The 115,687-nt window shown below is 53.2% G+C and overlaps 8 protein-coding genes across 15 annotated transcripts in view; 3 read left to right on the top strand and 5 right to left on the bottom strand.

The window, feature by feature from the left end:
• The window catches only part of SEMA7A (semaphorin 7A (John Milton Hagen blood group)), a 25,236-nt gene extending 18,815 nt beyond the window's left edge, over positions 1 to 6,421 (bottom strand). For both annotated transcript variants that reach the window (XM_057421298.1, XM_057421288.1), the window contains exon 1: positions 6,289 to 6,421. In XM_057421298.1, the coding sequence (XP_057277281.1) occupies positions 6,289 to 6,400 (112 nt within the window). In that variant the 5' untranslated portion in view covers positions 6,401 to 6,421. The remainder of the gene's footprint in view (positions 1 to 6,288) is intronic.
• Positions 6,422 to 14,200: 7,779 nt separating this feature from the next.
• UBL7 (ubiquitin like 7) lies at positions 14,201 to 23,594 on the bottom strand. 2 transcript variants are annotated; one of them, XM_057421436.1, is made up of 12 exons: positions 23,537 to 23,594; positions 23,010 to 23,233; positions 22,395 to 22,514; positions 21,693 to 21,775; positions 21,501 to 21,585; positions 20,793 to 20,850; positions 19,934 to 20,067; positions 19,570 to 19,619; positions 18,771 to 18,938; positions 18,463 to 18,585; positions 17,933 to 18,096; positions 14,201 to 14,441 (listed from the first exon to the last, which is right to left on the bottom strand). In XM_057421436.1, the coding sequence occupies exons 2-11, from the start codon at positions 23,191 to 23,193 to the stop codon at positions 17,959 to 17,961; spliced, it is 1,143 nt and encodes a 380-aa protein (XP_057277419.1). In that variant the 5' UTR covers positions 23,194 to 23,233; positions 23,537 to 23,594; the 3' UTR covers positions 14,201 to 14,441; positions 17,933 to 17,958. The 2 variants fall into 2 exon arrangements, with proteins under 2 accessions (XP_057277419.1, XP_057277427.1); XM_057421444.1 differs by lacking the exon at positions 14,201 to 14,441 and adding an exon at positions 17,553 to 17,734.
• Positions 23,595 to 24,093: 499 nt separating this feature from the next.
• Positions 24,094 to 25,561, bottom strand: LOC130605732 (actin, cytoplasmic type 5). Its single transcript, XM_057421453.1, has one exon. The coding sequence runs from the start codon at positions 25,465 to 25,467 to the stop codon at positions 24,337 to 24,339; it is 1,131 nt and encodes a 376-aa protein (XP_057277436.1). The 5' UTR covers positions 25,468 to 25,561; the 3' UTR covers positions 24,094 to 24,336.
• Positions 25,562 to 26,393: 832 nt separating this feature from the next.
• ARID3B (AT-rich interaction domain 3B) lies at positions 26,394 to 55,863 on the top strand. Of its 4 annotated transcripts, none has more exons than XM_057421310.1 (8): positions 26,394 to 26,420; positions 28,926 to 29,605; positions 38,062 to 38,133; positions 39,645 to 39,717; positions 50,460 to 50,643; positions 51,500 to 51,759; positions 52,335 to 52,592; positions 54,778 to 55,438. In XM_057421310.1, the coding sequence occupies exons 2-8, from the start codon at positions 29,015 to 29,017 to the stop codon at positions 55,053 to 55,055; spliced, it is 1,716 nt and encodes a 571-aa protein (XP_057277293.1). In that variant the 5' UTR covers positions 26,394 to 26,420; positions 28,926 to 29,014; the 3' UTR covers positions 55,056 to 55,438. The 4 variants fall into 4 exon arrangements, with proteins under 4 accessions (XP_057277293.1, XP_057277300.1, XP_057277309.1 ...); XM_057421317.1 differs by lacking the exon at positions 26,394 to 26,420 and adding an exon at positions 55,511 to 55,863 and having other exon boundaries at positions 54,778 to 54,879; XM_057421326.1 differs by lacking the exon at positions 26,394 to 26,420 and adding an exon at positions 55,511 to 55,863 and having other exon boundaries at positions 54,781 to 54,879.
• Positions 55,864 to 62,217: 6,354 nt separating this feature from the next.
• CLK3 (CDC like kinase 3) lies at positions 62,218 to 70,991 on the top strand. Of its 3 annotated transcripts, none has more exons than XM_057421408.1 (12): positions 62,218 to 62,381; positions 64,022 to 64,229; positions 66,285 to 66,378; positions 66,649 to 66,715; positions 67,298 to 67,414; positions 67,780 to 67,946; positions 68,069 to 68,163; positions 69,063 to 69,192; positions 69,604 to 69,686; positions 70,028 to 70,107; positions 70,265 to 70,355; positions 70,610 to 70,991. In XM_057421408.1, exons 1-12 carry the CDS (start codon positions 62,230 to 62,232, stop codon positions 70,793 to 70,795), a joined length of 1,470 nt encoding a protein of 489 aa, XP_057277391.1. In that variant the 5' UTR covers positions 62,218 to 62,229; the 3' UTR covers positions 70,796 to 70,991. The 3 variants fall into 3 exon arrangements, with proteins under 3 accessions (XP_057277391.1, XP_057277400.1, XP_057277408.1); XM_057421417.1 differs by having other exon boundaries at positions 62,274 to 62,381; positions 63,991 to 64,229; XM_057421425.1 differs by lacking the exons at positions 62,218 to 62,381; positions 66,285 to 66,378 and having other exon boundaries at positions 64,092 to 64,229.
• Positions 70,992 to 73,364: 2,373 nt separating this feature from the next.
• On the bottom strand, positions 73,365 to 93,802 carry EDC3 (enhancer of mRNA decapping 3). The gene is made up of 7 exons (XM_057421373.1): positions 93,723 to 93,802; positions 91,164 to 91,345; positions 89,733 to 90,046; positions 83,260 to 83,595; positions 75,683 to 75,836; positions 74,657 to 74,874; positions 73,365 to 73,866 (listed from the first exon to the last, which is right to left on the bottom strand). The coding sequence occupies exons 2-7, from the start codon at positions 91,325 to 91,327 to the stop codon at positions 73,532 to 73,534; spliced, it is 1,521 nt and encodes a 506-aa protein (XP_057277356.1). The 5' UTR covers positions 91,328 to 91,345; positions 93,723 to 93,802; the 3' UTR covers positions 73,365 to 73,531.
• Positions 93,803 to 96,834: 3,032 nt separating this feature from the next.
• LOC130605673 (cytochrome P450 1A4-like) lies at positions 96,835 to 100,589 on the bottom strand. The gene is made up of 6 exons (XM_057421361.1): positions 99,723 to 100,589; positions 99,430 to 99,556; positions 99,087 to 99,176; positions 98,875 to 98,998; positions 98,294 to 98,380; positions 96,835 to 97,326 (listed from the first exon to the last, which is right to left on the bottom strand). Exons 1-6 carry the CDS (start codon positions 100,554 to 100,556, stop codon positions 97,020 to 97,022), a joined length of 1,569 nt encoding a protein of 522 aa, XP_057277344.1. The 5' UTR covers positions 100,557 to 100,589; the 3' UTR covers positions 96,835 to 97,019.
• A 4,929-nt stretch (positions 100,590 to 105,518) lies between these two features.
• Positions 105,519 to 109,213, top strand: LOC130605662 (cytochrome P450 1A5-like). The gene is made up of 7 exons (XM_057421351.1): positions 105,519 to 105,629; positions 105,895 to 106,761; positions 107,178 to 107,304; positions 107,833 to 107,922; positions 108,011 to 108,134; positions 108,498 to 108,584; positions 108,790 to 109,213. Exons 2-7 carry the CDS (start codon positions 105,916 to 105,918, stop codon positions 109,094 to 109,096), a joined length of 1,581 nt encoding a protein of 526 aa, XP_057277334.1. The 5' UTR covers positions 105,519 to 105,629; positions 105,895 to 105,915; the 3' UTR covers positions 109,097 to 109,213.
• Positions 109,214 to 115,687: the final 6,474 nt, after the last annotated feature.

The raw sequence follows: 115,687 nt of genomic DNA on the forward strand, positions 1-115,687 counted from the left end.
CCTAGCAGCCTGAAACTGAGCTGCTGGTTGCACCCTACCGATTGCGGGGGCTATATTTAGAGCCAGGTTTTGTTCCTTCCCAAAAGCCATTCTTCTGGAGATCCTAATGACAGTCCTGAGCTGTGCCGTGTTCCTGCCGGAAGCGGGGGAACTTCGGCCTGTGATTATGCTATTTCATCATATGGTCACTGGAAAACAGCAGAACAACAAAGGGATGGGTTTAGCAGCTGCCTCTCCCACTATGAAGGTCGGTTTCCAGAGACTGATTTATCACAAAAAGCCTGCCAGGATAAAAACTGCCCCGAGCACCTTTATGAGCATCCACCAGCAAAGCAGCCGCTCTCCCTTTTAGCTCCATTGGAGCCATCTCCCACCTCCCTGCTGCTGCTTAAGGCAGGGCAGCTGGAAACCCCTTCTCCCAGCACAGGTGAGGATAACCAGGAGGTGGGCACAGGGCAAGGGGACTTCTACAGTCCCCTGTGGAGCCTCTGCAGAGGTTTAAAGGTGAGAAGCAAGATCTGCAGCTCCGGAGCGCGCCTGATGTTTCAGTTCCCTATAGAAATCAGATGAGGCTATGCACGGAGCAAAGGGACTTCCTCATTAGATTGGGAAGGGCCCTGTTGTGCTCTCTGTCGTGCTCCTACCTGCTGCTGTAAGGCTTCCCATCCCTGTGAGGAGCATGAGATCGGTCTCAGCCCCGCAGTCTTCCTGTCGGGGAGGGCCATGCAGACCTTCCAGCACCCCCTTTCTGCCTGCTTGACCCCCACCCCCAAGTAACACACAAGACCCAGACTTCTCACACCCCTCCCTGGCTGCATCCTATGATTCGATAATTACTCAGCCTCGGAAAGCCAAACCACTGTGTTATAGTCATCTGAAACCAGACACTCGCATCAGCCTTTCCAAAACTTGCCTTGATCCAAGACACGAGCAAACCCAACGGCCGGGGGTGTTGGGAGCAGCCTGAGGACCAGTGTCTGGGCTGGGAATGCCCATGCATTCCTCAAGGAACTTCCTACAGCTCCTTCGACTTGTGATTGCCTCTGCCACGAAGTCCAGGCATGCCTGATAAAGGCAAACAGTTTAACCCAAGTGGGGTTAAGCTATTTAACTATTAAAGAGTTAAAACTATCAACTACAAAAGAGTTTAACCCAAGTGGGTCATTAGGTGTGGAGTCATCGCTGCAGAAGGCTGCTGACACCAGCCACGAGGGTTCAAACTCTAGTTACAGCACTAGAGAAGCAAAGCTGTCATCAAGGGCAGCATCAGGTTTGTTACACAAAACCTGCTGCTCCAGACTTAAACTGCTCTGCAATTATAAGCAAGGGGCAGAGATGCTTCCGCATTCAGCTCCTGTGGCACTCGTACAGCACTCCTCTGTCACACCAGACGCAGTTAGACACAGCCTACTACACCGGGTGGAGCTGGGACTCAAAAGAGTGCCCAACAGGAGGAACAAGTCCTATTCTTGGAGCAACCAAGAATAGCTGCACACCATAGGATGTAGGTGGCTGCAAAAGAAGCAATTTCATCCTTCTAACCCACCTTCCAGCCCTTTTCCTGCATACAGGCTTCTTTAAAAAGCATCTTGTACTCAGGACTTTGATTTAGTTTGGCTTCAAGCACTCCGGCTCTGATTTAGTTTGGCTTCAAACACTCTGGCTCTGATTTAGTTTGGCCTTGCTTTAAGACTACACCAACTCCAGATCACCTTCCCAGGCCAGTCCTCTACACTTCTGACCCTGAATGAGCCTCTGGCTCTTTCCCAGCCCTTTTTCAATGCAGCAGCCACAACTCGGATGACTCTGCCCATCCCCGTTGTTGTTGTGTCGTGCTCTCGAACAGGAGGTGGTTGTGATTCACTCGCTGGGTTTGTTTGCTTTGTTTTTCCCTGTTCAATCTGCACAGAGGAAAAAATATTTGCCACCAACATTTTAGGAGAGCAGCATCCCCCACCCTGCGAAAAGCAGCCATCTGCAGGAAACAGCATTGCTGGGAAAGTGAGAAGCTTCCTCCTGGAAATGTCGACGCTCCGAGAGCTTCATGTGAAACTGTCCTAACAAAGATGCTTCACACCCGTGGGACCACGGGAGAAGACAGTGCAGCTGTCAGCGAGGAGTGAAGCTGGTGCTGGCATCGCAGTCCTGCAGCTTGCCACCATTCCCCATCAGTACGAGGCCGGACCCACCTCTCCCCAGCTCTCTCTGGATGCGGTGCTGATGCTCCAGTGGGCACGAAGCTCCCGCAGCACTCGGAGGCGCTGGCACAGCTTTCCCAGGGCAAGGTGAGCTTGGCAGAGCCAAGGAGCTATTGCAGGCAGCTTCCAGGAACTGCCGTGTCAACACCCCCGTCACCCAGGGCAGGCTGCAGGCAGGGGACCCACCCCAGGAAACCCAAGGCCAAGTGCTTCTTTTCCCCTCATGGGAGCTGCGAGCTCCACACCAGCTCAGAACCTGTCCTCCCTTCCAGCTTCATCTGTCCGGGAGCAATAGGAGAAGAGTTAAACTGACCCCATCCTACCCCAAGGTGTAAATGCAGCAGGCAATGAGAGAAGGGCTGTGAGTTTATCTCGCTCTTTGCACGAGTAAAGAGAGACAAAACAACCTCAAGCATGGTACTAGCTAAAAATTCCTTCTGTGCAGCACCAAAGGCCCCAGGCTACAGCGGCCTGACCCAGCCCTGAGGCTGCTCCCTGTCCTCCCTGTGCTCCTCTGCTCCCCTCATGCTCGGTGACTTTCCGGTCAGGAGACAGTCAGGCTGGGATGCCGCATCCCGCTCCATACAGAGGGGCTGTATCCTCCCAGCCCGGGGACACGGCTGTCTCCAGCTCTGCAGAGTAAACACCATTCCTGCTGACAAGCAAAAGCTCCGTGTGGGATGTGAATGCACCTTCTTCAAAGCAAAGCCCAGCTGGTCAGCGTTGAGTCAGGAGAATACACAGAGGCAGGGGGAGGATGGGAATAAAAGGGAAGAGAAGCAAGAACATGGTGTGCAAGGTTGAAGCACTCACTTCTGCACCAGGCTGCTAAGGCTGAACTCCCTCCCACTCTGCAGATCTCAACACAGGGAACTTGCCATCTCCAATCTGCCTTCATTAGGACACTGGGGAGGGGGGTATGGCCAGGAGAGACCCGGCCCCAGCTGCGTGCTGGGCCAGCTGCAGTGAGGAATGGGGACAAAGCCCTTGTCAGTAAAAACGACCTTGAGCACTTCAGCTGTGACCCGAGGTCCGGAGCTGCCCTCAGCCCTTTGCTCCCTGTGTCCTCCTCCTAAGAGGAAGAAATCCTGCACAGTCAGATGTGCTTTCAAGTAACTGATTACCCAGCCCCGAGGGCTGCCTACCCGGGCTGGGGGCTCCAGCCCTCCCTTCGGTGGCAAACGCTCCCAAGCACGTGTTGAAACCGGGCTGATCGTGGGGGACAGCACACCCCTTCCTCACCTCCTCATGGCCTGCGGTGTCAGGGAGGCAAAGGAAAGGCAGGAGAGCAGCCCCGGCCTCGGGGCTGGCTTTGTGCACACTCTATACATGCTACTTTATACCTAGAAAGGCACATCTGCAGAACGCCGTGCTCCAGTTGCCCACTGCCCTGGCCCCACACCACATCCAAGTGCCCAGAACTGTGATGTTACTTCAATCCAGAAGCTCCGTGCACCAAGTCAGGCTGACTGTGCTGCTTTGCCTTCAGACCTGAGCTCAGGTTGTGCCACCTAAACCCAGCTGCATTTTCTTCCCAGCTCGCCACGTCCCATCACCTATTTCTTGCTGTGAAACCGGACAATGAGGGACCATGGGGCAAAGCATCAGAGCGGTTCAGGGTGCTTGCAGCCAGCCCAGGGTGCTGGTGAGGAGAGCAAGGCTGAGGGATGGAAGGGCCGCTGCAGCTTTGCCCAGCACCAATGTCCCCCTCCCCAATAGCACTGCAGTGCAAGGGCAGGATCCCTCACACGCACTGTTCGCTCCTGGAGGAGCTTCTCACTTCACCCACAGGGCTGTAGCATCTCAAGGTGTCACTGCTGAGGCTGTGCCATACCTGGTGCTACTGATGGGCTGTGGCATGTAAGAAACTGAATGACACAAAGAGCTGCCAGCTCCTGCAGAGCCCAGGGCCAAGGCCAGCGCTGCACCACTGCAAAGGCAACAAGCACCCATGCAGACAGCCCGGATCGCTGCTCTTCCCCATCAGCTCAAAGCACCCAGGAGCAGGGCTGGAGCAGCAAAGCAAGCTCTGCACCCTTGTCACCCCAGGGCAAGAGATTAGCCTGCCTACTTGGATACACACAGCAGCAATGTGCTGACCTGCAGGTTTTGCTTTGAACTGTCTGCAGGATTAGAGAAGTTATAAGGCACTCTGGCACCCACAGCATCCCCTTTGCCCCTCAGCCATTGCTTCACCGTCCACGAGAGCCTCCTCTCTGCCCTACTCCTCTCCCACAGACCCTACTCCTGAAGGGTGGAGGTTACAGCAAGCAGAATGTGATCTGTTAAATAGGACACAGGACTGCCAGTAATGAGTGTGCCACACAGCTACGCCTGATACCTCCCTAATTGAAATCCCTCTTGGCCCGTGTCCCAGCTAAGCTCTTAAAAGACAGAAGCAGAGATGAGCACAAGCTGATCCCCTTGCAGTGAAGCGTCCTAACACTAATTGGCTTCAGTGTGTCTCAGTGACAGATTCTCCTTGTGTTCAGTGTCGGGAAAGCCACCCTCTGATTCTGGGAAAGGCGAGACTGACAGTGCCTAAAGGGGCTACAGGAAACCTGGAGAGGGGCTTGGGACAAGGGCCTGTAGGGACAGGCCAAGGGGAATGGCTTGAACCTGCCAGAGGGGAGACTGAGATGAGCTCTTAGGCAGAAGCTCTTCCCTGTGAGGGTGCTGAGGCGCTGGCACAGGGTGCCCAGAGAAGCTGTGGCTGCCCCATCCCTGGCAGTGTTCAAGGCCAGGTTGGACACAGGGGCTTGGAGCAAGCTGCTCTAGTGGAAGGTGTCCCTGCCCATGGCAGGGGGTGGGACTGGATGAGCTTTAAAGTCCTTTCAACCCAAACCAGGCTGGGATTCTATGCCCCTACTCCGCATGCATGGCAAGCACAGCCCATGGAGACAAGGTTCAAACCAACCACTCGAACCCTTTCTCACTCCTCAGCAGTTTCACTCCAGGACAGTCGTTTCCAACCACACCAGCACCCAGCAAATCAACTTCCGCCCTTCTTTCCTGTAAGCAGGGCAAGGGAAACAGTCTATGGAGAACCGCATGACCCCCATCCTCTGCCCAGTCTCAGGCTCTGTGCCTTTCCCCACCTCGCATCCCCTTTCCTGAGCCACTTCATTTGCCAGCCGACAAAACAAGCGGCACAATACCAGGAGCAACCCTTCCCTGCTCTGCCTGTCCCCTTTGTGCGCAGAGGGGACACCCCTGAGCCAGGCACCCACCGCCCTCCACCCGCCCGCAGCGCTGGGCCTGCAGGGAAAGGGCATCCTCAAGAACAGCAGCGTAACAGATGGCCCAGAATAAACCATGGGAAATTGGGGTCCTCTGAAGTTGTCAGCGAATGGGGGAGACAGAGGAGCTGTTGTACTGCAGAGCAGCGTGAGAGCCGCAGCTCAGCTCCTCGCGGCTTAACAACCGCCAGCACCCCGGGGACAAGACGGGGGCTTTTGTTAAAGCTTCCCCAGAGGGGATGGATCCAAAAGCTTGGAAGAGACGCGATAAAAGCAGCCAGCGGTCGCCTGCTCTTTTCAACAGCCGAAGCCTGGGCTGTCCTCTAAGCTTGCTGCTTGAAAACAGGTCTTTGTTCAGCTCGTGCTCAGAGCAGAGCCGGTTCTAAGTCCTTGCGTGCCGTTCCACATGTATATATTTTGTCAGAGAATAGAGATCTCGGGCAAATATTTACTCGCTGAACTCAGTGCTAAGTACAACAGATGAATAGGAAATTAACTGCATGCTGCAAGCACACTTCATTTCCCTCTGCAAGTTCGAGGGAATGGTTACTGTGGCTGCTTCAGGGCTTTCACAGCCTTCCCTAGACCCGGCTTGTGGGAAAACGCATCGGCAACGGAAAAAGACAAGGACTCGGAAGGAACAAGGCTCTAAAAATCCAGTTCAAAGCACTCAAGGGAGGCAGAAGCCCCTTCCGGAGAGCAGCGCCTGTGCTAACGGAGGCCAAAAGTCTCCCCGAAGGGACAAAGGGAAGGAACAGCCCAACTCCCCTCCACAGGCACAGGTAGAACCCCCCCCGGCGCAGGGAGCAGCTGCACCCAGCGCTGCCGCAGCCCCGCTCCGCGGCACTCACCTTGGGGAGCTGCGATGATCCTGGGGTTCACCTTGGAGCGCCCCGCTGCCCAGCCGCACAGCAGGCAGCCCCACAGGGCCAGCGCCAGTCCCACCGGCCGCCTCCTGCCCATGGCGAGCTGCGGAGCGAGCAGCGAGCCCCGGCTTTGCCGAGCCTGACAACTGCAGCGCTGCCTCTGCGAGACAACCAATAGATGGGAGCAGAGGGGCGGGACTCCTCCCGAGCGCCTCAGCACCTGGGTTTGTGCAGGGCTTTCATGGGGGTTTTGGTCCTTCCTTCTTATCCCACCCCCTTCTTCTGTAAGGGGAAGGTGGGAGTCTGATGGCTTTGCTCGCACTGGGGCTCTTCAGCAAAGGTGCAGCTGGCCCAAGGCTTGCAAACAACTTACCCCACGTATGCAAGAGGAATATTAAGGTTGATACGAGGCAAAGAAGAATGCAGATAACGTGCACTGAAGAAGTCAACAGCAGGCAAGGGTACAGAGACAGGTAACAAAGAACTACCGCTCCCAGTCATTAAACAGGAGAACGTGGAGGCCAGAAAGTCCTGCCCCGATATTAACAAGGCTGCAGGAACCACTTGCTAGAATAAGACCCCCCCCCTCTGCCACCAGGAGGATGCAGCAAGGCTGCAGCACATCTTGTGTGCCAGCTCTCTTCCTGTTCCTGCTACCAGAATAGCAAAGGGCCACTTCTAGCAAAGCCACATACTGCTCAAATCTATTCATCATTGGAAGTCAGGAACCCTACGAGACAAACAGCAGGGATGTGGTGATGACTGTGTCCTGCACCCGGGGTCACACCCCCCTCTGCCAGACCAGCCAAACTCATGCTTGGGAGTGTGGGAGTGAGCTGGGGTGAAGAAACCACCCCCTTTCCAAAGATCCTGCCTCTTCCCTTGTGATGCTGCTGTCCTCCCACAGGACAGGGTGCTGAGGCACCAGCCTTTGGAAAGTCACTTTGCTCTGCCAAACCTCCCCATCCTCCTGAGTGCCCATCAGGAGGCCGGGAAGAGCCCATGTGAAGCACTGTGAGGTTTGCTAATGAGAAGAGCAGGGAATTACGTGCAAGGAAAGCCAGGTTGGACGTGAGCAGAATAGGAGAACCCCATGGGGAACTGGGAAGGCTGAGAGAGACGCAGCTGCACTCTTTAAAGTTGGTATTGAAGCATTGAAGCTAGAGCCAGGACTGCTGTGCTCCTGCAGATGAACAGTGGCAGGGCAAGGGGGGGCAGTTTGGAGGAAGCAAGAAACTAATGAGGCAGCTAATGGTGAATTTTAAGGACCCACAGGAATTCCCCCAATCAACTTGAAACACAGGGTTTCATCTTTCCCTTTAAGCAAGCATCTGCTTGGGTAATGACAGGATGATAACACAGGGAACATTCTGCTTTCTCACTTTCAGCCATGGCAAGTCCCAGCCTTGAATCACTTTGTGTTCTTGCTCACCTCGAAACAACTGCCCCTTTCCCCCCATCAGAGGCGGCCCCATTGCTCCCAGAGGTGCTAAACCCTGTTATCACTCGTTTTCTTGCAGAAAAGCCTTCCAAAACCCCATCTCATTCATTCAGACTCTCCCACACTCAGGGGTGACAAAGAAACATCATTTGTACTTCAACAGCCTGAGCCACGCAGCCCATGCTGGCTCCGTTAGAAACACGGGACTTAGCATTCTGCACCACCCCAAATTTGGGCTCCACTATGAGAGCTGCATACGTTATGATCTGCTTTGCCTTTTATGACACGACGCAGCTGGTGGGCTGGGAAATGGGCTTTCAACTCCCACTCTTGACTGAGTTGCCAACTGGAAACACAGAAGGGTTCTGATCAGAGCTGAACGAGGAGTTTCTGCCTCATTAGAACAGTAAACCCTTTGCTTTTCCCTCTTCCTCTGCCCCCATCGAAACCAGCTGGGCACTCCGCACGGTTTGCTTTTAGGGGTGCTTTTCTTCCTACCTACAGATAAACACAGCGCTCCTGTGTGTAAAATTCAGCTTCAAACTACCCCAAGACTTTGGAAGCATTCAGCTCTGGGCTCTTTCGACTTCAACACGAGACCACTCCATCTCCTAGACCAGGAGCTGAGCCACGCCATGAATATAACTGTATCATGGTCCTGGATTCAGAACGATGCTGTAGCATCATCTCCTGAGACTCAGGAGGCAGCCTGGTGCCTAAAAATGAAAGACAAAGCTCCACGAGAGCACTGCCTGCAGCTCAACAGAGGAGCCTGCAGCAGGGGAGGGAAAAGTGAGCGGTGGAACACGAAAATACACAGGAACATCCCACCCAAAGCAGCGGTTACAGCTCTTCAAATGAACAGGGTGCACCAAAGCTGAGCTTTCACCCACTGCTGCCCCCAGAAGCTACAGCTCCCCTTAGCATCCTTTCTCCTCCCCACAAGCTCCTTCAGGGCAGCAGCAGCCTGCGCCTGACTGCGGCTGCAGAAACATCAGGACAGCATTGGGAAAGCAACTCCAGCAGCTGGGCAACATCTGCAGGGCCAAGTGGCAGAGTGGGAGAAGAGCCCACCATGAGTCCTTCCCAAGGGCAGGGCTGTCCCGCAGCACACACAGCACAGTGCAGTGCTCACATGGTGCTCCCAAGCCCACCCTGTGCGCTGGGGAAGAGCCTAGAGCTGATGTCAGGGTTGCTCCAACCCTGTCCCAGTTTGCAGGAGGTGCTGAGCACAGAACAGGGCCCTGAATACACCCCGAAACCTGCTGTGCATTGACTACACACCCACCCAAAGCAGGCAAGTGCTCTTGTGAGAGAGTCTGTTTGCTCAGCCACATCCCGTGTCCTCCGCTAGCCAACAAGGAGTGTTGACACAAGCGATGTGATTCCGGGCACAGCCCCTCCTGCAGAGGTTTCCATCTGCTCCCCTCAAGTATCAGAACTTCCACAGTGCAACTTATGTGCAGCTTTTTCCAGATCATGCTGCTCGGTTCCAACACGGATCAGGAGCAGCTTCCCCTGAGGAACCTGTAAAAAGCATCAAGCACAGATTTTCCTCGGGAGGAACAGTTCTATTCATCACTGCAGACAGGCTGCTGGATGTCTGTGGCCCAGGCAGTGTAACTGTGATGAAACCTCCCTTTTTACTTGACATCTTCTCATTAGAGAGGAGCTGAACACCTTGTCAATGACAGGAGCAGCGGGACTGAGCACCCTCAGCAAGCGTGCTGATGACACCGAGCTGTGTGGTGCAGTGACACGCTGGAAGGGATGGGATCCAGAGGGACCTGGACAGATGGGACCATGTGAACCTCATGGAGTTCAACAAGGCCAAGGGCAAGGTCCTGACCCTGGGGCAGGGCAATCCCAGCACAAACAGAGCCTGGGAGAGTCTGGAGGGAGCAGCCATGAGGAGAATGACTTGGGGGTGTTGGGTGAGGAGCAGCTCCCCGTGACCTGGCTTCAGTGTGCTCTTTAGCCCAGAACCCTCCTGTGTGCTGGGCTGCACCCCCAGAGTGTGAGCAGCAGCTCAGGGAGGGGATCCTGCCCCTCTGCTGTGCTCTGGGGAGACCCCCCTGCAGCCCTGATCCAGCTCTGGGGCAGCAGCACAAGAGGGACGTGGAGCTGTTGGAGCGAGGCCAGAGGAGGCCATGGAGATGCTGCGAGGGCTGGAGCAGCTCTGCTCTGGAGCCAGGCTGAGAGAGCTGGGCTGGGGCAGCCTGGACAAGAGAAGGCTCCTGAAGGGGAGACCTGAGAGCAGCTCCAGTGCCTGAAGGGGCTGCAGGAAACCTGGAGAGGGGCTTGGGGCAAGGGATGTAGGGACAGGCCAAGGGGAATGGCTTGAACCTGCCAGAGGGGAGACTGAGATGAGCTCTTAGGCAGAAGCTCTTCCCTGTGAGGGTGCTGAGGCGCTGGCACAGGGTGCCCAGAGAAGCTGTGGCTGCCCCATCCCTGGCAGTGTTCAAGGCCAGGTTGGACACAGGGGCTTGGAGCAAGCTGCTCTAGGGGAAGGTGTCCCTGACCGTGGCAGGGGTTGGAGCCGGAGGAGCTTTAAGCTCTCTTCCAACACAAACCTTTCCAAGATTATTCACAAGAACACAGCAATTACCTTGTGCTAACCCCAGGCCAGGAATGTGACCCTGGCAAACAAGCGGTAGATGTGACGGGTTTGAACACACACCAATCTTCCATGGAAAGAAAAACATCAACACCACAAGCATTCCAATCCCTGCAATAGCCAGGCAATATCTTTCCTCTGTTGTGTCTTCTCCAGAACCAGACATGCACATCTCAATCTTCGGCTGTTATCAGCAATGGCAGCTTCAGGTGATGCAAGGAGACCTTTGTGAACACGGCACAAGGGGCTGAGGATGCTCACCAGGCCCGTCGTGCCACATGTGTGCGTGTGCTTCCATAGTCCCTCCTGAGATAAGACTGTGAGACTGTACGTTGTGACACAGAGCATGAGAAATCCTCTGGGACACTGCTGCAGGATGGGCTGATGTCCCATGAGGCTGGGACATGAGTACAGGGCTTTGGAAGATCAGAGCTTCTGTTTCTTACCCCTTGCATTATGCCTTTGGGAACAAGTTGATTTACTAGCATGGAATTGAGAGGAAAAGAGCAAAATTCCACTCCCTATTTCTTTTGGCACTGACCAACAGGTCTTCCAGGTGACAAAGTGAGGTGGGAAGGAAGCAAAGCAGATTATCTGCAAGCTGCTGCATTCTGCTTTCAACACCCAAGTCCTCCTCCCTAGCTCACACCCCTTGCAGGACAGCACAGCAAACCTATTGCCCCAAGAAGCATCATTAAATGTGTCAGAAGCCCCCATGTGCTAAATGCCATCCCCAGGGCTCCAAAAGTGAGGCAGAGAAGAGGTGAAGGAATCATGTGCCCCAGGACATCTTTTTCTAGGTGACATGGTCCAGTGTGAGGCCTCCCTGCCCATGGCTGAGGGTTGGAACTGGATGATCTTTAAGGTCCTTTCCAGCCCAAACCATTCTGTGATTCCATGCCCAAGGCAACCAGAGCCATCTCGCACTCCCCTTGGAGAGCAGCACAAAACCCCTCACTGGGACTCCCTTTCTCCAGTGCTTTCCCCTCTGCTGCTGAGGGGACCCTCAGGGTCACCCCACCAGCACCTCCCAGCCCAGAGCTTCACAACACCCATCGCAGGAGCTCGCAGAGGTGCTGCCTGTGGAATAGCCACAAACGCAGCCCATCTAAATGACCCTCTTCATTAAGCACCCATCTGCCTGACAAACACATTCACCTGAGTGCTTGTCACACTAACAGCAGCACTGGCAATAGCTGTTCAGTGAGAGCTTCCTGACAGAGCAGGAAAGCAGATAAAGCAGATGCACATCCATGACACCGACAGCCAAACGTGGGCACACCCCTCAGACACAGATGCCAAAGGCTTTAGGCAGCGTAATAAAACCCAATGCAGAGCCCAACATAGCTAAAAGGATGTTAAAACTAAAAACAACAGCAATAAGTTGCTCTGTTGAGACTGACCCACCACAAGAGCTGCAGGTTGATATATTAATGCTGCACAATGCGTCAGCTCTGGCTTTCTATTAAGGCTCAGCAGGCCAGGCTGTGTTCTGCTTACCTGGACCTCTCGGTGGCTCTTTTCCCAACTGCTGTGCTCCTCTGCTTCCTGCCAGGGCCTGGATTCCAGGGCAGCATCACCCCATGCTGCAGAGCAGCCACCGCGCTCCCCTGTGGAACACTGTGTTTCAGCAGCGGGCAAAGCAGCCTCCTCAGCAACACTGACTCCCACTGAATGGCCCTAAGAAAGGCCCAGCCCTGCCATCCCATAAGCAAGCTTATAAGCCGCCTTTCTCATCTCCATTAAACCCACACAGTCCTCGTGGTAAGACACAAGTTCAGGTTCACTCCACAATCTGCTCTCCCATCCCCTGCCGTAAACACGGGCTGGAATTGAAGTCTGCATTTTCCTCTAAGGAACTAAGCAAGTTACCTGGTCTTCAGGAAGCCACTTCAAACTGCTGCTGGGAAACATGCCAGTGGAGCCTCTTACAAGCTCACCAGGCATGTTAAGATGAAGCTCAGGGAAGTAAACTACTTGAAAGAGATTACATTGACCTCGTAGTGTTTGAGTGCTTCCAGCAGCGTTATCTGTCTCGCCAGGGAGAGGCAGCTCAGAAGTAGTCCATTTCCTGCTCCTCCTTCCCAGTTCAGCCCTTGCTGGCCAGCTCTCAGCCAAGTGATGCAGAAGGCAAGGGCCTGCAGATCAGCACTGTTCTTGGCTCTCAATCGAGAGCCTGTTCGGTGACACGAAGGCTCAGCACCACAGATGCGCTGGTTTCTCTTCCCATCAGAGGGAGGAAGCTCTCCATCTCTCTCAGCAGGACAGTGGGAACAGCTCAGGAGCTTGGTTTTACCTTGAAAGTCTCAAAACTCTTGTAGAAGACACTGGCCTAGGTAGGAAAGAGCTGCCCTTCCTTGTGCAGCTTCATGCCCGTTACCTGCTTCCTGGTTTTTCAGCATCCAAATCACTTCCATGCAACTCAACTGGGAAAGCCACAAGCAAGTAGGTCACAGACTGTTGGGAGGGGATGAAGAGAAGGATGAAAACATGAGGTGGAAAAAGAATAAATGGACATGAACTTGCTTGACCAGACACCAGCTGGCAGGATCCATGGGATGATTGAGTTATGTGTAACTGAAGATCCTCTGGGATGAAAGCATTTAATGCCAGGGAGTTAGAGCTGAGAAAGGCATCCTGTGGAGACAGGACTGTAAACATTTCAGCCCTTCCCTGGAATGGGGCTGTACTCAAAGGACTCACACACAGGGTAAACAGTGTGGAGTCTGTCCTGCAGGATTCCAGGGGGATTACAGAGCAACGCTGCCACCAGCAACACTTTCTGCTTTAGCAAGAGCGAGAGGTTCCTTCCTACTGCCCTTGTCACCTGGTGCTGCTTCAGTCCCAGGCACCCAAAACTGAAACCTCAGAGCTTTCCAGGACCAGCACCCCCTTTGGAGCGTGGCATCCCACAGGTTACCTGTGCCGCAGCCCCATGGCTGCACATCTCCTTCCAGCTGCGGAACACACTTGTGGGTCATGGACTCTGAAGCTGTGGCCAAGCCAAGGACTGCTTGCTGCAGGGTACGGGGACACTACAAGTCTCTCTGGGTTTAAAGAAGCAGGTTGCTTGGGTCTGTGAACTATAAACACCCCATAGCTAGCTCTAAAAGCCCCTAAACTTCAGCCAATTGGATGCTGGAAAATCTCTTTCAGATGGATCTTTCTCTATTCATCCTGTTCTTATGTTTTTTCTGCAGCATCTGCTATTGGCCACTGCAGGAAATAAAAGCATCACTCATAAAAGTGATGCTTTTATCACTCCTCGAGCGGAACCCCACAGCTCTGCAGCTTCCCCTCAAACTCAACAGCTAAGCTAATGCACCCTGCTGACCAAGTGGGCCACATTCTTAAGGTATCTTTTCCCCCCACCACTGAAATAAGAAGCCTCAAAGTGGTTTTGAGACAAGCATTCTGTGTGCTGGCACCCTGGAAATCACCTCAAGGGACTGTGTGGTCAGAAATGCTCCCCAAACTCCCTGTTCTCACCTTAAAAGCATTGGAGAGGGAGTTTGTTTCAGGCTGTTTGAAGTTTCCAGCCTCAGTTCAAGAGGACTGGAGTCAGGAAGCTTCATGTTCAAAGCCAGTGGCTCAGCCATTGTCTTGGCTTCAAAGGGCAGGGCAGGGGATGTTTATCATCTTCCGTCTGACCTTCCCTTTTGCTTACCATACTCTTGAACGCAAGCATCCTTGTAAGGCAGAACTGGAACTACATGCACTGATTTAGAAACACTGATTTACAAATATCAGAATATTATAAATATAGAAGAAAATAGCAGGAAATAGACATATTTTCATAGTGTGACATTTTTAGCACACTTCTGCTTTCACCCATAGTCAGTTGCCTTAAAATCACGCTGCTTTATTGTGATGAGCTCAGTGAGCATCACAAGGACAGTTCCTTAAAAGGATGCTTTGTGGCTAAAACCAGAGCTTCCCTCTTCTAAAGAAACACGTTGGTTCTTGTGAGGAAAGGGACTAAATCCCCCCTGGAGGCTGCCCTGTCCTTTAGGCTCTCACCTTATTCCTCATCAGTTGTCCCAGCATCAGTAAAACCTTCCTCCTTCCTCCAAAGCTTGCCTGAGAAAGAGGAAGATCAAGACTTCATTACTGCAAAGGAAACAATTAAAAGAGGGGTCCTGCTGCCCCCTCTTCCCTTTGCCTTCCCCTTGGGGAGACCATTTAGCTCCCAGGATCAGCCCAAAGCTAATAGAAGGAAAACCAAACAGGATTAGGTGTTTCTGACACTTTGGCATTCCCACAAGGACAGAGCTGAAAGCAGCCAGGAAACCACTGAGTCCTTTGCAAGGAAATCAAGCTGATGTTCAAGGGCTCTGCCAGACAAATTCCCTGCTGCTGCTCACATGGATGTACCCTAGAAACCCTGAGGGAGATGCTGAGCACTGGAGAAAGGCACCTTCAGCAGGCTTGTGAATCAGTGGCCACGATGGGACTGGGATGGATAGGCCTCTGGCTCCTGTACATTGAGCTGGGCTTTAGTTGCTCTGCTGCCTTTCCCAGCTCAGGAATTGGCTTCTGTGCCAGGGTCCTTCAAGCAGGAGACACTAAGAGCCTCTGTTTGGCTGGGGGAGCAAGGAAGAAACATTTATTCCTGAATCCTGGAGACATGGGAGGATGAGGGGAAATGGCTCCAACACCAGTCATTTGGAGCCAGAAAGCGAGGCTGAAGAGCTAGAAACCTTGGCAGTTTGTGATCTGACCCAAGCACACCCACACCAGAGAGCCTGTGTCTACAGTCACTACCTCAGACATCAACTTCTGCTCCTGGGATAGGTTTTGCCCTTTGTGCTCACTTCACATATGGTTGTGAAAGCAGAAGATGGAGGTGGGCAGTCACATAGGCCGTGGGACTGCAAAAGCCATCAGGATGCAAAGCCTGGGACATAGTGCTCCGTCTCCATTTCATCCTTTGGCTGGAAATCCACCCCATCACACACACACCCAACACTGCTTTGCTGCTCATGGAGACAGTGAGCTCAGGAGTGTCTGAGAGTGAAAGAGCCATCAGAGATGGCCAAAGTAGGAAAGCAGAGCACATCTGGTTACAAACAACAAGGTTACAGGAGTACAAAGAGCTGCTGGCACTACTCCTGTACACACTCAATCACTGCTTCCCATCACCTCACTGTAGGCAAAGAAGGAACTGAACCAAAAAACTTTTATGTCAGACCCAGAAAATCCCTACTGCAAGTGCTTACACTTGGGAACTGTGCTCTGAGCTCCAAAGGCCAGCCAAGCACCCCCCAGTCTGCTCCTGCAGCAGCACCAGTGATGCTTGGCTGGTGAACAGAGCGTGGCGGATGCAGGATGCACGTAAGTCCCAATGAGAATGGATGCACCTCTAACCCAAACCCAGAAGGACTAACCTAAGCTGGTGCAGGAGGAGGAGGGGAAGGTGTCAGGGCAGCAGCACCAGGGATGGAGCACAAGGAACAGGCAGGAGTCAGCACATCACAACTTCCCTGCAGGAAGGCAGTGCTCGACTTGCTGCTGCAGAGCCAGAGCTGAGGATCCCTGAGCTTCCACACTCCTACAGGAGCTCCTGCAGCAAAGTTTCCCCTCCTCCTCCTCCTTTTCCTCCAGCACCAGCCCTGCAAGTGCCAGGCAGAGCCTCTCTTCCCATCCCTGCATCTCTAAATCTGCCTGGTTGCTGAGCATGTCTATTCTAGGCAGCCAAAGGCAGGCGAGATGAGGGAAGCGAAGCGCACGCAGCAGCCGCATCGTGAACAGCATCAGTGCCAAGTTCTGCTCTGCTATAGCCAGTTCAGACAGAGAAGGTGGCTCATGTGGTGCTCCAAGCCAAGTATCACAATTTGCAAAAGAAATCAGGAAAAAGTTCTTTCTATTCAAAAGAGCCAGGCAATTCTCAATTATCTGGGACACAGGGAAAAGCAGAAATAGCCTTTATAAGGGAAGAACACTAAATGTGATTCAACAGTGATCAAACCCTAAAAACGAGTTCAGGACAGAAAAGAAAGACCATTTTGGGACAGCAATAACCCCAAGCTGAGGGTTGACATGGAACAGCAAAGCAGACCAGTCCCTCTGTTCCCAAAGCAAGCCCTGCCAGCCCTGAGCAGGGCTGGGAGAGCCGGCTTGGGGCAGCAGCATCTGCAATACAGCTAATCCCAGGAGGATGGAGGGCTGATAGCAGGGCTTGTGGAGAAGAGAGGGAGGATGATGGGCAGATGCTGTGAACTCCCCCAGCAAAGCAAGGAGTGAAGGCACCAGGGATGGGGGCTAATGAATCAGTTTTCACCCATGCAAAATCAGAGCCATCATCTGGCCTGGGTGGGTGTATCAAATCAGGAAAGCTGGTTATGTCCATCACATCCTATCTCCTACATACTGAAAAATTAAAGCAGTCCCTCCCCTCCTGAGAGACTTAATCCTCTAGACAGGATTAAAGTCTATCAGTCAATGAGCTACATCCTGGAGAGAACAACCCAGCATTTGCTGGGTAAGAGCTGAGATCCTATCAGCAGCGCATGGAGAGGAATTAGAGGGGAGCACAGGCAGCCTGAAGGTAGGAGAGCATTTTCCACTCTTAGCTTCACTGCTAATGCATAATGGCATTCCAGGGAAACCAGCTCCTCTCCCATGCCTTATTAATCTCAATGATACAATCAGAGTGAAGCCTGGCCCAGCTCTGGCTCCTCTCAGCTGCCATTGACTGGGGTTGTCTTTGGGACCCCCAACACAGCCCCCAGAATGAGAAGACACTCTGTAGCCAGACTAACCTGTAGCAGTCACAAAGCACTTGTCCCAGGTCATTTAGCAGCATCTCACACTCTGGCAACTGCCTCAACCCTCGTGTTTCTCATTTACTCCTTTTACTGTCACCAGTGTGGTGGCCATGACCTCCTGCACCTGGTTCTGAGCTTGCAGGACTCACCAGCCTCACCCAACACAACGCTCCAAGAGACGTGATGCTTCTCTGCAGAGCCTTCTTGGAGCTCAAGCAGTTCTTTTGTACTGGCCTAACTCCTGGTAGGAGGCTGTGCAGGTCAGCTGCACCCCAAACACTGCTCTAACAGATACAGATACTCCGTTAGAGGAGTGCCCTCTGCTGATAGAACAGTCCCACAACAGGCGAAAAATTGCTCTCCAGTTCCCTCCACGCCATGGTAACACAACCCAGGACAGATCACAACCCAAACAACAGGCAAGTGAATAGAGTCCATTTAATACAGTTCAACACAGAGGAGCCACAACAGCAACACAAGATGGACTGAGGCACATCAGGTGGGCAGGAACGAGACAACAGGCAGGAGAATAAGACTGTAGAACATCTCTCCAACACACAGAGCCACCTCTTTCTCCCTGCTGGACCAAGTCCTGAGGTCTTGTCTCTGCCTGCCAGGAGGAGGAGACTGAAGAGGGCTATGTGGAAGAGCTGCTCTCACCCAAACAGGAGCACACTGCCCACCTGCAAGGAGAGGAGCAGCCACCCCACCTGCTCCATGCTGGAGAGAGGAACCCAGTGCAGAGAAGAGTTTCAGTGCCAAGTCTCAGAGAAGGAATGTCAGAGCTGCCTCAGCACAACTCACCAGTGCAGCTTCTCCTGCCCGAGAAGCTAGGGAGCTCCACCAGCAAAGATGAGCTCCAGGGCAGCCTGAATGTCCCCTCCAGTGGCCTGCAGGGCTCGGAGGCTCAGCTCGTCATCGTGGATGCCCATGTCTCGCAGCTGCTGAAGCTGTGGTTGCCACTGGCTCTACAGACAGGAAACAAAAGAAGCTAAGGGTAGGTACAAGCGTCCAAGTGGAAAGAAACCAGTCTTCCCACAGCCTACTCTTCCACACTGCACCCTCCCACCTCTCTCGAGCTCACATGTGCAATGCTAAGCGTGCAAACAGATCTTGAAAGCTCAAAGACTTGCTGAAAACTCCCCAAATCCGCCACTTCCACCCAGTACTTGAGCATTGGTCTATCAGGCCTCCTCCAAGAAGCACTTCTTTAGTGATGCCCCTTTCTGCTCTGCCTCAGGAGGCAGCTGGAAGAATCACTCCACCCTGCAACACTCAATGCAATACAGGCCTTTCTTTCATGGGCGGTGGAAGGAAGAACCTGTGACACTGACCTGCAGGCTGGGCTGCCCCGAGGCTTGCAGGGCATGCTGTAAGGCCTGGCTGAAGAGGTCATTGGTGATGGGTGTTCCTGACTGGACACCGGATGACATCGGGGAGGTCCCAGAGGAATGACCCTAGGAGGAAAGAAGCTGTACGTGAAGCAGAACACTTGGCACAGGAACCAGGGCCACAGCGCAATGCCTGCTGCACCCCCTGCATCGTGTTTACTGGAGCCCACATGGGAGAACTCGGCCCACACCTGAGCAGGGTTTGCCCTGGTTCTGTGCTCCAGGAGGCCCTCCCAGGGCTGCTGCTGTACCTGGGTGCCAGGAGTGGGTGTGTGGGAGCTGCTCTCTGGGGTGCTCGCCAGTGCCAGCGCGGTGGCCAGCTCGCTCTGGGTGATGGGCCGCGGCCCAGCAGCCCCAGTGTAGCCAAGGGAAGCCGGGCGGGAACCAGAGGTGCTGCTGGATGGTGTGGATCTGGTGCTCTGCATGGAGGAAAAGGAAACAAAACCACCTCAGATGCTGGTGTCCATGTCCCAGGGACATCTGGCTGGTGTGATCCTTCCCAGGGCTTCTTTTCCTACAATACTTGCAAGTCACAAGTGCAAAGCTTTTAAGAGCTAACCATGGCAGAAGGGGATGTGCTTTTTCCCACAAACCTTTCAATGTATCATCCATCAGCTTAAAACCAAAGTGTTCTTAGCCTGTAACAAAACAATTAGCTGTTAACTGGTACTTTTGGGGACTAAATATGCAATTTCTCCTATAAAATACTTTGCCCTTTGGAAAGTTTCCTATATTGCAGAAGGAGGGCAGGGACCAACACTCCCACCCGTCTCAGTCACACTCATCCATCATCCACGCACAACTCTCTGCATCAATCTGGCCATCAAGCTGAGGACAAGTGCTGTCCCAAGTTGTACTTCTGCATTGTTCTATTGGGACCCTACCTCAGCACACAAGAAAATCCTACTATGAAGAACATCCAAACACACCACAGTCTGTGTCTGTCTCCAGGATACCCCTAGAGCAGCTTGTGATGCTCATGAAACAGGAAGAAAGAAAACCTTTGGAGGCTTTAAGGGCAAGTCCATTCCACCTCATTTGGCTGCTTACCTGGTGGAAGTCATCTTCATCATCAGAGAGACCTTCGAACAGAAAGCCACCTGCAACAGAAAGGAAAATCAGATGGAGAAAAGTGGGTGCTGGCTGGAATCGGACACCAGATGAGAATCCCATGGAGCCCTTGGCCACACAGCTAGGACAGAGGCCTTAGCACCAGCAGTTTCATGTGCAGCAGGTCAGTGCGCACCACCTGCACAAAACAGAGGCCACACACAGGACTCTCCTACCAACAGTCGCCACACACACTCGGCTGGGAGAGGCCCTGAGACCAGCGTGTGTCAGTACAGCTTCGCCTGCAAACCCTGCAGCACATCCTTTCTGCAGGGTCCCCACTGAGGTGTGTGCCTGAACGTACCTGGCATGTCCCGATAGGAGCCAGAGGACATGCCCCGGGAGGATGTGTCTGGGGCTGGGAGCGGGGTGCTGCCAGCCACCGAGTGCAGGACAAGGACAATGGCATTCACCAGGGCAGGGTGAGCTGGGATTAGCCTGGAAAGAGAGAGGAGAATGAGCTGGGGACACAGGGAAGTGAGCAGCTCCACACCAGCCAAGACCCTCCCAGCACAGCAGTGCCCAGCACTGCCCCACCACTGCTGCCTCTGCCTGGATAGCAAGGTACCTCCCTACACTGTGTCACACAGCTAAAGCAGCTGGGGCTCCTTGATCCCACGCTGACCCTCCCATTGTAAGCATGTTCCCTATGCTCTCATAGGAGCAAGTCTGTGCTGTGAGCAACCAGATCCAGGTTTGAACCTAGGTAGGACAAGGGGTGATGGGTTCAAACTGAAACAGGGGACGTTCAGGTTGGATATAAGGAAGTTCTTTACTATGAGGGTGGTGAGGCCCTGGCACAGGTTGCCCAAAGAAGTTGTGAATGCTCCATCCCTGGCAGTGTTCAAGGCCAGGCTGGAACTGGATGATCTTGAGGTCCTTTCCAACCTAAACCATTCTGTGGTTCTATGAACCCAAGAGGATGACAGCCCCATATCCCACTAAATATCCTTTGGTTATTAAAGCAGAGGTAGATGTATATCAAAGTATCAGCTCCCTCTTTCCTGCTGCTGAGGAAGAAGTGTCCTATCCTGAATCTCTGGCCTGGTGTATCTGCCTGGCAGGCAGGAGCAGAACTCTCCAGCCCACCCAAAGAGCAGCAGCCTATACAACAGCACAACAAAGGCACTGCTTAGTCACTGCACCAGCTTATGTGAACTTACGTGTCCAGCATGTTGGGGTCTGCAAACACTGAAAAGAGATCCTTGTCCTGCAGGACTCCTGGGAGGGACCAGGAAACACGAGGAGAAAGAGACAGGATACAAGAAGCAGGAGCCAGTCAAACAGGAGCCATGGGAAACACCAAAAGAATTCATTGTTTTTCAGGAACTGAGTCACTGGCAGACAGTGTAAATACTCTGTCATTGTTCTCCCTTGAAGCATTTACGTCTTTCTGGAGAGACTCTGGAGCACAGTCACACACCCAAGGGATGGGGCTTTCCCAGATCCCACAGGCTGTGCTCCAGCACAGACAGCTCCACCCTAAGGGCAGGATTAAACCCGGCTCACTCCAGCCAGGCTGTGACTGCACCCCATAGTCCACTTCCCTCACAGCAATGTGCCAAAAAGCCAAGTAACATCCAGGCCAGAAGAACCTGGATTTAATGAGCATGCTGCAGCAGGGAAGAAGCATCTATCCCCACTGCTCTCCTTTGGGCTCCTTTTGAAGCCGTTATCCATTCCCAAACGCTACCAATGGAGCACATCTACAACGGATACATGAGTAGGCACTGACTCTTAATGTTCAACAAAGGGACCAAAACGGCACTTTCTGCAGAGAAAGGGAACTCTCCCTTTCCCCTGGCGGGAATTAAATACAGATTAACTTTATCTGGCTTTCCTCAGATCCTCTGGATCACATCTGGACTCACCCAAAGCAACAGGGTCACTACTGAGGCCAGGCGTAGCTACAATGATCTGATCCAGCGACTCCTTGTTCCCCAGCATCTTGAAGACCTGAGAAGAAATTAGAACAGAGGAGCAGAGGCTCCACTGTGACACCCTCCTCACAGAGAGAGGACAGACAAAAGGCACCAGCCAGCCCAACGTGAGGCCCCACTCACTGCATCTCTGTAGGCAGGACTGCTGTGCAGGGCAGTGTGAAGCACCCGGAACTCCCGGACTGCTGCCACCTTATCCACAGGCTCTGAGGGAGGAAAAGCAGAATAAAACACAGTTCTCCCTCTGTCAGCCTTTTTTACATGCCACTGGGACTTCAACAGCAGTGGTGATTCCTTAATGCCCCTGCATTCAGCTCACCCAGAGACGAAGGGCCCAGACTAATGACTGTCTCAGTAGAGCTACCACAGCGCAACAAGTCACTGCATTCTCAGCTTCTACACACACGAAAGGAGCTGTACGCAAGCGACAGCTCTAACCTAACCCATCTTATTCCACACACACAGACCAGGAACACACACACACATACGTCTGCTCATCCCTCAAGCTGAGTAACCAGTCGCTTTGCTCCTGGTTCTCTGGTAACACCCTAAAACTGATCATAGTCATTAAGGGATATTCACTACCCACATTACATAGCTCAATCCTTAAGTCTCCCATCAGCAAGAAAACATAACACCCCTTTGCTGCTATTAGAGGTGGAGAGTTCCCCCCCAAAACACGTTGATCAATTCCTCCTGCACACCCCCCGTCAGCCTCCCAGAAACAACTGACAAGAGAAGCTGTTCCATGGCCACAAGGAGCCCACACACTGAACATAGAGCCAAGGAGATCTAAGCAGTACCCCGCAGTCTCCTCCTCCTCACCTGGTTTCTGGTCAGGCTCAGGCCAGGACTTGCGCAGGACATGAACAGTGGAGCCCGACTGGATGCCATAAAAATCAAGTGTCTGATCATCCCTCAGCTTACGGCCACAGTAGATCAGATCTAGGAGAGAGAAACACCTGAAGAGAAACGTCTAAAGATGAGCAACTAAAGTTAAACATCTCCAGCACACTCAGAAAGGGCCTAGGGGTTAGTGCTCCACATGTGCTGGGGTCAGCAGCACAGGGCCTCCATAACAGAGGGAAATCGTGGAGCTGAGTCATAGAATGTGACTCTGCCACCTCCTTGAGAAGAGCCCACCTCTCCCACAGAGCTCACAAGGACACATTGCTGTCAGTAAGTCAAAGGATGCCTTAACAAGAGCATCAACACTGCAGGAGCACTGTGATCCCAAGCAAACACTATCTGTATCACAAGGCACTAAGGCCATCACAGCGCACCAGAGGCTCTGGAACATGCCTTGATCCCTCACACTGCGCCAAGTCTTCCCACCGGCCCAACAGCACAAAGCATAAGGACGTTTGTGTCCTGGCCGCAGTGAGGAGAGGAAGGGATGGCCCCAAGCAGCAGGAGGCCACAGCGCGTGGAGGCACCCACCGATGAGCTCGGGGTCCGGGACGGACTCCTGCAGCTTGCCGGTGATGAGCTGCTTGAGGTAGGAGATGCTGCACCCCCCGAGCGGGCACTCCCCCAGCTCTGTCTCTGGCAAGTGCAGGATGGATTTGGGAGCCAGGGGCTGATCCGCCAGCTTCACCGCGATGTGCCACTCGGGCAGCGCCATCGCAGCCTCCGCACCGCCCGCAGCCGCGCCAGCCTAGACCCTGCCGGGGAGGGAAACAAACCCGAGTGAGCCTCCGCGTTAACCAACCACCACAGCGTCAGCCTCCCCGTGCCGGGAAACGCTAACGGGAGGCAGCACAGCCCAGACACGCTGTCAGGTCCCTACCTCTGCCTTAACCAGCGCTGAGGGGAGGCCCCCGCCAGCAGAGGAGGAAGCCAAGCGCAAGGCCCGGTTCTCCGGGCAGACACCCCCCGCCCCCCCCCTCCTCCCTCCAGCCCCCGAACCCCCCGTTTGCCGGTGCGGAGACCGGGAGCGAGGGGCCCCGGCGGTCCCCGCTGCTCACCCCCTCCGCGGGCAGGACCCCGACCTGCGCTCCCCGCGGCGCCCCAGGGCCCGCAGCCCAGCGGAAGTGCTGCGCGGTGCACGCTGGGAAACCGAGTCCGCCGGGACACGCGAGACGCGGAGCTGCCCTCCCGTTAACGTTGCTGATGGAGCCTTCCCGCAGGGCAAGGGGCTCCTGTAGTCCCTAGAGCAGGCAGGAGCCTCCCCTGAGCCTCAGCCCTGTCTTGTCACCCTCTCCCAAAAAAAAGGAGACTCCAGTGCTGCTCCAGCCACCAAACCCCGGGCCAGGGAGGCAGCTTTTGGACAAGAGCTGTTTGTGATCTAAAAAAAGGCCAAGTTACCATGAAAGTACAAAGTAGAGCGAGAGCCACATCCCAGGCAAGCTTTCCTCACTAACAGTTCTTAAAGTGGCACAAGTAAGAGGTGCCACAACAGGATTTGTGCCCCAAACATTTAGGTTTTAAGTACCATTTTAGGTGCCCGAGTTGGAAACCCTGTCCCCATAACCCTTTACATCAAGGAGGAGCCCACCCTGAAAGAAACCAACACAGCCTCCTGTAGGTTTTAAAGCCTAAGAAGTTTATTTGTTTTCCTACGCAGCAGTCAGTTGTGACCCAGCTAAAGGTGACAAGTGTAATGTAGTGTCATCCTACCAGTGTTACATTGGAAAAGTGAACCACCCTCTGCCTGCTTCCGAGCCACAAGGAGGAAAAGCAGCCATGGGAGAGCTACAGCCTAATGGGGGGGTTCCATCACTACTTAAACCAAGCATAAGGAACAATTCTGGCCCAGGGCATCCCTCTAGAAGCACTTGCGGTGGACAATGGAGGGACCAGACTCGTCGTACTCCTGCTTGCTGATCCACATCTGCTGGAAGGTGGAGAGTGAGGCCAGGATGGAGCCTCCGATCCACACCGAGTACTTGCGCTCCGGTGGGGCGATGATCTTGATCTTCATGGTGCTGGGAGCCAGGGCTATGATCTCCTTCTGCATCCTGTCAGCAATGCCCGGGTACATGGTGGTACCCCCGGACAGCACAGTGTTGGCATACAGGTCCTTGCGGATGTCCACGTCACACTTCATGATGGAGTTGAAGGTAGTCTCGTGGATGCCACAGGACTCCATCCCCAGGAAGGAGGGCTGGAATATGGCCTCAGGGCATCGGAAGCGCTCATTCCCAATGGTGATCACCTGCCCGTCAGGCAGCTCATAGCTCTTCTCCAGGGAGGAGGAAGAGGCAGCCGTGGCCATCTCCTGCTCAAAGTCCAGAGCAACGTAGCAGAGCTTCTCCTTGATGTCCCGCACGATCTCTCTCTCGGCTGTGGTGGTGAAGCTGTAGCCCCTCTCCGTGAGGATCTTCATGAGGTAGTCAGTGAGGTCACGGCCAGCCAAGTCCAGACGCAGAATGGCGTGGGGCAGTGCATAACCTTCATAGATGGGCACAGTGTGGGTGACACCGTCCCCAGAGTCCATGACAATGCCAGTGGTGCGGCCAGAGGCATAGAGGGACAGCACAGCCTGGATGGCTACATACATAGCTGGGGTGTTGAAGGTCTCAAACATGATCTGGGTCATCTTCTCCCGGTTGGCCTTGGGGTTCAGGGGGGCCTCAGTGAGCAGGACAGGGTGCTCCTCTGGGGCGACACGCAGCTCATTGTAGAAGGTGTGGTGCCAGATCTTCTCCATGTCATCCCAGTTGGTGACGATGCCGTGCTCGATGGGGTACTTCAGCGTGAGGATACCTCTCTTGCTCTGGGCCTCGTCGCCTACATAGCTGTCCTTCTGCCCCATGCCCACCATGACACCCTGATGCCGGGGACGCCCCACAATGGAGGGAAACACAGCTCGAGGAGCGTCATCCCCTGCAAAGCCTGCCTTGCACATGCCGGAGCCATTGTCCACCACGAGGGCAGCGATCTCCTCATCTGCCATACTGACTGGGCCTGAGGTGAGCAGGAACAGGGAGGTGTCAGCATCCCTCCTCAGAGAGAACACAGCAGGAACACCAGGGAGCCCTGACACTTGCCCCCATGCATTATAGGCCTAAAAGGATTTACCACCCTATGGAGCCCCAGCAACAGTAGTAAGGACTTGCAGGCAAGATGGGGTACTGAGGCATCTAAAAGCCTGCCCCACAGGGCCTGAGTTAGAGAGGAGCCACCAAGGAAGCAGAACACCCATTCATTCCCCCAACCACACACGTATTTACCCTCAGCTCCTCAGAGGACATGGAGGACCCTTCCCCTCCCTCCCACGGGGCCTAGAGAAGCAGCAGGCCTCGCGCAGGGGAGAGCCCCCAACAGAGCCCCCACAAACGCCTTCAGAGGGAACAAAGCCCGGCACCAACACAAAGCGCTGGCCCCTTCCCAGGCCGCCATCTAGCGGCGGGGATCGCGAACCCGATACCGGGGACCGGCGAGACTGAACCCGGGGCCACCTCAGCGCTCACCTGCGCGCCGCCCCTCGCACCCGCACCAGCGCCTCCGCAGTGACTGCCGCGCCCGGCCCCGCGCCCGCGCCTTTATCCTTCCGGAACCGGAAGCTGCCTTACGTTCCTCAATGTAATTGGCTCCCGGGTAAGGCGTAACCCCGCCCCCTTTCTCTTTTCCCTTCACCCGCTTCCGCGTGTGCTCGCCTTCCGGTATTCGCGGGCCGTACCCGGAAGCGGGGCGGGCGCTTCCGTTTGCCGGGCCCCGCCTCCGCCGCCCCGTTTCCGGCTGCTCTGAGGCGGGGCGGCGCGGGGCGGAAGGAGGCAGTGCTGCGGGCGGAGCCGAGCCCAGCCGGCCGCGGACGGGCGGCAGCGACCCGGGCCTGCGGGAGGTAACGGACCGGGGGGGGTGTACCGGCGGAGGGAAGCGGGGCGGGATAGGCCTGCACCGGGCCCGGTACTGAAGCTGGGGGGAGCAGGCCTGCACTGGAGCCTGGTACCGGAGCGGGGCATAGGGGCGGTTTGAGGGCTGGGTGCAGCCTCCCTTCCCCGGGTGGGTCCCGTCGGAAGAGGGATTGGGAGCTCAGTGGAGGCTGTGGGGCATGGGAGGCCTCCGGTGTTACCGGGGGGGGGGGGGGGGGGGGTCGTTGTTTACCATCTCCGGAGAGCTCCGTAGGGCTGGGCAAAGGCTGGCCCCGCCGCTCCCCTCCCGCTTTAACTCTGCCAGGTGTTTCCCGGTGGGAAGGGTCGGTTTCCCCGAGCGCTCTCCCCAGCACCCTGGTCATAAACATTCCAGGCCGGGGGCTTTCTAATGAAAACGCTCTCCCGGGGCTTAAAACCCGCACAAAGGCTGGTGCGGGGGGACCTGAAGGTTAAACTGGATCCTGGCCCTGCCTCGCCTCGGGGAGAAACACAGAAAGTCAGGGATATCCCTGCTGAGGGGCAAAATGGGTGTTAAAACCTGGAGAGGGTTAACGTGACTGGTCCAGTTGCAGTCATTATCCTCAACTCGGGCCTGATATCGCGGTTGAATCACTTGGTGTGAGCACTGCATCTTCCCACTCCTCCTCAAGCTGCCTCTTCCCAATACCACCAATTCTTGCTGAGGGCGTGTTTGCTGGAGCCAGAGTTCACCTTTTTGGGAGGCTGGGCTCTGGAGAAGCCCCTGTGCATCCATGCATCAATCCTGTCGTCAGTTGTACCTGCGCTCTGGGAATGCCACGGGTGCTGCATACCAGGGTGGTGCTGCACCTGAGGTGTGTTTGCTCCGCATGGAAACCCACTATCAGCTCCTTTATTATTGTTGCATGTACCTGAGGCGTGTAGTAACTGCTCAGTATCACCCAGGTGATGCCTCACCCTGCCTCAGGTGCAACAATATGCAGTGAGGTGTGGGCTGGAGGCTCTCTACCTCGGTTTATGGTTGTGTTGCAACACCCGAAACGGTTCATTGTTGCTTTACTGGAGGAGTGTGTGTGTGGAGCTAGGCCAGATGGTGTATTGTGCCTTCAGAAGGAGTCTAAGAGTCTTTTCAGCTGCCAGGTAATGCGTTGTTGCACTAATCCACTTTATATTGTTTCATTTGCACACTAAAGCTGTGCTGCTGCTAGATAAAGATGCAAACGCACCAGTGAGGCTTTTCAGCTCAGTGGTGGGCTGGTGTTTAGCACAGGGAAGAGTTTGTGGAGGAGAAATGAGCTGGGCATCGGAGCTGGTGGGCACTTTTGTGTGAGAAGCTCCACCTGACCACCTTAGAAGATGACTTCGAGTTGCACTGAGGGTGCTGGAAGTTGCCTTTCACTTTTCAAAGCGGTGTCCGGTAGGTTATTTGTTGTTGTAGAGCAGAACTGGGGCTGGTTTGGAAATGAGTGCTAGCAAAGGAGTCTCTTTTCGAAGTATGTGCCTTGAAGAGGGCTGGTTGTAAACAGGGCGGTGGGAGGTGGCTGGGAGCCTGCGCTTGTTTGGAGTTGGCCTTTCCTTTGTTTCTCTAAGCTGGCTGTATTTTGATATCAGTGAACCTTGAAGTGTAGCAAGTGGGATCCGTTTAAGCATCTTTCTTTGCATCAAAACAACCCTGAGAAGGCCGGTCTTTGATAGCAGGTCCAGTTTGTGACACAGGGTCCAAAATACACCCGCTGGTTTTAATGCTCGGGGATTAAAGGCGTAGTTGTCCTTCTAGGATTTAGGCTGGCTGCAGGCTGTGGTGGTGCTCTTTGCCCAAGAGGAGGCTCAGCACGGGCTTGCTGCAGGTCCAAATGCAGAGCTGAGAGCGATCCTGCAGCTGGGAAAAGTCAGGGGAGGCTATGGCTGGAGCTTGGGATGCGCTGGCAACTCCGGGAACCAGAGGCAGGAGCTGCTTGGTGCTCAGCAGTCTGATTCAGGCTACAGTGGTGTTTGCTGGACTCTCATCTTGCTCTCCTTGGGGAAAATAATGGCTACATATAGTTGTGGTTTGGAGATTTTTTTTTTTAGCAAGAAAGATGGCTGAAGTGTAAAGAATTTGCTCATGTAATGAAAGCATAAAATAATGTAGATCTAATTGGTGGGCAGTAAATCCCTGCCCATTTTCCGGTAGAAACAGGGTCAAGCTCATCACCCAGCTATCTCCTTTTAAGGCAGCATTTTCAGAAGCACCAAACCCTCGATGTTTAACCTTTCAAAAGTCATTATTTAGGAAGCATAGAAGGAAAAAGTGCTGGGACCTTGGACAAAGGCATTTCAGATGCTGTCTTTGGGGTGCACGAAACTGAGGTTATAGCAAATGTGTTCGGCTTGCAAATACAATTAAACAGTCTGAAAATTGAATGCAAGTTTGAGCCTGAGGCTGTTAAACATGAAGCTGATTGTTTCACGGTCTCCTGCACAGGAAAGAGTATTGGCTTTGCACTCTATTTATCCTCTTCCTGGGGAAAAGATGAAAGCATTTTATATTCATACAGACAAATATTTGTCTATCTTTCAGATTCTGCCAGTCTCCCAAGGTCGGAGCTTGAACCCTGCGAGATAAAGTCAAAACCACCCCCCTCTTTTCCCAGCCATGCAAACTGCGGGATGAAGCTGGAAGCTGTGGTCGAGCAGCTGCAGAAGCAGCAGCAGAAGCAGCAAACGCCTCTGCAGATGGATTCCAGGGAGAGACAGCAGAGGCAGATGAGGGAAGCCCAGCTGCTCTACACGCAGCAGCTGGCCGTGCAGCAGGCTGTCCTAGCAGCCACATCTGGCAGGGCTTCAGGCGGCTCCACTGTTGGTCCCTTGGCCAGAGGCCCACCTGCAGCCGGAGCTACACGGGCTTTTGATCAGAGCAGCATGAATTCTGAGCCAGAAGAGGAGGAGGAGGATGAAGAGGAGGAGGAGGAAGAAGAGGAAGAGGAGGAGGAAGAAGAAGGGGGTTTAGAAGGCGGTGATCTTGAGGATGGCGCTGATGTGACTGGGAAAGAAACCTGCTCTGCTCTGAAATATTTCCATGCTCCCAAAGTTGCCCATCACAACCAAAGAGTGGCTTCTACCTCGAATCCTCTGCCAGCATCAGGCCTCCAGCGGGGACAGCAGGGCAAGGAAGAACAGGGTAAAGACACTAGTAAGCAGCCGTATGCCGGTTCCCCGTCTGGACGCCAGAACTGGCGCTTGGATGAGCAGCTCAAGCAGGTCAGTCATAATGTTGCTTCCTTCTAAGAAAACCCAGATTCAGCCAGACCAGGAGTTTCTTTAGCCTGGTACCCTGTTACAGGAGCTTTGGAAAGAGTGGAAGAGCAGGGCATGTGCAGAGTAATGCTGCCCTGGCTTGTTCTGTTATAAAGAGATAGCTCAAGAGCTTGATTTGCTTCACAGATACTCTCAGAACCTTTGTGAGTAGGTAGAGTTTTGATCCTTGGCTCGTTTATTATCTTCTATCTCCCTGCTGTGCTGCCGCTCAGAGGGAACAGGCTGGTGCTATATTTATTTTGGGTGCAGGCATTTGCCTGCTAATGCCTTGAGTTACTTCACATCTATAACCCCTTTGTGTAAGACCTGGGGGATGCTGTGTTGTTGGCTGGATTTCTGGTTTGTGATGTGGGAAGAGCGTATGTCCTGATCCTTTGGGGAAGCAGAGCCGCTCTATTTCATGTGTGGGAAGGGAAGTGCTGATTTGCTACTGCTTGGTTTTGGCAGGAGGTTAATTCTGCCTCTGAATGAAGAATTACTACTCCTTGTAGGTAGATGCCAGAGGATCAAGGATTCTTTTCTAAGTGGGTATTTCAGTTAATGTAGCACTTGGGTGCTGTTTTGTTCCAGAGCTAACTTGAGCAGGCTGTCAGAGACTTATGCAGCATTTATAGGTATTGAAATTGAGCTAAAGGACTGCATGGTTTAAATAAGGATAAAGTAGGACTGAATTGTCCTTTTCTACAGATGTTAACCTGAGTGTGAAGAGGGTTTGCTTCAGGTAGAGTTCTTTGAGCTAAGAAACTGTGGACAAAACCAGAGCTGGTTTTCCTTACCTCCCGCAAACCCTATGGAGGAAGGTGGGAGCTGCTTTGTGCTGGCTGGTGAACATGGGTGTTTGAAGGCTTGCTGTGGGCTCTCTGGCCAGGTTCTCCCCTTGGTTGCATGCACGAGATCGTTCATTTCATGCTGCCACAGGCAGCAGTTTGATGACAAACTGCTAAAGCTCAGCAGCCTTTAGTTTTAATCCTGTTCCATAAGGCTCCTGCCCTGCGAACCAGGACCACTCTGGTGTTTCTACACTGCTGCATGGCAGGAACTCCTCTGAGTGATGAGGTGAATGGCATTTGTACTCTTGGTCCTGTAAAGTGTGCTGGTGAAGTAGCCCTGGTGCATGGGATGCAGCAGGCATCCAGCTCCTGCTGTGTTTTCTCTGGGTGTGCTTCTCAAGAGGGGTTAGGTTGAAAGAAGTTGTTGTAGGGACGTGAGGTGGGTATGACAGGGGATGCTTGCTAGAGAAGTTGCTTCTGTATTTACTGGCTTGGAGTAACTTCCTCTTCAAGGTCTCTGGGTGGAGAATTATAGGCAGGGCTCTGGAGTTAGGGGGATCACATTCAAAATAACCCCAAATAAGCTTAACATCTTTGGCTGGTTTTATGTCTAGCTCAGCTGGTGCTAACAGGATGTCTTTGTGTTTCTTCCCAGTATTTGCTTATCTTGTGAGAGTCCTGGGAATCTTACTGAATCAGTAGGCTTGATTCCTAGGTCATTTGCCTATTCTTGGAAGATGACCATTAAGCAAGCTAGATCTGGTCTGAGCTGATTTGGTATGGCAAAAAAATATAAGGATAAAAGCACTGGTTTACAGCTGGCGTGTTGTGCACTAACACCGATCCAGTTGCTATGGCTCGTTGCAGCAGTAACCAAAGCAGTGTTTTGGTAGAAGACTGTACCTTAGTCTGATGTCAGACCAGCTTTTTCTGGAAGCCAGAGTGCACAGAGCTTCCCCAGGAAGCCAAACTAAAAGGAAACGTGGTGTTTGGAGATGGAATACTGGATTTCCAGTACAGCCCCAGTAAGGCATAGCTTATATTCGTAGTGATACCGGTGAACTCTCGTTAAGGTGCTCAAAAGGCCATACTGAAGTGGCCAGTATTAGTGATGCTGTTGCAGAATATTCACCTTGGGCAGGGTAAATATTGCAGATGAACTTGTTTGTATTCACCAGTGCAGCCTGCATAGCAGGGAGTAAAAATTTAACTGCAGTGTACCAGTTCTGAGCTGGTAAGGCTTGCTGGAGGTGTGGGAATGAATGTGGTGGGCAGACAAGAGCTGTTAGCTGGCATGACAGCTTGACATTCTTATTTCAAAGGCTTACTTTAAAGATACTGGGTTTTTTCTTCTGGCTTTGTCTGAAATGGTTGTGCTAAGCTGAAAAAGCCAGGATGAAATGCAGAAGAGCCTGTGTTCTCCAGTTGGTTTTCTAAATGCTTCCTCATCTTGCCTCTTTTAGCTCTTCTTGAGATGGAGGCTAATAACCGGTTGGGATACACTGCTTCCAGCTAGCTCTGCTCTGGGAGTATTTGTGGTATGCGTAATGGCTCTTGCTTGCAGAAGGAGGGGGGGAAAGTCACTTCTATTTCTTCTTTCAAGTGTAGATTGTGCTTCTGAAAGTGATGCCCTTGGAGAAAAATGTATGTTGAAAGTGTATTTAACGCTGCCTGGAAGGTACGTGGCGTGAGGATGGCAGAAAGGTGGAATCTACCAGCAAGATGAAGCCCCATTCTGTTCCATCCTGGACAGCCAAGTAAATAATTGTAGAACAAGGCAGCAGACAAAAGAGCTGGCTCAGTTTACGGCACAGGGGCGGTGGGAATCTTGTCAGCACAAAACAACAAGGGAGTGAGTGCAGTTGCTTGTCAGGGAGTTGCAGGCCCGAAAGAAGAGCTGGGGCGGGGTGGGGGGGCTATGCTCAGCTCGCTTGAATCCCCTGAAAATCCATTCCAAATCCTGGGGAAAGGGTGTTGTGGCTTTGCCTGTCTTTGAAGGAAGCTGAGGCTTTAATTCTGTGGGTGAAAATGATGCTTTTAGCAGCTGGAAGGTGTGGGTCCTCAGCCCGTGGCTTCTCACATTGCTTGGGGATGGCTCTGGTTACCAGGGAGAGCCGTGCAGGGAAGGCAGGACCTGCATTGCTCCTTTCCCACTCCAGGCTGGTGTGCAGCACTACCAGGAGCAGTTTTGCCAGGCTGTTTACTACAGCACACACATGAGTATGTGCATTCCGGGGTGGAATGTAAAAATGAAGCCAAGGTTTTCAGGCATCAGCTGATATTAATGCTGCCTTAAACACAGCAAGGTAAGTCCCTGTGAAGCAGCTGTCTGAGAGTGGTTTGTGATCTGCTTTTTGGGGGTGTTTCATGGTAGATTCTCAGAAATCACCAGTTACTCCTGAAAATCCTGCCCTAAACTTCAACAAAGGTCATGGGGTTTATTAAGATAAGTCAGCTTAAAATAATTACTTTGCTTTTGCTCTAGGGTCTAGGAATGAGCGGCTGAGATTCCAGAACCTTTAAGTATGTGCCTCAAGTGGTGTGTGTATTGAGGTATTGCTCAGGAGATACTCATTAATCCAGTGGGGGTGAAGGTCCCAGGGAGAAAGAAGTTGCATTTCACACAGTGTATTTTTGCCTCAAAGTTATTTCAGGTGTCCAGGGCCCAGTCCATAAGGATTTTTAATTCCTTATGTGGGTCACTCAGTATCTTTGTGATGGTGTGGGCAGAGAATTCTTCATGAAGGGCTCGTGTCAGATAGTTGGTTTCTCTCTTACTGAAAGCTGTTTTCTGTAAGGACATGAACTTCTCTTGCAGTTCATGGCTTAGGCTTGAAGAAGTCTTCATCCCCATGACAGCCTGCTTCTGCCTTAGCACCTCACTTGGTGTTCACTTCATCATCAGTGATGGGAGCAACAGTCACCTTTTTGGTTAGGACATCAAGTATGAGAGAGGAGAACCAAGAAAACAGCTTGTGATGATGACTGGAGGCAGCAGCCTACAAACAACCTGTATTAGACATCAGAGAATTCCCCCAGCTCTTCATCTGAGGAGGCAGTCACATAGGCTTCAGCAGGGCTATGTAATACTGCAGTGACTGTGCTAAATCTGGATGCAAAGGAGCAGAGTGAGAAGCTCATTTATATCCTGGGGAAGAGAAGGCTTATTTTAGCATCTTTTTACAGGTGCTAAGTTTAGGAATAGTTTCAGCTTCTCTTGGTGCCAATTTAGAGACGTTCCAGCTGATGCTGGAGGCAGGAGGTGGGAAGGTGCTCGAATGTGTTGTCCTCTTACACTGTGTTTCCTCACTTCAGGGTGAATCTGAGACTCTCCTGTGGCAGTGCGAATTTCTCTTCCCACAGCCATTATAGCACTGAACAAATCTTCTTGTCACTTAGGTTTTAGTTAATTCCTCTGAGTGTTTGTGAATAGGAGTCATTCACAAAGAGCCCAACTTTTCCTTAAGGATAAGGAAGCAAAGAACTACATTAGTGCTGCACTCGCTAGGCCTTAATAAATAAAGGCAATTAATCTGTTAACTTCAATCCGTTCTTTTTCTTCCCCATCCTCCCTGCAATTCCTGCCATCACTCCAAGGTTTTCCAAAGCAGGCTTTGAAGCTTGCAGCTATTGAATTGAGCTGTTATTAGTCAGACTGGGAAGGGTTTATTCCAGTTCCAGCAGAGCTTGTGCACGCAGTAATTATAACTTGGTTCTCCATGCTTGAGAACTTGCAGCTCAGGGCTGTAGTCCTGATCTTATCAGCGGTTTGTAGTACAACAGTTTTCTTTCTAATAGCATCTGTTTCACTTCCTAAGGCTTAACTCAACCCACAAAAGGAATTTGGGGGATTCTCTGATAATCCTGAAATTGCTGCCCCTCTACCTTTTCATTGACTCAGTGCTTTCAGTTAACTCATGGGGTAGGGGAGGGGCTTTCTTTTGCATTGCAACCTTTAGCCTTGGCCCTAAGTGGGTATTTCAGCAGGTTTCTAGCCTGAAAGCTGTCAAGACTGCAGGTCTGCAGTAAGGAGGTGCAGAATGATGCTGAGTTTCACACCAGAAGGTTTTGTTTCCCCTTTACTTTTACATATTAAAGCTTTAGTGGGTTCTCTCCAGTTCAGTTTCCCATTTGAATACAACTTGGTAGTCTGAGAAAACCTCAGTGAGCTTTAGCTGAGCTTCTCTCAAACAGCTGGAGCAAACTGGGGGAGAAGGGAATGACCTGGAAAAGGAGCATTTCCAGTTTCTCATCAAGGTCCCAGTTTGCACACTAACTGCAGCTTGCGCAGGCAGGACTGGAGGAGATGTTGAGCTGTTCTGTTTGCCTTAATACTTCATGTCGAGCACAGGGGGTTGATTAGTTTCTTGGTCTCCATGAGGGACAGACATGTGAGATGGGAACATTTGAGAGGGGCTGAGGCTGCTTGTTTATAAGGGTTTTGTCCTCAAAAGAATGGGCTGGGCAAAGGAGGAAAGCGTCCTCCCCTTTTCTTGTCTGCTTGGCAACTCAGGGTTAACTCTGCCTTTTGAATGTGGGATTGGAAACCAAAATTGCTCTGGACATCTGAGCTTCCCTCTAATAAGATATTCCAGGTGGTTAGGGAGTAATCCTAAAATAGGTCCAGATATAATTGCTTCTGAAGCCAGGTCTGCAGCCTCTGGGGCAGGGGGAGCCCTGGGGGGCTCTGATGGAGGTGTCTGCAGGGGGAAGGCAGCGGAGGTGGCCAGCCCTTCCCGACACCTCTGCCTTCTCGCTCGGGCTTTGCATTGAGGGCTTCTCCCACCTCCTTCTGCAAGAAAGCCGATAAATTCCTGCCGGTGGTGATGCAAAGGCTGTTTGTCAAACATCAGCAAATTCCCCTGATGCAAACAGGCAGAGGGAGAAGGAGGACTCTCCCCAGAGAATGCCCTGCTTCTCTCAACAGTGTTTTTTCCTTCCTGCTACTATTGCCTGACTTATACAAAGGTCTTTTAATGACTTGTGAGGATATATTGATTTCTCAGGTTCCTGCTGTTCGTACAGAGGAGGGCTTCTCAGCATAGGGTAACTTTGTTTTCCTAGGAGGAATGGAAAGGAAGCTTGATACCAAAGCTCCTGCTGAGCTCTCTTGCTGTGCAAAATGTAGTTTATTCTGCATGTGAAGCATCTCTTGCATCAGGAGCTGCTTCAGGAGCTTTGTGGGGCTCTTCCCTGATTTACCCCTTCCAGTCGTGCTCGAGTCGCTGTTCTGAACCCTGCCAGTGTTTGATACCTTCTCTTGTAACCTTGGCATGGACCCAAAGGTTTTGGAGAGCAGTGGTCCCTCAAGATCAAAGCTGAGCCTGGGAAAGCGCCTGTAGTGCATGTACTCTGCTCTCTGAATAAATAAGGCTTTATTCCCAGCTGCTGAGCTGACATTTCACACTAGCCCGAGACTCTGCGAACTCTGCCACCCAGAGGAAACCTGTGCTCTGTCCTCGGGCCTCCAGCTTGTGCTGGTGTACACTGAGGTGCATGAGAAGCCCTCTCCTTATCGCCTCTGATAGCTTAACATGGGGAGTGGTAACTGGCTTTAAACCTTTGCAGCTACTGCAGGAGGAAATGCTAATGCTGGCTGCTGGCTCTCACCTCGGCTCACTCCGTGTCATGCCAGGTTAGATCCATCTCTGCCACTTTTCTGGGCATATGGTGAAACACTGATGGCTTCAGCAAGCTTTAAGCTCCTTTTCACTAGTGGGATGTGGGGGAGCATTACTTCTGTGCCCTCAAGCATCTTAGGGTGTATTAATGGAAGTAGGTTGTAGGTATTCTGCTTATTCTCGGTATCAAACCTTAATCTTGGCATTCTTTTCCAGTTACCCCTTGTCTTCACATAGGGAAAGTAAAATAACTTCTCAAGAGACTTTAATCCCATGGAAAGTTTTGTTCCTTGACATTTTAGCAATTTCAAACCCATTGGCAGTAAAGAATTGTCTCCTTTAAGCCCTCTTCTTCCTGTCCCTTCCTCAAATGTAGCGGAATAAGCTCTCAGCATGACCAGAGTTCCCAATGAAAGCAAGTGTTTTGCTTCCTGGAGCACCCAGTTTAACCCCAGAAGCAGTTTTGCCCTCTGGATTTATAAGCAAATACCCACTTGGGAAGAAACTGGCTCAGCTCCCTCTAAATCATTGTGCTTTGGAGTGTGTAAAGTTGAGGATGGGAACTACCTGCTGCCTTCTGAAGTGACCCTCTCTTGTTCTAACTGGTCACACAGGTTTGTTGATCCCGGTTAACAGGCAGGAGGGGTTGAGGAGCAGCTGGATGTTGCCATAATTAGCAAAGCCCTGTGGTTTTTATCTCTGCTAGCAAAGGACACCAAGACGAATCCTCCTGTGAACAAAACCAGGCTTCAGATCCCTTCCTAGAGAGGGCTGGGAATTGATCTGCTGCAATAAACAGCTGACATAACAGAAGTGGCAATAATCCCCCATTAAATATCTTTCAGTTGATGGGACTCACTGGATAATTGACTTTCCAGGAGGAATTACTGGCTCAAACTAAATCAGCAGGCATTAGGGCAGCTCACTGCAGTGTTGTTTAAAGGGGGAAGTGTAGCTTTGCCCGGCCTTGACGAGAGCTATTCATCTTTCTAATTCAATGGATGTGTCACAACCAGATGACTCCGAGATTTCAGGTATTGGACCACCTCTCTAATTCACATGCTGGCTTTTCTTGTGCTGAAACCTTTTGCTGTCTCTCCTCAGTGCTCAGTGCTAGGATGCTGGGTGTTTATCAGGACAGGGTAATCAGAGGTACTGTGTTGAGTGGATTTGGCTCTTCTCTTGCATTGAGTGGCTCTGGAGCACTTCAAGAAGTTGATGGTTTAAAGATGCTTGAATGTATCTCATCATCATTCACCTGGCCTCTGCCATACTGCCAGAGGCTGCTCCTTCTGGTGATCATTTCAAGCTGATGATTTACCAAGTGGAATAGGCCCAACTAGAGTAATCCCTTTAATGCCTGAGAAGAATGAACCTTAATCCAGCAAAGCTGAGCTTTCCATTTCTATGAGGACAAGGCACATCCGGCAGCTTCCAGGAGGAAATGTCCTGGGTGGGCAAGAAGCTTTCCAAGGGGTTTATCTCCCTCTTCTGGTTTTGCAGGCAAGCTGGGGGAGGACAGAAGGGCATTTCCAAGTGTTGCCTGGTAGGAGGGAGGGATGCTTGAGTAACACCTGCACCTTTCCTAGGGGCTCTAGGATGAGCACTTGGTAAAAGGATGGACACAGAGCATCTCTTTAGGTGCTGAACCTCACTGCAGCAGAGCACCTCCTACAGGGTTCAGCAGATTGAGGACTTTCCTCTGGAATGGCTTTTCCTGGTGCCAAGACAACTTCTTGGTGATGCAATTCCATGGGTTAAAACTTAGGGCTGGAAACTTCCCCTCCCTTCAGTAGCAGCCTGGAAGGTGAAATGCCACTTCCCTTTCCAGGGAAGTGAGATGGGACAGATGCACCAATGTCCCCCGTCTTTCTGGTCATCTTGGTCTAAGCCAGCAGCTGCTTTTGCATGTGTGTTTGCCCCCAGATTGCCTATTTGGAAGCGTTTGGAACTGGCTGCAAAGCCTGTCCATGCAGATCCTTACATCCTGTCGTTTCCCTCTCCCTAGAATGGCAGCGTGACCTGGAGCGATGAAGGTGATGGATGCAGAGGAAGAGAAATTTCCCGAGACTTTGCCAAGGTCAGTGGGATCATGGGATTTGAGGGGGGTTTTCCCCTGATCTGTGCCAGAGGGTCACTGTGGAGCCCTCACTATTCCCCTGTAGTGAATTTGTAACTAAACTGCTTTGTTCTGCCTACAGACCTGCTGTTTTGGGGCTATTTTGTTGCTTTGGCTGACTGGAATATGGTTTGAACTAAGACTTACTAACCTGACTCTAGGCATTTCTAATATTAGTCAATACTTTTTGCAGCTGAGAGAAGGGTGGTTTGTTTCTTGAACCTGGATTTGAATGTGGCAGCTGTGTGTCACACCAGCCAGAGGAATTCATTTGAAACCAAGCTGGCTCTTTCTGAAAGGGGGCAGCTAATTGCTCTGCAAATACACTGCTGTGTTCTCTTCCCTGAGCTGGGATGTGAGAAAGCACAGAGCTTCACAGGAAATGAGCCCAAAAAGCCCCTCTTCTCCTGGACTGGGTGAATACCAAGTAGCTAGCAGCACCCACAGAGAGGCTGGAATATGTATTTCCCAGGATTTCCCAGGGAATCTTCGCTTTTCCATTGAGCTGCTCCACAAGCAGCACATAATTCCCTGGAGTGATGCAGGATTCCTCCTCAGTGCAGACAAGAGAAGGTATTGAACTCTTCATGTAGAGTGTTGTCTTCTCTCTTGTCATCTGTCCTGTATCTCGGTGAGGGATGGACTTGAGCCCTCTCAGCCTGTCATTTTGTGGCCTCACAGGATTCTTGCTAGGTGAGAATTAGATCTTTCGGGGAAGAGGCAGTTGTGAGATGACACTCATGCCTTTCCCTTCTGAAAAGCAGTGGCTAATGCTAACACACAGTGCCTCTCCTTTGGAATAGCTGCTAGGGAGCTTTAAGTGCTTAGGTGGTTAAGCCTGTTGGTAAAGTGATTTCTGCAGCTAATTTCCAGGCTGGTTTCTGCTAGTTTTGAAGGCTTTGGAGCTTATTTTAGAGGACTCCTTCCTGCAGGCATTAGTAGTTACAGGAAAGCTCACTCCTTTCCTCTTCTCCTTCAAGGGATCAGTTTGTCACTTAGGTGACAATCCCTAAAGGAGGGAATCCTGAGGCTGGGAGAAGCTGCAGAGAGCTTAACCCATCTGGTGCTTCAAGGGTACAGACACTAAGCTGCCCTGAACCACTGTCACCTTCCTTTGGGTTGTCTCATCTTTCTGTCTCGCTTGCCTTAATACTTCCTCTCCCCTTTGCTTTCAGATGGTTTCAAACCCTGCTCTGTAGCAGTGCTGTTAACTGGGCCGAATCCTGTTCCCTTTGGGGCACTGGTATCTGCTGTGCCAGGATGAGTTACTGAGGGGCTGAGCAAGGCAACCAATAAGAAGGGTCTTTTAACTGGCACAGCAGCCTTGGCCACCAGAGCACTCAGGAATCCTTCCTTGTTTTGCTTTCACCTTCCAGTGCAAGCACCAGATCCCCATTGGAAGAAGCTGATATTATTACTTGATTTTCTGTTGCATTGTGGCTTGTGCCTTCATCCTTATTTCCCTCCTATAGCTCTATGAACTGGATAGTGACCCTGAACGGAAAGAGTTCCTGGATGACCTCTTCATCTTCATGCAGAAGAGGGGTGAGTAAGCATTTGTTTGAACTTGGATGTGGTACAGTGGGGCAAAGGGGTACTGCTGCCTGTGACTTCTTCCCTTCTGAGCTTGAAAGACCACCTCCAACCCTTGAACTTGCAGATCAGATGGAAGAGCAGTGGTAAGACTTCAGATCTTCGCCCTGGGAGAAGGAGCATGGTAGGAAAGGACCTGCCTTGTAGCTTAGTTACACAGATGCTATTTCTTTGTCCTCCTACCTAATACTCATGTTGTCCATGCATTGAAGAGATGAAGAAGCATGGTTCCCCAAGGAACCCAGCACCATTAGAAATTCTCTGGTCTCCCCCTTCATGTGGTATGATCACACATCTTCTCGTGTTCGATTTCATTGGCATTTGGAAGCTGAGTATGAATGCCTTCACAGCCTCCATGGAGTAGCAGCATACAATCTGGGGACTGGGAAAACAGACACCAAGCCACATTTCCCTGCAGATTGGCAATGTGTCAGCTTTCTGTTCCGTTATCTTGTGTAACTGAGTGAGGAGGTGCCCAGTTTCTCACATTCCTCCCTGTGGTGTCACCAACTTGCATCTCTCTTGGCTGCAGGAGCAGTGATGCACATGTGAAGGAGCTCAGCTGGGATGCCACAAGTTTTTGTCCCCTAGTTATGAAAGCTCAGTCCCCTCATTGCAAACTGTTCATCATAAACATGTACATAGATGTGCTATTGTATAAAATAGACATGTGAACATGTGTGGTAGATCCTTTGTGGTGCTCTCCTCCTTTACCCCTCCAGGCCAGGCACTCTTCAACAAAGACATAAAGCATTAAACTGTGCTATAGACCTTTTCTTTGTTCCCAAAGAGTCTGCTGAAGGGAGGTGTGAAGAGCAGATGTATAAAGGACCCTTTCCATCCTCATGGCATGATGCTTTCAGAGTGTGCTGAGGCAAACAAGCCCAGTCATGCTTACTTGGAAGTGGGGCTGCCTTGGTGTCACCAGTATTGTTCCCTGAGAGTCTCATAAAGGATAAAGCAGCACCACCTCAGCCTTATCTATTTGAAGGTGATCTGGTTGCTGCGTTGGAGCTAGAGTCTTATTTCCAGTTGGTTTTTGAGCCCTGCATCTTCAGATGCATCCTGCTATGTGGATGAGTAGATCCCAAGCAGAGGGAAAGCGATCCTAAATGCAGCTATTCCAATTGCCCTTCGTATCCATGTCTGTTTTCCCTGGCATGACCTGGGTGAGCTTTCCCTCTCCTGCAGTTTGAGATTGTGCTGCCCAAGGCAGGTAAAAATGAGAGCTGGGTTTTGCTGGTGGGTTTGGCTTTTGTGTGCAGAGGCATAACCAAGCTTGATTAGTTTACCTGCCCATGTTAACCTGAGCTCAACTGTTAATGTGAGGGCTGGGATGCCTGACAGACAAGACAATCATCTGCAGGGTTTGACTGGCAGCAATAGAAACCTCCAGCTACCCAGAGAGAAATCTGCTTCATACTTCAGTGTCTCCTTCCTATTCCCTTTCAATTATTCATAACTGACACATTGCCCATGCAGGGGCTGAGCTGGTCACCGGCTGCTTGCTGGCGGAGTTGAGCTTTTAATCATCCGGGCATTCCCAGTGCATTTGTTTGCTGGAGATTCCCTTGGTTTTATGCTTGCTGGAAGGACTGTAACTGAAATCTAAAGGGCCCAGGACCCATGGGGGAGAGATGTGAACTGGACAGTCCTCTGCCAGAGGGGCTGGAAAGGTTTGGCCCTCACTGTCCAGTGATGGATGCAGCTCTAGCCTGGGCACTTGGCAAACTGCTCCTGCCTGCAGCATCCTCAGCAGCAGGCAGAACAAATCCAACCTCCTCCATGCTGGGAAGCTGGCTGAGTTGCAGAGTATGGGTAGTTACGGGCTTGCTGTGCATCTGGGTCCCCCCAAAAGCAATAGGGAGAAGGACTCTGGGGAGCTAAACACCTTCAGGTTGATAGAACTGACCAGCATAGGTTGAGCTAAAGGAGGCAGCTTCTCTTCTGCCAGGAATGTGAGCTGCTGTGTCCTGCTGCACAGGAGCTCTCTTAACTTGGCCTGTTTCTTCAGCAGCTGTAGGGCAGCTGAGAGCAAAGCCCTGTGTTTCTTAGCTCCTATGTGTGAAGAGCTGCTTCATTTGCACCTCGTTTCTGAAGGGACTGGAAAGCAGCTCTGCTAATAAACATTGCTGGTGTAAAGATGGGGCTTTTGCTTTTGCTGTTGTCCAGGAGAAGCCCCCCCCCCTTGTTTGGGGCTGCTGGATTTGAAGCACAGATTGCTAACTGCTGCTGCACCAAAAAGCCTGATGTGGAAGATAAATGCCCCATTTCACAGGAGCTACTGAGTAGTTGGAGGGATGAAAAGATTTGGTGGTTGGTGCTGCTGTTAGGAATGTACCTCGAAATGTGGAGCCATGAAACAAGCTTAATGCAGATCAAATGTGCAGGTCTCATCTGCCTCTGAGCACAGCAGGTTGTCCCTGAATGACCACAGCTGCAAGTGATAAAATGGCCCTTCAGTGGCAATAATGATGGAAGAGGGAGATGAGAGGAAGGCTGTAACTCTTCTTTTGTTGGATGTTTTATTCCTTGTATGTGTTTAGTTATATGGGTCCCACCATGGCTGTGATTGAAGGGGCAGATGGGGTGAGGAGGGAAGAGCAGTTAGTGTGCAGGACTAGCTTTGAACCAGGCCTGTGACAGGACTGACCTGATGCCGCTTGACAGGGATGATGTTCACTATATCACCACTTCCACCTTCTCTTTGTCCAGCTTTTCCTCAGTCTCAACCCAAAAGTTGTCTTTCCTTGGACTGAGTGGGGATAAAAACCTTCAGCCGTGGCTTCCCTCCATCTTCATTGCTGATCTGGGGGCTTGTGACAGGTTGAGCCTTGATGGCTTGAGGTCTGAGTTCTCCAAAGCTGTATTCTTAACCCCCTGCTGCATGAGGAGCTGCTCCCTGGGCTAGTTTGTGGTTCAGGGTGTTGTAAAGGCCACTGGCTGGGGTTCTCTGCTGGTGCCCTCTGGAGGGGGTTGCATTGCAGGCATGGAGGCTGGATTTGTTCTGCCTGCCACTGAGGATGCTGCAGGCAGAGCAGTTTACCCAGGCTAGAGCTGCATCCATTACAATAACTCAGGATAATCTTGTGTTTGCCCCATCTTTTGTATTACTAGAAGGAATTGTATAACAGCAATGTATGCAACCAGATGGGCAAGTTCATTTACTGGGCTCAGACTTGGTGTCAGAGAGACCTTCCACCCCTTTTCAGGGAACTGAGCTGATTGTATCCCACTAGTACTGATTGGGAGAGCACTGGAGTAGTGGGGATTGTTTGATCCCCTGGAAGGATCAGCAGTGTTCATGCAAGACATGCCTCTAGACGGGTTTGATGGGGAAGAGATCCAAGCGCGTGCTCTGGTGTGTGAGGAAAGGCTGCCTTGCAGGGGAAGCTGTTTGGTTTGTTTGAAGTACTGCCTTTGTGAAGACCTCATAAAATGTCTCCAATTGTACAGCTCTACTCGTGCTGGTCAAGGTTTGTGCCTGACCTTGGTTTTCCCAGATGGCTTGACCATTCAGGGGCTTTATGTGTATACACATAGAAGGGGCTTTGTGAGTCAGAGCGTGTGGTTTTAATGTTTTCCTGCTGTTGGATGCTCTGTCTGCACGTTTGGATGGGAAATACAACAAATCCAGGGTATTGACAAAAGCATTTACTGGTGGATTCCTCTATCTATGAGCCAAGGGGTGTTTATGAAATGGTTGGTCAGGGAATACACTTCAGTCTTCTACTGATTCCATTTTGCTGGGTTCTTCTTTTGATCCTCTTGGGGTCTTTTTGAATCTGCTTTAAGCAACATAGCTCCTGAAATGAGACATCAATAGACATAAATTCTCAGCATCCTTTGCTTGTGCTACCTGCTTACTGCTGAGCCGCAGCAAATGCTTCCCTGAATAGCAACTGATGTTCTCACTTCAGGCACTGCAGAGGTGTCTTCTGGATGGTCCCCATCAACCAGACAGAGTCCTCTTCCCCAGGAGAGCCTTGGGTTTGTACACAGCTACGTCTCTGCCTCCTGCACCTCCTTTAAAAAGCCTCTTCTTTGGTCAGCTGTGCCTAGCCTCAGGAAGAGTGGGGACTGTTGTCTTGTGCAGATGGTGAGCAGTGGGAATCAGTGAACTATTGTAGGGTTTTACCTTTATATTGTTAGAAAGAAAGGCTTTCCCTGAAGTTGCAGGGCCAACTGGCACTCTGCTTCACATTCCTCAATATTCTTTAAGTGCTTTGAGCCTTCCAGAGCAGGGAACAGAGAACTCCATGCACTGAAACACTTCTGAGGGATGCGGGATAAAATCACGTGCAAAGCAAAGTGCTTGGGATCTCCGGACAGCTTGAATCCAGCTCCTCTGGGGATGCCTGGGCCTGGCCCTGAGGTAGGGCTCTCTGCAGCTTCCAGAAAGCTCTTGCAGGGAATGTTTTGCTCATCAACCACAGGTGCCCGGTGACTAAAAGTCCCCACCAGCTACATAAGGTGGTATTCTGGGGGAGTTTACTTAGGCTGGTTTGCAAACTGCAGTAACTTAGAAGTAGTTATCAGCAGGTCCTTCCCATGAAACCCAAACTTCCTCCCCCTTCTGTTTTCAGCCATCAGAACATTCATTGCAGACTTGAGGCATGAGTTTTTTCTCTCTGATTTGAAAAAAGCCTGGAAATTCCCCATATTTGGAGGGAGAATACACAGCTTGATTCAAATAATGGATATCCCTTGGCTTTAAGCAACTGAAACCTCGTGGTTTAGAGTGAAGATTGCTTTAGCTCCAAGAGAAATCATATTGGAAGCTGCAGTTGTAATGGGAAAATACTGTTAGAAGTTGCCTTGGTTCTGGCTTCCAGGAGATTTAAGTTTAGCCAGCAGAGAGGAGGTTTGAGCAGCTGAAATGTGTTGGTATGAACTGAGGTGGCACTGGACAAGGCACGCACATGAATTGGAAAGGACTGGGGGGTGTTGCTTTGCATGAACCTTTCTGTATTCATCTGATAGCTGCCTGCTCCTGGGATTGCCTGGTCTGAATCCCAGGTGCTCCTTCCTGCATATACAGAAGGATGGAGTCAAAGTGGGGTTTTTCCTCACTTCCCCTGAAGATGGAGATGTTAAATTGTCCCATGTTTCTCCAGCATCTCTAACTGGATGTTTGTCTCTCAAATCCTGCTCTTCTCCAGCTCTTTCTTTATAGCAGCACTTCCTCTTTGCTATGGATGTTCTTGGACCTGTATTTGTGGTCCAAGTGTTCTTCCCCTACATCTTAACAGCCCTCAAGCAGTGAAATTAGCTCAGCACTGAGAGAGATATCCAGGTGGATGGAAAAGGTGGAACCATTTGGCATGAAGATGCTCCAATGTTGAGGTTGTGTGCATCCTCCTTTGCTTCTGTCCTGTCCTAGTTGTCCCTGTCTGCCTAGAGAAGAGTTTATCTGGTTCAGAGGCCATAGGTGTGGAAACCCACCTCAGTTGCTGGCAGTTAAACATCTGCAAAAGAAATCCGTAATAGCAAATACACTGGGCAGCCAAACAGCTGGATGATAGCTGAGCTGGGAATCTCTGTGGGATGCCTGGTTTGGGGATGGAGAAGAGCCCACTTTGGGAAGGTGAATGTGGCTGGAGCCTTGGCTAACATAAGAGGGGTGATGCCAGCTCGGCTGCCTCTGGTTCAGCAGCTGAAATCTGATCAGGGGCTGCTGTCAGCCTCATTTATCGAGGAGGGAAGCAGCAACTGATGGCGTTTCAAGGGGTGCAGATAAGAAGTGGGCCTCCTGTCAAATAGAGCATGATTAATTACCCTCTAGCCCGGCTCCCGCTTTGATAGGAGTGTCTAATGGTCTGCAGGCTTGCGGATCAGGTGGTGACATTCCTGTTGGGAGGTGAGGATGCCTGCTGGGGAAGTGCCATGCGTAGGGAGAGATTCCATCAGCTGTGGTACCACAAGGAGGATAGGAAAAAGCTGGTTTCCCCTTCTGGAGGCTTTGCTTTTTACTTTGCCATCCAGTCAACCCAACAGCTAACGCTGGGGTGGCTGAGCAGGCGGCTCTGCATGAAGCCAGCCAGGGTTTGTCCTTGGAGAGGAATTCAGGCACACCAGGAACTGAGATAGTGCAGGGTTCAAGTTGATTTGCTTGCATTTGAACTGTATTTTACCTCTGTCAGGGCTGGGAGAGTGGGGAGAGCCTTCCTACCAGGTAATTACACTGTCTCCTGTCAAAGAAACATGAAGATCTCTTCAAGAGTTGCTTCAAAATGCATTTTCAATCACTGTGGCCTTCGCCAGGCTCCTGGGGAAAAGTTGTTCCTTTTGGCTGGTTGATGCTGCTTCTCTTCTGAACATCCTCAGAGTGAAAGGTGGGAAGAGCAGCTCTTTCCTTACCTGGACAGGTTGTGGCTTCAGAATGCCCCCTCTCTGCCTGTTTTTCACTCGGCTGCATGCTTTATTGCAATGTGAATGTGGCTCTGCAGAATAAATGTCTGGAATTCTCACATTCCTTTGTTCCTTACTAAAAAATGGCCACTTCTGAAAGTAAATTGGATGGGGGGGGGGGGTTGGAAAAGTACTGCTCCAGGCTGGGTATAATTAACTGCTCTTTGTCTCTTGAGTGCAGGGCAAGTCATGGCTTAGGCTGCTTGATGTGGGGAACTCCCTGCAGTGGGCATGGCTCAGCACGAGGGGAGCAGAGCACAGAGTGGCCCTTGCAGGGGACTTGCATTTTCATTTTCATCAATCACCTCTATAATTTGGCTAAGAACAGTCTCACAGGAGCAGTTTTTTGTTGTGTAACAGCAGTTTACACCTTCAGATTTAGACCTCACTCTGAAGTCTGGCTTAGATAGGGTGAAGAGGAGGAAGAAAACCCAACTTTGGCAGCATGCGCGGGTGAGTGAGGAAGACCTTGGTCCAAAGCTTAGTTCCCTTTCAAGCAATGGAAAGCTGAGCCCCAGCCCTGAGCCAGTGGCTGGGGGGCAGAACCTGGGTGATGGCTCAGCCAGTGCCCCTGGTTCATTGCCAAGAGGTGTAGAAGCAGTCCTTAGAGATTAGCTGGGCTTACAGCTTCCTCAGGCCCTTCTTAAATAGCTCTTGAAGGAAGGAAATCCAACAGTTGCTCCTCTCCAGCCCTGGGGATACAGGGGACATTGAAGCCTGTCCCTAGAAGCCTTCTGTTAACATCTGCCTGAAACAAGAGGCTTTTGAGTGGGGTGAAACAGCCTGGCAGAGAGGGCTGCTTATTCCCTGGAAGGATAGAGATGTTTATAGCTACAGTCAGGCTTCCTCCAGGAAAACTTAGTCCAGAATCTGCTATTGTCGTTAGAGCTGTCTTTCCCTTTGGAAAACCATGGGCAATGGGGTGCTTCTTCCTTCTCCTTCCAGCGTTTCCCTGCCCTAGAGTTTGTCTTCCTCAGGTCTCCCGTGCTCCTCAACTACGAATCATCCCTTTTTCCAGTGGAAACAGATTCCTTGTGACCCCCCACCTTGGCTGATTCCTTATAGGAATGGCTTGTGCTTATGTAGCTGGGGTTGTACTAAAGAAAGAGAGCAGGAAAAGTAGGAGAGGAGGCAGTCATCTTCCTCGCCCTCTTCCTGAGCTAGGCTTTAGCTCTTTGCAGGCACAGTAAGTACAGCATTTGAGAGCCGGCGGAATAGAGAGCCTTGGAAGTACAGTAAAATGAGTTTGCCATCAAAAGGCAACAAGTCTTACGCTGTGCCCCCGGCTGCTGACCTTTCCCTCTGGAATTCTCCCCTCTGACCTCCACATCATTAATCCTGATGCTGCCAGATGACAGTAATCCATCATGGCCCCTGACAAGCCTTGCAGCCGCCTGTGAAAGGATCCGCTCGGCTTCAGCATCCAATCCTCCCATGATACTCGTTTTTCAGCCTTTCCTGTTGGAGCACTGGGGGTTTCCAATAAAGACTTTATCGCTTTGCCTTTCCTCAGCCAGGCATTGGGGGTGGAGAAGGGATTGGGAGCAGCTTTCCTGTGCTCCTCCACTCTTTAGCACTCGGATCCTAGGGAACATGCCCATTTCCACCTTGCTTCGAAAAGTACAAGCTCCAAACCGCAGCTCGGGGGGATATTACTTGGTGTGGTACTGTAAGAAAACACAGGAGGAAAATGATCCCAGCTCCTTGCTCCGGTGGTAGAGGGATGGAAGTAGTTTGCTCCCTGTTGTAAAGTTTCTCAGGCTGCATAAAGGAATTTTATGGCCTTGGGGAGGGGGGGAGCTCTAGGTTTCAGTTCAGTTTATAAAGCTATTAATGACATTTCAGGGCACTTTGGTCTGTGGGGCTTGTTTAAAAGCAAGCTTCAGGAAGGGAAGGTGTCAAAGGGGTAGTAACGTGAGGTGGGGAGGGCAGAGCTGATTGCTGTTCTATTCCAGCTAGGAGCAGAAACCCATTTCAGCCTTTATTTCCCACTGGTGTAGATGATGTTTGTGCCTTTCACAGGAGCGTTTGGAGAAGTATCCTCGTGTACCTTTTCGGCTGCTGAGATGGGAGAATGTAGAGAAGGGTCCAGCTGCATTTAGGAGAAATGCAGGGTATTACAAAGCAGATTATTTCCTTCTAGTCCTGCATTAGCAGCTTTTTTGCCTGAGGAGCCTTATCCGTGACCCTTCCCTTTCACTCTCCATCTGGTCACCGTCCAAGGAGAGCTGGATGAAAGTCCCTTCTGGGCAAGTTAATGCTCTTCCCTAAATTGGATTGGGGAGAAGCGGGTGGCTTTGAGCAGCACGGGGTTGCTGGAGGGGTCGGGGAGAGAGGGTCTTGATCCTGCATCAGTGAAGCAAGGTGCTGCTTGGGACAGCCTGGCTCTCCGTGCTGCTGGGGTGGGAATGCTGAGCCATCAAGGAAGGGGCATTTTCAGGTGGGAAACCCCACCCCTGGTCCTTCCTGGAGACCTGGGAGAGAAGCATGTCCCTGCTCTTCACTTGCAGGTGTGACTCTGGTTCCTGGGCTCAGCTGATGAATGATAACTCCAGGCTGGTAACATGAGCACTCCCAGCCCTCCGCGTGGCTGGAATGATGCTGAGTGTGCTCCGGAGCCCTGCAGTAACACACCGAGACAAAATGGTGGCTGGGGTTATTCCTTTTGGGAAGAACTGGGTCCTGGAATGCGGGAGCTGCAGGGAGTTTGAATGGTGTGGGTTGGAAAGGACTTTAAAGCTCATCCAGTTCCAACATCTGAGTTCCTGGAGGGAGCTGTCTCTGAAATGCAGGAAGAGGGTCTGGAATTACTGCTCTGTGGGCTTTCCTTTTGGATGAGGAAAGGGTTGTTTAGACCAGGCAAGGAGAAGAGGATAAGAAAGATCTAAACTGACAGCTGGCAGACCGAGCCCCATCAGGTTGTTCTTGATGTGTTCTTACAGCTGAAGAGTTAGTAACTTGGTACAATTGAAGGCGGCCCTTTTAAAGCTGGAAAAGTTTCCTTTTCCTACCCAGCATCCCGTTAACTGGTGGGAATTGGTACCATGAGCTAATGCATAACAGGCTTCAAAAAGAAAGGAGAAGGGGGGAAAAATTACACTTCCATGTATAATGAGGACATCTGCAGGGCCGAGCTGAGCTCCTTTTCACTCAACAGAATAAACCCCATTTATAAGGGCCATAAACTGCTCTGCTTCGGGGCATTAACCGAGTCGCTGGCTGCTGAGCGGTGGCAGAAGCCTCCCCTGTGGGTTGGGGATTCCATAATTGTCCATTACGGCACTTCCCAGGCCTTCCTGTGAAGGCTGGTGCTGAGCATTGTGGTAGGCAGGATACTGGCCTCAGATGGATGGCTCTTTGATCCAGGACAGCGTTTCCTATGCAGAAGAAAAGGTTTGCTACATCAGCAGTTTTCCTCCCTCTTCCTCTCCTTGCCTCAATCTCATTAGTTTGGCCTTTTCAAACCCTGCACCTTTAGCACTTGAAGGTGCTGCTAAAAAGGCCCTATCAGCTTAAAAATCACATTGTCTTACCTCTCTTAACCCACAAGATAACTTTATCCTTGTGGTTCAGTTTTGTCATCTCCCTCTCTGCCCTCTTTGTCCTCACAAGGATAGAGTAGGACCTTGTTCTGGACTCTGAAAAGCACCTGGATGCCTGGTGCTTCTCCCTGCATCCACCCATGTGTGATGCTCCCTTACCCTGCTCATTTGCTCACCTCCACCATCCCCATGATTGCTCTAGCTTCCTCACAAGGCATCGCTGCTCCAGCAGCAGTTGGGTTGCAGAGCTCCGGGGTTATGCCATGGTACCCATCTGGAGACGGGATAGCAAACCCTGGGAAGCGAGGGAGTTGAATCCCAGCTCACAAGTAGCTGCTCAGCCCCTTCCTGAGCATGAGCAACGCAGATTTGTATCTGAGATTGCCCTGGGAGCTCATAAAACACGATTCCTCTGTGCTGCTCCCTCCCTATTCAAACCCCCAGGATTGAATAGTCCCCACTTCCCCTCTTTCTATTTCAGAAGTTGCTCTTAGCTGCAGGTTATTATTTGTCCGATAATTGCTTTTGCCTGCAGGAAAGGATTTGTCATGGAAAGGACGTGCCATGTAGCTACACTTCTCTGCCTCATTTACTCGCCCATCAAGAGGCCTCAAGTCAGGCTACAAATAGAGTTGCCTCCATTTCCTATTAGGAAGAGGATCGATAGCTCCAACCTGCTGCTTTTCTTGGCCTCATTTTTCTCTCTTGACTCCATGCTTCCTTCCCACTGTTTCCCTGCAGGAACTCCCATCAATCGGATCCCCATCATGGCAAAGCAGATCCTGGATCTCTACATGCTCTATAAGCTGGTGACTGAGAAAGGAGGGCTGGTGGAAATCATCAACAAGAAGATCTGGCGAGAGATCACCAAAGGCCTTAATTTGCCCACCTCCATCACCAGCGCCGCCTTCACGCTTCGAACCCAGTGAGTCCTGTAGGGCCAACAGCACGGATGTGAACACCCAGTGGGGACTGGGGAGGGCAGAGCAGGGACTGGGGTGGAGATGTTAAAGGTTAAATTCTACCCTGTGCCTTCCCTGCCTCATCTGAGCTTAATCTCCTTGGGGCTGTGTCTCTGAAGAGAGCACTGACCCAGCAAGGAGGGAAGGGAGAGGCCTCCCGAGCTGTAGGCATCAAGTATGAACTTGATCATTTCATGTCTGTTTTCACTGCTGCCATGTGGAAAGTTGGATGTAGCACCTGCTTACTGTGGGGATTGCTTTCTGACCTGTAGTACTTCACATTGAGGAGGCAAAAAGAAGTAGGATAAGAAGAGGAAGAAGAACGAAAGTAAACCCATTGTGAAAGCAGCAGGGTGAAGCTGTGCTTTAGTGACCTGGGCATGGAAGCTTGGGCTTTGGGAGCACACCCCAGCTCTTGTGCAAACTCTGTTTTCTTGGAAGTTATTAGAGCCTCTGTTGCCATTCCTGCAGCCTTTGGTACAAACAGGGTTAGGGTTAGGGTGTTAAAAGTTCTGGTCCAAGGCCTTAATTCATGTCAGTTCAGATGGTATCACAGCTGTAAGGGAATTCTGGAGGATTCTTTTCTGCCCTTGTGGGGGTAGCAGTTTGTAAGCAGGTGCTTTCCTACAGACCTTGAGTAAATTCAAGGTTTCTTTGAGCTGTGCTCCGCACCCACCCTGCTCAGTCCTTATCAAACCAAGCACAGCAGCGGTCGTGATATGCACACAAAGACTCCAGAGCTGTGGAGGGCCTCGGTCTGAAAGCCTTCCTGAATGATTGCATGTCCTGCTGAGTTGCCCTGTGCTCCCCTCTCCCCAGGTACATGAAGTACCTCTATGCCTACGAATGCGAGAAGAAATCCCTCAGCTCTCCTGCTGAGCTTCAGGCTGCAATCGATGGCAACAGGCGGGAGGGCAGGCGGCCCAGCTACAGCTCCTCTCTGTTCAGCTACTCCCCCAGCACCACGGGGCCTCCTTCCCTCCTGTCTCCCCCTAAGATCCGCTTCCCCATCATCGGCGTGGCGCCGGGCAGCGGGACCAGCAACCCTCGGGTGTCTCCGGCAGCAGCCGTCAGGAAAGGTCAGTGACTTCCACAGCAAAGAGGGGGCTCAGTTAAGAGGTGCAGGCACTGAAGCATGGTTGTTTCCTGCCTCACCCACCCAGATGACTTTGGACTTGAGAAGAGTGGGATTTGGGTGGCTCAGGGTTTGCCTGTGGTTTAAACCTTGCTTTAGGAAGGGCTGTGGGAGGGACTAAGGCTCAGAACACTGGGGCTGTTCATCCTGGAGAAGGGAAGCTGCGTGGAGACCTCAGAGCAGCTTCCAGTGTCTGAAGGGGGCTACAAGGATGCTGGAGAAGGACTCTTCATCAGGGACTGCAGTGACAGGACAAGGGATGATGGGTCTGAACTTCAGCTGGGGAGGTTCAGGTTAGGTATAAGGAAGAAGTTTGTTACTGTGAGGGTGGTGAAGCAGTGGCACAGGTTGCGAGAGAAGTGGTGAATGCTCCATCCCTGGCAGTGTTCAAGGCCAGGCTGGACAGGCCCATGGGAGCCGTGGTCTATTGTGAGATGTCCCTGCCCATGGCAGGGGGTTGGAACTGGATGAGCTTAAGGTCCTTTCCAACCCAAACCGTTCTACGATTCCCTTTCCTAGGTGACAGTGTGCCCTTGACTGTGTCTATGCCAAATCGTATTGCTGTGCCAGTGACCTTGGCTAGCCAGCAGGCAACTGTGGCAGCAAGAACAGCCACCCTGGAGCAGCTGAGGGAGAGGCTGGAGTCGGGAGAGCCTCCGGAGAAGAAGGTGTCCCGGATGAGCGAGGAGGAGCAGCGGCTTGTGCAGCAGGCTCTTCAGCGCAACCTCTTCAGCATGGCGCGGCAGATCCCCATGAAGATCAAAATCAATGGCAAGGGTAAGCAGCACCTCCGCATGCACAAAAAGCCTTTGCAGGCTGCAGCAAGGAGGGAACTGCTCCTCTTCGCACACAGGTTTGGTTATCTCTCTGGGTGCCAGGCAGGGGTCGCTGTCAGGGAGCTGTTAAATGGAGCATAACTGCAAAGCTTTAGGTTTTGCTTACTGATGCGTAATCCAGCATCATCTGAATCCAGCCGGGATGCAGAAGCATCCTAGCTTCAGAAAGCTCTGCATCTAAGGTGATAAAACCCACTTGAGCTTCTGACCTCCTGTGCTTGGCATAGTGAGATTGCTGCAGGACTCAAGCTGTTACGCCTCCACAGACCTTGGGTGTGTGCCATAGGTTAGTGGTGGTCTGGGCAGCGCTGGGGTAATGGTTGGATCTGATGATCTTAAAGGTCTTTCCCAACCTAGCTGATTTCTATGATTCTATGAGTGGTTTCAGCTGATGCTAGCTCAGTTGGCCTTGCAGTGCTGTTTTATGCTGTGAGGATGCTCCTTCCTTCATGGGAAGCACATGGATCAGCTGAAATTGCTTTGGGCCACACTTCTGACCCCCTCATGTTTAATACCTGGTATATATGTCAAGTCCAAGAGCATGGCTTAATCTAGCCAAAGGCAGCCCTGATTCTGCAGTGGGTAGAGACATTTTGGAGGGGAAGCCCATCATGTGCCAGATGCTCAGCTCTCCCCTGCCCTGCTCTTAGTCTCAAACCAGCACTGTGCTGCAGAGGATGGTTTTCTCTCCTTTCCTGCTCAGGAACCCTTTGAATCAATCATGCAGGTACCAGCTCCCTCCGTGTGGCTAGCAGGCTATCCAGCTTTTAGGAATCCTTTGTCAGGTGTGAGGAGGAGGCCACAAAGACCTGTGTATCTGCAGGGGGCCCAATGGCTTTTAGCAAGTCAGGTGATTGCTACCAACATCTGCTGCAGCCCTCCACAGCCTCCAGGCAGAGAACTCCTGGCAAGGCTGGGTTAGAAGGTCACCTCCGAGCAGCATTCATGGCCTGGGAAATGTGCTCCTGAAATGCTTTGGAGAAGGGGAGTCGCCCTGGAAAGGTCACGTTGTCAGGATCAATACTCTTAGATGGGGGCTTCAAAAGCTGATTAAGTGCCCTGGCTCCTTTACCTGTCCCCGGGGCTGCACTTCAGTGCACAGGCAAAGCCTCCACAGCTGTCAGGCCCAGCAGCTGCTTCCTCCAAACCTTTTGATCCATTGAAATTAAAGGTCTCAGCCCCACTATTAATTGTACATTTGGGTGTAGGCACAAGGCCAGGCAAGTTTGGCATGGCTTAAAGAAAGGGAAGGGTTCTTCTCGAGGCCTTTGCTAGCAATGCTGGGAAATGCTGTCTAGAGACCCTTTGCCAGAAGTATGTACAGCAGAGGGTGAGGGCAGGTTCCTCTCGGAACTCTGCTGTGGAGTTCAGTGGGATTGGGAGTTCACATCAGTTTGAAGGTCACCTCAGTTTCACATTCACGTCCAAACAAAGGATGAAACCGGTGAGAGCAAGGGAATTCAAATTTGATCAAGTGATGTTCAGTCCCTCTCATCTCGCTCCGTTTTTGTTCTCTCCCCCCTGAACTTCCTACATCAAAATGCTGGGAATGATTTTAGTCTCCACAGGCTGAGCCCTCAGGATTCAATGAGCCTCTTCCCACCTTTCTTAGCTGCCTGTGGGCAAGTCTGACCTTCCCAATGACAACATAGAAACAGCACGGAGCTTGGAGAGGTGCTTCGGAGCCTGTCACAGCTTAGAAAGGACTCTCCAGGGATACAGAAAACCCACATTGCCACTGTAAGGGCAGGGAAGCAGTGTTCCCGGCTTCCAGTCCTTAGCCCTGTGGATAGTCCCCTCCCTCCAGTGGCCACTGGGGCTGCTGCAGCCTGAGCCCTGCGCTGGGGCTCCCCACAGCCACCATGCAGCTAATGGCCTCCAGCCTTGTCTCCTGTGCTGCTGCTTTGGAGGGGGATGTTAATTTGGCTTCCAGACTGAGTCAGGGAGAGGTTTGTGAATGCCGGTGGGTTTAGTTCATACTGAAACACTTACCCACCCTTGTAGACTTGGCATACATTGCGTGGGGAGAGGAGACCCCGGGAGGGTTCTGTCCGCCTTTGATCATCCCTGGGGGTGCAGGGACCAGGGCAGCCTCTCTCTAACCCTCACCTCTTCCTTCTTGAAAGAAGGCAAAGCAGACTCGGCGGCAGCAGCGGCGCTGAACGTGTCACCTAATGGCATTGGGAGCATCAACATGTCCGTGGAGATCAACGGCACGACTTACGCTGGTGAGAAAGAACCTGGTCAGAGCCAGGCTGGTGGCACAGGGGGAGGGTGGCATGATCCCGGGGCTGGCCTTCGCCAGGCACAGCTTGCCCAGCTTGGGGAGCTCAGCTGGAGGTGGTTCCTCTTGCCTTTGGTCCTAGGGATGAATGCCCTTTCCTTCGGGTGGTGGTTGTGTTAAACATCTGAAGGAAGGGACGTCTGTAGACATGTTCATAGGAAGGAGCATTATCCCTCTTCTCCTGAGGAGTGGCTTTACTCAGGTTTACCTTAACGCATCACTGGGAAGTGGGAATTGTTCCCCTCATGCTCTGCTCAAGCCATTCACGTCTGCAGGTCACAAAGGTGACAGAGCCAAGGTAGGAGGCCTGGTGCTGCAGCACGACCAAAGCTGCTTCTCCTCTAAAGGTGTTGAAGGCATTTGAGATCTTTGCCCTCTGTAAGCACGAGCCTGCTGGAGCAAGTCTCAGGGGATCCCTCCCTGTATCCTGGTGACCCCTGATGCCAGAGGCCTGCGTGGTTTCTCACTGAGCCTCTCTGTTGGGCTGTTTGGGGTTGGATGGATGCCCTCTGCACTGTCCCCTGAGCCGTTCCACCCCCCAGTCCCACTCACCCTTCCCTTCCCCTGCCTTGCAGGAGTGCTCTTTGCCCAGAAGCCCGTCGTCCACCTCATTGCAGGCTCCAGCACCCAAAGCTCGTGCAGCAGCAGCAGCAGCTCCCACTGCTCTCCCAGCCCTACCTCATCGCGGGGAACCCCCGGCGCAGAGCCCTCCACCAGCTGGTCTCTCTGATGGAAGGCCCGGCCCTCCTGTCTCACACTGGCCTCCAGCTTCCTCCCTGCCCCTCCACAGGGAGCGAGCCAGGAAGGAGTCGCACAGATTTACCTCATCTCAAGGAACCTGGTTTTGGGCTTGGCCAACGGCAAGATGATGATGATGATGATGATGCTGCTGCTGAAACCTTTCCATGCCAGCAAGTTTTTCCTCATCGTCTGTTTGCCCAGCCTTTATTCTTTGTTCTCCCCTTTCTTTCCTCCCTTTTGCTGTTTGTTTTCTTCCTCCTCCTCCTCCCACGCTTTGCTGTGTTCCTGTTGGGGTGGGACATGGAGGGGGGGGCATGCCTGGCGTTTTCCAATCAGGGATCATCTCTAGGAGCTGCGGGATGGGTGAGAGATGGCCAAGACGTCACCAAGGCAGGTGGAAAGAGCTGGAGATGGGGCAGGGAAACTTGGTTCTCCTTGAACCAGCAGGCACTGGGCTCTTCCCACAAAACATCCCCATGTATTGACAATCCTGAGACCCCATCCTCATGTGGCTTGTGCTGCAGAAGGCCAAAAGCCTCCTCACTTTTCCTCTTCAGGCTCTGCTGTTCGTATGTTGAACACGTGCTCTTGGCTTAGGAGCCAACTTCTTCTTTGAGGCCTTGGCAAGAAGAGAGGCACCTTCTCACTGCTACATTTGACCCATAGACACATTAAAAACCATCACATCAGCTACTTCACCCTCCTGGCTGATGCTGGCCCCATCACTCCTGTTGCCTTCATGCTTTCAGACGAGTTTTAAATGCCCTTCACCTTGTCTGTCTCTCCCATTGAGGAACTCATCCCACTGACATTCACCCTGGACTGCCGGTGGCTTGGTGCTTTGATCCCCTGCCCCCTTGACACAACCTTAGCTTGATGGAGGCTTCTCAGGGTGACTTCCTTCTCATGAGGGGTCTTTCAGTAGCCCCTGGAAGAAGCTCTCCACATCTGGACACCAAGACAGCAGAGGGTGATGCGTAGATGTAATCCAGCAGGTCTGCGGGGTGCGTGCAGGCATCACGGTTAACGTCACACACATCTTCTTGCTGGTCTCTGAACAAGCCCAGTCCCCTTCTAATTGCACGTGAGCAAAAAGCAAGCAGCTCTCAGTGGAGCTGAGACCTTTTGCTCTGCTGGGTGGAAGCAGACAAAAGGAGATCAAGCCCTTCCTTGCCCTTGTTCCCCTCAGACCTCCAGCTGCCAGCAAGCAAAGGCTGGCCCTGGCTCTCCGTAGTGACTCCATGAGCTCAGGTGGTCTCCTCCTGTCCCTCTTCTTCTTTGGCCTTCCCCAGCCTGGAGATGGGGTGCAAGCACCATCCTGCCCCGGTGACGTCCTTCCCATCCTCCAGACCCGAGTCAGGTTTTGTTGAGCAGATGAAATACCTCAGATATGTACTTGTTGTTGGGGGTTTTTGTTTGTTTGGGGTCGGTTGGTTTTGAACCTCTTCAGGAAGCCTCGGCATATCTTACCGCTTGGTTTTATACGTGGTTGTGCTGACGTTGTGTTTTATTGTTCCTTTTTAACTCGATCACCAAAGACAAGGTTTGGCAAAAGGCAAAGGAAAAGGCTGAGCAAAGGAGCAGTGGCTTCCCCAGCCTTCAGCCAGCGAGGGACACCCTGAGCAGCATCGCCCCAGGACACGTGCATGGCCCAGCAGGACAGGTAGAGGTAGGAGAAGCAGGCAGGAGCGACCCCTTAAAAGAGCTGTCCTTCCTGTTGGACACGAGGGTGTCTCCAAGCTCCTGGTGGCTTTTCCAAGCTCCTGCATCTGTGCTTGCCTTTGGCAGAGGTGCTCAGGGCAGCTTGGAGGTGCCAGCTCTGCTTTAGGTGACGTTATGAGACACAGATACGGGTTCTGGCCCCTGGCAGCAATGCTCAGTCTTGTGCTGCTGCACCCAGCCACCACTTTATCCCACACAGAGCTGCTTGTGTCTGCAATACAGGACTTAAGCCACACTGGGCAGCCTTTGGGAAGAAGCCCTGTGCTCCCAGGATGTCCTGCTCCTAGGAGCTCTTTGCTTTATACTACTGAAAAGCCGTGGCTTTAAAAAGCACGGAGCCAGGAGCAGGAGGATTGGGCTTAAACATGCGCGTAGAAATGAATGAATGATCCTTTAAAGTCTCACATGTCAGCTTCTCCTTTGTAATCCCCCAGCACTCCTTGGCTGTACGGCCTTGATTACTTGTGTAAGCCTCGGGCAGCACCTCCGAGTCGCAAGAGGCTCTCACACTCTCTAATGGTGAGCTGAGATGCCAGGGGTTGATTGACCCTGCTGCTGCCATCCTGGGGGCTTGAGGAGGATGCGTGTGTCCTGAGAGAGATGCTGCTGCCAGGTATCCCAGTGCTCAGCTGGGCATGGGGAAGCCGAGCTGCTCACTGGCTGTGGGGCGGTTGCTTGGCAGATCCCGCGAGGCCCCCACCGCGTTTCCTCCTCGGAGAGGATTTTCCAGCCTCTGGGACTCCTTCAGATTGTTGGGTTTTTTTCCCTTTTTTATCTGGTTTTGGTTTTTCTTTGGGGGTGGGGTTTCCTCTGAGTGGGACTGGGGCACTTTTTTGCTTTTCCTTATGCTTTCTTCTCTGGTCCTGGGGAGCAGAGGTTTAGTAATGGGTGGTTTTGCTTATGTATCACATGCTAACATTGTGTGTTCTTGCACAGAAAGGCACTCGAATCACTGACCTGCTCCAACAGCTCTGACACTACTAGAGTATTAATGTTTATAAGCTTTACACAACTAGACTGGAACTAGACAGGGACTAACAGATTGTTTTGTATCCGATTCAGGGAAAAAGCAAGTCGGGATGCGTAACAGATACCTCAGTAACAAATAAGCTGCGACAATAAACTGGTCCTTCCTCAGCGCGCGGCGCGCAGGATGGACCCCTCAGACTGTGAAGAGTAACCCTTCCCCTAAGCCCGGCTTTAACACTGGCTTACCCCTTGTTTTTGCTGAGCTCCAGATCTACTGAGGTGCCGGGCTTTGGGGCCAGGGTTACGGAACCCAGCAGCAGGGATGGGGCAGAGGAGCCAGGGGATGCTGAGTGAGGATGGGGGATCCCTGCTCGCTCCGGCTGCCCTTCGTTTCCCTCGCCCCTGTTCGATTGTCGAGTTCTCAGGGTTTCGATGCTGCGGGTAGGCCTGCTCCTCGGGTGAAGCGCTCTGCTTTGCTGAAGGCTCTCTCCAGCTCCAGACCAGCCAAGGTTTTGCAGCGAGCAGCCAAAACTCACACACCAAAACTAGAGAGGCCCCACGCAGCCTCCGATGCTGCTGCTGCAGCTGGGGCGGGGGGAGAGCCACCAGCTGGGTTCGATGTCCAACACAGACCACAGACCCAAACCTGCTTCTCCTCCTCTGGCAGCTCCCAGTGTCCGGTTGAGCTGGGAAAGGGGGGAAGAGGCGAGGGGGAGGCTGCTCTGCTCCCAAAGTGAATGTGAACGCCCCATGCCTGTGTGCGTGCTCCAGAGGGATTCACATCGGAACACCGGTTCTCCAAGCAGCTGCAGCAGCCTTGCTACTAGTTTTGTTAGCTATTTAAAAAGAAGATAACTAAATAAAGGTGTGATAGCCTAGGCGGTGGATAAATACCTCAACGTCTCCTTCCAACACGTGTCTGTATATGTTGTTGTTGGGTTTTTTCTATCTTACAGGTTATCTGAATGTTTATATTCCAATAAACTTCTACCTCTTCACACGCTGCCCCTGCCCGTCTCCTCACTCCAAGAGGATTTCAGTGTTTCCCAGCGCCTTTCTTCATGCCACGGAGGTGTTCCCGTGGGCTGGGGGAGCCCTGGGTCCTTGCAGGGCTCTGTGCTCCTGGAGGGCTGGGCTGTGTCAGCCTGGTGTGGTGCAGTTCGGGGCAGTGGGTACCAGTGCGGTGATGCTGGGGCTCACTGCATGGGAGATTCCCTCCTCACTGTCCCCAGCATCCCTGTTGTGGGCTCGCTTTGCCTGGGCTCTGGCCCCAGCCTGCCGGGGCAGCACACAGGCCATGGCAGAGCCTTTCCCCCAGGATTCCTCCCTATGGGTGGGTTTGGCTTTTTCCAGCTCCAGCTTTTCCCTATGGCAGCTCTGCTGAAGCAGCCCAAGGACTCACCTGCTCTTAAGGCCAGGTGCCTGAAGCAGTTATGGTGGGTTCTGGTAACAGCGGGGAGCAGACACCTTTGGGGCATGGGATTTAGCCACCAGCAGCACCACGACTGGAGGCAGGATGGTGCTGGGATAGAAGGGGCTCCCCTGGCTCTGGGGTGCTCAGGGACATGGCTCCAAAGCAGCCACCCCAACCTCACCCCGAGGTGTGGGACATGCCCACACACCCCCCAGCCCTGTCACTGCTGTGCTGCATCCTCCAGCCCCGCTGCCCCAGCACCCAAAGGGACCGAAATCACTGCCCCTGCCTCCTCCCCAGCCCCACAGGCTCTGTGCACCCGTGGTGGCCACACTGCAGCTCTCCCAGCTCACCCCCCCGTGCTGGCAGCCGCTGTCTGGGCTGGAATCCACCCCTCCAGGCAAGCTCCCATTCCCAGCCTCCTTCCCTCCGTCCCTCCCCTCCCTGCACAGCCTGGATTCCTTAGCAAGGGCCTGGAGGGAGCCCAGCTTGGATAGGAGCATCCTGGTGGGACGCTGCTTGTTTTTCTCTTCCAAACCCTGAGATCCCTTGGAAACCCACGTTCCCTAAGGAAGCACAGGAAGGCTCCTCTTCCATCCCTAGGTCTGACACCACCCCAGGAGGACTCGCACCCCTCCTGAGCCGATCAGGTCACAGGGACCAGCACCAACCTCCAGCCCCGGAGATGGGCTCAGAGGCCAGGTTGGACACAGGGCCTTGGAGCAAGCTGCTCTAGTGGCAGGGGTTGGAGCTGGAGGAGCTTTAAGGTCCCTTCCACCCAACCCCAGCTGTGGCTCTATGGCTCCATGGCTCTATAGGTCTATAGCTCCATAGCTCTATGGCTCCATGGCTCTATAGTTCCATGGCTCCATGGCTCTATGGCTCTATAGTTCCATGGCTCCATGGCTCTATGGCTCTATGGCTCCATGGCTCTGTAGCTCCATGGCTCTACGGCTCTATGGCTCCATAGCTCCATGGCTCCATGGCTCTATGGCTCCATGGCTCTATGGCTCTATGGCTCCATAGCTCCATGGCTCCATGGCTCTATGGCTCCATGGCTCTATAGCTCTACGGCTCTATGGCTCCATGGCTCTATGGCTCCATGGCTCCATGGCTCTATGGCTCTATGGCTCCATGGCTCTATAGCTCCATGGCTCCATAGCTCCATGGCTCCATGGCTCTATAGCTCCATGGCTCTATGGCTCCATAGCTCCATGGCTCCATGGCTCTATAGCGCTATGGCTCCATAGCTCTATGGCTCTATGGCTCCATAGCTCCATGGTTCCATGGCTCTATAGCTCTATGGCTCTATGGCTCCATGGCTCTATGGCTCCATGGCTCTATAGCTCCATGGCTCTATGGCTCCATAGCTCCATGGCTCCATGGCTCTATAGCGCTATGGCTCCATAGCTCTATGGCTCTATGGCTCCATAGCTCTATGGCTCTATGGCTCCATGGCTCTATGGCTCCATGGCTCTATGGCTCCATAGCTCTATGGTTCTATGGCTCCATGGCTCTATGGCTCCATAGCTCTATGGCTCTATGGCTCCATAGCTCCATAGCTCCATGGCTCTATAGCTCCATGGCTCTATGGCTCCATAGCTCCATGGCTCCATAGCTCCATGGCTCCATAGCTCCATGGCTCTGCGGCTCTATGGCTCCATAGCTCCATGGCTCTGCGGCTCTATGGCTCCATAGCTCCATGGCTCCATAGCTCCATGGCTCTATAGCTCCATGGCTCCATAGCTCCATGGCTCTACGGCTCTATGGCTCCACGGCTCTATGGCTCCATAGCTCCATGGCTCCATGGCTCTATAGCTCCATGGCTCTATGGCTCCACAGCTCCATAGCTCCATGGCTCTATAGCTCCATAGCTCTACAGCTCTATGGCTCCATGGCTCTATAGCTCTATAGCTCCATGGCTCTATGGCTCTATAGCTCCATAGCTCCATGGCTCTATAGCTCCATAGCTCTACGGCTCTATGGCTCCATGGCTCTATGGCTCTATGGCTCCATGGCTCTATAGCTCTATAGCTCCATAGCTCCATGGCTCCATAGCTCCATGGCTCTATAGCTCCATAGCTCTACAGCTCTATAGCTCCATGGCTCTATGGCTCTATGGCTCCATAGCTCTCTGTCTCTCCCTGTCTCTCCGGATCAACGTCACAGTGATGTTCCAGCCGTTCCCCCCCGCACCCCGTTCCCAACGGCCCGGCCCCGGCCCTGCTGAGCCGCGACCCCGGGGCGGGCGGAGCCGCGCGGGGCGGCACCGGAAGCGGAAGCGGAGCGGAGCTGAGCGGCGGCGCTGGGGGCCGCTGGGTCCGGGCCGCAGGGGCGGAGGGGCCCGGGGCGGCGGTGAGAGGGGAACCGGTAACGGGGCTGGGGGCACCGCCGGGCCGCGGTGTCGGGGAGGGCCCGGGCTGAACCGGACCCCGCCTGTCCCCGCAGATGCATCACTGCAAGAGGTACCGGTCCCCGCAGCCCCAGGGCTGCCTGGGCCACCGCTGGAAGAGGAGGAGGTCCCGCAGCAGGGACGGCTGCGAGGGGAGGCTGCGGGAGCCCCCCCGCAGGGAGCTCGGCCGGAGGTCACGGTCCAGGAGGTGAGGGCCGGGGGTGGGCACCGGGAGCCGGGAATCAACCGGGGTGGGAAAGAGCGCTCAGCTCCTCCGGTCCAACCGTTCCCCAGCACTGCCAAGGCCACCACTAACCCACGGCACCGAGGCCTCGTCTCCACGCTGTGTGAACCCTTGCAGGGACGGTGACTGCAGCCCTGCCCTGGGCAGCCTGTTCCAATGCCTGAGCACCCTCTGGGGCAGGAATTGTTCCTCAGCTCCATCTAAACCTGCCCTGGTGCAGCTTGAGGCCGGTTCCATCCCATAACCCCGGTCCCTGCCCTGGTCCGTTTCCTAGCTGCAGCTCGGCTTTAAGCCTGTAAATCCCAGCGGTGGAAGTAAAGGGTTTAATGCCGTGAGCATCCATCCCGCAGCACCAAGCCTGAAGCTGGTCCCAGAGCAGCACCTTTAACATTGCTAAGGGAGAAGAGCCTGCTCTGGGATGGTGCTTCCTGGTTCCGATGCTCTGGGGGCATTGGAGCCTCCCTGTCCCACAGCCCGCTTGCTCCTGCAAGGATTACAGATGGGAGAGTGAGCGGCTGTGCCCTCACCTGTGCTCTCCGGAAGGATCCAGCGCTGCCAAGGGAGCTTTCCTGCTCTGGATGTTACCTCTCTTTGTTCAGCATTCCCGCAGGGACAGTCAGGTGCTGGATAAGGGCTGGGAGCTGCAGCGAGGGTTCTGGAATAGGTGGGGACTGAAAGGGGCTGCTGGGTCCTCACTGCTCTGTGGTGCCGGAGCCGGTGCAGGCAGAAGGGAGCTGGGCTCATCCTTAGCTTCCCGACGTGTTCTACAGGTGAATTTCTGGCTTGGGGTTACTTGAAGGAAGCGGATGAGGAAGCACTCCTGGTGCACGCAATGGGCTTTTCCATCTCCCAGTTGAATGGGGTTGGGATGGCCCCAGGTTTAGTGACGACCTTCCTGCCCCTTTATCCTCAGCCTAAACTCACAGGCTCATTGGTCTCCTCTGTACCTGAGTCCTTCAGGTTCTTTCCATTCCTCTGGATCTTAAAAGTTCTCGCTGAAGTCTCCCAAGGGGGTGTTTGGGGTCGAGTATCCATGTGGGAACATCTCCTACCTAAATCACAGCTTCTCACTGGAGCTGTGACGCAGGGCTTGGAGTGGAAGCTGGGTTATCAGACCTAGGGTAGAAGCACAGCTCTAGTTTGTGGTGCTGGCTCATGGAGCATGGGGCAGGAGCCTGATCACACCACGGAGACCAAGTCTTCCTTGTGGCTGCTGCTTGTGACCCACAGGTGTGTGTGTGTGTGTGCTTGGTGGCTTGGGGCCTCCAGTCCCCCTGGGGCAGTGACTGCAGCATCGCTGCTGGCTTCGGTCCTCCTTTAAGAACTAATGAGGGATCCTCCTGGGGGCTGTTACACAGCGCTTGTGCGTGCTGGCAGAGGGGGCTCAGGTGAGGCAGGCAGCTCGGATGCAGCTCAGAGCATCCCATCCCCTTGACACCACACCGTGGCCTCTTCCAACCACCTGAGAAGTGGTCGCTGAGCAGAGGGGTGTTTGGAGCTGGGACCCTCCTGTTGTGCCCCTGTCCCCGTCCCCCAGGGCCGCTCGGTTCCATGGGGACCGTGCCTTCTCCAGGCTCACGGAGCCGTTGTTGCTTGTGCCGCAGCGCTGAGAGGATGCCGTACCCGCGGCGGTGCAGGCGGGACAGCGATGCCTACAGGTTTGAAGAGCGAAGCCCGTCCTTCGGAGAGGATTATTACTCGGGCCGCGGGCGGAACTGGCGGCGTTCCAGAGGCCGGGAGCAGCACCGTGCCAGGAAGTACCAGTACCACTGCCGGAAGCGCAGGACCAGGTCTTGTAGCAGTACCTCCTCGGTGAGTAGCATCCAGAACGAGCTGAGGATTGCTCAGGGTTTTAACTGTTCTTGCCTCCTTCCAGCTCGGAGCGCTGGGTGAGTACCTCTGATCCCATTCCTCTGTGTGTTTCATTGCAATGTGGAATGTACAAGTCCAGAGCCTGTGTCTTGTTGAGCAGGGAGTGTTCGTAGCTCTTGGTTTCGTGCTAGTCCAGCCCCTGTGTAGCCTTAATACGTGAGGAAGCCAAGCTCTGTGCTCGGTGCAGCCAGGAGGGGATCAGGGCAGGCTTCAAATGGCACACACGTGACAGCCCAGCGAGGGGGAGCCCTGGCCCAGGCCAGCCTGGCTGCAGGGACCGCACTGGTGGGGCTGGGACGTGGCCAGGGCTCTGTTGTGCTCCCTGCAGCCCCTCGGGGGGGGGGGTTGGTTTGCAGCACTGGTACCTAGTTCTGGTGGGGGCACGTCCAGCTGCCTCCATGCCAGCATCCCGTAGCAGATGGGATCAGTCAGCCCAAGTCGTAGCCCTGGTGGTGGTGTTAACCCCTGTCCCACGGGGCGCAGGGAAAGGCTTCTGCCTTCCGAGGATGTGCACACGTCCTCTTTCCCTGGTTCCATACAAGCAGCTTGGAACTTGCCTCTTGTCCATTCCTTCCCAGGATCAATAGGGAATATTTGGAAGCGGGTGGGAAGGCTGCTCCTGGGAGTGCCCTGGAAGCACTGGGAGGTCTCTGCCTCACCCCCTCTCTCCTGTAAGGGACGTTTCCATCTTCCACCCGTTTGTTGCTTTTGAGTGTTTTGACAGCTCAGTGAGGGAGCCCTGATCCCTGCAGTCCCAGTGGATGCTGTGTGCCCGGGAACTCTGCCTTCCTCCCCCTGGTTCTGTCCAGTTGACTTCTTAAGCCTTGTTTTAGAAAGAGCCAGGCTCAGGATGGAAACCCTCCGGTGTGGTCGGGGTGTGCGTGTGATGGTGATAACGGGGTGCAGGTTTGGGGCTGGTGCGATCTCAACCCTTTGAAGCCTCAAATTTGTCTGTCCTCTCCCCCTTCTCCTCCTTCAGTTGACCTTTAGAGGTTGGATTGTAGCTCATTATTCCAGACTAGCTGTGGGGGGCACGCAAAGAGAAGCCTGGGAATGGTGAGCTTTGGATTCATTTCCTTGGCTGTGGAGATTGTAAGTTACTTTGAAGGCTGACTAGAAACAGAGCAGGAGTTAGGGCAGGGTCTTGCTTTGTGGACCCCAGGTCCCTGCAGGAACGTTCGGCTGGTTTTCCAGTAGAAGCTGGAGGTAGCAGTGGGGAATGTGGCCTCGTACCTTTAGGGGATGCCTGGAACGAAATGGTCCCTGGGGATTCATTCAGCTAAAGTCCCCTCAGGCTTAAAGCTGCATCCTGCAGCCCCGGGTCTGTTTGCACCGAGCCGGGTGTGTGGATTTCGGGACAGTGAGTAGCTGGCTCCGTCAGGAAGGGCAGGACACTGGGTAGGTGGTGCTGTGTTAACCGAGGCTCTAAAGGGCTACTCCGAGGGAGAACTGCTCCTCTGGCTTCTACTGGGCAGCTTGTCCAAACCGACAGCGCCAGGTGCCCTTCATCACGGTTGCCAGCGGAGAAGGTGAGGTTCTCCTGGCAAAGCCCTTCTCCTCCCCTGCCTCCGGCAGCATCCTCGGGATCTGCTGCTCTCTGGGCAACGGTGGTGCCTCGGAGCTGAGCATCCCAGCTGCCGCCTCCCTTCCGAGACTCACAGAACCCCAGCCTGGGTTGGGTCGGAAAACACCTTAAGCTCATGCACTTCCAACCTCCTGCCACGGGCACCTCACCCTAGCCCAAGAAGAGGGGGGGGCATTTCCCCTCCGCGGAGCGTATGAGCGAGTTTTCTTTACATACCTGTAGCTGTTGATGACTTTTCTGTTTTGAAGTCGGTTTGTGTCTTGACGTGTCCCTTGCAATATCCCTATCGTTATATATGCCGTGTGCCTTATGAAATGCTGGCATCTGGGAAACGCGACGCACCGTCATCTCCAACCTTTGAATGCCGCTCGGAACCGGTCGTGTGCCGTTGCGGGGGGCGGTGCGTGCAGAGAAGCCAACAGAGCAGTAAGCGCAGCAGGAGCGTGGAAGATGACAAGGAAGGCCACCTGGTGTGCAGGATCGGCGATTGGCTTCACGAGCGATGTACAGCCACCTTGCGTAAAACTTTACCTCTTTCTATCCCCGTGTTAGAGCACATCTCTCGTGCCCTCCTCGAGGGGGCTCTGCTGTTTGATTGCTTGTAACTGGAGCGAGCAGTAAATTGCCTCAGGCAGCCGATAGACACTTGAGTGTTAACGAGGGTAGCGCTGAGATGCTTTGGTTTTGCTTTGCCGTGGTGTTGCTGGGAAGAGGCAGGACCTCAGCTCCCGCCCGGGCTCCCGCCTTCACGCCCGCTCCTGTTCTCTCTCCTAGATGAGATCGTCGGCAGCCTGGGCGAGGGCACCTTTGGCAAGGTGGTGGAGTGCGTGGACCATGCCAGGTGGGCGCCTTCCCCTCCACAGAGCGTGTCCCTTGGATGCTCGCAAGCGTCACAGTTTGGGCCTGGGAGCAGTTGTCACCTCCCGCTCGTTGAATTCGGTTGTTAGAGCAAGTGGAAAGGGGCCCGGTTCATGCCTGGCTCATGGGGAGGCAGGGATGTGCTCTGCAGCCAAGTGCTTCGGCACAGGCTGCTCCACTGCAGTAACTGCAGCAGAGGGATGGGCCAGGCAGGGGGGAAAGCGACCTCTTAATGTGCCAGGGTACTCCTCTGGTTTAACCTCTCCTGTGGTTACACTTGACCCTGCCTCTTCCTGACCCCTTGTCCGGCTCTGAGCTGCTGGGATCTCCTTGGGAATCCCTCTGGCACACCTGGAGAGGGGAGGTGGCTGCAGCTCTTTGGACCATTACCCAGCAGCAGCCTTTCCCTTCAAGTCAACTGCTGGCCAAGCAGCATCAATCTCTGGCAGCCCCTGAGAGCATGACTAAGCCTCTTAACACACTAGCTGTGCCCTGGCTGTGTGCAGGAGGACGGGTGTACGTGGGCTTTGTTTCTGACTCCATCCTTCGGTCTCTTCCCTTACAGAGGCAAATCCCAGGTGGCACTGAAAATCATAAAGAATGTTGGCAAGTACCGAGAGGCAGCCAGGCTGGAGATCAACGTCCTCAAAAAGATCAAAGAGAAGGATAAGGAGAACAAATTGTAAGTGCCTACAAGGCTCCTGGGTACCACGTCCCTTCAGACAAGTGGTGTGCTTGGGCCATAAAACCACAGCCTGGTTTGGGTTGGAAGAGACCTTAAAGCTCATCCAATTCCAGCTCCTGCCACAGGCAGGGACCCTTTCCACTGGAGCAGCTTGCTCCAAGCCCCTGTGTCCAACCTGGCCTTGAACACTGCCAGGGATGGGGCAGCCACAGCTTCTCTGGGCGCCCTGTGCCAAACTCCTCCTGAGGTTTGGAAGAGGAGAGCTGCTGAGTCAGCTGGCCCAGAGCTGATGCTCACCAACCACTTCTGAAGCAGGTGGAACCGTGCAGGACTGCCCTGCCTGATGTTAACCCTCCCCGCAGCCTCTGTGTCCTGATGTCAGACTGGTTCAACTTCCACGGCCACATGTGCATCGCCTTCGAGCTGCTGGGCAAGAACACTTTTGAGTTCCTGAAGGAGAACAACTTCCAGCCATACCCTCTCCCTCAGATCCGGCACATGGCCTACCAGCTCTGCCATGCCTTGAGATGTACGTCCCCGGGGCCAGGGGTGGGATGGGAGGGAGCCGAGGAGGAGCTGGCTGGTGCTTGGCTGGGCAGTCCTTTGGGTGCTTCACAGTGTGTTTTCCCTCTCCTCTCCACCCTGGTGCAGTTTTGCATGAGAACCAACTGACGCACACCGACCTCAAGCCAGAAAACATCTTGTTTGTCAACTCGGATTTTGACACTCTCTACAATGAGAAAAAGGTGGGTTGTGTCCAATGGATGGGGAGCAGCCTGCCCTTCCCTCCCTGCAGACATTGCATCTTCCCTGTTCCCTGCCTGCCCCACACCAGGCCTTGGAAGTCTGGTCAATGGGAACAAACTGGCCTTTCCCTCTCCCATGTCTTCTGAAAGCCCCTCTGCTCTGCTCCTGTGAGACCTCACCTGGAGCATTGTGTGCGGTTCTGGTGTCCTCAACATAAAAAGGACATGGAACTGTTGGAACAAGTCCAGAGGAGGCCACAAGGATGCTCAGGGGCTGGAGCAGCTCCTGTATGAAGATAGGCTGAGAACATTGGGGCTGTTCAGCCTAGAGAAGAGAAGCTGTGTGGAGACCTCAGAGCAGCTTCCAGTGTCTGAAGGGGACTACAAAGATGCTGGAGAGGGACTCTTCATCAGGGACTGTAGTGATAGGACAAGGGGTGATGGTTTCAAACTGAAACAGGGGAAGTTCAGGTTAGATCTAAGGCAGAAGTTCTTTACTGTGAGGGTGCTGAGGCACTGGAATGGGTTGCCCAAGGAAGCTGTGAATGCTCCATCCCTGGCAGTGTTCAAGGCCAGGTTGGACAGAGCTTTGGGTGACACGGTTTAGTGTGAGGTGTCCCTGCCCATGGCAGGGGGGTTGGAACTGGATGCTCCTAAGGTCCTTTCCAACCCAAACCATTCTATGATTCTGTAAGACTGCTTTAGGGGCTCCAGTCTATGACGTGGAGGAGCACTGGGGGCTTTCCTCAGCGCCAAGATGTAAAGAGCTCAGAGCTTTGCAGTTACCATCCTTGTCCTTAGCAGTGCAGACACAGCAGCTCTGGGGCCAGGGCTACTCTCAAAGCCTGGCTTCACCCTGGACCGGCTCCCAGAAGTAGCGAGGGTTTCTCTGCTTGCAGAGCTGCGAGGAGAAATCCATTCGGAACACGAGCATCCGCGTGGCTGACTTCGGCAGCGCCACCTTCGACCACGAGCACCACACCACGATCGTGGCCACCCGGCACTACCGGCCACCGGAAGTCATCCTGGGTGAGCGCTCCGGGAGGCTTGGAGGATGGGGGAGAACCCTTGTCCCAGGGGCTGCTGGAAAACCAGCTTCAGAGCACCCTGGTTCTTGGGGAAGGCCTGTTCCATGCATCGCTGGCGATCCCAAGGTCCTGATGGTGTAGTCATGGATAGGGCGGGCTCTTGGCATGGAGTGCAGAGAGGAAAGCCTGGGGGACTTGGGAAGTGCTCAGACTGGCTCCAGGGGAATGTGGAGTCAGCATAAGCTGGAACAAAGTGTCTGGGGGAGACTCAGCAGTGTTTGCACGGCACCGGGGAGCACACAGGTCACTTCTAGGTCTGTCTCTGTGTAATGCCTGCAGTTGTGACAAGGAACTAGGAGAAATCCGGTGGGAAGGTGTTGGGAGCGCCCAGTGACTGTGATTCTCTTTGCAGAGCTGGGCTGGGCGCAGCCATGCGATGTCTGGAGCACCGGCTGCATCCTCTTTGAGTATTACCGCGGCTTCACGCTCTTCCAGGTATGGTTCTTGCAAGGGGCACTGTAACCTCAAAGTCCTCAGTGTCTAAAAGGGCTCGGACTTAGGGGAAGGGAAACGCAGACCAGGCACTGACAATCAGAAGCTGAGTTTGAAAAGAAGCCCAGGAATGCTCAGGGTTTGAGGGATGGTGCAAGGCTCGGATCCCCTCTGGTTTCTTCACTGTGCCAGTGAAGAACAGAAGAACCAAGAGGCAGAAGGGGGCAGAACCTGCATCGTTCCAGAGGCTTGCCCCTTCCCCTGCTCTTGTGTGGGTGACAGACCTTTTGTGATCAGCTCTCCCGAGCTCTGAACTAACGCCCCGTTGCCGTTTGCCTTTGCAGACCCATGAGAACCGGGAGCATCTCGTCATGATGGAAAAGATCCTCGGGCCAATTCCATCCCACATGATCCACAGAACTCGGTGAGCGCCTGCTCCTGCCCTCAGCCAGCCCAGGCAACTGTCTGTGGCTGATTACTGAGGCTGCAACCTCTGTCCTTGCACTGGGTGTATAACCACAGGAGACGCAGTGGCTGTGCATCCCAGGAGCAGCTTTACTAACACCACCTTCCCTTGGCAGGAAGCAAAAGTATTTCCACAATGGAAACCTGGTTTGGGATGAGAACACGTCCGACGGGAGATACGTCCAAGAGAACTGCAAGCCCCTGCGGGTAGGTGCTGCTGGAGGCCTGGCTGCACTGCTCCTTCCCCTTATCGGTGGTGGGGGGCTTCAGGATGGGACCTTCCCTTAGGAACTGGCTTTTGCAGCGCCCCAGAGCTCTCCTCTGCAGTAGAAGTTGATTGGAGTGGGTGCAGCTGAGGGATGCTGTGTTGGGTGCCATGCATCACTAACCCAGGGCCTAGGGCTCGGTCCCTGCCCTACCAGCGTGCTGCACCCTCCTCCCTGTCCCCCCTTCTCGTGCAGACCTACATGTTGCACGACTCGCTGGAGCACACGCAGCTCTTCGACCTCATGCGGAGGATGCTGGAATTCGAGCCTTCCCAGAGGATCACGTTCTCGGAAGCCCTCCTGCATCCCTTCTTCACCGGCCTCTCCGCAGAGGAACGGATGCTGTGCGGCCGCGGCGCCAGCCGGGACCTGAGCAGATGACGGCCGGGGCCGGGGTGATTCCTGCTGGATTTGTACCTCCAGGATCGGAGCCCCAGCCCTGCTCAGCCTCAGAGGGGCTGGAACACTGCACCAAGGACCCTGGGGCCGGGAAGGGGGGAAAAGCTCCGTTGGAAAGCACAGATTTGTCTATTTATATGTTGTAAAGTTAAAATAAAGTGTTTCTTATTGTTTGCTACTTCCCTTGTGGGCAGGTGGAGGGGAGCTTGCTCCCAAGCACCACGGAGGTGGTGGAAACTGAACTGGAAGCCAAGCAGCAGGGAGGGTGAGTGGCTCCTGCCCTGCAGCAGCAGGAAGGCTCTAGAGCAACAGCAGCCAAATAACTCAGCTCCACACGCCCAGCACACAGGAATCGTTGCACTTTATTTCAGGGCAGGCCCCAGTAGTGGCAGGAATTGGTCATTACAGACATCAGGTCACAAATGGAGCATCAAGCAGTGACAGTGCAGTGATCTTCACAGTGACCACAGCAGCGCTTGTGGCAGTTCCTAGGGTAGTGCTGAAGGTGGGGGGATAGAAACTATTGCAAACACAGCTAGAACATGAGCTGGTCTCTGAACAGATAACATAGGGAAGGGGGGAAAACGGACCCAGCGCCCTGGCTGGGTTTCTGAGTGCTCTGGAAGAGCTCACAGCTGCACAGAAGATGTGTTTCATGGAGGTGAGGCCGGTGCTTCCTCAAGTATCCAAAGGGAAGTACAGCCAAATGCCCAAATCTGTCAGCACCAGGCACTGTGAAGTGGGACTGTGCCCAACACAGCCCGAAGCCTTGAGCCTTCCTGCCCTGTCAGTGCTCAGTGTGGACAAGCTACAATTCAACAGCCCAGAAGGGGCAAGGAAAGCAGGAACTGAAACTGCAACCTCTTATTGAGGGTCGTGAGCAAGGCAAGTGAAAAGAAGGGGACTAAAGCTAATGCTGTACTACAGCAACGAGCAAGGGGTGCTCCTCCACTGGCTTTGCTCCTCTGCCTCCAGCTTCCACGAAGCAAACAGCCAAAGCACCACAAGAGGCAGAGGGAAGCCTCGCATTTGTACTTAAATACCCAACTGCTCTGCTACCCAAGTGAGAGCCACAAGCCTGTGGCATGCTGCTCCAGTTCTGCCTGCTGCTTTGCCCTTTCCATGGTGGAGGGCAGAGCACCGAGGTGTCAGCCAGCCAGGGGGAGAGGGGCAGAGCCCTTCATCCTGCTGGGGTAGATGGGGCTTGGCAGGGGAAGAGGCCTCAGGAGCTGTGGGGCGAGCCCAGCGCTCCTCTGCTTCCAGCTGGCTCTTCCCCATCATGCCACACTTGCAGGCAGTGTTAATCACTCAAGTGCTTGAAGGCTCTTCCCTCCTTTGATGCTCTTGGCCTGTGTTCTAGGCAGATGAAAGGCAAAGACAAGTGCCTGGTGTGTTCCAAGGGGGAGGATTTACAGGAGCAGGTCAATAGCTTTGCTAAGAGAGACTCCACTGCTCAGCAGAGCACAGCGCCAGAGCAGTTCCAGTGCCAGCTCCCCTAAGGAGCAGGCACCACCTGGAGCTCTCCCAGATCCCAGAACAGGCTCTGGGCAAGGCTCAGGCACCTGCAGGAGCTCTGGGGACAGGTAAGCAGCAGAGCTTCAAGCACTGCAGTGAGGAGGGAGCTGAGCACCTCTGTGCGAGGAGAGGGCACAGGCACATCCATACCCAGGCTGAGCCCAAAGGGAATGAACTGATCCATGACCCACTTCCCAAACCACACTGAGTGTAAGAGGGATGCTGGAATCACGGGGGAACTGGCCCAACTATCACCTACACCATAGAGCAATGCACCACAGCCCGAGTGACACTGCCCTGCTTCACTGCCCTTTCCCTGATTCACTCCCTGTGCCAGGAAGGAAAAGCAAAATGAACACACACACACCCCACACCCCCCATAACTATCCTGGAAAAGTTCTTTTCCACAGCCCACCTCGCTCCCACAGCCTGGGCTTAACCAGAGTGAACAGACAAAAAGCCAACCGAATACAGAAGCAACTAAAGCCCAGCTGAGGCCTGGGTGTTCCCAGAGCAGGTGTGACCCCAGAGCTTCTGGCTCTTGACACAAGCTTTCCACAGAGGGAATGTTCTCCTTGAAGGGCCAGAGGGTCCAGGAGGGAGCGGGACCTACAACCACCTTCAGGAACATAAAACAGGGTAAGGGAGGATCCAAAAGAACAACGGAATGAAAACAAACCCTCCCTCCTGTCTGACCGCGACAGGAGGTATTTCCTACACCACCAGGGGTGCTGTTCCCACCAGGATGCTCCTGCTGGCTCTACCTGCCCACAAGGACAGAACCACAGCTCCAGCCAACAACCCACCCATCACTTGTAGCACCTCCATGTGCGACCCCTCAATAAACACCCTCCAGCCAGGCCTGGTCAGCAGTGGTCACTTGGCCAGGGACAGACACCATCCTCCTGCAGGCTCCTTCATACAATGGCACAAGAGAATTGAGACCAGCTCTGCAGGAACATTCGCCTCCTTCGGTTTTGTTGCATTGTACAATGGCTCTCTTTGTTTGGTTGGGTTTGTTTTTTGTTTGTTTTTTTTTGTTAAATACACAATATTTCTTCTGGAAGGACCGAAAAAAAAAAAGAACCTCTCCAGAACTTCTCATCCTTAAGGCGTCACACGAGTTTTACCAGTCAGGATCCGCTGCACAGCTTCTTGACACACCTCCTCCTCTTCTCTCCCTTCGGAGCCCCGCAGCTGCCTCTAAGTGGAATGCAGGGGGATGACGAACTTGCAGCCGAAGGGGGAGTGGTAGTTGATGCCCACCTCCTGAAAGACCTTCTGGGGAATGCCAATGTCACAGAGGTACACGCGCCCGGCCCTCTCGCCCAGCGGCAGCGGCAGCCCCAGGGCCAGCGACCACTTGGCGTCGATGCCCTGCTCCATTTCGCTGATGGGGGGGTCTATGCTGAGGACGGGGGCCCGGTTCTGGTTGGCCCAGTCCACCACTGCCTTGTACCAAGGCTGATCTCTCAGAAAGGCATTTTCGTGACAATCCAGGCAGTTGATCACCAGGTCAACGGGGCTGTCGGGGAGATCTGAAACACAAAGACTGGTGAGCGCCGAGGATCGACCTGAAACCCTGAACCTGGGCTCGGGCCAGGCAGCCCAGGGAAGCAGGGACTGCTGTCTCCATTAGAAAAGGCCCATTTTCTACTCCACAAGCTGTAAAACAGGCTGTTTTTCTGGAAGGCACCAACTACAGAAAGGCAGCTCACGTGCTGCACTGCTGCCTGCCCTGCTGAGCTCCACTGGGGAGCACTGACCCGCTCTGTATCACCTCTGCTGCATTCCCCCTACCTGACCAAGTCCTTTTATAAGCTACCAGGGAAGTAGCTCAGCCAGCACAGCACAGTCCAACACTGCCCTAATGCCCAGGTTTGCTTCTCCCCAGAAGATTAAATGAACCAGGTTTGAAATAACACTGGTGAAATATCAAACAGAAGCCAGTTGTCTCACAGAAGGTGAAGCAGCAGCTTGTTTTCTGGCACACTGAGAGATGTGAATTGCCAGCTGTTGGGACTTGCTCAGCAAAGCTGCTGCTTGGTTTGAAGCTGCAGTTGGATGCTCATTGACTTGCAGTTTCGATAGGCTGAACAAGGAAGGCCCTTATCATAAGAGAAGGGCTGCTCTGCTCTGATCCCCACAGCAGCTTGTTCATACAGGAAACATCTGTAGCAGCACAACAGCTCCACTGTTGAACCTCCCTACTGTCCTGCCAGCCTCCCAGCAGCCACCAGCTCATGGCAGTGCCACTAGATGGTGCCAGGGGACTGAGCAGCGCAAGTGTCAGGGAGGCAGGAGCGGATCTGCTCCTCAGCCACCTACCTTTGACGCTGGACACTTGCTGGCCTTGTGTCTTGCTGAAGAGGTTCAACTCGTTGGTGACGGATTCCAGCATCTTGACGAAGTTGGGGAGGAAAAGGATGACGTGGACGTCGTGGTTGGAGAGGTGCCGGCCGCAGCTGATGCCTTGTGCCCCCTTCACGTGGGGGCCACACAGCAGAGCTACCGTGGGCCGCTGGTGCACGTTCTTCGGGTTCAGCCTACGACAGACAAAAGAGGCTGTTAGCAACCCCAGGCAGCACTCCCCTTCTCCCTGCAGGAGAGGAGAAGCAAACCGAGAGGTGCTCTGCACATCTTCCGCTGATTCTGAAGGAAGAAGCCACATCCTTTCACAGAGCTGCTCCTGGAGCTGCTCTGCTCTACCCCTAAGCCTCAGCAACTGCAAATTACAGCTGATTTATTGAAATGGCCTCAAGCCATCGAGGGTGGCTGACAGGAGGAGTTTCAGCTGACAAGGTCAGTGCTGCCTGGTATGCTATCACTTACTGCTCAGAATCAAACGGTCAGGTCCTGGTAAAGTACTGCCAAGTAAACAGATGGAGATTTAAGGCCAGTAAGTGGAGAGAAAACAATCTCAGCTCTTTGACTCCAGAGACATCTCTCTTTCTGGGACCCAGGAGCCAAAAAGAAGCCTTTATTAAGTCATTCATCCAAGGTGGGCGGATGTCTGTTCAAACAAGCCCTTTCTACAGAGGGGAAAAGCAGCAGCGTGCCATGGAAACCTGCTGTAATCTTCCTCCCACTTCAGGAGCCTGAGCACCACGCTTGTTTGCATGATTATTTGGGAAGAGGCTGACACACGAGCCACAACACAGTCTGCAGGGCAGCGGGATGAGGTTTTCCTTCCAGAGGTGACAGCTTCCTCCAGCTGCAGGACCACTGATGAGCATCCAACGAGCAGCACAGGCACCCACACGCCACTGACCTCAAAGGTTCAGCTCCACCGAGCAGAACAAGATAAACTGAGCTCTGCTTAGAGGGGGCAGAGCGAAAGGGAGCAGCTTTTACCTGTTGGGTCCCCCGAGGAGGCTGAGGGCCATCTGGCTGGCGCACACCCCCGTCATCTCCAGCCTCCGCTCCAGGGTCAGCCCGTGCTTCTCAGCCACTGAGAGCAGCTTCTTGTGGAGCTCGTAGGACACGCTTGGAACCACCAACCCGGAGTCTGGGATCAGAGAAAGAGGAGGGAGAAAGGAACAGGCATAATCACAGACCTCTCCAGAACGCTGCTCACTGGGAAGGTTTTATAACAGTACTTGGAAAGGGCTATTAGCTGCTACCAAGCATCTCCTTAACCCAGGAACCCAGGGGGCTTGAAGATCATTCCATGAATCCAAACTAGTGCAGCAGACCCAGCTTACTCTGAGTGGAGACAGGTCAACACAGCTGCTGGCCTTGAAGTACTACACTTCCACAAAGATTCAGCAGGCAGTTTTAGCAACACATGGGCTGGGAAGGCCTTTTAGACCTCCAGATTGAAGATAAAAGGTTTTCTTACTGGTCTCCAGGCCACTGGTGCTTTAACCCACACCCATGCTCAAACACAAATCAGCATTCCTAATCCCTGTCAAAGTCAGAAGAGAAGCTGTGAACCGGGTTTCCATCAAAAATAGCTCGGATGTGTTATGTTTCCTGCCATCGGGAGTGACCAGCCTTAAACCTCCAGCCCCTAACCCACCATCACAGCCTCGTCTACCTCAGCAGGTAAGAGACACACAGACCTGAGTAACTGTTCTGGAAGACTCCTTGTGCTTCCCTTCTCCAAGCAGAGTCTGACTTCACACATGTGAACCCTGCAGTAGCATCCCTGGGCACGCTGTGCCAGCACCTCAGCACCCTCACAGGGAAGAGCTTCTGCCTCAGAGCTCATCTCAGTCACCCCTCTGGCAGGTCAAAGCCATCCCCCTTGGCCTGTCCCCTTTTGCAAAGCCCCTCTCCAGGTTTCCTATAGCCCCTTTAGGCACTGGAGCTGCTCTAAGGTCTCCCTGGAGCTACTATTCCCTTGAAACTTCCTCCAGGATGTCCTTAACTGTTTCCCAGCTAGGGACCTGCATAGCTTAATTCCCTCCCCCCACGGGACAGCCACATAGCTGGGGCACAGCTGCCAGCCAGAAGAGCTCTCAGCTCCTTCTGTTCCCATCATTCCTAAGCACTGCTCCCAGCTAAACAAGCAGAGCAAGTGCTCTGTAACTTTCCTCTTAGCTCCTACTCTGGGCACGGAGCTGGGCACAATGGGCCACAAAGGTCCAGGACTCAGCCTGACACCTGCTCCAGCCCAGGCCCTCTTCACCCTCACACTCCCACCCCTGAGCTCAGGGTGACAGCAGCCTCCTGGGTGCTCATCATGACAGGGCCCAGACCTCCAGCACCCATGGGAAAGGGCCGTGGGAAGAAGATGTGGCTCCGCAGCAAGACGAGCTCAAAGGGGAGCAGCTGCAGAGTACACATCCGCTCACAGAGGAAACTCAGCAGTTGCTCGTGGGCCCTTGTGCAGGCAAAAACCCGTAATGAGAACCAGTTGTGACAAGCATGCACCACATTCAAATGAGACCAGCAGCACGTATGTGAATCGTGAGGAATGATTTGTACTGCTCTATTTCCCCAGGGCGCCCCAGTCACAAACCACTAAGTGGAGCTGCAGCGGAAACAGCAGGTTTGGTACATCTTGAGGTGTGCAGGGCCAACTGGGAGCGCTCCCGCAAGGAAACAGTAAAATGCTGGGGAGCAGATCCTGCTGGACCCTTCTGGCCTTCACTTGTGAACTCAGCAGCTGGTGCTTTGCAGATACAGAGGGCCCAAACATGTTCAAACACCTGACCTTGCATGCTAACCTCCCATTAAGCTACCTCCGATTGTCTTTCGTTACCCGCAGCACACATGCAAGCGGGCACATTCTCAAAGTCATCTCAGCCTCTTGATAGCAGCCGTTGAACATTCGGAGTCATCAGCCACTAATAATCCTAAAGCCAGCCCAGGAGTCACGTACCTGCCCTGTGCTCACACCCCTCCTCAGCTCCGCAGTCACGCAAGGCTCCGCTCTGCCTCTGCCCATCCACCTTTTGGCTACTCCATCAGGTCTTGTTTGTCAAGCTCAAAGAAGGACTTGGAATGAGTGACCTGAGGTCAGGATCTCTCCACCTAGTTTGGGGGGAAGCATCCTCTGCTCACCTGAAGCAGGGAGGCTCCCAAACTGTGCTTCTGCTCCTTCTGAACCACAGGACCAGATGAGAAACAGCTGATCTATACTCTGCCTCTACCCAGTTTAGTACAAACACTGCCAACACCTTCTCTGTGACCACCTTCACCCTTATCTCAGACACCTTCTCCAGACCATGAGCTTTAGGAAACCCACATTTACCACCAGCTAGATGCAGCTCAGTGCCCAGTGGGTTAATACAAAGGGGGTTAACTGGAAGCCAGGAGATGAACTTGCATTTAGCATGCCAGTGCTACTTTGTCCTAATTGCTCCCTCTCAGGAGCAGGCTTAGATGCCAAGAGAACTTCCCTTCTTCGCACTCACGCAAGGTCCAACCAGTCCAACTGGCTTATCAAAACCAGGCCGAGGGAGTTAAATAAACTCTGGCAGAAAGCAAGCAAGGAGGCGACGTGTAAAGCCACAAACAATAACAGTGCTGCAGCAAACCTGAACGCCTGCCAACCTTAATTCTGTTTGGGTTGGACACTGCAGCTTTATTGTTCAGTAATGAAGGTAATCAAAGAAATTAGCTCAGGCCTTTGGATATTAAATAAATGTATTTTACAGCTGCCTGGAAAAGAAAAAGGGCAGCTAGAGACTAAAGAGCTTTGTGACATGCAGAGCACTGCTGAAGGCTGAGAAAACACCAAGGAGCCTCTGCTTGAGGCACACTGCCCTGGGCACCGGGAAGGAGTTGTCTCCTCAAGCTTCTCTATGTGATGTTACACACACACACACACACACACACACACACACTGCTTGGATGAAAACACCCTGTGCCAGCAGAAGGATTGAGTTAACTTGCCACGGGTTAAGCAATTCAGGGGGTTTTCCCCCCAAACAAGCCCAAATCAAGTCCAGATGCCTCCAGTACTTGAAGCTGCAGGGTGAAAAGCAAGGGGTGCTGCTAGAGTAGCTCAAGCATAAGCCCCAGGTTTTCTCTGGACTATTTCAGCCCAGAGATAAAACCAGGCGAGCTGCAGGTATGAATGACATGGAACCAGGCTTGGGATCTCCCAAAAGCCATGTGTAACACTACAAACTCTTTCCTTTAGCAATAAGCAAACTCCAGGTTCCCAGGCCACACAGCTCACAAGCTGCAGCTACGTGACTTGGGTTTAACTCTAGTCCAGTTTGGGCACACTACTTGCTGTCTTTTGCTGGTGGTAAAGCTGGAGCCACCTGCCTGCAGCCTCAGCAAAACACAGCTCCTTGTCCCCCAGACGTGAGTGATTTTCGCCACTGAAGGGCTAGGGGTTTTAATGCAGTTTAATCATCATTATTTTTAATGAAGACAAATCCTGCGGGAGTTCTGGCTGACCTTCTAGTGTCAGCCTCTCCCTGAACCAGTGCACAATTCACTCCAGCTGAGCTAAAAGCTGTCTGAGGGACAAAGAGACTCTGCTCCATGACCACTTTGTTTTCTCTTGCGGTTGGATCAAGTGAACTTCATTTGCACTCTACTCAAAGGTCCCAGAAACACTTCACACATTCAATACACACAATCGCTGTGAGGCAGTCATCCATGGACTGAAGAGCTAAAAGCTACACAGAGTAGAAAAGACAGTCAAGGACATGGCACACACAAACCCAAGCCATACTGACAGCATCACCCTCACAGAACAGGCTCAGCTTTAGTTTTGCAGCATGACCCTGGCACATAAGCTCTGGATGCCACATTGATCCACTCCTAAGCACGCATCTGATGCCCATAGTTCAGGCAAGGCAGATTTTTAAGCCAGTGTAATCACAGAACAGTTTGGGTTGGAAGGGACCTTAAAGCTCATCCAGTCCTAACCCTGCCATGGGCAGGGACACCTTCCACTAGAGCAGCTTGCTCCAAGCCCCTGTGTCCAACCTGGCCTTGAACACTGCCAGGGATGGGGCAGCCACAGCTTCTCTGGGCGCCCTGTGCCAGCGCCTCAGCACCCTCACAGGGAAGAGCTTCTGCCTAAGAGCTCATCTCAGTCTCCCCTCTGGCAGGTTCAAGCCATTCCCCTTGGCCTGTCCCTATAGGCCCTTGTCCCAAGCCCCTCTCCAGGTTTCCTGCAGCCCCTTCAGGCACTGGAGCTGCTCTCAGGTCTCCCCTTCAGGAGCCTTCTCTTGTCCAGGCTGACCCAGCCCAGCTCTCTCAGCCTGGCTCCAGAGCAGAGCTGCTGTCATGAACTGGAACCCATGGTATGTGTATGGAACGTGCTAGCAGCAACTAAACACAGGTAAGAGGAAAGAAGAGCTCAACTGCTAAAAGGAACCATGTGGACAGCCTGGTATGCTCGAGATGATATTCTCCAGAGTCATCAATGATGACCTGAGATACTCCATCCGACTGCAAACCCCGAGCTCCAATACACCTGCAGGACTTCAGCTTTGCAGTTCTTGCCAAAAGACCCGATCCCAAACCATGGCGCTGCTCAATCACAGGTCATTCCACTGCTGCTGACCAGCAGAAAGAACACAGCTAGACACACATTTAAAGATAAACTACATATATATGAGGGAAATTCATGTGCAAAGCCATAGGGATGGACTCAGTCATGATCAAAGACCTGGTAAGCTCTATTAGCTTCAGGTTTTCACTTTTGTTTGGAACAGATCCCCCTCCTCACTCCCTGCTTGCCACCAATGCCTATTTGACAGCCTGGCTCCAGAAAAATCAACTCCCAGAAAAGCATCCCAATGGAATGAAGTGTTTACGAAGCTTTGCTAGAGCCAACACAACTTGACTTCTCTCAGGCAGCAGTAGCAGCACAGACTGGAAGCCCTGCAGATAATCTTCTGGAGAACTGGCACCAGCAAACTGCTGGATTTACTGCTGCATAATCCTGGTTATTCCCTAGCTCCATGGCATAAAAGAGCATGCAAGGAGTCAGACTCCTTCCTCTGCCACAGTGACAAGAGCTGGATATCAACTTGCTGTCAATCCCCAGCATCACTTTGTGCTATCACAGCAGACAGAATAATCACTGTATCAGCCAGAGCTCTCAAGACAATCATCTTTAGGACTGCCCTAGGGTAAAGAATTTACCAAGTACTTATTTCTCCTATAACTAGAAAGTGCTTTTTGCAAGTAAAGCTCCCCTTAGGAGTCCACAGAAAACTCTCCAGGGAGAATTCAGAAGCAGAGAGAGAATTCCTGCCATAGATACATCCAGAACGATGGCTTTTGGGGCTTTCATTTGAGCAGCTGCTCTTCTTTGAGCCACTCAGAAGCAAGCTGCCTGTAGCTCAGCATCCTCCTTCCAGCTGCTAAACAAAGAAACCAGGACTGATTTTTCCAAGGGACAGTCCATCATTCCTCCAAGCACACTGGATGTCTTTCTGCCAGCAGCAGGCAGGTTACAAGTGCTGACATGAGCTTTTCCTAGCTTGCCCTTAGCATTTCCTAAGCAAAAGTAAACTTCCTCAGTGGACACAAAGGAAATCACCCTCTGGGGGAAAACCACTGGCAGGGACACAGCACTGGGACACTGCGACCATCATTCCCAGGCCTGTGAACGTGCCCTGCTCAGCACAGGCGGCAGGGAGCTGGAGCTGTCAATACCCTGCCCATTGGGTGACAGGACAGCTTTTCTTCCAAAGGAATCCAGAATTCCATAGGGGACACTAATCACCCAACAGTAGCTAATGAGGCTTGCCAGACCCTGCAGCTATGGAGGGGAGTCATGTATCACCCTCCAGGGCAAGCTTGCCAAGACCAAAACAAGCCAACAGCAACTCTTTCACTGAGCTGCTCCCTCCAGCACACTGCAAACAGGGAGCTGAGAGCTTCCATCATAAAGATGGAGTTTAGCAACATGCTTTCATTTTCATGCTCTGAATTTACTCACTGATGCTTGCTGCATGGCCAGGAGCTGTACTGCTAGCATACAGCATCAGCCTTACTTCTCAAACTGGCAGCTAACAGTAGGTTAGCTTTAGTTTCAGACTAGCTGCACACAGAAGCCTTGTCTCCTACCAGATGAACCAGCTGGAAGATGAGTTTACAAGGAGTAAATGAAAAAGAATAATGCTAAATGAGTATTTATCCACAAAAACAAAGAGGAGCTTATTCACACAACACACAGGCAACTGGTGAGCTGCTTGCCACAGGATACTGTCAAGAGACTGAAAGCTTGCAGAGCTTTATAAAGCAATAGGTTAAAACAAGCAGAAGACAAAAAAAAGCCTCATCAAAAGCTATTAATACTGAACTACCTCTTCTGCTTCAGGAAGGCTTCAAACTGTGAAAGACAAAGCACTCAGGGATGTATCATTGTGTGGTTGCTCTGTTATTTCACTCTTCCTTAAGTATCCTTGGAAACATAATACTGAGCTGGACAAGTTCTGCTATGACCCAGTATGTTATCATCTCATTTGGGAGATCAATAGGAAGATGGATGACAAAGGGAAAACTATGATATCACTGTAGAGGGGAGCCATTAAAAGACTTGGTTTTTCACACTGAAAAGCAACAAATCCTTACAAATGAACCAGCTTCCTTCCCTGAAGTGCTTCACACCCCAGCTGGAGCTTCTGGGCAGAGCAAGAATGAGAGATCAAGGACCTGATCACACCTCAGCTCAGTGGCCAGGCCACCAGGATATGCACTGCTTATGTCTCTCTACAAAAGCCGACTTTATTCTTATACAGAAAAGAAATGCCCCTGGAATGCCCAAGTTCCTTCACTCCTACATTTTGCAAGTGCTAAAAAGCAGGCAGAAGAGCACAACTAGACTGAAGTTACAGGGAGTTTGTACCTGAATGTAGCATAAAGCACATGTGCTGTGCAGCATGTGAACTCATATAAATAGAATGCTTACAGTAAAATCTCTTTCACACAGCAGCAGTGGACAGTAAGTGGGGGGAGACCCCACCTAAAACACCTTTTGTACAATGAATGTTTGGAGTTAGGGATGAGAAGAGCCAGAACCATTGCTTTCTACACCAACATTTTAAACTTCCACAAAGCCATGGGGAAACATGTAACTACCACCCAAGGAGCATCAGAAGCACATGAAACCTCCTGCCTTTTAGCAAGAAAGCACAAATCACCATGTGCTATCACATACCATAACCCTGAGCCCATCCCAACCTCTCACGAGCCAGCGATCACATCCACTCAGGTTCATCATACTAGGAATCCAAGCAAGGATTCAAAACCCTCTGTCTTGTTATCCAGCCATCAGCTTTATTCCTCCCTGGAAAACTGCTTACCTTGTGCCCTGAGTATTTTTTTACCTAGGCAATATTGCAAATAAAGGTTGTATGCAGACAGAAGGCACAGATCCAACCTTACGTAAAGGGACGCCCTTGCTTGTATCACATTAAGCTGACAGACAACCCTTGGAGAAAACAATCCAGCCCAGCAAAGCAGGAGAGTTTCCATGCTGATCAGGAAGGGACATGGCATACCCGTGCAGAACTCTTTGTTAGCATTCTGGGGTACAACAATCCTTCTGTAGACTATGGGCTCTGACTCCAAGATGTTCTCATCGTGCCGGTAGCGAGCTGGTTTCTCGTTGGGGGTCCCCCGGGACCGGGTGCCGCTCCTCCTCTCATACGTTTCAATCTCTTCAAACACAGCTGCCTTGTCAAAAAGGGCCAGGTTGCCTTCAAAATCAAAATCAGTGTCTGGGATCTCATCAATGTCATCCCCAAAGCACTCGTCATCTTTGCTCTTCATCTGCCCGTTTTTCAGGCCGCTCTTCTTCGGCGTCACTTGGTTCGGGTGACGGCTGCTGGATGACCCTAAAGGAAAAGAAAAGCAAGTTGGAAACATGGCAGAAATGGGAAAAGCCACTTTTGTTCATACATGTTTTCCCCAACACATCTGGTAAGAGAGGGGAGCTCTCTTGGTGCTTGGGCTTGCAGCCCCCAGACTCAATGGGTACTTGCTGTAGAGCCCATCTTTGGCATTCCTCATGCTAAGATCCATGGACAGAAAACAGAACAAGAGCATCAGGAAAGAGATTTTCAGGGACTCTCCACCAGCAAGGTTAGAAAAACATGCTTGGCCACAGGAGCAAAGTGAGCATTTCTCCCTACTGGATTTCATTCAAGGTGGTGTGTCCCATCAATGATAAGAAGCTAGCCGTGCTCCTGCTATAGCTTTCCTGCTATACTGAGCTCATGCTCACACAGGCATGTGACCCAAAAGCTTCTCTGGAATTTCCCTAAATTTCAGAATCTAACATAGGTGTTTCCTTTCTTGGCCACCTATTAATGATCTTTAAGGGAGAATTTAACCCCCTGAATATCAAGTGTTTCTTTCTGCTCACACTTACTATCACTAGGTACACATTCCTGACCTCATCCCTATTTCATTCTCCTCCTTCTTCATCCCCCTGCATGTTTAAATACACTTCTCTCCAGCCACAAGTCATCCTGAAAGCCTGATTTCTCTGGAGTGAGACTGATGAAGGTCTCCTTATCAAGGACTGATACAAAACCATGTGCAATGAGGAGGTCAACACACCCCTTTACTTGCTTATTTCTTACCTTATTCAGCTCACCCACAAACTCAGCTCCTAACTCAAACTCAACCCTAATATTAATCTGTTTGTACACCCCTTGTTATATTTGCAACACCTAGGAAATATTTCAGGCCAATTCCAGCAATTTCAGGCATCACCTACAGGGTCCAACGGATGGAGTTAAGAGTTATCACACCAAAGCTGCTCCCTCTACTAAAATAGTTCCTGTAGTTTAAGATGATCACTATGGAGAGTAACTTATACAAATGAGTTTACTGACAGCATCCATTGGAAACAAACTGCCATCAAGTTACCCTAATGATGCGTGCTCTTTCTCTACCTCCCCACAAATGCAATATCAACCTATTTTTGCCTTTACACATTATCACAACCAGTGGGAGAAGACAGGTGGAATTTGGATGGATACTCTGAAAACATCCCAAAAGATCTGCAATGGGCACAACCTTCACAGCTTCCCACAAAGTTATTTGTAGGCTTTGTAAGTGCAGACAAGACTAGTCTGGTCTCGAGAAATCCAAGAAAAGGCTTATTTATAACCTTGGGTTGACTGGTGGAGCCTAACAAACTTGAGCTCTCATTTCCCATGCTTCCAAGGTGTGAAATCCTCCACTCCACTGGCAGGAGCAGCACTTCCCCTAGAAAGCAAAGGGCCTCCCTCCTTGTCAACTGATTCTACACAAGTGCTCATTCATTTCCAGATCAGGACAGGAATATTTAAGACCAACATGCCCATTTTGGCCAAGTTAACAGCAGAACTCTGCTCTCTACAGCAAAGGTATTCAGTAGGTTAATGACACAAACTGCTGCTGTCAACTCCAGAACTCCCTTCACAGTTTCCTGGAGACTTCATACAAAGCACTAGAAAATCCAGTTAATACCTGACACTTACCAAACACTTTGTAAGCTCTGACAAACCTGGTTTACAGCTTGATACTGAGTCCACCTCCCACCACATCTAACTCAGACAATGCTGAAGGATGACTTGCTAAGGATGTATACTTGGGTTTATTCCCAGTTAGGAATGCATTGTCTCAGCAAGAATTTTCCCCCATTTATCTTTCCTTGTATTTTGGTGTGTCACATGGGTTTCCAGAGAACTGTTTAGGTGACTAACCTGAAAGCTTTCTCTGCAGCAAGGAGGCTCCTAGAACTGCTCAGCAGCTCCTTCTGTGGAAGCTGTCTCAAGTCCAGGAGCTAAATTAAATAGACCTGAACATCCCAAAACACCCCCCTCTCAAAAAGCTGCTGCAGCTTCAGGCTCCCATTATTCCAGTTCCCCAGAGCCTTCTCTTCTCCAGGCTGCCCCAGCCCAGCTCTCTCAGCCTGGCTCCAGAGCAGAGCTGCTCCAGCCCTTGCAGCATCTCCATTGCCTCCTCTGGACTCAGTCAGCAGCCCCAGAGATGAAAACCCAGACAACACAACAGGCTGGGTTCCCCAAACATTCACAAACTCCAAGTCAAAGCAATCAGCATGAGTTCAGATGAACAAGCTAAAGCTTACACTGAACACAAAAGCAAAACAAGCCTTGTTCAATGTCAAGTATTAGGACAACTCTGTTTCAGTTACCCAACAAGAGTTTTTACACCCATTGCCAGGCTCTTCCACAAACAGCTCCTCAGCTGACCTGAAAAGCAAAACATGGGGTGAGCTGCCCCGCTGGGCAGTGGATGCAGGGCACAGAAGCAGCTGATGTAAGCAGTGTGTATACACTGCTGGAACACAAAGCTGTGCTAGAAAAGCTGGGAAAACAATGGCTGGAAAGCTCCCTGGACTCCCCTGCAGACACAACAAAGGGGAGCCAAGGCCATACCTTATCAAAACAAGCTGCTGTGGTGGGCAGCTCCCTAATCCAGAGCCATGGATGCCAGCTCACAGTACTGCTGAGCCATGCAACCAGCCCTCTCTTTTCACCTCCTCACACAGGGTGCACAGGACATGGCACAGGCCAAGCAGCAAAGTTAGGTGGTGTTCCTCATAAAGCATCACCCTCTAGACAGGCAAGATGACTGCTGGCTGATTCTGCTCAGGGCAGAGGAGAAAAGCCTGAAAGAAGGACCAAGGGAGGTGGAGAGAAAGCTCAGAGAGAAGAATCTGAGATTAAGGCCAACAGGAAAAGTGTTCACTGTCTTTCAGGGCACCAGTGTGACAAATCAGACCAAGCCATTCCCTGAATGCTGCTAGTCACAGAATCATGGAATCAACCAGGTTTGGAAAAGCCCTTTAAGCTCCTCCAGTCCCACCATTCCCCATCACTGCCAAGGCCACCACTAACCCATGGCACCGAGGGCCTCGTCTCCACGCTGTGTGAACACTTGCAGGGACGGTGACTGCAGCCCTGCCCTGGGCAGCCTGTTCCAATGCCTGAGCACCCTCTGGGGCAGGAATTGTTCCTCAGCTCCATCTAAACCTGCCCTGGTGCAGCTTGAGCCCATTTCCTCTTGTCCCATCCCTTGTTCCTTGGGAGCAGAGCCCAGACCCCTTCTGGCTCCATCCTCCTGCCAGGCAATTGTAGAGAGTGATAAGGTCCCCCCTGAGCCTTTCTTCTCCAGACTAACCCCCCCAGGTCCCTCACAGAATGAGTTCTATCATAGAAAAATCTGTGTTGTAAAGAACCTTAAGGCTCATTCAGTTCCAAACTCCTGCCATGGGCAGGGAGACCTCCCACTAGACCAGGTTGCTCCAAGCCCCATTCAACTAGGCCTTGCTTTCACGGCCCCATCCAAGCAGCTGCACAAAGCCAGCCCTTCCAGCCCAGCTCATTTGGGATGGCAACTTCCAGCACCCTGTGTGAAGCTTGTTAAGGAACAGCACATGGCTCCACGTCAAGTTGGCAGCTCGATGCCGCGCAGCAAAGCACCTCCCTCAAAAGGGAAACAATACTTCCCAGGCTTTTTTTGTTCCTTGGGAAAAGCAAGCTTTCATGTACAGCACACAAGCAAACATGAAGTCTCTAGCAAGCTGGCTGCCTTCCTGAGAGATCCCTGTGGGAGCTTTTGCTGCCAGCCCTGGCATGAGTGAGCCCAGTGCCAGCACGCCACAGAAGCCATTGCTGGGAATCCTGCCTTGATATTTATTGATTCCAGTCACACAAGGACTCCAAAGGGGGAACTTTGGGCCTGACTTAGCACGCTAAAGGGCATCAAGAGGGCAACTTCCAGCTGTACTAAAGCCGGCATGACTTCAGTTCTAGGTGACACCTCAGCCTGTTCTTCCCCAAATGCCTGCACCCAACATCACCACAGACCCAGGATCTCTTCTATCCCCCTCCTGAGATTCACACATCATATGCCCCACTCTCCAAATACACACACTTTGAGGGTAAGAGTTTACTTCTCTACCTCATTTACCCTAAATGAATCCAAGCTATCCACCAGACACTGACAAACAGCATGAAGTGAGGTTATTAACCCTCCTCCTACATGCTCCAGCCAGCCAGAATAAAGCAAAGCAGAAGTTATTTGTGCTATTTAGGGAGTGAAGGCTGAAGATGAAACAAGTTTTTCTAAAACTAACCAAAGGAACGTACTCAAACAACTAAATGGAACTTAAGAGGAGCTAGGGACTTAAAAACCCCAAGCCATTAACCTTAAGGGAACCACAGGTCTCTTCCTACAGCAAGCACCAGGCAGTGTTTAGGCCTAGGCAGAAGTAAAACACTCAAAACCAAAGAGGCTTGATGATGGTTGGTCATCAGGGCGTGTATGCCTCCTCCTCACATCACTCTGTCCTTCCTCTTCCCATCAACCCCCTTTGGCAATCACAGCAATAAAGTTAGAGGAAAACTTTCAGAAGTTCCTTGGGATTCCTCCACAAAATATAGCCCTTGAGCTCCCTGTTTAACTGGCCTTTCCCACCTGGGTTTTGTTTCTTTGCTAAACACAAAACCAAGGCGGGGGGAAAGATGAAGTCATGGGAATATGCTGGATACATAAGGATGCTTCAGCAATGAAGTAATGGAAATAGGCTGGATATCCACTGATGGTTAAATAATTGCATGAGGAAGCCCTGGAAAGGCACATAGCCTAAGGGGACTTTGAGGAAGAAAAAGAGAACATAGCCAATTTTGGCACAAAAAGAAGAGTTTGAAGAGTTAATGAACAGAATAAAGATGAGGGATGCTTGACTTAGGAGATGTGCTGATTGTATCTTTACACCAGCCTCATTAGAGCTGTTAATGTGCGTTTTTAACAACACAGCAAATAACACCAGTAGTTACTTGTAGGGTGATGTTGCAAGAGGTAGGCTTTAAATAGAAAAGCTTGCTCTATGCTTCCAGTTCCTTTTAGAGGAAAACTGGAGGCTGACAAATGGGCAATCTTCAAGCAGCAAGAATGAGGAAATCATTCTACCCAGCGTTATTCAGCTCTCCATTTTCTAACACTGGATGCCAACAGAGTAGAATAATCCATATAGGGAATATCTCCACTAATTAAACTTGAATATTCCCTTTAATATTCTAAAGTGTTAAAGAACTATTTGCTTTTTACATAAATAGGCATCAACCACACTTCTCTCAGAAATGCTGAGGCAGAGAAAACACTTTGCATACTCCAGATCATGAATGGGATTATAACTGTGAGGATTGTAGGATGATGCAAAGGCAAGTGCCAAACGTTTGGAAGACCTATACTTGTAATACTTGGGAGGCACAGCTTGTGAAGGGAGGGAATCCTGCCCCTCTGCTGTGCTCTGGGGAGACCCCCCCCCGCAGTCCTGACCCAGCTCTGAGGCAGCAGCACAGGAGGGACGTGGAGCTGTTGGAGCGACTGCAGAGGAGGCCACGAAGATGCTGCGAGGGCTGGAGCAGCTCTGCTCTGGAACCAGGCTGAGAGAGCTGGGCTGGGGCAGCCTGGACAAGAGAAGGCTCCTGAAGGGGAGACCTGAGAGCAGCTCCAGTGCCTGAAGGGGCTGCAGGAAACCTGGAGAGGGGCTTGGGACAAAGGCCTGTAGGGACAGGCCAAGGGGAATGGCTTTAACCTGCCAGAGGGGAGACTGAGATGAGCTCTTAGGCAGAAGCTCTTCCCTGGGAGGGTGCTGAGGCGCTGGCACAGGGTGCCCAGAGAAGCTGTGGCTGCCCCATCCCTGGCAGTGTTCAGGGCCAGGTTGGTCACAGGGGCTTGCAGCAACCTGCTGTAGTGGAAGGTGTCCCTGCCCATGGCAGAGGTTGGAACTGGATTAGCTTTAAGGTCCCTTCAACAAGCCAGTCTGGAATTCTATGAAGTCTTTCTCCTCACTATTTAACTTCCTCTTCTCCAGACCTTCAGGAGGTAAGACAAGTATAAAGGCGAAAGTTTCCAGACCCATTTGAAATATTCTTGAGGAAGAAGAGAAGATACTGCAGCCATAACTCAGTGGTGAAAAGGAAAGTTGTGGAATAACATGGATACTCACAGGAATTGTGTCTACGGCGGAAGCCTTTGGACTGAGTGAGCGTTTCCACATGCCGATCCATGTAGCTCTTGGAGCACTGCTGCTGTGGAGAGATGATAATATCCTGGTTCTTGGTGTCTGTTCTCTTCGGGATGTTCTGTGGGGCACTGCTGGACATGGGTTTCTTTAACGCTTTCCCAGTGCCATTCTGACTGGGACCCACTTGGCACCCAACACCAGGGATGCCCATCTCTGTCTGGGGCAGATCCCCACATTGTCTGCTGTCCCCTGGCCCTGGGATCTCCAGGATTTTCAGCTCAGTAATGTCACCTGCCCTAAAAACAGGGAAAGAAAAGCAGACATGAGGAATTTAGCATTTGAGGTACCTCTGCAAGAAACCCCTAAAGAAAAATGTGTTGCATTGTAGAGTGTGGTTTGTCTGATCAATAGAAATGAGGAAAAATGGACTTTAACACCCAATCACACAGGATATTTCCACAGACATCAAACTGAAATGGCCTGAGTCCTCAAAACATCAATGAGTAATTCTACACTGCACCTGGGTTTTGTGTGAAAGGCTCTATTCCAAGCTGGAACAGGCAGCATTCAAGCAGAAAATGGAAGCAACTGACCTTTGCAGAGATCTGCACTGGTTTACCAGTTTCCAGACACTTAATTCATCTCAGCCTTGAGGCTACTATTACATTTAATCCCTTTCTCCAGTAATCTACCCTCAGATGAGGGCAATTCATGCTCAGACAAGGACTGTGCTTCCCGTTTCCTCAGAAAAGGGATAAAGAAAACCAAAGGAGCACTGGGTACAAGCCAAAACCAAACAAAGCAGCAGTTACAAAGAATTCCATTTGCCCTGATGGCAAGAAATACATTAGAAGTTAGGGGCTTCTACTCAAAACTTAAGTATTTGTTCAACTGGGATATAATAAGAGCTTGTTACTGACTTCCACATATCTCCTAGAAGAATATAGTCATCATCATCTTACCCCAGTCTCTTTAAAATCCAGGGAGAAAGAAAGATTAAGAGTATCAGGGAATCAATCTTATTTACAAGTCAATGACTCGGCGTCTTAGTTGTTAGAAGATGCCAGGTAACAGGAAAATGGCAGTGATGAGTGACTCTTAAGTCTTCTTTTTACACACAGTGTTACCAGGAGCTGGTGGCAAAGAGCTCCTGAGAGTAACACCACTGCAGCATCAATTCAGCTTCTTGGTTCGAAACTCCCTCCTGTCTCTGCAGCGCAAAGCACATTGCAAGAGCAGAAGGGATGGAGTTGGATTTGATAACTGCACTTCACTGCCTAGGGGCAATAACAATGCTCAGCAGCAATAGGGAGATTAAAGCAAAGAGCTTGTTTCTGAGGAAAACCAACCCCAAAACCATGCCAACCACCACCAACGTGGGAAAAGGTAGGAGGGGAAAAGACAGCCACTAACCTGAAGGTGACTTCTGGCACGAGGCACTTGACCCCATTGTGGAAGGGCCGTGTCAGGGAGATGGTCTGGCTGACCTGATCCACAGCAGACACTCGTCCTTGGTAGACTCCCAAGCTTTCTCCACAGTTAATAGACACAATGCTCCCAAGCCAGTCCGTAGCCATCTTTCTGGCACACAACCACTGTAAAGAGACACAGGCCTGGCTGTAACAAGATGCAGAAAGTGACAACCTGAATCAGCATCAACTGTATTCCCCGGCCCAAAGCCTGGCACCCACCCAGGCTCCGGCTTTGTCAGCTTCTCCCTTCTTTGTGGGGTGGAAATAACATCCCAGCGAGTGTGTAAATCCCTGGATGGGGCTTTGCTATAGCATTGTGACACAGATCACTGTTTGCTTCATGAAATAAATCATTTTCAAGCTCCCAACAGAAATATTTGGTATTTAATTCTGTCTGTGGCCATTATCCCTGGAATTTCAGGGAGTTTGTAGAGTTTTGGCACAGGAACACTGGGGCAGAAGAGCTTTTGTGAATAATCAGCAGGGAGAAGATTCAGCTCTGAACATACAAATGAAAACCAACACCTTTAAGGGAGCAGATACAGAAGGAGGGGAGGAAAACCCAGTGCTGGAGTCCAGGGTAAAAGCCTTCCCGCTCTCCAGAGCCAGGAATATCAGTATTCCTGCTGCAATCAGGAAGCTGCATTTCTTCCTAGCACTGAGCTCCACCAGAACAAGGGGAAGAAAACCCACTTTGTTCAGTCCCACGCAATTCCCTCAGCCCTGATGCTTGACTGAACTTGTGTCAACACACTTTGAAGCAGGCTAAGCACATCTTTTGAGCTGAGATCTCTTCCTCCAGACACAGGCCCGAGAAGATGACAGGCTCATCAGTGGCACAGCAGCAAAAGAGAGCTGACAAGTTCCTAAAGGGAAATGACCACTGGATATATTTGCCTTTCATGCTGTAATCAACAGATATTTACTGTAAGGAGCACAAAGAGCCCAGGAAATAATCCAAGAAGAGATTAACAGCAATATATAAACCCTGTTTCTGAGCGCTGTTTTAATTCTCTTCAAGCCCTTCCTATCCTGAGCTTCTTGGAAAAAGAAGTGAAAAATAACCCTGGAAATAACTAGGATGCATGTTAACAGGAAAACTCCTCACTTCCCCCCGCTTCCAGGGGACTGAAAACAGGGGATGCTTCAAAAGGAAGCTAAATTTGGTCACTAAGGTGGAAATCCGTCAGCACCAGCCTCCTCTCTTTCCTGCTTTTCTGGATCCATATTAAGCCATGATAACAACGCCTGGATGCCAAGGTGAGACTGATAAAAGGCAGTTTCAAAAGGCAGAAAACATATCACCAAGTATCTACAGTACACCTAAAACTTCACTCCCTTTCCCACTTTTTGTATCTCCTTCTGGAAATGAGAGGAAGGGCTCTGCACACATCACCACCTTCCAAGGGTACTATTCAAAAACAAGAGTCTCCTTCTACCAGGCAAAAGGTGATCTATGTTTGCATTCAAACACGAACTAAACCAAGGGAACCTCCTCATCTCGAGGGAGACTTCTACTGCTTTGTGCAGAAGTCACTTAGAAGAGGGACTGAGCAACACATGCAGTGAATTATTTACAACATCACACATGAGAACAGCAGCACATCTGTGTGGTTACACACACCTGGAAAGTCAAACCTCCTGTCTAATAGTCTGTCACATATTACAGGTTTTGCCATACAACTCACAGAGATCTTCTCCCCAACATCCCTTTGGGCGGGTATTACTGATACGCCTGACATCACTGCCACTTGTAAAAGAAAGTCAAGGCTTACTCAGCCATGCAGACAGCTCTTTAATACACAGAGTTTGTAAGCAATAACTCAGCACCTTCTCCCATCCCTGTTCAAGGCCAGGTTGGACACAGGGGCTTGGAGCAAGCTGCTCTAGTGGAAGGTGTCCCTGCCCGTGGCAGGGGGTTGGGACTGGACGAGCTTTACGGCCCCTTCCAATATAAACCATTCAATAGCTGTGCACAGCGGGCACTGCTGCTTGACAAGGAGCCACAACACATGCTCCCCCAGCTGAAAGATGAGTTCACAGCGAACTGGCTTGGCTCAGTTACGAGGAAAGCAGCCACAGAGACCTCCCAGCTCTGCCGCCGGGACACGGGCAGGCAGAGCGCACCCACTCCCAGCAGGGCTCATCCCCCGGCCCAGTCCGCCTCACCAGCACAGGGAAACGCAGTCCCCGGGGCGAACAGCACAGGGAGCCCCTGAGGGGGGGCACAAGGGACACCCCTCCGTGGGGGGAGAAGCACAAGGAGATCCCCTCACCCTTGGGGGCAGCATGAGGGCCCCCCCCCCAACCCGCGCGGCCCCGGGCCAGGGGCAGGCCTCCCCACCCGCTCCCAGCACGGCCCCGCGCAGGGCCTGGCGCCGCGGCCGCGCCTCCCGGGGGGCCCGGGCGTGCTCAGCGCCGCACCGCGGGTGCCGCCTGCCCCCGGCGGGCTCCGGGCGCGGAGCGGGGGGTCCCGGTCCCGGTCCCGGCCCCGCCTCACCTGGCGCCGCCGCCCGCTCCCGCCTCAGCGCGGCCTCCTCCCTCACCACCGCTCCGGGCTTCCGTCACTTCCGGTCCCGCGGCGCTCCAGCCACCGGCGGCCGACCATAGAGACGAGCGGAGGGGTGGGAGTGGAGCTGCGCGCATGCGCACGAACACCCGGCGTGGCGGGAGCCGCCGGGTGCGGTGTGCGCATGCGTAGTGAGGACCCGTCGCTGCGGCGGTGGTGGCTCCGGTGGTGGAGCCGGGACCTGATCCCCGTCGCTGCGGGCACAGCCGCTGTGACCCCTCTGTCACCCATCGCCGATGTGACCCCTCCGTCACCTATCGGCGCTGGGACCCCTCCGTCACCCATCGCCGATGTGACCCCTCCGTCACCTATCGCCACTGGCACACTTCGTCCATCACACCCATCCCACCCTCACCTCCATCACATCTCTGTCACTGCTGCCGCGCGCTCTCTGCCATATCTGCCCCGTGTCACTGCCAGTGTCCTCACACCTCCACCACCTCATTCACACGTCAACCCCATCACCTCCATCACCCCTGTCACCTCCATCACCCCTCCATCACCCCTGTCACCTCCATCACCCCTCCATCATCTCTTCCATCATCCATCACCTCTCCCTCACCTCCATCACTCCTCCATCACCATCACCCCTCCCACACCTCCGTTGCCCCTTCATCACCACTTCATCATCCTTTCATCACCCCTCCATTATCCCTTCATCATCCATCACCTCTCCATCACTTCCATCACCTCTCCGTCACCCCCACCCCACCTCCATCATACGTCCATCACCTTCATCACCCCTCTGTCACCTCCATCATACCACACTTCCACCACACCTCCATTGCCTGTCACACCTTCCTCAACCCTCCATCACCCCCTTCACCTCTGCCACACATCTGCCACCTCTCCATCACCTCCATCACCCCTTCATCATACTTCCATCACACCTTCATTGCCTCTGTCACACCCCCATCACTGTCACCTCCATCACCTCCCCATCATATTTCCATCACCTCCGCCACACCTCCATCACCCCTCTGTCACCTCCATCACCTCAATCACCTCCATCACCCCATCACCTCCACACCACTCCATCACACTTCCATCACCCCTCCACCACCTCTGTCACATACCTCCATCACTCCTCCATCATGCCTCCACCACCTCCATCATCTCCATCACCGCTCCATCCCCTCTCCCAGACTCCCCACCCAAGGCACAGGTACATTCACCTCCTGCTTTCTCCTCAGCTCCGCTACCCCCAGCTTTCCCCCCCCCCCCGGAATCCTGAGCCTGTTTTGCTCATTACTGGGAGGAAGGAGCAGGCGGGGTGTGGAATCCCTTCCTGAGCTGTTGTGCACAGAGGCTGATGGAACACACAGTCATTGGGAACACAGTCAGTAACAGCCCTGTGAAGGTGAGGCAGGTTAGGGTGGGAGGAAGGCTCCTCTTCTCCAGAGCAGCCTTTCCAGGGCACAGCCACCTCATCCAAACTACCCCTGTGGTTGTCCATCCCATCCAGGTGACAGATGGAGTCAAATAGTCACCTTTCTGCTCTTACTTTGATAGCTGCCTGGATGAGGCAAGAGCATCTCCCACCACAGAGCATCCCAGGGCAGGGATCTGGGGAGGGACACACTTTTCAGCACAAGTTTGCCACGATTCCTTATATTAGACCCCAGCTCCAAGCATTTGTGCCTCAAGGAAACATACCTGTGGGGCAAGAGCTTCCTACCCCAGCAAGCTGGAAACCCTGGAGAGATGCCCTTCAGGTGTGCCCAGACCCCAGTTTTCCATATATTCCCCTATTAATTACATGGCAATTTAGTGTTTATCACCTTTTTCAAGGGGTGCTATGAAAAGCCTTCAGAAATAACCATGCTCTGAGCTGGGGAATCACAGAGCAGGCGATGGTCTGAAGCATCCCTCTGTGGATCGCTTCCCTGAGGGTCCTGAAATGCTGTTTGCAAGCTCCTGATTCATTTATTTGGAGGAATAAAAGGGCCATGCTTGATTTTGGGTGAAATCCTGAACCCATCAAAGCTCAGCATCACCTCTCTGTTAAGGTTTTAGCTTCTCTATACACACAGGGAGAGGACCAGAGCCAGCTCCTGTGAGGACTAAATGCTCCCCCTAATAGCACTGGTGTCACAGCCCCGATGGTAAAGGAACATCCAGCTCATGTCCCTGCAGGAAAACGCTGATCCAACACATCCAAGTCAGTTTTTAAGGATGACGGAGAGATCATCTTGGGCTTTTCCTCAAAAAATCTTTTCTCAGAGGAATAAGACCAGAAAGAACCAAACAAGAAACTTTCAGCACTTCAGTATAAGTATTTATTGGGTTAGAATCACTGCAGTTCATATCCCAGGGTATGGATGTGTTCCACACAGGTAGGAAGCAGCAGGAACCAGTGCTCAATTTGCCATGGGAATTCACCATCTCCTGCAGCCCTCAAACCTTTACTAGGCTGAATATGGGACTCTATTGCTTGCTAAAGGACCCACAAACTATTAGTTGATTAAAAGCAGCAAATACATTCTCTGGAAGCCAGAATGTGCCTCTTATTGCTTCTTGCCCCTTACTGTCAGACCTTGGATATTTTCCAGGAGATTTCCTGGGAGGAATTTAGCCAACATCTCAGTGTGTGAACAGCACTGCTGATGGATATACATTCATTCACCTCTCAGGCTGTCTCCGAGGATGGGTAAAACACTTGGGGGTTCATTTAATGCATTTACACTGAGGGCAGGTGGGTGCTGGTGCAGGTCTGGCCCCTGCATCAGCCCAAGACCCCTTCAGAAGGCAGCTGGAGCCAAAGAGCTCTGCCAGAGCTTGAGAGGCTTCTCCCTGTGGGAAAAGCCAGGTTTCCCAGGGAGGATCCCACAGCTTGATTCCTATTTGGTGGATGAAGGGAGTGTTGCAGGAGGCAGGGTGAGAACACCCCTACCGCTACCCCACACTGCCTCTCCCAGCCCAAAGCATCCTCCTCCCTCCCTCCCTCCCTCCCTCCCCACCCCAGGGCTGTGATCCCCACAGATCTCCCCATGGTGAGCTTTTATGAAGGCAACAGCAATGGAACCTGCCTGGGGGGGGGGGGGGCGTGGGGAGCCTGACAAAGCAGGCTTTATCCCTCCCCACCATCATTTACATGAGATGAACAAGCCCCCAGTGAAGCAACACAGTGAGGAGCTGTGCTAGCTTCTAGAGAGCATTAGCAAAAGCAGGCTGAGCGTGCAGCTCCCAGGGCCGGCTCTCGTGCGGCGCGATGCTTCCTCCCGCGGCTCATGCAGAGCTCTTCGTGGGGAAGCGCTGCCTGATCTGGAAGCAGCTGCACTTCTTGTACTTCATTGTCAGCCCGTACTGAGGGGTGATGTCCACCCCCGCGCCGGGCTGCAGGCTGAACTCCAGCTGCTGCAGCAGCGTGGCCAAGAAGAGGAAGACTTCCCAGCGGCCGATGGACTCGCCGAGGCAGCGCCGCTTGCCCAAGCCGAAAGTCATCACTTTGTCACCCTCCGTCCTGTTGAGCTCCGTCCCTGCGGCGTTGAGGAACCGCTCAGGCTTGAAGGCTGAGGGCTCCTTCCAAAGCTTCCTGCGGCAGAAAGGAGACCCAGCTGAGGGAGCTGGATTCACCCGGAGAGACGCACCGCAGTGCTTCCGCACTTCGCCACCCAAAACCCCTTTGGCAACCTCTGTCCCTGGTCTGAAATGCCAACGAGATGACAGAGCCCATCAGCTCAGGCTATTGAAATCTCTATTCCAAACTCAGCCTGTGTTTGCCTGTGCAGATCCCGGAGGTGGATTTAATTCAGCGTGCAATAGCTGGGCATCCTGCAGCCTCAGCCAAAAGGGGAGCATGGAAATCGGTCAGCAGCTCTTACAAAAAGCAAGGATGGAGACCTGAGAGTTTTCTGACCTTGAAGCCTTCCCAACCCATCCCAGCCTGGCTCCTGGTAGGTGCTAGGTGGGATTTTCCAGTTCTTAGCTGAGACTTTCTGCTTGGACACAGGGAATCCTCACTGTCCCCAAAGACAGTGCTCCCATTGCAGTGCTCAGGAGGAATACTGTGATGTTTCTGCTGCTGGGATACTTGGGTACAAGCTTCTGATCCGGGAACTATCTTTTGTGTCAAGGCTTGCTCCCCTGCCCAGGAGGGTCTCTACTGGAGAGCAGCAGAAGGGTAGCATGGGGCTTTGCTGTCCAGACCCCTTTCATCCACCCAAGCTGATTACCAGAACTAACAACAGGAGCTGATGGAGTTTAACGGGAGTCACGTCAGGACATGTTTCTCTCTGGAAGAGGGAACCGGGACGTTCCCACTGAGCACATCCAAAGCCATAGCCCCGGATCACAAGGGCTGCTTGGCAGGAGGATCTACTGATTCCTGATTATTCAGCAGCCCAAGCTGCCAGCCCTTGCACGTAAACGGGATGTCCGGTGCACTGAGGACATCACCATGTGATGGGGAGTTGCTGAGCCAGTGACCAAGTCACCCCACGGCAGCTCCATGCCCAGGAGTTTTTGACCCAATCTGCCTTTTCCTGCCTTGGAATACTCACTCGTCGTGGTTCACTTGCCACTGGTTGACAAACACACAGGTATCCTTGGGGATGTAGTAGCCATTCAACGTTGTTGCTCTTGTTGTACTGAAAGAGATACAGGGCAGAGGGGAAAGAGAAGTTAAGAGGAGACCTGCAGCTTCAAGGTGAAACAAAGCTTGACAGGTTCAAGGGTTTCAGTCTCTATGCCCTGTTTGTACTCTTATAACTGATGAGGAAATACCCCACATTGCATCTGGGAGACTAAATAGGTTAACACTTTTCCTTGAGCAGAAGGATGCCAGTTTTGGGAAGCTGGATGAGTTCTGATGGGGTTTCTCCCAATGGGGAGGCTGGGGGAAATACAAACCCAGGGGTGTTTGACATCCCTCCAAAGGGCTTTGTGGTGGATGCAGCCCCAGGCACCGGCACTACCAGGTGTGAAAGCCATGGAGAGCTTTGACAGGAGTCATTCAATCTGCGCTGGAATATTTCCTCATAGCAGGGATGGATTCCCAGGCAATCATCTGCCTCAAGAGCACCTCCCAGAAAACCGCTCCACAGAAAACCCCAAATAGGATGCCAGGCACTGCAGCCCTTACCTGTGCGGGAGGGTGAAGGGCACAAAGGAGGAGTGCCTGAACACCTCCAGGATAAAGGCTTCTGTGTAGGGCAGCGCACCCCGGTCCGACAGCCTCGGTCTGCGCTCCCGGCCGATGGTCTGGTCTGTGGGAGGTTGAGAGAAGGGAGCAGGTTGGGGTCAGCCTTGGACAGGGAGGTTTTGGCTCCAGGGGAAGCAGGTTCCTGGACTCACCCAGCTCTTCCTGGATCCTCTTCTGGATGCGGGGGTACAAGGCGACATACATGAGGCTCCAGGATAAGGCAGTTGTCACAGTGTCAAAGCCTGGATGGACATGGAGAAGTCATTGAGCTACCAAAAGAGGGCAAGTAGTGGGTATTTACAGATCCCAGCGCTCCAGATGTTTGCCTTGGAGCAGGTTCCCCAGCAGCATCTGCTCTGGTCACTGTTCAAGGGGCACATGAAAGCCCAGGAACAGCTCCAAATACCCAAGCACGGCCAAGGTCTCATCCCAAGAGCTCCAGCTCCCACACCCAGCATCCCAGCGGCAAGGCTTTACCCTCCGAGATGTTCTCACCTGCCCCAAAGAGGTCATAGACGATGCCAATGATCTTCTTATTGGAGAGCGGGACGTGGGCATGCTCCCCTACACTGTTCTCCTGGCAGTGCTCAATCAGTGAGTCCGTGATGTCCCGAATGTGCTCCTGGGGGAGAGAAGCTGAGTCAGGGACACCATGGACACCGAGGGCTGGGGGAAACCCCCCCCAGCAAGGGCCAGGCCCTGGGGGATTAACTCAGATAGGAGAGCCCCAAGGAGCTCTGACGTTTGTAGGCACCTCTACCTGCATCCCAGAGTATCCGAGCTCTTACCTTATCAAAGCTGGTGTAATGCTCCTGGACAAGCTTATGCACAAAGGAGTTGAAATGCCTGTTGATGTCCTTGAAGAGCTTCATGCTGTGGCTGGGAAGATACCGGAGCAGGGGGATGAAGTCTGCAGGGTTGCCAGAAGCAGCCACATCTCCAAACTCATTGTTGAGGTTCACTATATTGAGCAGCTCCTGGTCGTTGTGGTCGTGGCGCTTGCCAAAGCACATGGCGCAGATGACGTTGGCCACGGACACCACCAGGTACCGGTAGGGGTCGAAGCTCTTCTCCTCCTCCATGAGCTGCAGGAACTTGGTGACCAGGTACTCGGCCTCCTTGGACACGTGCTCCTCCAGGAGGCAGATGGACGAGGCCGTGGGGCTGGGGGTGGCAGAGAAGGTCTTGAGGGCGTTCTGGGCCAGCTTCCTGAGGGCTCTCCACACCTCCCCGGCGTCAGGGCTGAAGGTCATGCTCTGCCCGTCCGCAATGTAGCGGAAGCTGTGGAGGTCGGGGCGGCCCAGGAAGTCTTCTGCTTGCTTCACCAGGGCTTGCTTGATGGTGTCCAGCCCGCTCAGCACCAGCACGGGCCGGGTGCCGATCCTCACCTCCATCACGTCCCCGTAGCGCCGGCTCAGCCGGGTCAGCGCCAAGTGCGGGTCCTTCCTGAGCTCCAGCACGTTGCCGAGGATGGGGAAGCCCCTGGGGCCGGGGGGGCTCTTCAGCCCCTTGGGCACGCGCTGCTGGAGGGACTGGATGAGCAGGAACACCAGGCAGAACACGGCACCAGCCAGGAGGAGCTCGGTGGCCGAGACAACGCCTTGGCTTCCCACCAGAGACATCGCTGCCAGTGTGCAGGAACCTTGGTAATGAATCAAAGAGGCATTAGGAAGACTACGGAGAACCTCCAGTCTGAGGCACCTACGCAGCACTTAAGTCTGGTTTAACTTCTGATCCAGAGCTGCATCAGTTTTGTGCACTTTAGGAAGCTGCTTGCACTTAGAAGCCGTATTTTGCTAGCCAGGAGTGGAAGGAATGGGTCCCACAGCTTTTACTGTGTGTGAAGGGAAGGAAAGGTGCTCTCTCAACTACAGCACCTCCTTTCTACTGCCGAGCCTGTTCCAGAACACTTGAGTGCTTTCCCATACTTGAGTGTGGGAAAGCTGAATCCTCCTGGTTGCTCATTCCAAGCCTCTGCTCGCCACCTAAACACAGCATTGCCATGAATCTCCCTCAAATGTGGATGGCCATGAGAGCCAGCCATGGCTGCAGAGTGGGGCTGGAGGCTGTGCGCACCCAGCTCCCTCCTCCATCAGAAATCCCTCAGGAAATGCCGAGCCAGGGGTAGGAAGAGGTTGGAACTGAAATCCCCCCTCCCCTTGGGTTGGGCAGGCTGGTACAGACCCTAAGGGACACCAAGGTCCCACAGGGTGAGGAACGTGGGGGCTGCTGGGACCCCAGCCCATGGCTGCAGATCGTGGCTGCCCCATGGTGAGAGGGATTTTGGGGCAAGGATTACCCTCAGAACCCCCAAGGAATCACCCTCCAGCAGCTGCAGGAAGGATGCCACAGAAGACCTGGGGAGCCAGAGTGTGGGGATACCCAAAGCAGAGCACCCCCGGCTGCCCATCCCTCGGGGGTGCCCTGGAAGCGCCCCCCGCACCCGTTCATCTCGGGGGTACTCACCTGTGGAGCGCTTTGGGGCCCGATCCGCCCGGCAGGTACCCCCCAACTCCTCTTCGCTCCTGCTTTATATGCATCGCCGCTTGCCCTGATTGGCCCGGACACCTCCCGTCACGTGGCCAAAGCCTAATCAAAGCTGACGTGCGTCCCAACTCCAAACACCTAACCCGGACCCCCCCCCCACCCCGGCGGAGATCCCGCAAGCCCCGCACCCGCTCACACACGGGTTGGGGTGCGGGAGCCCCGTTCCCTGCCTGTCACCGTGGGGAGGCTGCAGGGCTGCAGGAGGAGGAAGGGGGGGACCCGTCGGGACAGGGGGGGGTGCCGGTGCCGCCCGTGGGTTCCAGACCGGGGCGGGCATCGCGTGCGAAGCGGGCGGGATGTTTGGGCAACCCGCGCCGCCCCGGTCACTCCAGTCACGCTACCGGCAGGATCTTAAAGGCGCCGGTTCCGAGCCCCGGTTCCCCCCTCCCTCAACCCCGGGCAGCGCCCCGGGTCCACCGAGCCCCGCTTTCCCCTTTCCCGCAGCCTCGGCTCCGTTCCCCCTCCTCGCCGCCGGTGCCCGCAGCCCCGGGATGTCTCCGGTATCCGGAGCCGGGAGCGTGGGAAAGCGCAGCCGGTGTCCGCAGTGCGGGGCAGGAGCAGGGGATCCCCCCCGGTGCCATCCCAAAGGAGCCCCGGGAACACGCAGGGATGAGCGCGGACCACGCTCCCCCCCCCCCCCCGCAGTGCTTTAGCTGTCCTCCACGTCGGCGGGGGCTGCCGGTGCCTCCGACGGTGCTCCCCGTGGGAGCAGAGGGGGAAGAGCCCGGGGTACGGGGCATCACCGGCTCCCCTCGCCGGTGCGGGGCCGCTCTATTGGCCCACAGCCGTGGTGCTGCAGGGCAAGGGGGGCGGTGGGGCAGCCCCGGGGGTCACGGCCCTCCCTGCCCCGGCCCAGTTAAAGATTGTCCAAGTTCGCGTGCGAAGCGGCCGTGCCCTCTGTCACCTGTGCCCGGGGCACAGGGCAGCCGGGATGGGGCAGGGGGATCACGTCGGGGGGATGCTCGGGGACCACAGCGGGTCCCGCCCCCATCCCCAGTCCCTGTCGGGCGACAGGTCAAGACGTGTCCTTCAAGGAGGACAAGCGGGACCAGACGTAGCCCGAATCTCACCGCTTCCACCCTCATCCCCCCTATCCCCAGCCCAGCCACAGTGGGATGGGAGAGGGGCCGTGGGGTCCCGCCCCGCCGGAGGGAAGGGGGGGGTCCGGGGGGTGGCACTGGGGACATCGCGTGCGAAGGGGCTCCGGACTGACCCGGGAGGGTCACTCGCAGTCACGCTATGGGCGGGTGGGGGGGGAAATGGCTTTTAAAGGACCAGGGCGGTGGCCTCACGTCCAGGAGCCTGGCCCGGGGTCAAAGCGGCGCCGGAGCAGCTCGAGATCAGCCCCCCCCCGGCTGGCTGGGGTGGGGGGTCCCCAGAACTGGGGGCACTGGGCACACTGGGCTGTATCCCCTCTGCCATCCCCATGCTGATGGCGGCAGCCCCCTGCGCCACTTCTGTCCCCCTTGATGGCACAGGGACATCCCTCGAGAAGGCAGTTTCCCACTGTGCAAAGCTGAGGGTCTCAGTCGTGCCACCACAAATGTCCCCTTTGGGGTCCAGGGGACACTGAGCGGTGCCCCAGCCCACTCTGACGTGTCCCAGGCAGAGCTGTCCCTCCCCAAGGGACACACTGCACTGTCTTTACCCATGTCTCTGGAGGTCTGCTTGGGACGCATGGACCGGGCAGGACACGTGGCTGTGTCCATAAACCCCAGGCACAGATGTCCCCGTGCCCTCACTGCGGCACCCACACCTGCAGCTCCCAGTGAAGCCACGTACCTCCGGCTGTGTGTGCATTCACCCTACACATCTATAGGTGCAGACTACACATACACACAGCACATACAGCACCATGTGTACATGCCATGTGCATGGGGCATTTACACCAGTGCACTCATGCACATTTTAACACTCCCTTATGCACACAGACTATACATGCATGCGAACAACCTATACATGCACACAGACACCTATACGTGCACACAGATGCCCTATACATGAACACAGTCACATTATACATATACACCAACACTCTATACATGCACAGACACCCTATACATGCACACAGATGCCCTATACATGCACACTGACACATATACATGCACACAAGCACTCTATACATGCACACAGACACTCTATACATGCACACAGATGCCCTATACATGCACACTGACACATATACATGCACACAAGCACTCTATACATGCACACAGACACACATGACACACAGATGCCCTATACATGCACACTGACACATATACATGCACACAGCACTCTATACATGCACACAGACACTCTATACATGCACACAGATGCCCTATACATGCACACTGACACATATACATGCACACAAGCACTCTGTACATGCACACAGACACACTAGACACACAGACACCCTATCCATGCACACAGATACACTATACATGCACACAGACACTGTACATGCGCGTGGACAACCTATACATGCACACAGACACACTAGACATGCATACAAGCACTCTATACATGCACACAGACACACTAGTCATACACACAGACATACTAGACATGCAAACACCCTATACATGCACACAGACAGTAGACATGCAGACAGGCAGACATGCTATACATGCACACAGACACATTATACATGCACACAAGCACTCTATACATACACACAGACACACTAGGCATACACATGGACACCCTATCCATGTACACGGACACACTAGACATGCTATACATGCACACGGGCACATTATACATGCACACAGACATGCTATCCATGCACACAAGCACTCTATCCATGCACACGGTCACACTAGACATGCACGCAGACACCATACACACGCACATAGCCCACGTACAAGCACGCAGCTTGTTGATGCTCTTGCATGGGTGGATTTGCCCGTGTTCACACACAGCCCCTGCTCTGCCACGCATGCACACAGGGTGTACACCAGGATCCTCTTGCTCCCGTGTATGTCCTTGCACGCACACACACGCTGGTGCGAGGTGCCTGGCACTGAGCAGAGTGGATCTTAGCAGCCAGGGTTTTGTAACTGTTCTTGCCAAACACTAATGAACGGCGTCACTGCTGTTAATGAGCCTGATTAGAGCAGATGTTGAAAGCCTTTATTAAATATTAGCTCAGCTTTTACCTGCGCCAAATTCCCACATCCCAAGATGGAATGAAACTGGATGAGCTGAACCCCAAAGCTCAGCTCATTCCTGCTCATCCCGGCTGCGCTTCCCAAAGCCCTGCATTCCTCCCCAGCTCCAGCAGCAGCCCCAGCGGCTCCCAGCTCTCCGGCTGGGTTTGGGGAAGGATGAGCTGCCCCAGCCTTGCCCCGCGCTGCCCCATCCACCTCTCCTATCTGTGGGGCTCACCTCCTCCCCTCTGCCCCGCCACTCCTCCGCTGTTTGCCACGGAGGAGCCGGGGGAAGCGAGCCAGCCGCCTTCTCACGCGAACCTGGGCAATGGTTAACCTGAGCCTGGCTCTGCCGCCGGCCACCAGGTCCTGCCACCACCGGTGCCAGGGCGCCGCGACCACCTGCTGGTACCCCAGGGATGCAGAGGGCTGCGGCTGCGGCTGCCCTGCTGCAAACACATCCCCTCACTGTTCCCAGCATCCCCAGAGTGGCCACGGAGCTGACAGCGCTCTCTGTGTGCTGGGACCAGCCTGGTCAGCCTGGGAAAGGGCTTTGGCACGCACATCCCTCTAGGCAGTGATAGTGGGAGAGGATCCTTCATCATCCCCAGGGCAGGGCTTAGGGCCCCCCCCTTTCTGCCTCCCTGTCCTCAGGAACCCCACTTCTGCCTCTCATTCTGAGCTCCAGGGCAGACACGTGCCCTGGGCAGGAGGAAAAGTCATCATTCATCCCCCAAACCCCAGTGGAGCTGAGGAAGGGTCTTCCCTGGTTCTTGGGCTGGCCCCAGATGGGCTTGTTCCAGTTCGTTAATGGGTAGCTATTCATCGGTAACCCCACAGAGATAAGAAGTTAAAGGAGCGCATATAAAGCCATGGCATTCCAGATAGCAGGAGAAGGTCCAGGCAGCAGGAGAGGATCTCCTCTGCTCCCCCGGACAAGCAGATACCCTCTGTCTCTCTTTGCTGGGAGCTACAGGAAGCAAAACCAGCCTTGTCTATCACAAGGACCTGCAGGTAAGAGACAATGTGTGCATGTGTGTGGCTTTGAGTGCCCATCTTCTGCAGGGAAAGGAGTGCCATTACAGGCTCTGGGGTGCTGAGGTCTCCCTTAAGCAATGGGTTTGGAGTCTTTAGAGGTCTCCAGTTTTTACCCCTTGAAAACCCCTAAATCCAGCTCCATCACCCTGAACTGTTTGGGGCCACTTGATGCCCTTTCTCAGCATCTGCAGGACTCAACCTCTCGCTGATCGTGGCTCTTTACAACACTTCACTCCTTTAGAGTTCCTGCAGGCAAGAGGCAATGAAGGCAGCGATGTCTCTGGTGGGAAGCCAAGGCGTTGTCTCGGCCACTGAGCTCCTCCTGGCTGGTGCCGTGTTCTGCCTGGTGTTCCTGCTCATCCAGTCCCTCCAGCAGCGCGTGCCCAAGGGGCTGAAGAGCCCCCCCGGCCCCAGGGGCTTCCCCATCCTCGGCAACGTGCTGGAGCTCAGGAAGGACCCGCACTTGGCGCTGACCCGGCTGAGCCGGCGCTACGGGGACGTGATGGAGGTGAGGATCGGCACCCGGCCCGTGCTGGTGCTGAGCGGGCTGGACACCATCAAGCAAGCCCTGGTGAAGCAAGCAGAAGACTTCTTGGGCCGCCCCGACCTCCACAGCTTCCGCTACGTTGCGGACGGGCAGAGCATGACCTTCAGCTCTGACTCCGAGGAGGTGTGGAAAGCCCGCAGGAAGCTGGCCCAGAACGCCCTCAAGACCTTCTCCATCACCCCCAGCCCCAGAGTCTCATCCTGCTGCCTCCTGGAGGAGCACGTGTCCAAGGAGGCCGAGTACCTGGTCACCAAGTTCCTGCAGCTCATGGAGGAGGAGAAGAGCTTCGACCCCTACCGGTACCTGGTGGTGTCCGTGGCCAACGTCATCTGCGCCATGTGCTTTGGCAAGCGCCACGACCACAACGACCAGGAGCTGCTCAATATAGTGAACACCAGTGACCGGTTTGCTGCTGTGGCTGCTTCTGGCAACCCTGCAGACTTCATCCCCCTGCTCCGGTATCTTCCCAGCCGCTCCATGCGCTTATTCATAGATTTCAACAAGTCCTTCCTCCGTTTCATGCAGAAGTTTGTCAAAGAGCACTACCAGACCTACGACAAGGTAAGAGCTTGCAGGACCCTCACCTGCACCACGTGCATCCACTCTCTCTGCCCCTCTCTGGTAGCGCGTTGTTGGCTTCCTTGCAGCCAAGCATCAGTGGACATCTACCTTCTTGCAGTTACTGCTGCATGGTCAAGTCCACCTGCAGTCTCTCCACGTGCAGTCTAGCACTGCAGTCCTCCTCCTCCACAGCCGTGTGTGGTAGAGTTGGTTTGTAGGCTGACCATCTGATCTGTGCCCTGGAGAGCCATCTCCTTGGTTTCATAGGTTGCAAAAGCAGTAGGGAGCGTGGGGGCTGAAAGGTGATGTTTTCCAGAGCTCATACAGCCCTCGGCTCCTCCAGCACGGGGTGCTTGCTCAGTAACACCCATTCCTCGCTGGTTCTGCTGCCATGGCTTGTCTTCTCTTCCTCTCAGGACTACATCCGAGACATCACTGACTCCCTCATTGAGGAGTGCCTGGAGAAAAAAGCGGTGACAAACCTTGCGGGGCAGGTCCCTGAGAAGAAGATTGTCAACCTTGTGAATGACCTCTTTGGAGCAGGTACCTTTCCCCACTGGCTCCTTCACTACTGCAGGTTTCCTCAGGCTCCTCGTGTTATAGCCCTGTCTGACCCAGCTTTGTCCAACACCAGGCAGCCAGTTTGGGTCTAAGCACTCACTCTGCAGCTCACTGGTCTTCCTTGATCCTTTAGGGACACCCCTGGGAAGCAGCATGGAGCACCAGCTCTGGGAAGAGGCTTTAGGGAAAAGAGAAAGGCTCAGCCAAGCCTCACAAGCCAGGGTGGCTTCTCCTGGTTGAGGGAGATGTCTGTTCACTGATTCATCTTTGAGCTACTTGGGGAAACTCCCCTGATTCCAGAGAATTCCTGCAAACCCGACAGAACGCAGGGGTGAATCAGGATGAATGAGAGCAGACTGTGCAGGCAAGGCTTTCTCTGACAGGATAGAACCTGAGTCTCACTGTATGCCTCCTTAGCCACCCCAGACTGCTCCATGGCAGGGTTAGGGAGCAGGGCAGGTGCCCTGCGTGTTGTGCAGACTTCATCCATACGCTTTCCTCTTTGAACAGGCTTTGACACTGTGACCACTGCCCTGTCCTGGAGCCTCATGTACCTCGTGGTGTACCCCCACATCCAGAAGAGGATCCAGGAAGAGCTGGGTGAGTCCAGGAACCTGCTTCCCCTGGAGCCAAAACCTCCCTGTCCTAGGCTGACCCCAACCTGCTCCCTTCTCTCAACCTCCCACAGACCAGACCATCGGCCGGGAGCGCAGACCGAGGCTGTCGGACCGGGGCGCGCTGCCCTACACAGAAGCCTTTATCCTGGAGGTGTTCAGGCACTCCTCCTTCATGCCCTTCACCATCCCGCACAGGTAAGGGCTTCTGGGGCTGCAAAGGAGGTGGAGGGACAAGGCGGGCTCAAAGCATCTCGTCAGTGGTGCAATGAGAGGCAGGGAGATCATTATTGACCGGTAGGATGCTCGTGGCCATGGGGAGCTCACAGCTCCATGTAGGAGCTCCCAAAGAGCCATTCTGCTGACTTCACTGCAGGTACACCACCCAGCTTAGGTAGGGGTTGTCCAATCCTGCTCACGGACAATGCGAATGTCCCTCATGAAGCCATCCCTTTGGGCTTCATCCTTACTTCACCAGCACCAGGAGCACATTAATAGTCTCCTGAGGATGCAGAAGGACCTTTCCACTTCCCAAACTCTGGGAGTCTTTTCTCTCTCCAGCACGACCAGGGACACGGTGCTGAATGGTTACTACATCCCAAAGGACCGCTGCGTGTTCATCAACCAGTGGCAAGTAAACCATGATGAGTAAGTACCTCCTGAGGCAGAAAGCCTCCAACAGTGACAAACAGGACCCTTCCTGCACTGTTATCTTCCTGGGTGGAGGTGGGGTCAACCTGCTTTAAAAGGGAGAGGCATCTGCTAAACATAGGGGTATACTTACTGGCAGGTCCCACCTTCCACACTCATGGCCAGGATTCAGCATCTCACCACCTGATGTATTCCCTTCCAGGAAGCTTTGGAAGGATCCACGGACCTTCAAGCCAGAGCGTTTCCTCAGTGCTGATGGCACCGAAGTGAATAAGGTGGAAGGGATGAAGGTGCTGATTTTCGGCCTGGGGAAGAGGAATTGCGCCGGGGAGACCATCGCTAGGTGGGAGGTCTTCCTCTTCCTGACCACCTTGCTGCAGCAGCTGGAGTTCAGTGTGCGGGAGGGCAAGCAGGTGGACATGACACCACTCTATGGGTTGACCGTGAAGCACCACCGGTGTGAGCACTTCCAGGTGAAGCAGCGCTTCCCTATGAAGAGCATGAATTGAGCAGAGCTTATCCATTGCCTGGACATCACCGGGAGGGCAAAGACCTGCGTGTCCTTGGAGCAAAACGGGGTCTGGTACAGCTATATGGGATGATGAAATAAACTGAAGCTGTCGGAACTCCTTGCCTTGTCTTGTTCACTTTGTAGCATTTCTTGCTTCTTCATTTTTCCAGCATTTCTAGTGTTGGATATACCATCACATCTAGTCCTGGTACCGCAAAAGCACATTTATGGGGTGTGAGAATGGTCTTTTGCTAGAAGGAAAGGGAATGTACCCCAAACCAAACTATCTGAATACCACTGGGCTGTATCCTTTGGTAGCTGAAGGACACCCAACCCATGCCATAATCCCATGGCCTCCATCAGTGTTTAAGATCTTGGATGAACTGATGCCCAAAGTTTGGGTGGAGAGGAGGGTGTCGTTACTGAGGTCCAGCCAACTATCATTATTATTAGGATTAACTATTATTGACTATCAACTATTATTGAGGTCCAGTACCACTATTTCTGGGCTCATTTTCACCTTCACTGTAGATGTGTCTGCAGGGAAAATGAAACCCCCTGGAAAAATACAAGCACGTTTCCAGGTCCTCCGAGCACAGCCTGTTCCCTTGCTTCTCCACTGGTTTTCATTGCCTAGCTGACCTGCCATGTCTCTAGGACCCCATTCCAGGAAAGGTTGATCTATGCCATAGAGGAGCTCTTTGAGGAGCAATCAGCCTTGCACCCAGGGCTCTGCAGTTTCCTTTCTTCAGCAGAATGAGAGGGATCCTCCAAACAAACTGGGCTGGGGCAAAGCCTCTCTGCAGGGACCAGTGCATTGAGGCTTCATTGACCACAGTCACTGCTGGCCCTGCAGGACGGGAGGAAGGACACCTTTAGCCATTGCTATTGAGCAAGTCAAGCTGTCGGTGTTCTGGAGCAGAGCAAGGGATGTTATCACAGCGGGGCAGAGGAGAACAGGACTTCCTCCAACTCCAACCCAAGAGTTTACATTGGCTGCCAGTCAGCCCATGCCAGTAGAGCCAGATGCCTCCTTTGCTTCTACTTGCACGCAAGCAGCGCTGCAGGAACAAGTCAAACCATCCAGTGCAACACGCACTGCTCTTGACACCATTCCCATGGGTGGTATCTGCTCTGCAGAGCCCCAAACCCTGACCAACAGGAGTTCCTGCCAGCCCCAACTGCCAGTCACTCACCATACATTGCACAAAACCTTCCAAGAACAGACAGAAAGGGAAGAGCGTGTTGGGGACGAAAATGGGGAAGCCGATTGCCCAAGAGGTGAGGGAGATTCCAGTGCGAGCAGGGAGGTGTTCAGACCCGCTAAACAAGCCTGAGAGAAAAGGAGTAACTCTGTCTTTGTGTGTCCAGGCCTTGCCTGGTCACCGGTGTGTGATGCAACCCTGAGCAGATACAGCCTCAGACCTACCTGAACGCATTGAACCAGCCCGAGAAGCTTCACTCTGTGTCACACTGGCTTTGGATTCATCACTTAATGGCATAACCCCAATACTGCAGGAAAAGCGAGGGACCAGGAGGTCCAAAGTGTGGCTTGAGCCCCAGGTCTTGGAGGAAAAGGAGAAGGATGGTTTAGGACAACCTATGACATCCATCAGGCAAATAACATCTCCACTGCCTCTGATAAGGGCCACAGGTCCAGGCAAGAGAGTCACGAATACCTTTCCACAAGAGACACCCCAAAGCTGGCATTCACCTACCTCAGGGGAATGGTTGGGATCACCCTGGACGTGGATCTGGGTCTCTCAGACCCTAACCTGGTGATTCAGAAGAGCCCTGGGATCATCAGGGACTCAACAGCAGTGTGCGTCACCATCCCCATGGGGTGGAGAGGCTCCGTATCATATCCATATCAGCCACAGTGGGAACACGCAGCACTGGTGCTGCTGTAGGACCAGAGCTGGGGCCATTGCGTGACTTTCTGCTCTACCTGCTGATAAGATCCGCAATAAGTGAGTACAGATACAAAGAAAGAGCAGGGGGATTATTTCTTTTCCCTTTGGAAATGAGTGTTTTATAGCCCCGGGGCAGATAAGCAAATTAATATTAACATTACTGAGGTGAAACAGCCCCTTGGTGGTGGAAGGTCTCCCCAAGACACATTCATCAAGGGCTGATTGCCTCCACTGGGGACACTGCTGCCAGGCTGGTCCCCCAAGACCAGAGACCCAGGAGAAGAAGCCACCCCAGTGTCAGGATGGAGAAGGGAAGAGGCTGGAGGGGAAACAAATGGGCAGGTGATTGTTCTTCCCCATACAGCCCTTCTCTTCACGGTGTTGGAAGCAAAAGACCCTGCTTTACAAAGCCCCATCTTCATTTGGCACCTCTCCCTCCACTTGATGCCAATGGAGACATGCCATGCAGCTGCAGGAGACCTTGCTGGGCAGCTTGCACAGGCAGGAGGGTGCCCTGAGACCTTGGTGTGATGTCTCTGCACTCACACATCTCCTTGGACATCCTGGTCCCTCCAGCAGTGATCCCAGGTGAGGCCCCAGCTGGGGATGCTGCAGTCAAAGTGTCCCTTTGATCCCAGCCACCCCAACCCCAAGCCAAGGCTTGAACCCCCCGCTCCCTTTGAGGTGCAGGAACTCTGCTCTTCATGGCCTCCTCTTCCTCATTTCCTCCTGATAAACAAACCCATTGATGACGGCTGTGAAAGCCGCAGTTGCTCACAGTGGGAAAGGGGCTCCAGCTCCCATACCTTTGCTTTTCCCTAATGATCTTCCTCAATTAGGGCCTTTAATTACTCCCTGCCTAGTCTGCAAGTGCTGGGTGATTTCCTTACTGGCACCGGGGTGGTGATAAGCCGGAGGAGCTGTTATCACTCCATGGCCAATTGCGTTGATTGTCAGTGCAACCTGAGTCAGCAGAGCAGCCCTGGCCACTGGGCTCCAGCTCCTCTTCCAGAGCTCCCTCATTCCCACTGGGAAAGGTCCCTCAAGCCGACTCCTTCCTGGTGCCAGCATCGGGGGTGGTGGCACCTCCTTGCCATGAGAACCCCCAGACAAGCTCAGGGGACCCCTTGCAGCTCTTCCTCCCCAATGGAAGGCAGAGGGGAGTTGCTCCAGCCCGTAATGACCCTCCTCATTAAAAGCACATCCTGTGTTTCCAACTTCTTTCCTTTGCCTGTTTGTGAGATGTGTTATCAGGAACCATCTCCCCACAGGGATTAACTCTTGGGTGTCTCCTTCTTGCTGCTTGTCCCCAACACTGGTGGCAGTCCCATGACACCAAAAATAGCATCCCTTGATGCCCTAGAGCTTAAAATAAAGCTCTGAATCACACCTTAAGCTCTATTTCTGAGCAATAGGTGCTTTCCTTCTGCCACTGGCTTTGGGGACACCTCCCTCTGAGCTGGTGACAGCACATCCTCTAAGTGTGGTGGGCTTTGTGCCAGTGTCCTGCTTGCCTGCTGCACCAGCAGGCTTTGGGAACTCCTTCCCTCAGAGAAGGAACCCCCCCAAACACCATCTCTCTCTTTCCAGCTCCATCAGGACAGCGTGGGGCTCTCCCCAGGAGCAGCCGCTTCACAGTGGGGATAATGTCTGGTTTCTGCCTTTTGGGGGTGAAAATCTCTCCCCAGCCCTCACCTTCTGGGGTGCTGGAGCTGATGGGACCTTCCCCTGGTGAAGTTTCCCTCTGCGGTGGGTTGGAGAAGATGCTGGTCCTCTGCTGGACCTGTGGATGGAGGGAATCTTGAGCCAAGAGTGCTGGACATGTAAACCATGGCTCTGCCCCTGTGCCGTGAGTGCTCCCAGATCAGTATGAACCCTTCTTCCTCCTCCCATCCCTCACCTCCCTCTTCCCTCTGGAAAGCAGACAGTGTCTGGGCAGATCGATTGCCCTGGGTTCATTAGAGGTACAAGGTACCTGTTAATCAGAGACATGAAAGCGGATAAGGACGGAGTTTGTCCCCGGGTTGAGAAGGGAACAACGGAGATGCAGAGATAACCACTCCCCGCACGCAAAGCTCCAAGCTCCTGAAATAGGCTCAGGTCTGGCTGTCGCCCACCCCAGCATGGGCATGGGCATGATTTCATTTGGGGCCAAGAACAAGCAGCCACAAAGACGTGTCCCCATGGAGCCAGGGCCACCAGGTCCCAAAGCACTGGCAGTGTGAGCCAAAAGCCTTTGGGATTTCAGATGCTCCTCAAACCCGGCCTTGGAAGCGGGATGGGGACTGGACAGCCAGGGTGTATTATGGGCTGGCAGTCACCTGCATGGCCCCGAAGCTGGCATCGGGTGGCAGAAAAGAAGCTCTGAGGGGGATGACACAAGGGGATGTGTTCTCATCTCTCCCCATAGACCCCCCACTAACTGTCCCCACAATAAGGGGTCCCAGCTGAGCATTCCACTGCTCTCATGACCCTAAAATCAGCTCGCTGTGCCCCATCAGGGTGGGTAAAGCAGGGGATGCCGGGGGGGGGGGCAGGCAGTGCAGGGGGTCTCCAGCTCCCATGCAGGAGGGGGGAAGCCACCCCCAAGAGGCACCATCCCCAAGCCTGCTCCTCTTCTGCTTTCATTAAAACCAGCCTGGAAGCGAGGATCCCGCGCCTTGGAATGAGCTCTCCCCATCCGAGAAGGCTTTGGATGGGAGAAGCCTCCCCGAGAGCCAAGGCTGGATCCGCATTCACGGACGCGGTTTGTCCCTTCCCGCTGGCTCTGGGCCGTGGACGCCCTCCCGTGGCACCGGTCACAGCAGCTCCGCAGTGCTGCGGAGCCAGAGGAGCGAGGGGCATCCCTGAACGGCGGGGTTTGGGGATGCGCGTTTGGGAAGGGGGGTCTAGAGGGAACTGATCGCCCCTTCAGAGCATCCCATGGCCCCGCTACCCCCGTAGCTCTGGGAGCCGCGGAACCAGCCGAACCTGGCTCCCTTCGGGGCGTTTGGAGCTGGAAAGGGGATTCTCCAGGGTGGAATGAGCGGGGAGCTTCCAGGCCAGCCTCCCTCTTATGTTCCCAGCACCGCCGGTGGATTCTCTGCTGCCTAGTATATCCAATGCAGCAACCCTTCCCTTTCCCCTTTCCCTTTTACCTCCCTGAACTCCAGTCGGGAGTTTACTCCCAGCTCCTCTGTTGCTTCCCCCCCAACCCCCTTTCTATGGTTTTCTCTACTCCTGGTGATTGCCGGCAGCTGAAGGGCCCCCTCTCCTGGTGCACGGCAAGGACATGGCTATCCTTGTCTCCTGGTGCTGCCAAATCCATCCTTCCCTTCCAGCCAGATCACCCACTCCCAAGCAAAGACCCTTCCCAGGTTGTCAGGGATGCTGATGGTCTTGGGGCTGCTGGAATGGACCTTCAGAGGGGAGAAAGGCCCTGACAGCAGCTCTGAGCACTCGTAGCTGTTCATTCGTTGGGGTGTTTCCCTGTTCCTAGGTCTGATGGACTGGGAAAACCTGGGATGGGGCAGGACTCCCCAGCAAGCTGGGTTGATGCCTGCTGTTTTCATCTGAGAGCTGAGACCCTCCTAGCCCTGTGCTGCTTCACAGACCCAGGGAAGGTGGAATCGCAGACCCAGTGTTGATGTGAGGGGGGATATTTATTGACTTTGGCCAAGGGCCTGTAGGGACAGGCCAAGGGGAATGGCTTTAACCTGCCAGAGGGGAGACTGAGATGAGCTCTTAGGCAGAAGTTCTTCCCTGTGAGGGTGCTGAGGCGCTGGCACAGGGTGCCCAGAGAAGCCGTGGCTGCCCCATCCCTGGCAGTGTTCAAGGCCAGGTTGGACACAGGGGCTTGGAGCAAGCTGCTCTAGGGGAAGGTGTCCCTGCCCGTGGCAGGGGGTGGAGCTGGAGGAGCTTTAAGGTCCCTTCAACCCAAACCAGGCTGGGATCCTGTGATTTCAGTTCCTATCACACAGAAATCCCCACCCTCCGATGGAAACACCTGGATGGAAAAACCTGCCTCTGCCCCTCTTCCTTGTCTCTGGCCTCCTGTGGCACCCCACTTCAACCCGCTGTGAGCGTGCAAGTGCGGGTGAGTGCACTGGGGTGTGTGGGCAGGCTGGGGCTTTCTTCCGTGGCTGCGTTTCTGGTGCACACAGATGCACGAGCTGGTTTCATTTCCTCCCAGGTCGGCTCTGCTCAGGGACCGTGTGAGGATGAGCCCCTTCCCCCCCACCCCGGTGCCCCATGAACCCACCAGGTCCCAGGGGCAGCTTGGGGCAGCAAAGGCTCTGGGCTGCCCAGCTCCACCAGCAGGTCCTTGGCTCTTTCTTTTCTACAGGAACAAGGATGTGTTCCCTAAAGAGAAGCTGGGCTTTGCAACCCACCCCACTGGCCGCTCTGGCTCTGTCCCCTGACTTTCCCTGTCCTCTGCAGTCCCTTTGTTCCCTTCACAGACATCTCCATCACCTCTTCGTGGTCCCCTCATCCCAGGGAGAGCATCCTCCCTTCATAGCCACACAGGGCTGGTACTCTGGAGTGTCTTTGTGAGCTTTCATCCCTTACCCAGCAGGAGAGGAGCAGAGACGGTGGGAAGAGTTCCTGCCCGTTCCCTCCCCAACCTCCTCGAAGGTACCACACTCAATGTGTGATCTCTTCCCATGTGATGATGCTCTCCAGAGCCTCCCTGGCTA

Source organism: Pezoporus wallicus, unplaced genomic scaffold (genome assembly GCF_028554395.1).
Source record: "Pezoporus wallicus isolate ANWC-B61680 ecotype Strahan unplaced genomic scaffold, APGP_CSIRO_Pwel_v1 contig_7731, whole genome shotgun sequence".
In the NCBI taxonomy this organism is placed as follows: Eukaryota; Metazoa; Chordata; class Aves; order Psittaciformes; family Psittacidae; genus Pezoporus; species Pezoporus wallicus.

Bases quoted from the DNA above. Each gene is read 5' to 3' on its own strand.
- ARID3B (XM_057421310.1), top strand. From the start codon at position 29,015: ATGAAGCTGGAAGCTGTGGTCGAGCAGCTGCAGAAGCAGCAGCAGAAG. The intron at 50,644-51,499 runs GTGAGTCCTGTA...CCCTCTCCCCAG, and splicing joins GCCTTCACGCTTCGAACCCA to GTACATGAAGTACCTCTATG. The intron at 51,760-52,334 runs GTCAGTGACTTC...TCCCTTTCCTAG, and splicing joins GGCAGCAGCCGTCAGGAAAG to GTGACAGTGTGCCCTTGACT.
- UBL7 (XM_057421436.1), bottom strand. From the start codon at position 23,193: ATGGCGCTGCCCGAGTGGCACATCGCGGTGAAGCTGGCGGATCAGCCC. The intron at 22,515-23,009 runs GTGGGTGCCTCC...TCTCTCTCCTAG, and splicing joins CCCGGACCCCGAGCTCATCG to ATCTGATCTACTGTGGCCGT. The intron at 18,939-19,569 runs GTAAGCAGCCAA...TCCTCCATGCAG, and splicing joins ATGAAGATGACTTCCACCAG to AGCACCAGATCCACACCATC.
- LOC130605673 (XM_057421361.1), bottom strand. From the start codon at position 100,556: ATGTCTCTGGTGGGAAGCCAAGGCGTTGTCTCGGCCACCGAGCTCCTC. The intron at 99,557-99,722 runs GTAAGAGCTCGG...TCTCTCCCCCAG, and splicing joins ATTACACCAGCTTTGATAAG to GAGCACATTCGGGACATCAC. The intron at 98,381-98,874 runs GTAAGGGCTGCA...TATCTCTTTCAG, and splicing joins CCCTTCACCCTCCCGCACAG to TACAACAAGAGCAACAACGT.
- LOC130605732 (XM_057421453.1), bottom strand. From the start codon at position 25,467: ATGGCAGATGAGGAGATCGCTGCCCTCGTGGTGGACAATGGCTCCGGC.
- CLK3 (XM_057421408.1), top strand. From the start codon at position 62,230: ATGCATCACTGCAAGAGGTACCGGTCCCCGCAGCCCCAGGGCTGCCTG. The intron at 67,415-67,779 runs GTAAGTGCCTAC...CCCTCCCCGCAG, and splicing joins AAGGATAAGGAGAACAAATT to CCTCTGTGTCCTGATGTCAG. The intron at 69,193-69,603 runs GTGAGCGCTCCG...TTCTCTTTGCAG, and splicing joins GCCACCGGAAGTCATCCTGG to AGCTGGGCTGGGCGCAGCCA.
- EDC3 (XM_057421373.1), bottom strand. From the start codon at position 91,327: ATGGCTACGGACTGGCTTGGGAGCATTGTGTCTATTAACTGTGGAGAA. The intron at 90,047-91,163 runs GTTAGTGGCTGT...CCCTGTTTTTAG, and splicing joins GTGCCAGAAGTCACCTTCAG to GGCAGGTGACATTACTGAGC. The intron at 83,596-89,732 runs GTGAGTATCCAT...CTTTTCCTTTAG, and splicing joins CCGCCGTAGACACAATTCCT to GGTCATCCAGCAGCCGTCAC.
- LOC130605662 (XM_057421351.1), top strand. From the start codon at position 105,916: ATGAAGGCAGCGATGTCTCTGGTGGGAAGCCAAGGCGTTGTCTCGGCC. The intron at 107,923-108,010 runs GTGAGTCCAGGA...AACCTCCCACAG, and splicing joins GAGGATCCAGGAAGAGCTGG to ACCAGACCATCGGCCGGGAG. The intron at 108,585-108,789 runs GTAAGTACCTCC...ATTCCCTTCCAG, and splicing joins TGGCAAGTAAACCATGATGA to GAAGCTTTGGAAGGATCCAC.